The sequence below is a fragment of the Gobio gobio genome (genome assembly GCF_949357685.1).
Source record: "Gobio gobio genome assembly, chromosome: 9".
NCBI classification, from domain to species: domain Eukaryota; kingdom Metazoa; phylum Chordata; class Actinopteri; order Cypriniformes; family Gobionidae; genus Gobio; species Gobio gobio.
Window position 1 is genome coordinate 29,776,802 of NC_137115.1, and position 144,179 is coordinate 29,920,980.

General features: G+C 37.4%; 5 protein-coding genes across 8 annotated transcripts in view; 2 read left to right on the forward strand and 3 right to left on the reverse strand.

Moving 5' to 3' along the window:
* Positions 1-7,781: 7,781 nt before the first annotated feature.
* Positions 7,782-30,459, forward strand: capn5a (calpain 5a; the record flags this gene model as incomplete). Its single annotated transcript, XM_079826189.1, has 12 exons — positions 7,782-7,946; positions 12,385-12,516; positions 19,599-19,807; positions 19,997-20,189; positions 21,210-21,403; positions 22,859-22,936; positions 24,171-24,366; positions 24,469-24,591; positions 27,342-27,538; positions 27,620-27,741; positions 28,679-28,815; positions 30,277-30,459. 12 exons carry the CDS (start codon positions 7,782-7,784, stop codon positions 30,457-30,459), a joined length of 1,929 nt encoding a protein of 642 aa, XP_079682315.1.
* Positions 17,957-18,439, reverse strand: ompa (olfactory marker protein a; the record flags this gene model as incomplete). The annotated part of the gene is made up of 1 exon (XM_079825272.1): positions 17,957-18,439. One exon carries the CDS (start codon positions 18,437-18,439, stop codon positions 17,957-17,959), a length of 483 nt encoding a protein of 160 aa, XP_079681398.1.
* Positions 30,460-39,357: 8,898 nt separating the features above from the next.
* Positions 39,358-91,385, forward strand: myo7aa (myosin VIIAa; the record flags this gene model as incomplete). 2 transcript variants are annotated; one of them, XM_079824976.1, is made up of 47 exons in its annotated part: positions 39,358-39,375; positions 48,475-48,588; positions 48,779-48,931; positions 54,379-54,563; positions 55,224-55,345; positions 55,450-55,592; positions 57,109-57,222; positions 57,335-57,488; positions 57,589-57,665; positions 58,066-58,185; positions 58,263-58,405; positions 59,890-60,100; positions 60,183-60,318; positions 61,031-61,137; positions 62,534-62,671; positions 63,844-64,002; positions 64,439-64,531; positions 65,086-65,180; positions 66,248-66,332; positions 66,417-66,635; positions 66,723-67,040; positions 67,326-67,529; positions 69,256-69,432; positions 69,548-69,637; positions 70,301-70,428; positions 71,127-71,253; positions 72,128-72,247; positions 72,713-72,886; positions 73,733-73,960; positions 74,160-74,330; positions 76,279-76,396; positions 76,499-76,625; positions 76,702-76,871; positions 77,713-77,903; positions 78,044-78,168; positions 78,496-78,653; positions 80,056-80,209; positions 80,610-80,765; positions 84,477-84,582; positions 85,560-85,673; positions 85,835-85,922; positions 87,317-87,423; positions 87,529-87,714; positions 87,844-87,954; positions 88,118-88,201; positions 89,511-89,630; positions 89,774-91,385. In XM_079824976.1, 47 exons carry the CDS (start codon positions 39,358-39,360, stop codon positions 89,864-89,866), a joined length of 6,531 nt encoding a protein of 2,176 aa, XP_079681102.1. In that variant the 3' UTR covers positions 89,867-91,385. The 2 variants fall into 2 exon arrangements, with proteins under 2 accessions (XP_079681102.1, XP_079681101.1); XM_079824975.1 differs by lacking the exon at positions 39,358-39,375 and adding an exon at positions 47,745-47,849 and having other exon boundaries at positions 87,844-87,960.
* Positions 91,386-92,514: 1,129 nt separating this feature from the next.
* Positions 92,515-115,043, reverse strand: gdpd4a (glycerophosphodiester phosphodiesterase domain containing 4a; the record flags this gene model as incomplete). The annotated part of the gene is given in 17 exon segments (XM_079824977.1): positions 92,515-95,671; positions 97,116-97,195; positions 98,477-98,559; positions 98,640-98,787; positions 99,622-99,779; positions 99,984-100,208; positions 100,733-100,883; positions 104,151-104,233; positions 104,529-104,674; positions 107,895-107,988; positions 109,367-109,465; positions 110,043-110,072; positions 110,076-110,114; positions 110,194-110,287; positions 113,229-113,332; positions 114,857-115,015; positions 115,017-115,043. Coding segments are annotated over 17 exon segments (1,833 nt in total). The 3' UTR covers positions 92,515-95,558.
* A 24,769-nt stretch (positions 115,044-139,812) lies between these two features.
* The window catches only part of pak1 (p21 protein (Cdc42/Rac)-activated kinase 1), a 68,329-nt gene continuing 63,962 nt past the window's right edge, over positions 139,813-144,179 (reverse strand). For all 3 annotated transcript variants that reach the window (XM_079825367.1, XM_079825365.1, XM_079825366.1), the window contains one exon: positions 139,813-141,036. In XM_079825367.1, the coding sequence (XP_079681493.1) occupies positions 140,950-141,036 (87 nt within the window). In that variant the 3' untranslated portion in view covers positions 139,813-140,949. The remainder of the gene's footprint in view (positions 141,037-144,179) is intronic.

The following is a 144,179-nucleotide window of genomic DNA, read 5'->3' on the forward strand; positions in this document are numbered from 1 at the left end:
AGTTCTTAAATAAAACTGATCAACTGATTTCATACATCCATTAAAATTACTTGAGCAAAAATGAAGAAAAGCAAAGTTAACCATGTAAAGTCTGATATGAAATAATAGTTTTTTTTTGTTTTTTTTAAAGGAACAGTTATTGAAGCTTTAGTCAAAATATAAAAGAAAAAAAAAGTTTGCATAGGCCTATGTGTTTTATGTTTTATATTGTATTTGACACTTCAGGCTTTTATGGCTCATACAGTATGATATAGTAAGAATATGGAGGAAAGGCCCAGACTGAGCAAACATGTTTGGTGCAGTTGCGGATTTTTATATGGCCAAAAAGTAAGATGAAATTCTGATAATCTGTAATGTAAGTCAATGAGATCTTTATAACTATAGCAGACTTCTTACATAAAATGCACACCAGTTGTCAACTTCTCCCAATAATATGTCTTAGACTAAATGCTTAGTTTTATTATGAAAACTCTTTTTATTGTGAGGGCAAAACATATAATGCAATGCAATACAATGATGATTTAGAGATGGACAATTCATCAAAAGCCAATTTGATTTGAACATGATTTAACAGTTTATGTAGATATTGAAATATTAAGAGGAAAGATCCTGTAGCATTTGAGCACAGATGACATTGAATATGTTATGTTTTAATGCAATGACACTGACACATTTTTAAGTGTCCAGATGCTTTCTGAGACCAAATAAATGTCACCAGTAAATGACGCACCCTCTGTGAAAACACAATGCAATCGCTGACTCATTCTCATGATCCTGATAGTCGAGAATGAAGAGCCATGTGTTGTGAAAGGGATTTATATTGTATTTGTCTTCAGAAACCAGGATCATTTGTGCTGCCAATTGGATGGTGTGGTTCCGGTCTGGATGGCTGTATGGTGTCTTAAACAGATTCATTTGAGCTTCATATCGATCTTTCCTCTCTCACAGTTGTGTGTAATTCTTTTACGGCTGTGTGTTGATGTGAGTGTTTGTGAATCCTGCTGGACTACCCCTGGTGCTCCATCAAGAGTGATAAAAAGCAGAACTGTACAGTAAACTAAAGGAGGGGCCAATAGTATTTATGAGATGTTTGGAGACCAAATATTCCCCTTTTTGGCTGTTCTGGTTTGACAGAGTGATACTGATTCATGTTTCATGTGACTTTTAGATGTGTTCTGCATGAATGCCATGTCATTCCAAACCCATATTATTTTCTTGAGGCAAGAAACTACAGGCCAAACCCAGAGGACTGAGATTTGAGATTGTGGCCTATTTCGCTTCCATGACACGTCTTCTTTCAGAGTTCAGACTAGTGGAAATAAAACATCCAAAATACATATTTAATTGTTTTTTTTATTACACTTTATCTATTTGCATCTGTCGTATGCTCTCCTGCGCCGAGACAGAAATCTCCACTTCAGCAGCTTTATGTACACCAAACTTTACTCTTATATATATATTCTGAAGGGTTTTTTCATATATTATTCACCTAAGTATTTAACATTTATTCCTAAAAACATAATTTATGTGTCTTTTCTGACAGTATTTCTGATGTATAGAGTAAAAAAACCCTTTAAAGGGATAGTTTTAATTCTGATTTTTTTTTTAATTCTGTCATTTACTCACCCTCAAGTTGTTCCAAACCTGTATGAGTTTCTTTGTTCTGCTGAACACAAAAGAAGATATTTTGAAGAATGTTTGTAACCAAGCAGATAGAGCAACCAGTGACTACCATAGTATTTTTTCCCTACTATGGTTGTCAATGGTTGCTCTCTCTGCTTGGTTACAAACATTCTTCAAAATATCTTCTTTTGTGTTCAGCAGAACAAAGAAACTCATACAGGTTTGGAACAACTTGAGGGTGAGTAAATGACGACAGAATTTTCATTTTTGGGTGAACTATCCATTTAACTCTAATATGTTGTCAAAATTAAACAGGAATTTTGAACCTGGTTTTAGCCAGTGTTCAGATTTCTGTGCTGGACATTTATGCAAATGAGTTCATGTATAATTAGATAATGCCTCATTTGCATATTTACACATAACAAATCAGAAAACTTGTAATACACAACAACTGTCTTATACTGTTATTAATCAACTGGGGAAAGTATACACTCCACTATATTGCCAAAAGTATTGGGACACCCCTCCAAATCATGCAGGTGTTCCAATCACTTCCATGCCCACATGTGTATAAAATCAAGCACCTAGGCAATGGCATGCAGACGCTTCTACAAACATTTGTGAATGGGTCGCTCTCTGGAGCTCAGTGAATTGAAGTGTGGTACCGTGATAGGTTGCCACCTGTGCAATAAATCCATTCGTGAAATTTCCTCACTTCTAAATATTCCACAGTCAACTGTTAGTGGTAATATAACAAAGTCGAAGCAATTAGGAACAACAGCAACTCAGGCACGAAGTGATAGGCCACGTAAAATCACAGAGCGGGGTCAGCGCATGGTGAAGTGCACAGTGTGCAGAAGTCGCCAACTTTCTGCAGAGTCAATTGCTACAGAACTCCAAACTTCGTGTGGCCTTCAGATTAGCTCAAGAACAGTGCATAGAGAGCTTCATGGAGTGAGTTTCCATGGCCGAGCAGCTGCATCCAAGCCTTAATCCATCACCAAATGCAATGTGTCAGATGCAGTGGTGTAAAGCACGCCGCCACTGGACTCTAGAGCAGTGGAGACGCATTCTCTCGAGTGACGAATCACGTTTCTCTGTCTGGCAATCCGATGGATGACTCTGGGTTTTGCAGTTGCCAGGAGAACGGTACTTGCCTGACTGCATTGTGCCAATTGTAAAGTTTATTATGGTGTGGGGTTGTTTTTCAGGGGTTGGGCTTGGCCCCTTAGTTCCAGTGAAAGGAACTCTTAGGCCCAATCCCATTTCTACCCCTTAGCCCTTCTCTTTCCCCTACCCCTTCGTTTTGCGCGTTCACGTGAAGGGGTAGGGGTGTCTCAATTCTTTTTTGGCTGGAGTGGTAGGGGTAAGGGGGAGGGCCAGATAGCCCTTCAAACGAAGACTTTTCAGGACCACACTTCGAAAGAAGGGGTATGAGGAGTTTCCCTCCACCGACTACCGTACTGCATAGAATGTGTGTGTGTTGCCACTCGGGATCCATCACTTGCGTGTCGCCTGGCTGCCAGTTTCTCCGTAGCTTGCTAAACGCACTATTTGGGTGATTTGAACACATATTAATAATAGTTTAAAAATATATATCTGGTCATCCTTCATAACGCAGTTGATATTTACATCACATATCGTCTGTAAACTCTTGCGTTACCAAGGCAACGACTGACTTGACGTATAACGTATGAACATTATCGCAGCACCAAAGTAGAAAACGAAACCATATCCGTACCGGTCGGCTCGGATCAGCACGGAATGGAACGGATAATAAACAAAGAGAACAGTTTGGTCCAATGGAAAAGCGGCTTCACTAGTCTTGTATGTTCTGTATCATTCTGTATCATCTTAGGAAACTCTAGCTCATATGTATTTGAACTGAAAACGAGCGGCATTGTATTAAGTCCAAATACGGCGCAAAACTCTGTTTGTTTGTTAAACGTGCTCGCGCCTGATTTCTGTGAGATATAGCCTACGCACTTCATTGCTGTTCATACTGGTTAAATGTCACAGGACATTGTAATAAATTAAACGTGGTATGACGTGTAATGGTATAGTAGTGGTGTGGTGTCCCATTTCTTAGGGGAATATTTTCACCCTTACGCCTTGGCACTCTGTTTCAAGGGGCAAGGGGAACAGTTAGGTGTAGGGGTAGGGGAAGGCGAAGGGGTATAAAATAGAATTGGGATTGGGCCTTAATGCTTCAGCATACCAAGACATTTTTGACAATTTCATGCTCCCAACTTTGTGGGAACAGTTTGGGGATGGCCCTTTCCTGTTCCAACATGACTGCGCATCAGTGCACAAAGCAAGGTCCATAAAGACATGGATGAGTGCGTTTGGTGTGAAGGAACTTGACTGGCCTGCACAGAGTCCAGGGGCCTCATTTATAAAACTTTGCGTAGGATTTGCGTCAGAAGTGGCGTACGGATGAAACATAGGACGTGCGTACACACAGAAATATTTGGATTTATAAAACCGTGCGCACGCACATCCTACGCAGTTTTCCCTTAATAAATCACAATCAATTCTAAATGTAGCGCAGCTTTTGCGGCTTCATGTCACGCCCATAGTTGCCCATAAATAGTCCGTGAAACGCCCACAAGTTATTATTCATCGATTGCGAAATCATGGCAAACACAGAGAGGAATTAAAAAAAAACTTAACCACTCAATGTGAAGTAGAAGTTCTCGTTGGCAAGGTGGAAATGAGGAGAAAAATGTTGTTTTGGAGGGCACAGTGTGGGCATACTAATGCCAAAAGGCACTTGAGTGGCAAAAGGTTGCAGACGCCGTAAATGCTGTAGCCTCACAACCTCGGACCATGGCCGAAATAAAAAAGAAATGGTCGGACATCAAAGCCGAGGCAAAAAAGCGTCTAGCGCTCCATCGCCAGAGTGTGTCCTCGTTTGCCAGCAAGTCTTCTTGCTGTCTGAAGATGCGTTCACTACGAATCCTTCCATTTGCCACATCTTCTAAGAGCGCAAGATAAGCCATTGTGCGTCTTTACGCATTGTGATGGGGCATTTTATTTCCATCCATCTAATTGCATCTGACAAGCTACATGTCGGTTATAATCTACGTGGAAATGGGAAATAGTTCAGTGCAAATGTAATTCTTGCAGCTTTCTGAATGGTTGAGACATACGTCATACGTTATTTTTATCAAAAATAAAACAAACTAAAGGAATATGCATGAATACAATGATTTCGTAGCTGATGAATCAATTTTTACTATGAAAACAACTTTCCCCAGTGGACAATTAATACATCTATCTATCTATTTATCTATTTATCTATCTATATATCTCCCTAATTATCTATCTATCTGTCTATCTAATTGCATCTATATCTGCTCTGCCAGACGGACACATTGACGAGAATATCAGTTTTTTACATTATTTTGTTATGTTTACCATATTATTTATGAGGATGAATTGCATAAAATGCCAATATTATTGCAGAACATATTTCACAAATATGTGTCAATTTGCATTTCTGTTGTAATTTTCGTTTGATTTTGTTTGTTTTACACTGCAGATCGATCAAACGGGTGTTCGTGTAGGCTGTTAATTGTAAGACTTGCTTTGTGAAGTCTTCATGTTATTTATGAGAGGCAGTATTGCCATTTCTTTTACACAACCGTCTACAGTTTCACACACTTTCACGTGTTTCTTCCATCTGCCAATGGTGTCGCCATTTCTCATTTCACCCGTTTTTGTGCGTACGCCTGGGTCAGAGCTTGCGTGAAGGACCGGACATTTTCCCGTCAAGTTTGCTTTTTATAAATACCAATTATTGTGTAGAGAGCGGCAAACGCCTTCTTTTGTGCGTACGCAACGTTTATAAATGAGGCCCCTGGTCTCAACCCGATAGAACACCTTTGGTATGAATTAGAGGCCTTCTCGTCCAACATCAGTGCCTGACCTCACAAATGCGCTTCTAAAAGAATGGTCAAAAATTCCCATAAACGCACTCCTAAACCTTGTGGAAAGCCTTGCCAGAAGAGTTGAAGCTGTTATAGCTGCAAAGGGTGGCCCACGGATTAAGAATGGGATGTCATTAACCCTTTCATGCATGAATTATGGTAACCTCAGTCAGGAATTTTTTCCTATGTGTTTTTATTGCTCTTAGAGCATAATTTGAATTTTATGAGATTTTCAGATGTCCTCTAGAGTGGACCGCTTGCGTTTATGGTTTAAACTTAAGATATACTGTATTAAACATAATACAGTAATAACACGGCAATATTGTGTGTGTTTAACGAACCAATCAATAAAATTGTATAAAGTAATCTGAAAACTATAAAATATATACAAAAAATATAGATGTGAAATATTGCAAACGCAATTGAATTTCATATAAGTTGATCTTCACGTATCTTTGATATCAGAACATGAGGATGTGATTCCATCAAAGATCTCTACAACCTGTCAAGCTAAAACTGTGGAAAACCAACTCAGATGCTCCCTCCAGTGTACCAGAGTATGTCGATTTACCCTTATTAGCTGATACTTCTGATTAAATTCAAGATGGACACATTTCTCCCATAGCTCTCCTCTGAGAAAACCTTGCGATCAGGTGTTTTCAATCTCATTTGAAATGAGCAATGTTGGGGGTAACTCATTACAAGTAACATGCATAATGCAATCAGATTACATTTCGCTGTTACGAGTAAAGTAATGCATTATAAGTACCGTGCATTATGTAATCAGATTACTTTTTTGATGTTACAAGTAAAGTAATGCATTACGTAATCAGATTACTTTTTGAAAGCATTGGATGCAGTGGTGTAAAGCACGCCACCACTGGACTCTAGAGCAGTGGAGACGTGTTCTCTGGAGTGACCAATCACGCTTCTCCGCCTGGCAATCCAATGGATGACTCTGGGTTTGGTGGTTGCCAGGAGAACGGTACTTGCCTGACTGCATTGTGCCAAATGTAAAGTTTGGTGGAGGGTGGAATTATGGTGTGGGGTTGTTTTTCAGGGGTTGGGCTTGGCCCCTTAGTTCCAGTGAAAGGAACTCTTAATGCTGCAACTCTTAATAGTGCATTATGTAATCAATTACTTACTGATGTTACGAGTAAAGTAATGCAATAAAAGTACCTTGCATTATGTAATCAGATTACTTTTTGATCTAAACAAATAATGCATTACAAGTAACTTGCATTACATAATCAGATTTCTCTTTGATGTTACGAGTAAAGTAACACATTACAAGCAACATTCATTATGTAATAAGATTACTTTTTGATGTTAATGCAAATTACATTCTAATAACACAAATACATTTATTTATAGTCAAAAAAAGTTACTCCAGATGAAGTATTTTCAAAAACAATAGCCACAGTATTAGTATGAATTGTAGCTATTGATTCATGATGTCCACTGTAGTGGACAGATGATTAATCAGATTTTTTTCCCCAATCTAAAATCAATACTTGGAAAATTGAACTGTTCTCATTAGATATTGCTTGACGTTACAACATTTTTTTTACCTGCAAGAGTCTCCTAGGATAGAAGGGGAATGGATATGCAATGGCTTGCCACTTGGTGGCAATGTATAGGATGATGCACGAGGGTCCACTGTAGAGGTTGATGTGCAACTATGCCCTCAAAACCCATGCATATGCATAGAAAATGCTTTTTGAATAGCTCTCCACTGTACTGACCACTATGCATGAAAGGGTTAAAGTTCATGTGCACGTAAAGGCAGGAGTCCCAAAATTTTTGCAATATTAAATATTAGTTAAAATTCATATTCTTGCCATAAACCCCATATTATTGTCTTTTACACTAAATTGTATGATTGGTACAATGTCCAAGTTTCTGAGTTTTAATTTTTGTGTTCTCTTCCAGATATTTGCACCGTATACTTAGCGTCAAACTGTGTTGAATGTTATTCACGCCTAACACATCCAGAACGGTGTTTCTACATTAGCTTTTTTGCACTGTTTTATAAATGACACTCATAACTCAGTTCTTCTTCTGAATTACTACCGTATTTCCTCTGAAAACACAGACTTACACCGGAACAGATCACGTAAATGTAGACGATATTGCAGTAAAGCAATCCCAGTGCCCATGCAGGTCAATAACCCGCAGAGCGTTCCTGCATTATGATCTTGTGTTTGTGTCGTTCCAGACTGCAGGATGTTCTCGTCAGTGAAGCCGTTTGAAGGGCAGCAGTTTTCAGCCCTGAGGAAACAGTGCCAGCAGAGCAGGACTCTGTTTGAAGACCCAATCTTCCTCCCAGTGGACCAGTCACTCTTCTATCATGGAAACCGCATTGGAAAAGTCACCTGGAAGAGACCAAAGGTATAAAGAACAAATACTAGGCCTGTTTTAGATTCAAATTCTACTTTGATGCAAATAATGCGAGTCATTTTTTGCATAATGTGAATTTGTTGTTGAAAATAATTTTTATTCTAGCTTAATTTTGTCAGAAAATAATGGTATTTTCCCAATTTTATTATTAAAAAATCGAATTATTTTAGAAAAAATGGTATTCCTTAAATCTGAATAATCTATTTTCCCTATTTTATTATGAAAGAAATCTAAATATTTTGTAATCAGATATATTTAATAAATCTGAAATATTGATCTATTTTATTATTTATTTCATAAATCTGATCATTTGACACTTAAAGTCCAGTATTTGAACAAACGCCGTCGCCTTAGTATATCAATTAACAACACTAATTACGAAAGAATTAATCGAAAGACTTGATAATTGCTGCCCTTTAGTAACTATTAATACACTTGAATCAGTTGAAGGTGGATTTTATGGCTGCTTAGATTAAACCCATGACTTAAATAACCTGTTTGTTGTCATTAATCATATCTGAGCTCTGTGCTTATGGAAGGTGTGGCTCTTCTGGCCATAGTTCTTGTGTAACTGGACACCACGTGTAGCTTACACGTTTAAACTGATGCCAGATAAATGTGTTTGTAGTTAAAACAATAACCTCTTCATACAGTCCCCTGCTCGACTCGGTTGTGTATGCTTGACTATATTATATTTAGCCAAAGATTATAATAGCTATTGTTTAGAAATGTGCCTGAGGAAAGTTTTGTGTACAGGAATAATTTCCTGTAGGTGTCATAACTGGAGTTTTGGTGTGTGATAAATCAATCTGTTTTCTCAGCATATAAATAAATCTGTTTTCATATGCAATATTTAGTACGCTAGCATTCAAAAGTTTGGGGTGAGTAAGATTTTTGAAAGAAGTCTCTTCTGCTCACCAAGGCTGCATTTATTTGATCAAAACATTTCAGTAATATTGTGAAATAGTATTACAATTTAAAATAACTGCTTTGTATTTGAATAGATTTTAAAATGTATTTTATTCCTGTGATGCAAAGCTGAATTTTCAGCATCATTAATGTCTTCAGTGTCACATGATCCTTCAGAAATCATTCTAATATGCTGATTTGGTGCACAAGAAACATTTATTATTATTATTATTATTGCTGCTTCATATTTCTGCGGAAACTGCGAGACTTTGATGAATAGAACGTTAAAAAAATATATATTAAACTGACCAAAAGTGACAGTAAATACATGTATAATGTTAGAAAATATGACTATTTAATGCACCCTTGCTGCACCCATTTCTTTCAACAACAACAAAAAATCTTTCTCAATTTTTGAACAGTAGTGTATATTATCAATTCACAAATCTGAGCAGCTCTAACCAACTTGCTCAGAAATTCACAGATGAGCACAATTTTAGCAAAATTTGAAAGGGATAGTTCACCCTGAAATGAAAATAAAGCCATCTTTTACTCACCCTGCTGTTGTTCCAATGCCCTATGTCCTTCTATCTTTTTCAAACCTTAAAAGCAGAAATTTTAAAGAATAATCCTGCACACGCTCCTCCATATAATGGCAGTGAATAGGGACCAGGCTAAAACATTACAAAAATGATACAAAAGTATCACTGAATGATACAGTGAGATGCGTGCCATATATGGAAAGTGTTCAGGAGGCATACTATAAGGTTTTGCGAGAAAGAAACCGTATTATTCAGTCAAAATACTGAGCTTGGTCGTTACTCTGAGCGCGTTCCTGTGAGTGTGTCCGAGCCTTATGGTATTCCTCCTGAACATTTTCCATATATGGTGCGTGTCTCACTGTATCATTGCGTGAAACTTTTGTAATGTTTTAGCCTGGTCACTATCCACTGCCATTATATGGAGGAGCGCGTGCAAGACTATTTTTCAAATTTCTGCTTTTGAGGTCCGAAAAAGATAGAAGGGCATTGGAACAACACCTGGGTGAGTAAAAGATTGCTTTATTTTCATTTCAGGGTGAACTATCCTTTTAAATCAGAAGGTCTTTAAGATAATGAGATTTCTTGTACTATGAAATGTATTTTTTCTCTTCTTTCTTCCCCTCCCCACTGTTTTCAGTGTCTTTTCAGCAGCAATTAGCTAAAGCCCATCACGCAAACCCAAGCCTAAAAGATCTTTGTCGATTAAAACCCAGTCCATTAAAACGCTGTGGGAAAAGCCTTTTTGGCATTCCATTAAGTAGTTAAATATGCATGAGGTTTTAAGTAATCCGCTGAATGGATTGTCATTGTAAGACGAGCTTAAAGGTTATTTCAGCTAGTGAGTGGCTAATGTAACCATGTTTGCTCAGTGATTTTGATCTGTAGATTTGGCTTTTTTTCATATGTGATTTATTGTTTTTTTCTATCCGTTTTATCATCTGCCAAGTGAAAAAGGTGGATCTGATGACTTAGTAAAGTAACAGCGAATCTCCTCAGCAAACTGCATGATTTGAGGAATCATTCATGTCAGAAACGCAAACGTTACACCCCAAAGTTGAGCAAATACGGTCACCCAGAGCAGTGTGTTTGCATTTAGGGAGCATTGTTACATATATTCAGGAAACTCCCTTTTTCATCGTCCATCATGAGTTACGGTGTTCTGTTCAGGCATGTAAGTGCAATGCAGTTGAACAAGTGCAATACAATCATCCGCCCACTAACCTCCTGTGTCAGGAACTGCACCGTTTCTACTGTTTGTCGAAGCAAAGTATGTTTTGTTTACTCAGGCCGGTGGCGAAAACAGACCTTCACTCATGAATGTCACATGAAGCAGCTCTTCCTCACTGCAGCTGTTGTTTTTTTAAGCATCATTTAGCATCAAAACAAGAGTATTTATCTGAAATACTATCTTTGTACTATCGTTCAAAAGTTTTGGGTCAGTAAGAATTTATGATAATTTTTTTTTGGGGGAAAGAAATGAATACATTTAGAATCAGAATCAGAAAACGCTTTATTGCCAAGTGTGCTTGCACCCACAAGTGATTTTTCTTGGTACTGAAGCTTCAAGTGCACATATACAATACAAATACAACAAGAACATAGTAAAACAAATTCTAAGAATAAAAATATGAAAATATTAAGCAAGGTTGCTTTAAATTTATCAAAAGTGACAGTAAAGACATTTATAATGTTACAAAAGATTCTATTTAAAATAAATGCTGTTTTTTTATTTTTTTACTTTTTATTAATCAAGGAATAATTTTTTTTTTGACACAACTGTTTTCAATATTGATAATAATCATAAATGTTTCTTGAGCAGCAAATCAGCATATTAGAATGATTTCTGAAGGATCATGTGACACTGAAGACTGGGGTAGTGATGCTAAAAATTCTGCTTTGCTTCACAGGAATAAATTACATTTGAAAATATATTACAATAGAAAACAGTTATTTAACATTTCAATAATATTTCACAATATTTAGTTTTTGTTGTATTTTTAATCAAATAAATGCAGCCTTGGTGAGCATAAGAGACTTCTTCTAAAAACATAAAAAATCTTACCGATCAAAAACTTTTGAACTGCAATGTCTGCCTGTATGTATCTAATTATTTATTTTATGATAATTTTTATTAATGCAATTGGAGCATTTTTTAAAGCTTCAGGTTTGCTATGTTTATTGTTTATAGGGCTGCATAAAAGGGGCAACTTTTTATTACCATTGTTATAAACTAGTTTACTGTAACTTTTTTTTTTTTTTTTTTTTTTTTTTTTTATACAGAAATACAATACTAATATTATATCTTAAATTCTTCATCTTCAGAATCCATCAATCTTTTATTTTGGTGGAAAATTGTGGGGAACTCTTAAAGGGATAGTTCACCCAAAAATGAAAATTCTGTCATTTCTTTACCCTCAAGTTGTTACAAACCTATATGAATATTTAACAGTTGATGGACCCCATTGACTTTCATAGATTTTTTTCTTTCATAATATGGAAGTCAATGGGACCCATCAACTGTTCTTCAGTAGAAGAAAGAAATGAATACTGGTTTGGAACAACTTGAGGGTGAGGAAATGATGACTAATGTACAACATTTTAGATGAATACATTTTGGGGTGAACTGTCCCTAAAGTTTCTCCTCTGTTTGCAACAACACATTTTAGATAAAGGAGATAAAATCAGATAAAAGAAGCTTCCACTTGTTTTTTTTTTTTCATTTCAGGAAAAAAACTAACCCTTAAACTAATCTTATGAGTGGGTAGTTAGTTATCCTTAGGATGAATGGTATGCCATTTCAGTCAAGTCAAGGTTGTTGTGCCTCAATGACACACTAACAGGTCAACCAAGAACAGAAAAACATGACTGGTTTAATTACAGGTGATCTGTTTTCTAATTCACAAAAACACACTGCCCACATGCTTGCGTGTGAACATGGAGCACTGAAACATGGGAACCTCTTTGTCTCTCTATAACAGGAGCTCTGTGAAGACCCACACTTGTTTGTGAATGGAATTAGTGCCCATGACCTGCACCAGGGGCAGCTGGGAAACTGCTGGTTTGTGGCAGCATGTTCCAGTCTGGCCTCCAGAGAAGCTCTGTGGCAGAAGGTGAGTTCATTTCATTGTTCTTCCAAAACCGAAACCATGCCTAAATACCATCGTTACCAATCTTTGTATCTCATTTAACTTGACATGGTGTGTGTGGGATATTCAAAAAACGGTGGAAAAAATATTAGCACGGTGTCCGCAGCAATGCCAGGGTCACGGGTTCGATTTATAAAGAATGCATGAATTGATAATCTTGAAAACAATGCAAGTAGCTTTGGATAAAAAAGTCTGCTAAATGTGTCTAAATTCAAATTTAAATAAAATAAAATAATTAAACGGAAGTACATACAGAATGCAAGAACCTTTGCAGAATTTGTATTTATTTTAATTTCTTGTTTCGATGACAGTGGTTGCTAATACGAATTACCTATGTTTATTTGAACTAAAATAACTCTAGTAATTAAGGTAAGGTGAGGTACAGTATACTTTAATGTACCATAGAAAAATGTGTTGCATACATGACAGATGATATAAAATTGTTGTTATTTGGTAACCTCACTGTCCGTTTATTCGGATGGCCGTTTACACTTTGCTATTCTGAATGGTTGTACTAAAACTAAAGGTTCCAGAATGGGGCAGTTTGCAGCGACGCCATTGCAGAACCATTTTTAGTCCACAAAAATCCTTTCAGGGAACGGTTCTTAAAAGAAGCAAGTGTGAAGAACATTTTAATATAAAGAACCTCTTTCCACTATAAAGACCCTTTTGTGGGATGGTAAAGTTCCATAAATGTTAAAGGTTCTTCATGGAATCGTTTATGCAAATAAACAAATTTTTTTGAGTGTATGGTATTTTGTCTGGATCGATTCAGATGTTTCCATTCGATTTCGATTCGCATGCTCTCAATTCGATTCGATTTCGATTCTTGATTAAACTCAATGAATATAGATTTAATACAAATACTATATTTATATAAAAAACAGTGAACATAAGTTTACAAGTGGGTAATTAAGAAATTAAGAGCCACAAACCTGTATATTTTTATTTTAGGTACACTTGGGTATATTAAAACACAACACATCTCTATATTTCAAATGCATACAATTATGTTAAATACAGTACAATTTTGATGCAACTTTATTTAAAAAAAAAAAGTTTTATATCATTGTTTTTATGGATATTTTGATATATTTATTCTAAAACAAAAAGTATATTGGATGATTTTCAGCTATTTTCAGTACACAACAAGCTTTTCTTGCGATTTTGCCGCCCGTCATGTGTGCAGTTACTTTTCATACACGAGAAGCACGTTCAAGGACACAAGTAGTTGCCGCGGTAATGAACAACAATACCTTAACGTGCTGACTTAAGTGGACTAACTTTTATATGAGGAAATCTGTTTATAATATAAGCTATTAGGTTTGAATTATTGGTCCTGCGCTGTCTATTGACTCAGTTGATTTGATGTCTATTGTGGCCAACGTACATGCTTAAGTGAACACTCAGGTTAATACAATGATCATAATGCAAGGCAAGCATTTGCATGTATGTGATCTATTTTTAGCGGTTGTGTGCTCAGCTGTGGGGGTGTTGCAACGTCTGGGTGATGTCTCATCAAATTATTATTACAGCATTTCACCTCAGCATTACAAACGTCCACAACGCACCAGAAGCCGCCATTTAAGCACTGAATGAATGAATGAATGAATGAATGAATGACATTCGCTCCTTTGTAACATCGAGCAAGGTAAATAACAGGGTGACATCCACTGATCTATATAGAGAACAGTAGTAACATCTAGAGGAGAAGACTAATTAGATTTACGTTAATCTTATGCTCAATGTTTGCGGAAATAAACATGGAAAAAAATCGATTCGTGGCCTTTGAGAATCGATTTTGAAAAACCACATTTAAAAAAAATTATTAATCTGAAAAAAAAATTGCCCAGCCCTAATATTACTGTGGTACGTTTTTAAGGATTTGAACAACTGCTCTGTTGATATCAGCAGTCCACCTCAACACCCACCTCCTTATCATTAGTTTGGTTAATGAATAGGTTAAATGTCCATGAAAGTTAATATTCCCTCTAGTAAGAATGAGTACACCCATAATCAGGATATACTAGTCAGAAGATGTGTGAAATATGATATCACAAGTTGTATAGATTCTATGCTCGAAATGGGCCAGTACTCTGACAACCCACAACACCCAGCAACGCAATTTCAAACAACAGGGGGGTACCTCGGGAGTACCGCCACTTTTTTCCCCCCACTTCAAGCACTTGTCTATGCTGTGGGAAATCATTCTCGTTCAGTCTAGACTGGCACATTTACAACCTATTCCACTGCGTACTAGCTGATAGTGAAACTTCATCATTGCTCGACCCCTTAGGGTTAATTATCATTGCCTGGAAAATATTACATATTTCAAATTTGTTGAGTTGTATTTTATCTGGCCATGGTGTGTCGCCACCAATATTACTAATATACCAACCGGACCAATATTATGTATCCTAATGAGCTTAATAAGCAGTGTTTGTGTGTCATTTAAAGTCACACTTTCTGACTATCATAAGTGCATATATATATTTATATTTATTTGATAGTCAGACAGTGTGACTTTAAATGACACACAAACACTGCTTATTAAGCTCATTAGGATACATAATATTGGTCCGGTTGGTATATTAGTAATATTGGTGGCGACACACCATGGCCAGATAAAATACAACTCAACAAATTTGAAATATGTAATATTTTCCAGGCAATGATAATTAACCCTAAGGGGTCGAGCAATATATATATATATATATATATTATATATATAAAGGAATGTTTTATATTTGCTAGAAATATTTATATTTTTCATTAAATTGGTTTCATTAAATTTTTTTTTACAATTTGTTTCTTTTTTTATTTAAATATTTACAAAAATACAATAACTGCATAAATTCATAAACACAATTTTGTTAAAAAATGATGGCATATGATGGACAACCATCATGCCATCTAATGCACATTACTTTTGTTATTTTAGTATTTTTTGTATTCTATTATTCTATTTATTAATATTTTGATTATTATTAGCTTTTATTTTTTATTATTTATTTTTTTCAATTTAATTTCAATAATAGTTTAAGTTTTTGTTTAGTTTTTTTAATATTTATATTTAGCTTACTTTAAAAAAAAAATATTTAGTTCCAACTTATTTCAGTTAGTTGACAAGGTAACATTTTATTATTTATTTAAGCCTTTTTTCAATTACAAAAATTATTAGTTTTAGTTTTTAACAATAACAACAACTTTAACACATTTTTACTGATTCTTCCAAGAGTATCACAAGCCATTTTTGCAATATTAACAAAAAAATCAGACATGGCGTGAATGCAACATTAGATTGGCACGGTTTTATGAACGTTTGTCTGTTTAACAAATAATAAATATCATGTTAGTTTGGATTTTCGAAAACTTGTATATCTTGAAATAAACCTCAAACTCTGCTCAATGTTTTCTTGCTGCTGTTTTATTTACAGTGTTCCGTGGACTCGTTACACAATGCTTGCAGGTACACAATAGTCCTTACAAATTGAGCCATGGGATCTGCTTACTGAGCAAATGATGCGTTATTAGGACGAGTCTTGTTTAGATTCAATGAGGTTGCGTTGATGGCTTGTGACTAATTGGAGACTTGGGGTTATCCCTTTGCTCTATTTTCATTTGTGTCCACATACGATGCACAATCGTGGACAAACATCAGATCCCACGAGATGACTTGTTTGTTTCCATGTGTTGCAGTTTTCCACATCCAAATGCTTAGAAATGTTTTTTTAAAGCACTTCCATTTGCTCATTAGCTTACAGTTGTACGTCATTCGTCTCTGTTGCGCCATTAAAGAGCCTCGCGGGACGTCCTGCCTGTCGCTGTCACACTGCAGCGCATGCAGTAATGCACCTTACACGGCTACACACCGGCGCGCAGTACGCAGAGCGCTAGATCTCCCTACTTGTTGTGTGTTCTGTCTCTACTAGACATATTGTTCCCTCCTGAGGTCTAATTACTGTCCGCTAACTCTTACTGTGGTCCCCCTGAAGAGCCCCATCAGACACACACTCGTAGATCTCATCTGGCCACACACTCATACCTAGTGAGCTGCCTACCTAGGCAGTATTAAAGTTGCTAAAGTTAGGTATGCCGTGCCCTTATCGTGCTATTTAAGATCTCTTTTTGACCATATTCTAAGGCAGCATCACATCTGTGATTAATAGAGAAAACAATCGCAGAACCCATTGCTAATTTAAAAAAAAAACTTTAATTGTTGACTTCTAGTTTTTAGTTAACAAAAATAAACCTGTTTAGGACTGCATGAAATATCAATAAAACTGTTATTAAAATGGTTTGTCTTCGCTGTGTATTTTATTCTTAGAGTGTTGCATTGTTCTCGTAAAATGCTAACTTCACCCAAAAATGAAAATTCTGTCATTTACTCACCCTCAAGTTGTTCCAAACCTGTATGAATTTCTTTCTTCTGCTGAACACAAAAGAATATGGGTAAGCAAACAGTTGATGGTGCCCCATTGACTTCCATAGTATGGGAAGAAAAATACTATGGAAGTGAATGTTTGAAGTCAGTTTTCAAAGATTATATGAGAAATTAGCATTTACATATATTAACATCGTTTAAATGTGCCTGTCACATTTATTGACTGCTTAGTTGACTTGTTTCATAGCACACAGAGAACATTTTGATAGCTTTGTGTGAGAATCGTTCTTTTAACTTGATTCATAAATTGAACTGAACTAGTTATAAAAACAGCTCACTATATCCTTTCATTTATGTCACATAAAATGTCAACGGATCTGTAACGGAAACACTCGATGACGTAAAAGAAGAACTGGCTTGTTGAACCAGTTCATTGAAACATTCATGGAAATGAGTCAGACTTCCTAGAACTAATGTGTGGCATTTGCCTGAAGGCTGGGCACATTGTTCGATTGCCGAGATTGATCCAGTTGTGTGTGTGTGTGTGTGTGTGTGTGTGTGTGTGTGTGTGTGTGTGTGTGTGTGTGTGTGTGTGTGTGTGTGTGTGTGTGTGTGTGTGTGTGTGTGTGTGTGTGTGTGTGTGTGTGTGTGTGAGAGAGACGGACACTGGTCGAGTGTGTCTCAGTTGACCTTCCAGTCAGATGCCTTCACCATATCAACAAAACATTCACATACAGAAACCGAATGATTGACAACATTATTTATTTTACTGTAGATTCACTCTAGCATGGCATTGGATTACATGTGAACCAGACAAAATCATTCGGCAATATCTTTATGCATATGTTTAACAAACAATCGGCAGGTTAATAAAACCATCATGAAGTTTAGGAAACTACTGAGGACTGTTTTTATTATCACAAAGAACTTTGGTTGATTGGTGAAAGAAAGAGGTTTTGACTGACCATCACAGAGAGCGTCTAACCTGTCTGCGGTTATAGGATACGGTGATTTGATCTGTCACTTGTTTTTGTTGAAGGTCAAAGAGCAAGAGATTTGATCTTTCGTCGCTCCCTCCTTGTAGGCGAATAGGAAATACATCACTTTGCGCACCTTCGCCAGCTCGGCTATCCTCTCTCCGAACTCCTGGATGTCTGCCTCCAGGCATTTGATGGGCGAATCCTCAGGATCTCCGGCGTTCCTCCAGAACTGGCCGATGGGCTCCAGCAGCTGCCTGGTCATCAGGTTGGTCAGGTCGGGCGTCCAAAGCTGGCAGATGCCGGTGACGGTGAAACGGCCCGTTCCTTGCAGGTTCACGTTCCAGTGGGAGAAGGTCAGCTCCTGCTCGCTGAAGTCCAGACGGTAGACGGACTCGTGCGACAGGAGAAGCCTCTCGCCGTCCTGCCTCTTCTGGCCCCTCTGCTGCAGCGACTGCACCCTCAAACGCATCACCTCAGTCAGCTGCAGGTCCTCGGTGAAAGTCAGCTCCATTTCCGAACCCATGACCGGATCGTCTTCAAGTTGAGGGAGGATACGTCTGCTTATGGCTTGTGTCTGTATGAGACTGAATAAACTCTCTCCTCTTTCAACCTTCACTTTCCATCCCCACCCACCCGCCTCTGTGGCCCCATGGGCAAAAAGCCTCATTTAGTTGGGGACTTTATTGATTCTGCCTCACATGCTCTGAGCCTCTGGATGAGTTTTGGGAGCAGGAGGAGGCGCAAACCAACCGGAGACTCACTGTTAGAGTTTGACGTGTTCCAGCGCTAGGCAACAGCAGATGCTTGCTGCTGTTTAAAAACTTTGTTGTTGTTTTTTGGATTGTGTAAATATTCACGTTAACAACATGCATTTATTTATTTAAAACTAAGCCCACATTGTCATTAACATAATGCATTTGGACATTTAACTTTTTTGCCTGATTTTTTTTATTTTTTTTTATTTGATTGTCATACAGCAAAAATCCAAACATAGTTAAAAAAAAGTAATGTATTAAACTTTTTTTAAATCTGCACATGCAGTATAGCAAGTGCTATGATTTATAAATTCTTCACTTACTATATTGTATTATTATTTTTATTATTGTTGTTGTTATTATTGAATGAGATTAGAATTGTGGGGAAAAAACATGCCTAAAATGTACAAAAATACAAAAATTCTTGTCCTTAAAAAAGTGTCCTTAAAATCTATTATTGTTAACTAAAATTATTACATTTTGATTTGATTGAAATATTCTTATATTATCTTATTTCATTGATTGAAATAAGGCTAAAATAAAAGAAATATTAGATGAAAAACTTTTTTTTAATGAAAACACTAAAATGGAAATTTAATTCCTAATAAATATTTAAATATTAATAATTCAAATATAAATAAATACTTAAATAATACTAAAATAGCTATATTATAATAGTAAAATTCTTTAAAATAGGGTTAATTTTTGCAAAACAATTATTCAAGCAAAAACAAAATCTTATTTCTTTGATTTTGGAGTGAACTATGACCCGGGCATCTTCTTTTATTTGATTCACCCATACATAATTCCATGTATTTTAATGGTTTTTATTCACCATATTTTTCTGATCTACATCAGGTCTGGCAGTGTTAGGTTTAGTTGACTCCAGTTATATATTTAAAAAAAAAATTATTTTGCTGTTTGTAGGTTATTCCAGATTGGAAGGACCAGGAATGGGAAAAGGAGAAACCAGAGAGCTATGCTGGGATTTTTCACTTTCGGTTCTGGCGTTTTGGGGATTGGGTAGACGTTGTCATTGATGACCGACTGCCAACCGCAAACGGGCAGCTCATCTACTGCCACTCCAACGACAGTAATGAGTTCTGGAGTGCTCTGGTGGAGAAAGCCTATGCCAAGTAAGTACCAAGACCATTAACAGAAAGAAAAATGTCTGATTCAATGAAGCTAGCAGATACTTGGAGGGATATATATATATATATATATATTTTTTGATGATAATAACAATAAATGTTTCTTGAGCACCAAATCAGCATATTAGAATCCATCATTAAATTGGTTGATTTATCTGCTCCCTCATTTATCAGGTTATCTGGATGTTATGAGGCTTTGGATGGTGGCAACACAGGTGATGCTCTGGTGGATTTCACTGGCGGTGTATCTGAGCCCATGGATCTGCTGGAAGGGAAGTTTAACCAGGAGGAGGAGACCCGTCATCAGCTGTTTGAGCGGGTTCTGAAAGTCCACAACAGAGGAGGCCTGATCAGCTGCTCCATTAAAGTGAGTTGGATGTCAAGTAGTCTCGTGTAGCCAGACCTTCAGACTGACGGCAGAAGGTCTGGACTCTATCGCAGCTTTCATTGGTAAATGATCGCCCAAGAGGACGTTTGACTGACATGTAACGCAACCAATCACAGTTTGCTTTGTTCCGCGTCATGTTTAGGGCCTTGAAAATGTAAAGTCAATGTCCCTGCAATAACAGACTGGCATGCATCTATAAATTATTAATTCAAGAATGCTGTGTACTGCACAATGGAGCCGCAAACTTTACATACTTTTGAAAATCCAGCGTTTAGTTGATCCTGGTAAGCGCTCATAGTCACAGTTGTAAAAATGACAGCGTTCTTCTTCCACGAGGGAGTTTGTCGACACAACCATGCATAGACTGGAAAAAAATATGGACGTATTGTCCTTGACGTCACCCATAGGTTTCTGAAGAGCGTTTATGAATCCCAAAAGTGTGCGTAGCCGGCCGTCGCCATCTTGGCAGCACATCTCTAGCGGCCAGTCGAAGAATTGCAGTTTAAGTCACTTCCTTGTTAGCTTCGAGAGATAGAGTATGTGTCCGCTCGGTCACAGCATTTGTTTTTAGGCGGACCGTTAAAGAATGCAACACACTCGTCTCGTGGACATCCTGTAGAATTCAACCAATCAGATGATGACTTTGAAACTCCTGATGTGTTTCCATATAAGTGTTCCATATGCATCAGACGTTCAGCCAACAGTCTGTCTGAGGCTGAGATGTCAAGTCACATGCATTTGTGTTTCATGAAATAAGAAATGTGATGAACACAAGCATTAGCGTCTTTATTGCACTAGTCATATTGGAATATACGTAATTTTGTGACTATACTTTTCAAAACAATGTGAATTTTTATTGTTTATTGTGTTGTAATGTCCTGCCCGGTAGATCTCCGTTATATACGCAAATGCATTTGTGTGTCGTGCAATAAGAAATGTGATGAACTCAAGTTTCATGCCGTCCAGTCTCATGTTTTCATACCGTTCTCTTTTCCGTAGGCCACTACTCAGGCGGACATGGAAGCCCGTTTAGACTGCGGCCTGGTCAAAGGTCACGCATATGCTGTAACTGACGTGCGTAAGGTACGTCTGGGCACCGGCTTTCTGGCGTTCTTCAAATCAGAGAAGCTCTCCATGATCCGTATGAGGAACCCGTGGGGTCAGAGGGAGTGGAATGGAGCTTGGAGCGACAGGTTTGTGAACATCTGCAAGCTGTTAGTTTTGCTGTCGAGTGTGTGTGGTTTATCGTTAAAGCAGACGGTACACATTTAAACAATGTCTGCATAATGTTCTAGCATGAACTAGAGGAGACTAAATTCATGACAGTGTTTTCTGCATCAGCGTTGTTTGTGCAATAGGAAAGGGAACTTCGCATCACAGGAAAGAAGCACTTCAAATGATCATGTAAACAAATACCCCCTTTTGGTTGACAGCATTCACCTAAGACTAACATTTCCGGAACAATTAGGAAGAGAAATGATTTAGATCAAAACATGCTTCATAAATGAAAATCCAACCATGTAAAACAAGAAAAAAAGGATGCTATGAAAAACAGGAAATATGCTGACACAGAGACGCTTTGTTTGTTTGAGTGTTTTACATGCTCTGTGTATTTGTGTGATCATGCTGCCTCCTACTGGAGGACAAACTGAACATCAGGTGTCGTATTTCAGCATTGAAAAGGTGCACTAAATATGTTTTTGTTCATGCTAATACAGCAGTTGTCTTTGAGTTTATACTAACCATGGTTTTGGAGTGAAAACCAGATTTAAATGTGAGAGTGAATGGCCTAAATCAGGGGTCTTCAATCACTTTTTGGACAGAAAGAGTGCTGGGACCTAATAACATGCATTTAATGCCGTATTAATGTATTTGCATACTTTTTTTTTATCATGCTTACATTGCCAATCCATTAAATATAAGCATATTTTAATGTAGAACAGATTCATATTTTTTATTAAATTGTAAAATACATTTTCATGTGGGAGGGACAATCATACATTTTGATTACCTCTAGTTTTGGTTGAAGGGAACTTCATTTTTACATTTGTAATACAGCATTTTACGAAGCCCCGCACATGATATGCAGACAATATTGTAGCCTCGAGTTAAGAATTTGATCCCATGACTTATTAAATTGTGGCCACGTTGTACTAATTTGTTTCTCTGTTTTGATTGAACTAAAACAAGGGGACGAATTATTACAACCTGCCTACGATTTACTAAAACGAGGGAACAAATTAATAAAACAAGGGAATGAATTCCTAATTCGTGGCCACAATATATATTTTCCCCTGCATGTCATGTGCAGGGCTCTGTAGTATTTTTTTCAGTAAATTAATCTTGGGATTAAGCATGGTATTGGTGGTGGTTGAGGAGATTCCCCCCTTCTAGCGCTTTGAGTGCCTAGAAAAGCGCTATATCAATGCAACAAACGATTAAACAATAACTGGTGTCAAGATCAAAGTTTAAAAAATACAAAAGCAAACATTTTCAGTTACCTGAACCATTGGAGAAATTCTTTGTTAGCAGGCATATTTCTCAATTGGTTTATTATTATTTTTATTATATTATTTTTTACAGTGAAAATTTAATTTCACTGTTGTTGTTTTCTGAATCCATTTCTGTTTGTCTCTGTGTGTCTGCAGCTCAGAGGAGTGGAAGAGAGTCAGTAAGGGTGAGCGGGAGCGCTTGGGTGTGACCGTGGAGGATGATGGCGAGTTCTGGTGAGATTAATATCTTGACTGGTTTTGCTGTGTATTAGGACTTTGTGCATTAAAATTGTGAAGGACACTGTTGAACAAAGGAATATTCTGATCGAATACAACTTGAGCTCTATCTGTGACATGGTGTCGATTACCACAGGAAATCCTTTTGCATCGTTCAGCATTAAAAAAGGGTTTAAAAGCAGAAATGTGAAGCTTGTATTTTGTTAAAACGCTTATAATAACTATTCAGTGCAGAAATGTATGAGTAACACTTTACAATAAGGTTTGATTAGCTGACATTAGTTAACCACATTAGTTAACCTGAACTAATGAACTGCACTTCTTTCAACATTTACAAATACATTATTAAAATCAAAAGTTGTATTTGTTAACATTAGTTAATGCACTGTGAAGTTACATGAGCAAACAATAAATGGCTGTATTTTTATTAACTAATATTAACAAAAACAGTAACAAATGTATTGCTCATGGTTAGTTAATCTTCGTTCATACATTATCTAATGTTATAAAATGAAACCTTGCTCACACTTTAGATTAGAGTACAATTCTCACTATTAACTAACTATGAACTACGACTTTTGCCTCAATAAACTTCTAATTACTGCATATTATTAGTTAGCAAGATAGTTGTCAAGTTTGGCTATTGAGTAGGATTAGGGAATGTAGAATATGGTCATGCAGAATAAGGCATTAATGTGGGCTTTATAAGTACTATTAAACAGCCAATATCTAAAATATCTAACATGCATGCTAATAAGCATCTAGTTAACAGTGAGAATTGGACCTAAACTAAAGTGTTACCGAAACCTTATTGTAAAGTGTCACCATGTTATCTTCCTGTTTTGGCATCTTTGCACGTATCATATGACAGTTACTGGGTTAACCTGGTTTACATGATCATGACAGGAGCACTGAAAAATGTTAGTGAAATTGTTAGTAAATTTCACAAATAACTACAAAGAAATGGTAACCCATTGAATTAAATGTGAGATTTTGAAGTAGAAAGACTGAAATGGTATTTTCCTGTAAAATGTACTCAATTTACAACTTTGAAAAGGATTTTTTTATTACATATAATTTAGCTTTAAATGAAAGTTAAACTATGTATGTAAAGTGTGCAATCAAGCTTTTTACTTTAGAATGAACTCGTTAATTCTTCAGTATTGTCATTGTCTTGTTATTGATGATCTTTCTTTATCGTCCTGCTGTGTCCTAATCTTTCCTCTCTCAGGATGGATTTTGATGATTTCTGTAAGCATTTCACAGACCTGATTCTGTGCCGCTTGATTAATACGTCATACTTGAGCATCCACAAGACCTGGGAGGAGGAAGTGATGCGAGGCTCCTGGTGTCGCCACGATGACCCTTTAAGGAACCGATCTGGAGGCTGCATTAACCACAAAGCCACGTTCCTCCAGAACCCACAGGTGCGACACTCATTCATTAGTGTGTGTGTGTGTGTGTGTGTGTGTGTGTGTGTGTGTTGTGTAGACTTGTCGTGTACTGAAGAGCGTGTCACTGTTTTTCAGTACGTGTTTGACGTGACGAAGCCAGAGGATGAAGTTTTGATCTGCCTACAGCAGCAGGACAGGAGAGTTCGAACCACAGAAGGCAAAGGAGAAAACATTGCCATCGGCTTTGATATCCAAAAAGTATGTCAAATCAAGTCACCTTCATTTATATAGCACTTTTTACAACACGGATTGCTTCAAAGCAGCTTTACAGTGATAATAGGAAATTCATTTTGTTTTTGAAGAAAAGTTTTTGATTAATGTCTGTTGTAAAAACTGACTAGTTATTTAATTTTGGTGCCATTTAAACAACACCATCTTCAATTAAATCAGAAAACCCCCATTGCGTTCCGGACCCCATCCGCACGGCAACAGCTTCTGGTGGCCCGAGAATGCAAATCATGAAATAGGTTTGAAATAGTTTTGAACCTATACCATCATCATCCCCGCATAAACCCCTAAAAAGGCGAATCCGTGAAAACGGCGACGGCATGTACGCAAGCATTACGTATTTAGCCTAAAGGCAAGCGTGTTTGAATACGTATGTGTGCATATGTGTTTTTATCTGTAGGGAAGGAGGCCTTCACAGGGGAGAGTCTAGTTGACATGGTCTCTGCTTACACTTCAGGGCTGTGTTGTGGTCGTGTCTAGGCGCAGGTCCAGCATCTGATCTGGATCCGGCAGACTACAGTAAACCTCTGGATAAACAGAGAGACTAACATTAGCGTAGATGCCATTCTTTTTATGATTTAACAAGTGCATCAGACATTATGGCAAGTGTTCCTGGTTCCAGCAGACCTAGTTAATGCAGCCTAAAACGATCATTTAACTGATTTGAATAATAGAAATTGATAATGTTCTATGTGAATGCCATAGTAAAGAGATGTGTTTTTAGTCTAGGTTTAAACTGACAGAGTGTGTCTGCTTCCCGAACACTGCTAGGAAGACCGTTCCAAAATATAGGTGCTAAATTGGAAAAGGATATTCTAGTTATTATCAACTGCCCAGAATTTTGAGACCGCAGTAGACGTGATGTAGTATAATGCGTTAAGAGCTCAAGTACTGGGGAGCTAAGCCATTTAGTGCTTTGTAAGTAATAAGCAAGATTTTTTAATATATACGTTGTTTAATAGGGAGCCAGTGCAGTGTTGACAGAACCGGGCTAATATGGTCATACTTCTTGGTTCTAGTAAGAACTCGAGCTGCTGAGTTTTGGACCAGCTGCAGTTTATTTATTAAGCGAGCAGGGCAACAACCCAGTAGAGCATTACAATAATCTAGCCTTGAGGTCATGAACGCGTGAACTGTTCAGCATTTTGTATTGAAAGCATGTGCCAAAATTTAGATATATTTTTAAGATGGAAAAATGCAGTTTTACAGATGCTAGAAACGTGGCTTTCAAATGAAAGATTGGTATCAAAGAGCACACCCAGATTCCTAACTGACGAAGAGGGCTTGACAGAGCAGCCATCAAGTGTTAGAGAGTATTCTAGGTTACTACGTGCAGAGGAAGTTGTAGGAAATTACTAGTCATTAAATTTTATATATCAGATATGCATTCCGTCAATCTTGTGAATTGGTCAGTTTCATCAGGGCAAAGAAATATAGAGCTGAGTATCGTCAGCATAACAATGAAAACTCTTCATTTACTGCTACAAACTGATAGCGGTCAAATAAATATGATTTAAACCATGCCAATGCAATTCCATTAATGCCAACATAATTTTCGAGTCCATTCAGAAGAATGTTGTGGTCGATAGTATCGAATGCAGCACTAAGATTGAGTAACACTAATAGAGAGATACAACCACGGTCGGATGATAAGAGCAAATCAGTTGTAACTCTAATGAGAGCAGCTTCAGTACTATGATACGGTCTAAATCCTGACTGGAAATCCTCACAGATATAATTTCTTTCTAAAAAAGAAGCATAGCTGTATATAGTCACCTTAATCTGTATTGTATAAAGCGCAATACAAATAATTTCAAAGCAGCTTCATAACAGTCATAAACAAAAAAATAACAGAATCAATGACAAAATCTGCAACTCAACAATAGTGTCATTATTCAGGTTTAGTCAGTGCAATGTTGGCAAATTTTGGGAGATTACATAAAAAACACTGGATAGAAACGACAAGATACACATACATTTTTAAAAAGTGAATAAAAAATGTATGCGCTCAATTGAGGCAGATTTTTTTTTTTTTTTATCTAATAAGAATAAACTATGATGGAAACCAAAATGACTAAATCCTTTGATGCGCAACAAACTCACAGGATTTTGCCTCAACAGAGGATGTGATTGAATAGCTGGACTAATCAGTGGACCAATCACATCGCACCGCATCTCAAATGTTGGTTTGGTCATTCTGAAATGACCAAAGTCTGTCATCAAAATGATTTGGGATAAGGACTTCCCAGAACCGTTTCACATGATTGTTTTCCCAAACACCAGGCATTCGAGCGCGAGATAACTTGACAGTGTTTATTGCGTTTCGTCTGCGTGAAAACAAGAAACGGGTTCAAAGCAGTTACAGTAGTTTGTCTCAGTCTCAAGGTGCCTCAAGTCCCTATACCCCAGACTCTTATAACAAGCTCCGTTCTTCTGTTTCTTTGGATGGAAAAAGCTAATGTTGATTCATTTCCGTTCAATAACAGTGTTGATGTTGCAAAATTAGTGTCATTATTCAAATTCAGTCACCAATAGTGTTAGTGCAGTCAAATTGATAATTTTACTGAATTTGAAGTGTCTTTAACAACTTTAACTAAGCAAGCCGAAAGGTGACAGTGGGAAACTCCATCTGTGACAGATGGGGGGAAAAATGTTAGGAGTATGTACACACATACACAAATGAATATTGATTGATCGGTCACCTATTTGTTCTCTGATAGGTCGAGCTCAACCGGATTTACCGCATGCACACCGTTCAGAAAACGATGGGCAGCTCCGTCTACATTAACTCCCGCAGCGTCTTTCTGCGCAAGGAACTGAAGGAGGGCCGCTATGTCATCATTCCCACAACCTTTGACCTCGGCCTGCAGGGAGACTTCCTTTTGCGTATCTTCACGGATGTACCTTCCGCCTCCAAGTAATGCGTAATATATTAGACATTCTTTTCTATTTGCATTAGCGATAATGAATGTATCGATGAAGATTGTGTGGTTTTAAGGGAGCTGACAATAGACGAGCCTCCCCAGACGTGCTGGACAGGGTGTTGTGGGTATCCAAAGCTGGTCACACAGGTGCACGTCCACAGAGCAGATGGACTCAAGGCTCAGGACTCAGATGGATGTAAGTAATGTCATGTTCTCTCTGTTTTTGCACACAATGCCCCTTATAAAAATGCTCTCGATAACAGTATCTCCCAAATATCGTAAAGAGATCAAATATGATCGTTCTGATTAAATATAATAGTTCTGAACAAATTTCAGCCAAGTTTGATTGTCAAAGTTAATTAAAATTGCATATATAAAATGACATGTATTGTATATAAAATATATTATTCATTTTGATCATTAATTATTAACTATTAATAATAATATGCTGTTGTTGTTATTAGTAATATAACAACATAATATGCATTTAAGTTCAAAATGCATGTGCCAAGTTTTTAGGAGTGTAGTATTTTTTTTTTCAAATTATTATTATAATTCATATTTGTTATAGCACTTGACATTTTTACACATTAAATCAAATCTTGTGTTAATACTACCAAGTAAAATAATCAAATATTTTTCTGACAACTTAAATGCATGTCACTGTACACTAGCACTCAAATGCTCGGGTCTGTAATATGTTTTCATGTTTTTTAAAGAAGTGTCTTATTCTCAGCAAGTTGAATTGTGGTGGACATGCTTTAATCTATCAAATATATATTATAACAAATACTTTTGTTGTGCTTGTCTGAATTTGTCTGATTTTAATGGTATATATTTTAATTATACCATTTTAAAACTTGAACTAATCTTGAGATACCATAGAAGATCAAATGATCTGATATTTTAAGAAACTTTGACTCCTAGTCATAAGACACAACTGTGTTCTCTGTGATGTCATTTCCTCCTATTTCAGGATTTTCATGTCACATGACAACACAATGCCAAACTGCTTTTACTATATTTATTTGGACATTTTTTTGCTTTTTAATAAGACAGTTACCAGCATGTTTATAATTGAAGATAAGTGCATTCAGATCTTGTATTTTCTTGTATTTTTCCTGTTATTTCAGCGTCTGACCCGTACGTCATCATCAGCTGTGAGGGAGAGAAGGTTCGATCTCAGGTGCACAAAGACACACAGACCCCAGACTTTGACGTGAAAGCCGTTTTCTACAGGAAGAAGCCGAAAGAGCCGATCCGCATTCAGGTGACAGTATTTTAGGAATAATTTGTAGCAGTTACCATCCAAAGTTGCGAATTTAACTTAGAATTTAAATTAGAATTTTGCATAAAACATTTGCGAATAAAACACAGTTTCCATCCAATGTGTCCTAGAGACCAAAATCGTCACTACCTGGGAAATTGGCGCAAAATATCTAATAAAAATGCAAGTGAGGTCAATCAGGAAAGCCAAGCCACTGTGGCTCTTTTTTCCTGTGTCATGAATACGCAATAAATGTTGTTTTGTGTTCACATCCCTGGTGTTTGGGAACGCTAGTGTGAGACCGCTCTGGGAGGAAATTATACCAAATCATTTTGATGACAGACTTTCGCTCAAGCATTTCAGAACAACCAAGCCAGCATTTCAGAGGCTGTGTGATGCGATTGGTCTGCTGGTTAGTTCAGTTATCCATCACATCCTCTGTTGAGACAAAGTCGTGTGAGTTTTTTTTGTTGCGCATCAAGGGATTTATTTTTTGCACATTTTTTATCAGATAAAAAATTATCCTCCTCCTTTTTATGTGCATTTGGCATTTCTATCCAGTGTTTTTGATATCCCAAAATTCACGTAAAAATGGATGGATGGAAACATACACTATATTGCCAAAAGTTTTGGGACGCCTGCCTTTACATGCACATTAACTTTAATGACATCCCATTCTTAATCCATAGGGTTTCATATGGAGTTGGCCCACCCTCAGCTATAACAGCTTCAACTTTTCTGGGAAGGCTTTCCACAAGGTTTAGGAGTGTGTTTCTTGCGCATTTGTGAGGTCAGGCACTGATGTTGGACGGGAAGGCCTGGCTCGCAGTCTCCGCTCTAATTCATCCCAAAGGTGTTCTATCGGGTTGAGGTCAGGACTCTGTGCAGGCCAGTCAAGTTCCTCCACACCAAACTCGCTCATCCATGTCTTTATGGACCTTGCTTTGTGCACTGGTGCGCAGTCATGTTGGAACAGAAAGGGGCCATCCCCAAAATGTTCCCACAAAGTTGGTGTGCCGAAATGTCTTGGTGTGCTGAAGCATTAAGAGTTCCTTTCACTGGAACTAAGGGGCCAAGCCCTTCCCCTGAAAAACAACCCCATCCACCAAACTTGCCAAACGCTTGGCACAATGCAGTCAGGCAAGTACCGTTCTCCTGGCAACCGCCAAACCCAGACTCGTCCATCAGATTGCCAGACAGAGAAGCGTGATTCGTCACTCTGGAGAACGCGTCTCCACTGCTTTAGAGTCCGCTGGCGGCGTGCTTTACACCACTGCATCCAACGCTTTGCATTGCACTTGGTGATAATGGTTTAATGTTAATGGAAGTGATTGGAGCACCTGAATTCAATATTTTGGAGGGGTGTCCCGATATAGTGTAGCTAATATTGTCATGATGAATCGATTCCATCATATTCCCCACTGTAATCTGTCTGTTTGTTTACCTTTCTGTTGTGTCAATCAGATCTACAACAAGAACCTTCTGAAGGACTCATTCATGGGTCAGGTGACCTTGAGCGGTGACCTGTCTGACCTGCAGCAGCTTCACACCCTTCACCTCCGGGACAAAGGAAACCGGCAGAACACTGACCTCTCGGGTCTCGTCTCGGTGAGCCTCAGTACCAGCGATGTCCTTACCAACATCTGACGTCACTCACTTTCACGCTATTCCTGTGGTAAATCCTAGAGTACTTTATGTGATGTATTACACATATATTTACATGGCCTTTTTTTCTTTTGGGAATGTTTCTTGAAAGCAAAATGTACTTGTTTACAAGCACTTTTTACACCTTAAAGCTGTTCTTTCCTGGTATTATGTGCTTCCCATTGTGTTTGTCTTTGTGAAATCTCTATATATATATCCAGATATTATAGGAAATGCATCTCTATCCGTATATGAAATAGCATGCTGTATATGCATTTATCTAATACCACTCTTCACTATTCAGGTAAGGTAGTTCAGATATGTAGTAATGAATTTCAGTTTTATATTTGTATATTAACATAAGTTGGCCAAACAATTAGTAATGGAAGGTAAAGGACGACTTCTGTTTAATCTCTGTTTACACTAAATGTTTAAATATGGAGGGCATTCCTTTTTTGTATTTTTCTCCTTCAAATATTTGCCATTATCTTGAATTTGTGTTGATTTTTATAAACCTGTGCCAAGTTTGTCAAGCTTTTGTGAAAGGAAACATTTTTCCACTTTATATAGTGTTTTATCAGCTGTTTTCATGTGTTTACCAGAATCCAGGATTTGTTTATGTTGAACATGGTCTTCGAAGTAAAAGTATTAGACAGACATGTGAAAATGTCCCTGTTTAATGAACAACCAATGTATAATGCATATAAATAGAGCCATACAGCTGTTCCATATTATTTTAAACATTAAATATAAATATTGTTTACTATATGATATGTTATCCACCACTTGAGAGGTTATCTATACAGTGTAAAGACCAATTATAACCACCAGGTGTCAGTATGTCATCAGAAAGGGAGGAGCACATCACTCAGGTTGTGGGGTTTTGCCTTTTTTCTTGTTTTAATTAATCGTCTTTCAAATGGTATTTGCAAACATGCAAAACTAATGTACATGTTTTTTTTATATATATATATATATTTATTATACATTATATTAATATTCAGATTTGGTCATTTTCTACCTCTTCACACTAATAATAGTCATAAACAAAAAAAACATCATCATAAAGCCAAATTCAAAAATTATCCTCTGCTTTTTCCCCGTTTGATACAGAATGCCAAGACACTGTTTACAGCTGTGCCATTTTACAATCACTATGAATTATTTTCATTTGATGTCTTGCTTTAAATTTTACAATTTCTTTCCGTGCAGTGCCTGTTGTCTGTTGTTTACAGATTAATAGATGTGCCTTTTCAGAACGGGTGAAATAGCCAAAGAACTCTTGATCATATTCTGTGATGTATTTTTAATCTTATTTTTTTGTATATTTTGATTGTGTTTTTCTCACCATTTCACACAATGAAATAAAGTTTATGAATGCTCAGTTATTTGCCTATAGTTTTCTTTCCTGCACAAGTTTTGAATGGGGTGGGGTCCCCATGATCATGAATTGTCAAATCGATTAATCACGATTAATTGCATCTAACATGAAAAAAGTGTTTATATAATAAGCGTATTTGTGACCCTGGACCACAAAACCAGTCACCAGTTGTTGTTTTTTAGGGTTTTTTTTATAGATAAGTTTTACATTGATGTATGGTTTGTTAGGATAGGACAGTATTTGGCTGAAATACAACCATTTGAAAATTTGGAATCTGTGCAAAAAAATCGAAATATTGAGAAAATAACCTTTTAAAGTTGTCCAAACGAAGTCCTTAGCAAGTCATATTACTACTACTCATACATTTTTTATATATTTATGGTAGGAAATTTACAAAATATCTTCATGGAACATGATCTTTACTTAATATTCTAATGATTTTTTTTGGCATAAAAAAAAGGATATTTGACCCAAACAATGTATTGTTGGCTATTTCCACAAATATACCCGTGCGACTTATGACTGGTTTTGTCGTCCAGGGTCCCGTGTGTGTGTGTGTGTGTGTGTGTGTGTGTGTGTGTGTGTGTGTGTGTGTGTGTGTGTGTGTGTGTGTGTGTGTGTGTGTGTGTGTGTGTGTGTGTGTGTGTGTGTGTGTGTGTGTGTGTGTGTGTGTGTGTGTGTGTGTGTGTGTGTGCGCTGGTGCCAAGGTTCAGGCCAGCGGGAAGTGGAAGGCAGACTGCGTCAACAACACCATCGCCAACCTGAAGCACCAAGAGTTCGTTGGAAAAACCCAGCAGGGAAGAAAGGGTCTTGGCTGGGGTGAGCCACGCTAATTCTGGTCAAAAGCATCTATAAATGAGCGGGAAAAAGTTAGTGGTTACAGAAGTAAGGGGAAGAGGAAAGACTTCTTGTGAAATCTGTTGGCCAAGGTCAAAAGGCCAGTGGACAAAGTGGGCCGACATCCTGCCAAGGTCAGTCAGTTGGAGCGACCTTTAGAGAATTCCCCAAGACAGGTTAAGTTTCATTATTAGAGCCACTTACGACACACTTCCTAGCCCGGTTAACCTGGCACAGTGGTTTGGGGCTGAAGAAATCTGCAGCTTGTGCAAAGCAGCTCAGGGAACCCTCCATCACATTCTGTGTGGGTGCAAAACTGCTTTGGCAGCCATGACCAGGTGCTAAAGAAGTTGGCAGAATGCACAAAAAGAGCAAGGGCGGTGGCAAACAAGAAGCCCCAGAGCCTTAAGAGTTAGAGTTAGGCGACTGCAGTTCCTCACTTTTATCTCGCAAACCACATTTAGACCGGACCTTGTGTTGTGGTCCGAGACGAGCAAGCAGGTGGTGCTATCGGAACTGACAGTGCCCTGGGAGGAAGCAGTACAGGAGGCATACGGGCAGAAAAAGTCACGACCTGGTATTGGAATGCTATGTGACCAGCCGTTTCCGGAGGGACATTGGCTTCAGCTCTAGCTCTGGCGCGGTCAGGAAGGCCTTAAAAGATCTGGCTGAAGAGGCGGAGAAAGGAATCTTTTGGCTATATGGGATGCACTATGGGAAGAAGGCAAGCCGGTGGAGGCAGTGTGATGCTTTGGGCAATGTTCTGCTGGGAAACCTTGGCTCCTGCCATCCTTGTGGATGTTACTTTGACACGTACCACCTACCTAAGCATTGTTGCAGACCATGTACACCCTTTCATGGAAACGGTATTCCCTGGTGGCTGTGGCCTCTTTCAGCAGGATAATGCGCCCTGCCACAAAGCAAAAATAGTTCAGGAATGGTTTGAGGAGCACAATGAGTTTGAGGTGTTGACTTGGCCTCCAAATTCCCCAGATCTCAATCGCAACCTTGCAATTGACAGGACCTGCTAAAAACATCTTGGTGCCAGCATACCACAGCACACCTTCAGGGGTCTAATGGAGTCCATACCTCAGCGGGTCAGGGCTGTTTTGGCAGCAAAAGGGGGGCCAACACAATATTAATGGTCATAATGTTATGGCTGATCTGTGTATACTGTATAGACAGACAGATAGTTGGGAATAATTAAGATATTTTGAATGATTTTGAATGATTTCTGAAGGATCGTGTGACACTGAAGACTGGAGAAATTATGCTGAACAATGATCACAGGAATAAATTACAATTATTTGAAATTGTAATTACAGTATTTTTGACTACATAAATGTTGCGTTGGTGAACTTAAGATACTTTTTCTTTCAAAACATAAGTAAACATCAAAAATATTTACTTGTAACTCCTTGTTTAATATGGCAGACTTGCACAAAAATGGTTGCACATCTCTGGAAATGTACCACAATAGACGTCTGTTATCAGAGGCATTGTGGAGAATCAACTAGTCATCTCCGGGTTTCATTGCAGTAAATTCACATCTCAAATCAAATGGCCCGGAAAGCAGTGACCTTTTCATCATTAATGCAGTCACTTGTAAAATACTGAATGTTCATTTGCATCGAGAGTTTGATTGTGGGACGTGTTTTTATTTAGTGTATCTCTTGCATGTCTAGAGAATGTTTCCTATGTAAGATTGTGTGTCTCTCTGCTCCCTCCTGTCACTCATTACGTCGGTGTCTGTCCTGACTCCTCCCTCCCGTGAAGGATCAGTGACCGTGAATGAGAGGAGAGTGTGTCGCTAACCCCATAGTTCTTATACACAAGTAGAGGCAGGTGTTACACTCAGAAGGCGACACAGGCCTGTGCTCCTCATCCAGAGTCATTCTTCATCTGCATCTGACGCACCTGTGTGGATGTCTGGAAACCCACTGAAGAGAGTCTTTCCTGCGTTGTGGTGAGTGACCAGTGTTTGTCCTTCATGTAGGTTTTAATCTTACTACTGAAAAGCATTTTCTACCGTTTAATTTAACTTTGTTTGTTTATTCATTCATTAAATATATTCCCATGTCCATTGTAGGCTACTTTTTTGTTAGAGTTGCTATACCTGCTTATGGATGTATATCAGTAAATCTGTCAATAGCATGATGTAATTATGGAGTAATTAGATGTAATAATGTCCATCTTTTTTTTTTTTACTTTACAAAAAACTGCATTATTCACAAAGCATTCTGTAACTCACTATCACGGCCTTTACAAACAGTTTAATACCAGATGTGGGTCTTAGATTCATAGAGATGACTGTACGCAGTGAAACTGGAGAACTTTGTCTGATGTGCTAAATTAAAGTGTCTTCTCAAGGGCGAGACACAGATTTCATTGAGGTTTGCATGTTTTTCTTGCTTTTCAGCATTTTGTTTGTCCTCTGGCTTGTCAGAATTTGCTCTCCTGTTGAGTTTTTTTGCCAAAAAATAACAGCAACAACATCTAATTAATAATGCACTGATATTTGAAGCCAGCACAATATATAGAACCTATCATAAGAAATCCATTATTTGCAGTGTAAATACAGTGTATATGTTGATCTACCTGTTTGTGAAACTTCAAACTTGCTACATTAGCAGTAAAAGATAAATCTAAAGATCAGCTGTGAATTTAAAATAGTCCTTTATAGGTAGTTTGGGCATTAAGAATTTATTTGGCCGCTTTAATCTGTCCTGTCATGGGTCAGAACGGGAATCAGATTGGCACCCTGTGGATTTTGGACTAAGAAGTTCTTAATTTGGCCTGATCCAAATAATGTTTTAAACGTATCCTAATCTTGAAGCAAGAAGGCCTCCATCTCAATAGGGGGCATCATGAGTGAGTTTTAATGTTAATGACATTTTTTCAGGGAGTTTTTCACATGTTTGCTCTTTTAGCTTTTTATTTATATATTCATCAGCACTTAAATGCAGACAGGTTTTATGTCTGAAGGTCACAGTTTGAAATTATTAATTTATTATTAAATTGCATTTGTGTTGATAAATAGGTTTAGGCTGCATCATTGTAGTGGTTTTATTGGATGTACAACACAACGCTGATGTAATCAGAGAGTAACCTTTAAGGAAGTTCAGTCACCTAGAAAAGTAATAGACACCCCTGCATTTTTTTCTACTTCAAGTTTAAAATGATTTTATTTATAAAATTAAAGGCACAATATGTAAGATTTTTGGAGTAAAATATCCAAAACCACTAGAGCAATGTTATATATTTTGTTGACTTGTGCCCTCACATTATCCCAAATGTTTCCAGAGAAATAAGCAATTTTAACCAGGACACGGACCGTGTCCGTGTGTCGCCTATCAATGACATCATACCCGCGTTACCCATGATTTCCTCGAAACCATGGAAATACCAAATACATTTTAATATATTATGTGTTTTATTAGACAGGTGAGCAACTGTTTGGATACATTAATTGACAGAAAACTAATCATTGTCATATAGCTCAACACAGTTGACTTACTGTTTAAATCTCGTTTTCATGATTTACTGCAAGTACCATGTTTTACCATGCCTAATATCGATCTATCTTACTGCAGTGTGCAACAAGTGTCTCATACTAGCCGCCAAGAGAATGCACATAGTAGCATTATAACATTAAATGTAAAATTGTTTGTTTGTTTATTTATTATTTAATTTATTAGAATTTAAATGGTAATTGATAAATATGATCATCGTTCAGTTCTATGGTACATATCAAAGTAGCATGATATTTGATACCATGGTATCACCACAGTGCTTTTGTGAGGGAAATAAAAAGAAATGTGTGGTGGCTCTTCAACACACAGACCCTGTCCCGTATTTATTATTCTGTTTAACCCCTGTCTCGGCTCTTCCCCCTATCCCGTGCATCCAGAGTGTGCAGTCTTTATTCCCAGACGTCAGCTGGTTTAATTAGACTATAAAATATTTATGTCCATGTGGATGCTGCTCTATTCAGCACATTTATCCCAGTCGCCCTGCATGTCCGGCCCAGAATAACCAGTTAGACTTACAGGAACTACACCAGGGTCTGGACCAGGGTTAACTAAAACATTTTAGTTACTATAGATGGATGGATGGATGGATGGATGGATGGATGGATGGATGGATGGATGGATGGATGGATGGATGGATGGATGGATGAATGGATGTTTAGATAGATAGATAGATAGATAGATAGATAGATAGATAGATAGATAGATAGATAGATAGATAGATAGATAGATAGATAGATGGATAGATGGATAGATAGATAGATGGATGTTTAGATAGATAGATAGATAGATAGATAGATAGATAGATAGATAGATAGATAGATAGATGGATGGATGGATGGATGGATGGATGGATGGATGGATGGATGGATGGATGGATGGATGGATGGATGGATGGATGGATGGATGGATGGATAGATAGATAGATAGATAGATAGATAGATAGATAGATAGATAGATAGATAGATAGATAGATAGATAGATAGATAGATAGATAGATAGATAGATAGATAGATAGATAGATAGATAGATAGATAGATAGATGGATGTTTAGATAGATAGATAGATGGATGTTTAGATAGATAGATAGATGGATGTTTAGATAGATAGATAGATGGATGTTTAGATAGATAGATAGATAGATAGATAGATAGATAGATAGATAGATAGATAGATAGATAGATAGATAGATAGATAGATAGATAGATAGATAGATAGATAGATAGATAGATAGATAGATCTGTCTTCATAAAGATGGCTTAAAGAGATCATGTTTATATGAGGTCATAGGTCAGCTGTTGTCAAAGGGAAGTTAAATAGAGGAAATGTGAAGCAGGTCATCCACGGTTAAATAATTTAGCGTGAGAATGTTTACTGCTGCTATTGTTCTGTTTGTTTTCCTTTTTTTCCTTTTTGATGCACTTTAATTTACTGCTCTTGCTTTTGATATGGTTATTGTTTGTTTCTGTTCACCAGGTTCTTAAGAGCTCAATGTCAGCAGTGGCGTTGTGTGTTTGTGTGTATGCGTGTATGCTTGTATTTCAGTGTCGTGTGTCCCGTTGAATAACATCATTAAATCAGCATGACTGCTGTGCAGTAAATGACGAAACACAAACCAAGTACAGAGTGACTTTAAGTCTTTAAGTCCGTACACATCATTATTATTTTATTTTAATTAATGTGCCTCGTAATCTCGAAATCTCGAAATGGAACTTCCCCTCCCATCTCTTTTCTGATGGCGTGTTTACTGGCACGAGGGCGGGACAACCTGTCCCTCACATGAGATCCACCAATAGCAAATCACAACCATCCAATCAGTTCCCCACAAAATCAAGCCCCGCCTTTTTCTCATTCAAGAAACTGTTTCACTCCTATACTTATAGGGAAGAAGCAATGTCCATTTCATGCCGATTTTAATATATTTAACTGTGTATGTTTATCTGACTTTTCAATGCTTTAATTTAATACACTTTAAACTTTACAGTATATTAAATTTCAGTTGAATGTGCAAGACAAAATTATATGAGTAATTGCCATGTTGCACTCCATCTAACATTTTTTTTTTATTCTTATGAATAATATTCTATTATGTTTTATACATGCAGCTTATGACCTCATATTAAATGAAACACTATTTGCAATATTTGTATAATATTTTTTGTCATATTTGTATAGTAAAACAGCTAAAGATGATTAAAAATAGTGAGAAATGGAAAATAAATCATTGGTGGTTAGGGTTGAAAATATCGGTAACACTTTAGAATAATGGTCATTAGTTAACATTAGTTAATGTATTAACTAACATGAACTAAGCATGAGCAGTACATTTGTTGCTGTATTTGTTCATCTTTGTTAACGTTAGTTAATAAAAATACAGCTGTTCATGGTTTGTTCATGTTAGTTCACAGTTTATTAACTAACGTTAACAAGATTTTAATAAAGTATTAGTAAATGTTGAAATTTACATTAACAAAGATAAATAAATGCTTTATAAGTGCAGTTCATTATTAGTTCATGTTAACTAATGTAGTTAACTAATGAACCTTATTGTAAAGTGTTACCCGAATATCTATATTCTTTATTTCTTACTATCTTTCTTGTACAAATTGAGTAAACAAATAATATAGACAAATAAAATAAAGAAATAGTGTCAAATTAATTTTAACGATAGACAGACAGACAGACAGACAGACAGACAGACAGACAGACAGAAATGGATGGATGTTAAAAAACATAAAATAAAAGTCAAATAAAAAATTAGATAAAAAAAAGTCAAATAATTACTCTATTGAATGAACAAATAGTATAGACAAATAAAATAAAGCAATGGTGTAAAGTTAAATTGTAGAGTAAAATTTGAAATGAATCATCAAGTGCATAAGTTTCTCAGGTCAAGTGTCACACAGATCTGATTCGAATGCTCTGTGCTTTACTGTGTGTTTGTGTCGCCCAGAAGCATTTTGTTGGTATATGATACATGAGCGCCACGGCTATTTAAAAGAAAGTCTGCAGATTTAATGTTTTGATTGTTAACAGGGTATAATAAGCATAATGTATGAGTGTTTTGTGTAGCACTAATCTTCATGTGTGGCCCTTTTCAGGGTCTCGTGGGGCGACGTCTGATGTCCAGGAGGAAACACAGACACCACAGTCATGGTCATTCTACAGCAGGTACACAAATATTTAATGTCTTCATGAACACTGAATGTGTCATGATCCACACAGGGTCAAACTCTCTGGACCATGTGTCTATTTGGAATAATTTCTTTAATGTATGAGAAACTTTAGTGTTATATGAGTGAGTGTTATATGAGAAACAAGTGTTAGCTAGTGCCATGCTGGCTGTGAATGTGTTTTGTTCTTTGGTGCCTGTAGAGGTCAGTTGGGTACATCAGTGATTTGACATTGAGACACACATGTAAACACTCGGTCCAGGAATAAAGCTGCTTCAGTGGAGCGGAGATCCTAAATGCTGTTAACTAATTATCTCTAATCTGATCAGGGTCTCAGTACCACATACGCTACCTCTGCCCTCATTAATATGTCAATCTGCATTGTTCTGTCAGCGGGTTGTGAATTTAGCTTTCTGCTGTTTGTCCCGTTTACTTCTTTATTAGAGCTCCTCTGAGACTAACCTTAAAGGCCCCATGGCATGAAATTTTCATTTTATGAGGTATTTCAACATTAATTTGAGTTCCCCTAGCCTGAATATTGTCCCCAAGTGGATAGAAATGTTGATCGGTGTAAAACCGAGTTCTGGCTGTCTTTCTCTGCCTTTGAGAAAATGACAGGCCAGACGAGCCAATCCTGAAGTCTCCTGGTTTGACGTCAAAGCAGGAACGGTTTCCTCCCTTTCCTCCGCCCAGAGAATCTGGCACGCCCATGCAAACGCTCCAGAGATCATGGGTTGTGAACGAGTGAACGCTGGCAGTTTCTCAGTGTTTGGATGTACAAATGAAAACAGAAGTCTTTCTTCAGTTCCTTCTGATCTGTGATCAGTGATTTCTTATGTGTAGCTAATTATTTATTATTCGTGCACACGCTGCGGCTTCTCTCTCTCCCGACAGAAAGGTGTTTTCTATCTTGTGAGTCAGTGTTTTTGTACGTCCTCGTCGCGTCTATCTGTTCTTAAATGTGCATATAGTCTTTTCTGCTCAACACCAGCAGAGTCACGTCTTTAGAGATAAACCTCACACACGCCGAAGCTCGGCCTTCAACATCCCCGACCTAGCTAGCCAGCCTAGCCCCACAATAAACTGGATTACATTCGATTACTGCTGTTGTGTCTTTGTTTGCGCTGTGTAACGTTACTCAATGCGCGTCACTGACGCTAATCATATGATTGGAACATATCTAGAAATAATGCTATACTCAACACTTACTAACTCGTTCATCTCGCTGTAATGGTACATTGCTGTATATAATGATGAAGACGGACTCGGCGTAAATGGGACTCGTGTTTATTCAGAACTCTCAGATACAAACACAATAAACTCGCGCTGACAGACAGCGCTCTCATAACTCAGTAGTTACTATAAATAACTTTGTTAGCAATCGCTCCGTCTCCGTGATGTCCGGTTCGCGAACGAATCATTCTTTTGAATCGGTTCTTTTTAGTGAACCGAACCAGTTCACCAAATCGGACTGAATCGTTCTAAACGGATCGCGTCTCGAGTCAGCGCTGATCCATAATTTACTAAAGTTACTAACTTTCTGACATGAGTGACAGCCCCTCCGACTAGAAATAAACTAATAACCTGGAGTATATTCTAGTAACTACAACAGTTCACACTGAACTGAGACATGCTGAGAGAACTGATGAGAAGTGAACTCAGGTCCATCCGTCTCTCTGGCAGCAGCTTGTGCGTCGTAGACCTCGTTAAACCACGCCCCCTCCGCTCATTTAAAATGCAAAGATGTCAGCCAATCACAACAGTGGGCGTTTTTACTGAAGTCTCACAGCAGACACGCCTCTTGAAGCAGGGCATTCAGCCACAGGGCAAACAGCAGTATAGAAAAAATGCCTTTTATTTCTAAATTATGACATTTTATGATGTAAAAATCATACTAACAATATAAGTACACCTCAGGAAACATTATAAAATAATAGAAAAATGCCATGCCATGGGACCTTTAAAGGGTTAGTTCACCCAAAAAATTAAAATTCTGTCATTATTTACTCACCCTCATGTCGTTCCAAACCTGTAAGATTTTCGTTCATATTCGGAACACAAATGAAGATCTTTTTGATGAAATCTGAGAGATTTCTGTCCCACCGTTGACAGCTACGCAATTACCACTTTGATGCATCAAAAAGTTCATAAAACTAATCCATATGAAGTGAGTGGTTTAGTCCAAATTTTCTGAAGAGACTCGATCGCTTTATATGATGAACAGATTTAATTTAGGTTATTCACATATAAACGTTCATCAACTCGCACATCAGTTGTGGTGAATGGAAGGTTCATTCTCGTGTTGCGCAGCATGTTTGAGCTTCCTCAAGAGCCAATGAGGTTCATTCTCATGTTATTCAGCATCTTTGAGCGTCCTCAAGAGCCAATGAGGTTCATTCTTGCGTTACACAGAACGTTTGAGCTTCCACAAGAACCAATGAGGTTTATTCTTTCATTACACAGAATGTTTGAGCTTCCACAGGAACCAATGAGGTTCATTCTTGTGTTACGCAGCTCGTTTGAGCTTCCACAAGAACCAATAAGGTTTGTTTTTGTGTTACGCAGCAGGATTGAGCTTCTACAAGAACCAATGAGGTTCATTCTTGTGTTACGCAGCACGTTTGTGCTTCCACAAGAACCAATGAGGTTCATTCTTGTGTTACGCAGCTCGTTTGAGCTTCCACAAGAACCAATAAGGTTTGTTTTTGTGTTACGCAGCAGGATTGAGCTTCTACAAGAACCAATGAGGTTCATTCTTGTGTTACGCAGCACGTTTGTGCTTCCACAAGAACCAATGAGGTTCATTCTTGTGTTACGCAGCTCGTTTGAGCTTCCGCAAGAACCAATAAGGTTTGTTTTTGTGTTACGCAGCAGGATTGAGCTTCTACAAGAACCAATGAGGTTCATTCTTGTGTTACGCAGCTCGTTTGAGCTTCCACAAGAACCAATAAGGTTTGTTTTTGTGTTACGCAGCAGGATTGAGCTTCTACAAGAACCAATGAGGTTCATTCTTGTGTTACGCAGCACGTTTGTGCTTCCACAAGAACCAATGAGGTTCATTCTTGTGTTACGCAGCTCGTTTGAGCTTCCGCAAGAACCAATAAGGTTTGTTTTTGTGTTACGCAGCAGGATTGAGCTTCTACAAGAACCAATGAGGTTCATTCTTGTGTTACGCAGCATGTTTGAGCTTCCACAAGAGCCAATGAGGTTCGTTCTTGTGTTAAGCAGCACGTTTGAGCTTCCGCAAGAACCAATAAGGTTCGTTTTTTGTGTTACGCAGCAGGATTGAGCTTCTACAAGAACCGATGAGGTTCATTCTCGTGTTACGCAGCACGTTTGAGCTTTCGCAAGAACTAATGAGGTTCATTCTCGTGTGTTATGGAGCACGTTTGAGCTTTCGCAAGAACCAATGAGGTTTGTTCTGGTTGAGCTTCTGTTTATGTTCGCTGATCAATGTTTAAATGCGAATAAAAGCCTAAACTAAATATTTTCAGCATATAAAGCGATCAAGTCTCTTTTTGGGTGAACTATCCCATTTGGGTTTTTTTTTTAAATTGCTGGGTTAAAACAACCCAATCGATGGGTTAAAACAACCCAATTTCTGGGTTAGTCCATTTTCAACCCAACTTGGGTTATTTTTAACACAGCATTTTTTTAGAGTGTTTCTTCATTATACAGTGACTCTTCTCTTATTATGTTAGTATTGTTTTATTACAGCTTACAAAAATGTTGATGGATGTTTTTTTTCAAATTGAATATAAAATTGACTAATACAGTTTTTAAATATGTACATACAAAAGCACTGCTAAAACAAACATTTTCGTAACTGGAGTTTTTGACTGAAAAAGACGCTATATACAGTTACAGTACTTTGACATCTACAAATCTATGTCCAGCATAGGCAATGTACTTGCAAACACGACTGAAATAACAAGGGTTAATTTTACAGGGTTTTTGTTGGTTATTTTGTAAACTTGCTGGTCTATTGGCTCTACGTCTGTAGGATCTGTCAGTGCAGTGCAAACCTCATGAAGAACTCCTCTCATCTGCCTTTCTGTGTCACTAATCGCTGCTGACAGGACCTCATTTTTAGGACAAGGATGTGGTCATTCATGGGCTGATGAGGGTATATGAGGGAACCATCTCGCCTCTGACTGTCACAGTGGAACGAACTCTTGTGGTGATTTATGTAATTTGAAAGAACACTGAAACGAGAGGTTAGCGGTCAGCAGATGCCATAACAGGACAGTGTGTTTGGAATGGGTTTACAATGGAGATGAAGGGGGCCAAAGCACAGGGAAGGGATTTGCAAACACGCAGACTGAGCTACAAGTATCCTACATTAGTACAGGTAAGGCTGGGGATTAAAGGCATACATGGTTTAGTTGAAAATAGGACTTTTAATATGAGTAAACAAGAGATGCCACATATGTTTCATTTCATAATAGTGGGATTGCCTGTGAGTGAGAAATCATAAAAGGTGAATCTCATGAGAGCATTTCCAGAGGATATACCCCAAAATAAGAGGGAAATTATATTTTGCAGTATGAAAATGAAGACTTTTTGTATCATAATTTAAACTTTGTGAAAAATACATTTAAATGGAAAGTCCTTTATTCATCAGTAGTATTTAGTGTACTGCCATTATATTGTTTATTTAAATAAAATTATGGGTAACACTTTATTTTACAGTGTCCGTTACACATTTTACATGTAGTTACTATAGTAATAACAGTCAATTATGCATAGTTACATGCAACTAACCCTAAACCAAACCTTAACCCTAAACCTAATTATATATAAGTACATGTATAGTTACTATTACTTAGTACGTAATTGTATAACTACACAGTAACAAGAACACCTTAAAATAAAGTGTAAGCAAATCATGTAATTTAAACAGTGTAATGTAATGAGCATTACCATTGAAAGTAATGAGGGAAAAATGTTGGTGAAAAATGTGCGTATTCACCATTAAAATAATGTAAAAATGCACAAATATTCATGGTTAATTTATAGGCTTTACTTTTTATGCAAAATATAATTAATAATTTTTTGCTTATATTTTTCTTTTGATTTTGGGCTGAAATATGACCTTGGGTATGTTCTTGACAGTCTTTATTCACCCTACATTTCAAGGAGCAACTCCTTGTTTTTTTCCATACACTGTATTTTTATCTATATAGTATTATGGTATTTAATATTCTGAATATTTTTTTACAGCTTTTATTTTATATTTTAATTTACATTTAAATTTTTGTTTAATTTTGAGTAATTTTGTTATGTGCTTTTATCATGTTTATTAATATTTTTCTTTAGTTTAAAAAAATCTATCTATCTTTAATTTATTTTTATTTCAATTTTAGTAACTTTAGTACTTTAACCTATTTTATTTCATAAAATATATTAAATCTTTCTAAGTTTAAGTTTTTCATTTAATATTTATGTTTTATTTTATTTCTGCTTTATTTCAATTAATAAAAAACATTTTTAATACTTTTAGTTTTAGTTTCTGATTTTACCATCTTTTTGTATGGATCTTAATTAATTAGCATTGATTAATGAATGCATTTCAGTCTGATGTACATATTCCAGCCCATTAAGTGCCCAACCAATGACATCACTCAAAGAGAATTACAAGTGGGCGGGGCCAACATAACAGACACTCCCTCTGAGTGAGTGCAGTGCAGTCATGCATGCAGAGCCAAGAGACCAGCATGCACATATTTATGCTTTCTATAAATATTTGCTTGCTACATCTACACCGGTTTACAGGTGCAGCTTATGAGGAGAGTGTTTTATGGTTTAAGTAGGTTTGAATGCAAAATGGTTTAATTGCTTTGGCATGGCATATGAATTTTATGCTGCAATGTCACCGTTTGGCAATAACTGTGCACTGAGGTGGAAAATTTGGCAGCGTTTTAATGGTGGTTGCAGTGAAATACCAGCTGTCCTTTTGAACATAAATTATCTGTTTTGTTTGACCTTTTGCCTAATTTGTCATTTAAATGCTAATTAATACCAATCCAGACCAAGTTTTAAACTTCATGCCAAGACCAAGATGATTTACTGTCCTTGTGTGCCAAATGAAGCATCAGGATAAGGCTACTGCTCATATTCTGGGTCAGCGGGTTGAACAGTTCTTTGTTTTCTTTTCTTTTTCCTCAAAAGTTAACCAAACACTTAAAGTTTGGCATTGCCTGCATAGAAAATATGAAAATTTGACATTATAATGCTTGGGATATACTCAGCAAAATGTTTTGAACTCATCACAAGTTCAAAATACTTCCCTTTTTGCAAAGCATATGCATGCATGTAAAAATAGAACATATGACCAGTTGTTGCCAAGAGGGGGCGACCTTACGTGTATATGAGCTCACATAAACTCGGTGGTCAACATTATAGGTAGCCTAGCCACATTAAGAAACTGATGCGGCCAGGCTTCTTTTTTATTGTTTGTGCTGCCGCTCACTAATGTATTTCAGATTAGGTTGCAGAGTGTTTTATGATACACATCCATGAATTTTATCCTGTTTCATTACACCTATAGTAACTGTAGTACCGCAGTATTGTTTGTCGGGATAATGCATCTCTAACTAACACAAACGTCATTCGCCTTGTTACTGAACGTCGTGCTGATCGTTTGCACTTGCTGAATAATTTACCTGCGCTGCTATCTCATACACCTGTACCTGTACGGCTATAAATGTTCACCATTATCTGTTTTCATCTCGTTTGAACTGGATCACCCAATAGTTCTACAGAAGAAACACTCATATCTATAGCAGGGGTATTTATTTAGAGGTCCATTCTCTAAATATTCTTCCAATGATCTGAACTGAACTTTGTTTCAGGAGTTGATATGCTGTGTGCAGTTGGCGGGCTCAATACATAATGTCATAAACAATATTCTAGTCGAAATAGTCACCAAAACTTGCTTTTTATATTAGAGAGTTACAGCTGATTAAAAAAAGACCTTTTGAGTAAAAGTCTGAAAATGTCTTGTTGCATTTGAGCACTTGGTGGATTGGACAAACAGAAATCATTGAGCCGATTCATTATTTTCGGTGAGTGTCATTCATGTGTGAATATGTACACTATTGTTCAAAGTCTGTGGTCTGTTTTTGAACATAAAATGTTTTTTTAATGCTCACGTTTACTTCAACAAAAATACAGTAAGATTAATATCAAAGTTTAAAAATAACTTTCTATTTAATAAAATGTAATGTAATTTATCCATGTGATGTAAAGCTGAAGGTTCAGCATCATTACTCCAGTCTTCAGTGTCACATGATCTTTGAGAAATCATTCTAATGTGTTGATTTGCTGCTCAAGAAACATTTCTTATTATTATCAATGTTGAAAACAAAGGCGGTGCTGTGTAAATGAACAAAAAGCTCCTTTTTATCATTATATTATGACAATTTAATAGAAATTATTTGCAGTCAAGATAGTAACCCATGTTGGTATGGTGACATTTGATCTATAGTATTATATAGCATTTGCTATGTGGGCTGTATTGTTTGTATGTACACAATTAAATGTATTATTTTTTTTAGTTTCTGTTTCTGCACTCACACTTGTGAATACGCAATGAAAACTTGAGCTTGACACATTTCTTTCCCAGAGTGCTTTTGTTTTATCGGCTCTGATAGTCTGTTAGGAGGTTTGATAATGAAAGACAGAGAGGAGGAGTGAGCTAACAATGCAGTTGTTGTCTTGGCATGAATTATTCAGCCGTGTATCGTTGCTAGGATTGTATCAGCGATGCTTGCTGGCAATGCTGCCTTCTCAGACGTGACAGCTGCAGCCAAACGGTGTTGGGTTCTCCCTCTACCTGTATTGATTTGCCTTTGGGGATATTTAGTTAATTAAAAAGCTCCATATTAACAGGGTATCCACCTCCACACCTAATGCAATGACCAACCCTATCTCACAGGAAAGACGGGGACAGACACCATATACACAAACAAGAATAGAAACAGCAGACAAAAACTAACTTAAAGAACAAGAAAGTGAATGGAGCAATAAATACAGAGAGGAACGGTCCACACTAGCAGCTTTGGGCCTCAGATTTGGTTTCCTTTGTGCAAATGATGACGTAGAGGAGCCCGAGAAGTTTGTGTGTTTCAGGACGCAGTGCAGACAATTTGGACTCCTGTTTTTGTCCCTACAGTTATTTTTGTCCTGTTGTCGGACCAGAAGGAAACGTTTTTTTTTTTTGTGATATCCTGGGTCTCTGGGCGGCGAGTTTTAATGCTCATACACCTGCTGAGGAAGTGAGGGTGTGGATGTGTGTGCAGTATATCAGACGTTCTCGGTCTGGAGTCTTGCCATTTGCATGGATTAGAGTTTGATCTCGTGAGGATGTACAAGCGTCGGGATTACGTCGAACTCTACGAGCAGGATCAGGCAAAGTGGGCCTTATTACGAAATGTCAACACTGTGTTCAAACACAGCACTCTATTACCGGTATGTGTGGAGCGTTGCCGTGCAAATTCTTCCCATTCATATGATATTAATGACTTGTTTTATTTGGAGAAATGTCTTGTTGGAATTATATTTTGGTGCATTTACATTTGCATTAATTTTTATCTAACACTAAGTAGTAAAGTATTCGTCTTGTTTGAATTGCTTAATTTGCTTTGGATAAAAGCACCTGCTGAATGCATACATGTACATGTTGTTGAGGAGAGGTGTGCTGGTACTTTACTAAGTGATCAGACTTTTAGTTTGCAGCACTTTTTGAGTTACATCATGCGGTGATGATGTCACAGCATCTCAGTATTCGGTTTTTGAACAAAGTGATGTCTTCAGATTGTCATTTACAAATAATAAACTCTGTGATGCAGGGTTATTATTAGTTAGCTAAACCCATAAAATAAACTGAAATAAAAAATAATAAAAATTAATAAAAAGCTCTTTAAACATTAATAAAACCTACTAAAAATGATATAAACACAACAAAATTACTAAAACATTACCGAAAATGTAAATGAAAATTTAAATAAAAAATTATAATTAAAACTATAATAGGATGTCCGTCAGATCTAAAATAATACTGCTCTGATGCTTGATGGTCTGAAATGTGTTTCAGGGCGACTATGTCTGGCTGGACCTGAAGACAGGCCGGGAATTTGAGGTCCCGATCGGAGCCGTGGTGAAGCTCTGTGATTCTGGTCAGATCCAAGTCTTGGATGATGAAGGAAATGTAAGTTATTGATTATAGCAATCACTGCTGATCTGTTGGGCTGAAAAGCTGCTCTTCGTCTGGCTGATCTACCATGATTTGTTTAATTTCATATAAAGACTAGACATGTGACTTTGGAACTAATAATTCTTCTTAAGTTCTTTGGTGTGTTTTCTTTTGCATTGAATCTATGAATCTGCATTCTTTTCAGGAACACTGGATCTCTCCCCAAAATGCCACGAACATCAAGCCGATGCACCCCACCTCAATCCACGGGGTGGAGGACATGATTCGTCTGGGGGATCTGAATGAGGCGGGAATCCTCCGGAACCTTCTCATCCGCTACAGAGAGCATCTCATCTATGTAAGTCCTGCTGTCCATTCGTAGTATTGAAGGTCTATGTTTTGTTACATAAGCATACGATTAATGAAAACTCCAGATGTGAAGGTGGATAGTAATGGAATGGAATGGAAAGTATGTTTTGAGGTTTCTATTGACGGTCTTAGATTAGTTAATAAATGTATTAATGTAAATGACCTGAATAAAAGTATTATTTTATTAATTATTTCTTTAATAAAATAAAATAAATTAAATTAAAAAAAGAAATAATAATTTTATGCAGGTCTTCTAATTCAATATAAGACTAGTTCAAAGCAATATGTGTGTGTGTGTGTGTGTGTGTGTGTGTGTGTGTGTGTGTGTGTGTGTGTGTGTGTGTGTGTGTGTGTGTGTGTGTGTGTGTGTGTGTGTGTGTGTGTGTATATACAGTATATATTAGTTAGTTACTCAAAACGATTATATTTATTATCAGTTATTCAAAACGATTTACATATATACTGTATATATTTACACTCACCTAAAGGATTATTAGGAACACCTTTTCAATTTCTCATTAATGCAAATATCTAATCAACCAATCACATGGCAGTTGCTTCAATGCATTTAGGGGTGTGGTCCTGGTCAAGACAATCTCCTGAACTCCAACCTGAATGTCAGAATGGGAAAGAAAGCTGATTTAAGCAATTTTGAGCGTGGCATGGTTGTTGGTGCCAGACGGGCCGGTCTGAGAATTTCACAATCTGCTCAGTTATTGGGATTTTCACGCACAACCATTTTTAGGGTTTACAAAGAATGGTGTGAAAAGGGAAAAACATCCAGTATGCGGCAGTCCTGTGGGCGAAAATGCCTTGTTGATGCTAGAGGTCAGAGGAGAATGGGCTGACTGATTCAAGCAAATAGAAGAGCAACTTTGACTGAAATAACCACTCGTTACAACCGAGGTATGCAGCAAAGCATTTGAGAAGCCACAACACGCACAACCGTGTTGAGGCGGATGGGCTACAACAGCAGAAGACCCCACCGCGTACCACTCATCTCCACTACAAATAGGAAATAGAGGCTACAATTTGCACAAGCTCACCAAAATTGGACAGTTGAAGACTGGAAAAATGTTGCCTGGTCTGATGAGTCTCGATTTCTGTTGAGACATTCAGATAGTAGAGTCAGAATTTGGCGTAAACAGAATGAGAACATGGATCCATCATGTCTTGTTACCACTGTGCAGGCTGGTGGTGGTGGTGTAATGGTGTGGGGGATGTTTTCTTGGCACACTTTAGGCCCCTTAGTGCCAATTGGGCATCGTTTAAATTACAAGGCCTACCTGAGCATTGTTTCTGACCATGTCCATCCCTTTATGACCACCATGAACCCATCCTCTGATGGCTACTTCCAGCAGGATAATGCACCATGTCACAAAGCTCAAATAATTTCAAATTGGTTTCTTGAACATGACAATGAGTTCACTGTACTAAAATGGCCGCCACAGTCACCAGATCTCAACCCAATAGAGCATCTTTGGGATGTGGTGGAACGGGAGCTTCGTGCCCTGGATGTGCATCCCACAAATCTCCATCAACTGCAAGATGCTATCCTATCAAAATGGGCCAACATTTCTAAAGAATGCTTTCAGAACCTTGTTGAATCAATGCCACGTGGAATTAAGGCAGTTCTGAAGGCAAAAGGGGGTCAAACACAGTATTAGTATGGTGTTCCTAATAATCCTTTAGGTGAGTGTGTATATATATATATATATATATATATATATATATATATATACTGATGGAACTCCCATTCGGAACTGACTGACACAATGGGATCTCGCCTAATCACCTTTGAATGGTAACAAAAAAGTTTTGTGCCGAGGAACCGAGACGGGGTCCCAGCCGTTCAGCGGTGGCACAGGGGTTAGGGCGGCTGGACGTAACATCTCAGTTTCCTCTTATCAGTCAGTCAAGTTTGATGTTACATCAGAACTGACTGACGCAATTGGATCCCTATGGAAAGCACCACAACCGCTGCCCCTTCCCAACTCACCATGTTAGTCGCCTAGACTTCTGTGCCTTATGGGACGGAAGGACAGAACTTTTCAAGGCGGATGTCGATAGCTGCTGCTCCTTTCTTATACCCTTATACAGCCACAACTAGTTGGATAACACTGGGTTAAGCACGCCTATTCCAGATGGAAAGGGACGCTACGGAGACCACATCCTGTCTGCAGGGAGGTAACGTGGAGTTACACATATGGACTGACCCTTGGGGCAGTGCTACATATGGAAGATCTCTGCTGTATATCCTGCCTTAACTGGGATGGAATTAATACCTATACAGACATGGACAGAGTGGAATCTGCCTAGGGAAAGACACAGGTTTACCAACAGAAAAAGGATGCTAGAGGAACTCCATCCAGGGTTCGCCAAGCAGGGAACTCACCTGGAGAGCATAAGGTGCTCGTATCCCCCTATGAGAGGGGAATGGTGCTGCCACTGAAACTACGAGCCAGCCACATATTTCCTGTTTGTACCCAACACACAGGAAGAAACCGGCTCCACTTGGAGATTGTAGAGTCTCGCGAATGTGTTATGTGTCGCAGAGCCTGGAGCTCTACAGATGTCTACCAGAGAGCCGGGAGAATGCAACACTCAGAGTGGAATGAGCTCTCACCCCAAGGGGGCATGGCTCGCCTTGGGATTGGTACGCCAAGATGATGGCATCCACTATCCAGTGGGCTAACCTCTGTTTGGAGACAGCCTTTCCTTTCTGCTGGCCTCCTAAGCAAACAAAGAGCTGTTCTAAGCTTCTGAAGCTCTGCATTCGGTCCACGAAAACATCCAGGGCGAGAACAGACACAGTAACGCAAGGCCTGGGTCTGCCTCCTCCGGGGGCAGCACTTGCAAGTTCACCACTTGGTTCCTGAATGGAGTGGTGGGAACTTTGGGCACATATCCGGGCCAGGGTTTCGTGAGTCAGCCGGTCCGAATTCTAGGCACGTTTCACTGATTGAAATACCAGCAGGTCCCACACCCTCTTAATGGATGTGAGCACAGTCAGGAGTGCTGTCTTAAGAGACAGACCCTTAATCTCAACTGATTGCAATGACTCAAAGGGTGCTCTCTGTAGGGATGTTAAAAAAACAGAGAGGTCCCAAGAGAGGGTGAGGCAGGGTTGAGAAGGATTCAGTCTCCTCGTGCTCCTCAAGAACCTGGTGACCAGGTTGTGCTTTCCCATGGACTTACCATCTATTGCATCGTGATGTGCAGCAGTAGCGGCAACATGTACTTTCAGGGTGGAGGGAGACAGCCTTCGCTCCAACCCAAAAGCACAGCGTAAAATCTGTCATTTACGAGGGTCTTCCTGATGGGAAGAACACCATTCAACCGACTCTATTTCAATGCATAAGCGTGCCTAGTAGAAGGGGCTCTAGCTTGAGTGATAGTGCCGGTTGTAGACCACTTAAGTCCTCTGTGTCCCATCCAGAGACCACTTGTGGAGGTTCTAGAGGTCTGGCCACGGGTCCCTGAGAAAGCAGGTCCTTCCTCAGGGGAATCTGCCAGGGAGGGGCAGTCGTGAGGAGCATCAGGTCAGAGAACACGTCGGTTGCATGATTGACTCCAGAGGAAAAGATGGTGGGCAAGCTGCGACATGCGACGTGACCATCCTTCCAGACCAGTACGTGCATTTCCTGCAGCAATGGTCGAAACCGAGGCAGGGCCAACAATTTTGCTTGCAACTCGAGGCAATTGATATGCCACTGCAGTCGAGGTCCTGTGCAGGAGCCTGAGGCTGTGTGCCCATTGCATACAGCACCCCAGCCAATTCTGAAGGCATCTGTTGTGACAACTACATGCCTGAACTCTTGTTCTAGGGGCACGCCGGCTAATAGAAAGGCAAGGTCTGATCAGGGGCTGAAAGTACGGTGACATTTCAGCACCGACTGGGTGCGCTCGTTTGTGAGACCCGCTGTCATGTTGTCCGCGTTCAACTCCATACCGAGAAACGAGATACCCTGCACAGTGGAGAGCTAGCTCTTTTTCCAGTTAACCCGAAGCCCCAGATGACTGAGGTGCCTGAGTACCAGGTCCCTGTGTTCCCACAACTAATCAGAATGAGCCAGTCGTCGAGATAGTTGAGGATGTGAATGCCCACTTCCCTTAGCGGGGCAAGGGCAGCCTCCGTGACCTTCGTGAAGATGCGGGGCGACAGGGACTATACTGATATGCCTGCCCCTCGAATGCAAAGTGCAGTAACGTTCTATGTCGAGGTAGGATTGAGACATGGAAGTACGTGTCCCTCAAGTCAATCGCTGCAAACGAATCTTGGGTGCGAACGCACATGATGATGTGTTTCTGCGTTAGCATCTTGAACGGAAGCTTGTGAAGGGCCCGATTCAAGATACGCATATCCAAGATCGGCCGCAACCCACCGTCTTCTTGGGTAAGATTAAGTACGGGCTGTTAAACCCTGACCTCATCTCGGCTGGAGGGACCGGCTTTATTGCGTCCTTTGCTAACAGGAACAAACAAACAAACAAATAAATATTTATTGGAATTATAATGGGATATTTCAGTTAATCATTGTGAAAGATTTCCTGCCCTGTTCAATGAGTTAAATGAATAAAATAATTATTCAGGTCCACTAATTTGATCTGTTACTCAATACCAAATTAATAATTAAATTTCAAATAAATAAATATAATAACTATTATATTATCTATATTTATTTCGACACAACTATTGTGTCAAAATAAATACATTAATAAAAATATTATTAATTGGAATAAATAATATGGTATTTCTGTTTTATAATGGCCATCGCAAAGACAAAAGTGGTTTGTTGCCCTGTTCAATGAATTAAATAAATTAGAGCTTTATCTACCCTGTTTTTAATAACTCCCCTTTAATAACTCCCCTCAGTTATCTGCTCTGGTTATATTCTCTTCTCTTCTCTTTCTCTATATGAAGACTAACTGTGGCGGTCGGGTGAGTACGCAGACATCATTATCACACGCATGGCTGCTCGCTGTTCATTGCCTCACTCTTGAGTGAGTGTATTTTCATTACGATTCTCCATTTCAACATGGCTCTGAGGTCTGCAGTAACAGGACACTGATACATCCCACTGTAACAGCACCCTCCAAAAAGCAAGACGCCTGTGCACTCTCCTCTCATTGTCATATTCACTCGCTGTGCCTCTTAACCAATATGACTGTCTGTCTTGTGCCATAACATGACTGTTGATATCTGCATGTCCTCTACATGCTCTAAACTATTCATATTGTGTAAAAGTAAAGAAAAACAAGTGGTTTATTTTTGCCTTACATTATTCTGCAGTGTCGTAATGTCTTGATGACAAGAATTACGTTCCTAAGAAGATGTTTTATTCATTTTTACATCGTTTGGTCCATTCAAGAATAAAGAAACAAACATTTCGACTCAAGTCCCTCTGCTTCAACTCTATTTCTGTGTCCTTCATAGACTTATACCGGGTCCATCTTAGTGGCTGTAAACCCGTATCAGCTGTTGCCCATCTATACGGCAGACCAGATTCGCCTCTACACCAACAAGAAAATCGGAGAGATGCCTCCACACATCTTTGCCATCGCTGACAACTGTTACTTCAACATGCAACGCAACAACAAAGACCAGTGTTGTATAATAAGGTGTGAAAATCTGGAAGACTCTTTTAGCAACGTTTAGTGTGAGTACTTCCATTAAAGCTTGATGGGAAGACTTATGTCTGTCTATCTATTATTTAGGAACTGGATATCTAAAGGTTAACCTGAACCCTTTTCTTGAGCCTATCCCTAAGCCTTACTTTATCCCTGACCTGAAGGCCAATCCTGATCCCGACCTACACATTACCCTAGTTATTTTAAACCTAATGCCAACTTTGATCTCACTTCTACTAGTACAAAGTACAGGACAGTATTTTTGATGCTGTTGACAGTGCTACTCCACTCCCAAATCTCAAATACCTTGTTAGCAGCAAGTGCAAATCAGTTTCCTAGAACAAGGTTTTCCATCTAGACCCAACCTTAAGGGGAGTGTCCACCCAAAAATTAAAACAACTTGAGGGTTAGTAAGTGATGTACATCCACTGAATCTTTCCATTGCACAAAAGGTTCTTTATAGTGGGAAAAAGGGTTTTCAGATTTTGAAAATGTTCTTCACATACACACACATACAATTATTCTTTTATGAAACTGTTGCATGAAAAGTTATTTGTAGAACTAAAAATGTTTAATGGCATCGCTGCAAAAACCCAGTTTGGAACCTTTATTTTTAAGAGTGATGTTTATCTGTGTATATTTTCCCATCAGTGGTGAGTCTGGAGCAGGAAAAACAGAAAGTACCAAATTGATTCTACAGTTTTTGGCTGCTATCAGTGGGCAGCACTCCTGGATTGAGCAGCAGGTGCTGGAGGCGAATCCCATCTTAGAAGGTAAGAGAACTGGGACCATCTGGAGGGGTTTGAGCCAAGAAACCACAACTCTGTGAGAAACAAGAGGATTACATTCTGGTTAGTTTAATGATTTTACCCAACAGCCTTTGGGAATGCTAAAACCATCCGTAATGACAACTCCAGCCGCTTTGGGAAGTACATCGACATCCACTTTAACAAAAGAGGAGCCATAGAGGGAGCAAAGATTGAGCAGTACCTTCTGGAGAAATCCAGAGTGTGTCGACAGGTATGAACAAGTTTGAATCCGAATACTTTGGCTAATACATTTGCGTTCAAAAGTTTATTTTTATGTTTTTGAAAAAAGTTGTTTATGCTCATAAGGGGCCCTATCATACAACCGGTATGTTTTTTGCTAGTTTCAGCCCAACGCAGTTATCATTTTCACGTCCAGCACCACGTTGTTTAAATAACAAATGACTGCGGCATTGACAAATAAAAACCTGGTCTAAAGTCAATGGCACAATATTTTTTGTGTTATTTATAGGGCACGTTAGTAACATGCGCCTAGAGGCAGGTGCACAACACGCATACACTCTGCTTATTACACACACAGGGACGTGCAGCAGCACACAAACATGTTTAAATATTAAAAATAACAGTTTTCCTCTCTGGAGAAGCGTTCAGTCTTTCCTCTCGCAAATTCCACCATGTAAATAGTGAATCCGTTATGGTGCAAGCACAACTGCCTTTTAAAGGGAATGGGAGATGAGACTCTAATTGGTTTATTGCACGTTACGGCCAAAACTCACCCATGACTCATTAAGAGACTAGGTACAACCGTTTTGGACCATGTGCCTGGCGCGCAGACCGTTTTTTCCGACGTTAAACTAGCAAAAGTTGATTCGGACACGCACTAAGTGCACCTGTGCCATGCACTTCAGACCATGTGCTCTGATCGTTCAAATAGGGCCCTAAGACTATATTTATAAAAGTAATAGTAATATTACAGTAAATACAGTAATATTGTGAAATAATATTGCAAATTTTAAAGTTTTCCATTTGAATATATTTTAAAGTGTATTTTATTTTAAAGCTGAATTTTCAGCAGCAGAAATCATTCTAATATGCTGATTTGCTGCTCAAGAAACATTTCTTATGAAAACAGTTGCTTCATATTTTTGTGGAAACCATGATACATTTTTTCAGCATTCTCTGATGAATATAAAGTTCAAAAGAGCAGTGTTTATTAGAACAAAAATCTTGTGTAACATTATAAATGTCTCTTGATCAATAAACATGTCCTTGGTAAATAAAAAAAGTTAAGACTCAAAACTTTTGAACAGTAGTGTAGGTTTTTATGACATTTCAAAACATTGCATTCTGGTTTCAGTAAGGCTATGTTGGAGTACACATTTCTAGAGAAACACTGCAAAAAAATAGTCTGGTTTTCTGGTTTTAGAGGGGTTTTGGAACCTTGTCAGCTTGCCAACCAGGTAAACGAGCAGAACATTGCATTACCATTAATATATTAATCATTTCATTCAGTGATCCTTATACGACTTTCTAGGGTCATAGGGCTGGAATCTATCCCAGTTTCTAAATATATACAGTATACATCTATCTACATACACATACACACACACACACACACACACACCTGTGCCTGGTAGGTTTTCTCAAAATATCATTATATTGTATTTTTACCATTAAAATAAAAACCAACATTTGTGTCCAAACAACAACATTTGTGAAACTTATTTGTGAAAGTTCTTTAATTATCATCTTTTCTTCCACTATTTCAGGCCCGTGATGAGAGAAACTACCACGTTTTCTACTGTATGTTGAAGGGAATGACTCCAGACCAGAAGAAGAAACTAGGCTTGGGTAAAGCCACTGACTACACCTACCTTACTATTGTGAGTGATGATCTTCAATGTTCTTTAAGGCTTTAATATTGCTGTGTAGAATACAAGTTGACAATGTACTTCAGATATACAGATAATATAACCTTGACCTGTCTAAACTCAGGGAAACTGCACTGTTTGTGACGGTCGTGATGATCAGAAGGAATACTCAAACATCCGTTCGGCCATGAAGGTCCTCATGTTCACGGACAAGGAGAACTGGGAGATTTCCAAGCTGCTAGCCGCTATTCTGCACATGGGCAACCTGAGCTACGAGGGTGAGTTTGCTGGGACAAATTTTGGCCATTACTTTTTTAGTTCAAAATAGCCTGAAATTGTGTATTTAACAACTAATGGTGTTGTAAACTTACTTCCCAGCTCGCACGTATGATAATTTGGATGCCTGTGAGGTCGTGCGTTGCTCAAATCTCACCACTGCTGCCGTTTTATTAGAGGTATGACACTAAATCATGAAGTCATAAAGGAAATGTCTGATGTTATGGTGATGCATTTAAAATGGATCCATAAAATGGATGCTAAATAAATCTTTTAAATGAATGAATCTAGAATCTATTCTTTGAGGTATCTGACATTTAACTGTTCTTGTACAAGAATGTGCAAGATCAGTATGGTGTTTGTGCGCCCTCTGGTGACTAACATGGAACAAGTACTGTGATGCATTTAAGATTTCTACAGGGTCAAAAAAATACTTCCTAAAAATCTTCTCATGAATATAACTTTTTTCCACAAAAAATTGTATGCATAAGTTGATACATTTCTCAGTGATTTATAATAATATGCTGTATAAGGAAAATGACTTTGACAGCTGAAATGTCTGTATTATTGTTTTCATAGGTGGACTTGAAGGACCTGATGAATTGCTTGACCAGCCGAACCATAATAACCCGTGGAGAGACGGTGTCCACTCCTCTCAGTATTGAGCAGGCGCTGGATGTGCGAGATGCCTTTGTCAAGGTAAAACCATCTCACACTTTCATCTACACACTTAATCCGGTTTGGCAGCAGTATATAACTAGCTGTGTGTCTCTTAGGGTATATATGGACGTTTGTTTGTGTGGATTGTTGAGAAAATCAATGCAGCCATTTATAAGCCTCCATCCCTTGAGCTCAAAGTGGTGCGGAGATCCATCGGCCTGCTCGACATATTCGGCTTTGAGAACTTCACAGTTAACAGGTAGAAAATATCACTCTCACAATTATATACAGCAAAAATTCTGAAAACACTACATATAGTGCCCCTGTTACACATTAAAATAATGATTTGCAAATTGAGCACTTATTCTCATCATGCATATGATGGTTCATGACAGATTTTTAGTGAAATTGAAATCAAAATAAACCTTAATGCATTTTCCTGATCTAATTGTGTACAATTCATCAGTGCATATGATTTCAAACAGAAAAATAATTTCTCATAAATTCTCATAAAAATGTAAATACTTCTTAAGCTCTACCTCTAAGTTTCCTTTTCAGAGAATGTTGGCTTGACTTGACTTGTTGGCTTTGAAATTTATATATTAAATATTATTAAAAATAAGCCCAGGTTCTCAGACAGGGTTTAGATTAAGCCAGGATTAGGCCTTAGATCAATTAGGACATTTAAGTATTTTTTTTATAAACGTGCTTTTCCTGGTGTGCATCTTGAGACAAAAAAAAAAATGGCATTGACATATTTTAAGATTTGGCAGAGCAAGTTGCTTTCATTTAAAAGAGCTCAGACATGTATTTTAATCTGGGACTAGGTTTGAACCTGGTCTGTGAAACTGGGAGATATTGTTTTAATTAATTATTAAATGTTTGAATGATAAATTAGTGTTGATTTTAGTGTTGTTAAATGATTAATCACGATTAATTGCATCCAAAATAAAAGTTTGTGTTTACATAATTTATGTATGTGTACTGTGTAAAATTATTATGTATTATAAATACACACACAAGCATGTGTATATTTAAGAAACAATTGTTAGATTTATATATAAATATTAATATTTATATATAATATAAATATATATATACAGTATATACATGTAAATATTTCTTAAATATATACATGTATGTGTGTGTATTCACATTTACATAATAATTATACACAGTACACACACATATATTATGTAAACAAACTTTTATTTTTAATTTAATCGTTTTATTAATAGATTAATCGTTTGACAGCCCTAATTATTTTATATTTAATAATAAAATATATTTAAAATAAAATAATCAATGAATACATTTAATTGTAATTAACATATCAATCATTATTAAATATATTAAATGAATAATAATGATATGTAACAATTAATTATTAATGTATGTAATCATGTTTAATAAAATCACTTAATGGATTGATATATTTTATAATGATTGATATATTAATTAATATAAAAAAATAATTTGCTTTAATAATACTTTATATATTTAAAAAATAATACATTAATGAATGCATTTAATACAAATTAATATATTATTTAAAATTAAATATTTTAAATGAATAATCATTGTATTTAATAATTGATCAATTATATATTTAATACTGTTTAATAAATGTAATAATATCACACCCATCTGAAATGTTTAGGCATCTCCTGATATGTATCTTCATAATGTATGTATTTGAGTAGTGTGATTTGTGGCGCTCATGCAGCTGTATCTCTCCTCCAGCTTTGAGCAGTTGTGTATCAACTTTGCCAATGAAAACCTGCAGCAATTCTTCGTCCGTCATGTTTTCAAGCTGGAGCAGGAAGAATATAACCTTGAGAACATAAACTGGCAGCACATTGAGTTCACTGACAACCAGGACGCCTTGGACATGATCGCCATAAAGCCCATGAATATCATCTCTCTCATTGACGAGGAGAGCAAGTTTCCCAAGGTGAGAGAGATCGCTGATTTGTACTGTTCGTTCACACACTGTATCCTGTGCTCATGCTGAACGTTTCTTTGTCATGTCTCAGGGTACAGACACCACCATGCTGAACAAACTCAACTCTCAACACAAACTCAATACCAACTACATTCCACCTAAAAACACTTATGAAACACAGTTTGGCATCCAGCACTTTGCTGGTGTGGTCTACTATGAAACCAGAGGTAGGTATCCTTCATATAATACATGCTATTCAAATGCATTCAATCTACTCTCAAAAATCTAGGCCTAAATGTAAGATTTATGTATTGCATAATTGTATTTAAAAAATGTATTACACAGTTTTAACATAAATTAATAAACTAAATGTAATGCATATTTGTCAGTCATGCATAAATGAAACTGGTATTAAACAAATAAAATGTTCCTTATCGTACTAATAACATGAATGTGTTTTAAATATACCATAACCAGGTTTATATTTATCATCAATTAATTCACTGTTTCAGTCTCATACATTGTAACTAAATGAATATTGCTTGTTCCACAGCTAGTCATATTTCAACCCTGTTCGTACTATTTATCTGAATAAATGTAATAGTTTTGAATAAATGCATTTCGAAAATATGATTATTTAAAATCACTGCAAACTGCACTTTTTTTAATTGGAAGAAATCGTATATGTTTCCTACAAGTTTCATTTATGTATGACTTGCAAATATGCATCACATTTGAGTGTAAATTGCTTTTCTAAATGATTGGACTTAAACATGGAAAATATGAAAAACATTGCATTCTTCAGCACTGTATAGACTTAAGCCATTAAAAAAACTCCTAGCAACACCCTAGAAACCACCCAGAGCATCCGAGCACTGATGTACAGTAGTTAATAGTTACTGTATGTGCATGATAATAAATGTTTTTATGTGTCTGCAGGTTTTCTGGAGAAGAATCGAGACACCCTGCACGGTGACATCATTCAGCTTGTGCACTCCTCCAAAAACAAATTCATCAAGCAGATCTTTCAGGCGGACGTTGCTATGGTAACGTCTCCATCTCATTTTGGTCTTTACTATAGTCTTATAGTCTTTTCTATACTATAGTCTTTACTTGATTATTTCAACACTCCCTCACAAGTGATGATACCACGATACAGTGATGATATCAGATGGTAATGCTATAATTGTTACCACCTATGGTAGTTCGAAAATACAGAAATATTATCTTAAAAAACGCGCTATTACCATAGTATTTTTAAAAAAAAGTCAAATGTCTTTGAATATTACAAATCTATTTTAATATTACGGTTGGATGGATTAGTTCCCATACATGCTTCCCTCTTTCTTTCTGTGTTTGTGAAATGTGGTCCCAGTTTTTGTGTGGTTATGTGTATGGTGACAGTCTTGGCAAAGCAGTTTCACTCCATAAGGTAAAATCGTGGTAAAAGACTAGTAGTTTACTGTAACTAATACATAGTTCATGCTGCTAGCAGTAGATACACTGCACCTGCTTCTAGTGTTTTTGCTAATATGACATGAGGTGAATGAGAATTACTAGCGCTTGTCAGTAAATGAAGGTGAAAAAAAGACTAACGTCATATTAGTCTGCTATTTATTTGCTATTTTTGCCTATTAGATCCCTTCTACTCACCAAGGCTGCATTTATTTGATAAAAAATACAGTAAAACAGTAATGTTGTGAAATATTATTATGATTTAAAATAACTGTTTCTTCTATTGTAACACACGGGACATGGTGATGGAAACATATATTTCAATGCTTTTGCATTCCTTCACAAAACTTTTGTGTTCCCCTGAGAAACTTTGTGTTCAAACTTTGTGTCCGGATACTTTTCACCTACTTTTTTATGAATACTATGAATTCGGAAATACTACTTGGCTCACATATTGTTTTTCACCTACTATATAGTGTGGAAGTCAGTCTTTTCTTAACAACTGCATAGCAATCATCAGAACACTTTGATAACCGCATAGCAACTTCCTGGCAACCACCCACAACAACCTAGCATCATGGGAGCAGGTTGGCATTGACAAACACCACTAGAAGTGTCTAGCTTTTTATGAGCCCTAAATGTCATTCACTTTTTTTCTGGCACAACCCAGTTTGAGCTTTAACCCTTTCCACCTTTTTTGTTCTCCTAAGTAGACAGAAATAATATGACCAGCATCTGTCTAGAAAAAAAAATGTATATCTGTCCAGCACAGTTCCTGAGGTGAGACCGTTTCCCGTTTAAGGATGAAAGAACTCTGAACAGAGGGAACAAACAAAAGCAAATATTTCAAATCAAAATGAACCCAGTCGTCTCTTGACAGGTTCACCCTAAAAGTAGTCCTCCTGACCTCTGCTCACCACTCTTCCTGGCCTTCTTTTTAAAGTGCATCCCATGTTCTTCTGTGTGTGTGTGTTTCCTGATGCACAGGGGGCGGAGACCAGAAAACGTTCCCCGACACTGAGCAGTCAATTCAAGCGCTCTCTGGAGCTGTTGATGCGGACGTTGAGTGTGTGTCAGCCGTTCTTCGTGCGTTGCATCAAACCCAATGAGTACAAGAAACCCATGGTGAGTTAAACCAGCATTACTCTAGAGCTAGAATGGTAAACCATAACTAACACCTACAATAAGGTTTCATTTGTTACCATTAATTAATGCAATAGGTAACATTAACTAACTATGAGCAATATATTTTTACAGCATTTGCTAACGTTGGTTAATGTTAGTTAATAAAAAATACAATTGTTCATTGTTTGTTCATGTGAGTTCACAGTGCATTAACTAATGCTAACAGCTAAAACTTTTGATTTAAAAAAATTATTAGTAGAAATTAACATTAAGATGAATAAATGCTGTAGAAGTATTATACATTGTTCATGTTTCCTAATATAATATTATTAACAATGTTAACAAATTAAACCTTTCTGTAAAGTGTTAGCCTATAGCTTAACTGATGTTAATGGAGAATAAAAATACTGATGTCAACACTTAAAATTGTCAGTATAGAACATATATTGGAATGTTTTTCAACTTATAAAGGTAATCTTTTCTTGAATGTAATATCTTCTATGTGTTTATTTATGTATTGATATTGCTATTGCTCTTTCTGATTCTGATTCTGATTTGCTTTTGTCTTATTTTACACTGTTTAACTATATGGGAACATATTACAGTATATTCATTTTCTTCAGTAAGTTAAAAAATAGCAAAGTTTGTGTTAAATTAAGTGTCTTGTATTTTCAGCTTCAAGAATGTACATTTAATGACCTGTTTAGTGTTATAATGTTTGTTAATGTTATTAACCCCTAGGAGTCTGAGCTGTTTTGGGGCCCTTTAGAAGTTTTGACATGCTCTTACATTCGTGTTTTTTTCAGTTGCTTATAAACACATTAATGGCAAAAGTGTAATTACACTGTATTCATCATGTATGTACATGCTTGTATTTTTGAGAGAAAAATGTTTATGCATGGTTTTTGAGGGGGAAAAAAAGTGTTTTAAAAGGCCTCGAAACACACAATAGATATGTGTCCACAAGACGTTTGCCTAATGGGTGTATTTGCCTAGAGTCTTTGCTTTAAACTGATGTGAGAATCATTGAGCCTACTCATTCACATAAAACAATACACTGCGTTAAAATTTGTAAGACAGTTTTTCTTCGCAAATGATAGTTATTTTAAAGTTGCCACCAAATGTTGAATTTTAAGAGATTTTTATGTCATAATTTCTCCATCTTTCTCCAGCTCTTTGATCTTGAGCTGTGTGTGAGGCAGCTCCGGTATTCTGGAATGATGGAAACCATCCGGATTCGCCGGGCCGGATACCCCATCCGCTACACTTTCGTCGAGTTTGTGGACCGATATCGTGTTTTGATGCCTGGAGTGAAACCTGCTTACAAACAGGTGAGTTAATGAATTCACTGTTTCGAGAAATTCTCTTACTTGTACAAAGGAAATGCAGTGTCATTGCATGTCCTTAATATACTTTTTTTGTTATAATGAAGGCCTTGTGTTTGGTTAGTGGGAAGTGTGCATAACATTTTTTAATTTTACTGTTCTCAAACAAAAACGTCATACATTTTTTATCTTGTAAATATTAAAGTATTTTCAATAATACGGTGTGACTCCATATATATATATATAAATATATATATATATATATATATATATATATATATATATATATATATATATATATATATATATATATATCCACACACTACAGTGTCTATATACTATAATATATAATTTATCTTGGGGTTCACCACAGTTTGTCATCTACCCTCATATTATTATGCTTTCTTGACTATTTGTGGTCTTTTTTTTTTTTTCGTTTTAGGAGGACCTAAGAGGAACCTGTCAGCGTATCGCTGAAGCAGTATTGGGCCGTGATGATGATTGGCAAATGGGAAAAACAAAGATATTCCTGAAGGTACTTAAAGCAGAGCTCATATCTTCTTATAGAACTACCAACTACTTAAAACAATAGGAGACCATTTATGAAATGCTTTTCACAATCAACAACAGAAGGCAATATTTACATAATAAATTAAAATATGAAAAATATGGAAAAACAAGCTCATTGTTGTTGCTGTTAAAAACCACATCAGGGGGGTTTATGCAGTTGTGTTAAACTCAAACAATATTGACCTCAATATTCGGTGTGTTTTTCTGCTGCCGGAAACGCTGCCTTCAGCCAGAGGTCAAAGATCAGGAACTAGCTTGTCCATTACTAAACTGCCAGCACAAGTTTTCCAGGGATTAGGTTTTATCACACCTTCCAGTTCTCTTAAACAGGAAATCCCACTCAGCAGGAAGGAAGAGAGGGCAGTGTCAATACACGTTGACAGGAAGTAACGACACCAGACAGATACAGATCAATATGAGGCTTATTAAATGATCTAATGATCAATGGAACATCACAGGAGAATGTTTAAGTTTATAGTTAGTTATTGTGTCCTTTCAATACTTCTCTACCTTTGTCAGGACCACCATGACATGCTGCTGGAAATCGAGAGAGACAAGGCCATAACTGATAAGGTCATTCTCATTCAGAAAGTTGTCAGAGGATTCAAGGACAGGTACGAATGACTGCTGATGTTTAGTGTGTGTTGCAAGAACTCTGGGGGAATATGCTGCAAATGAATTACGCCCACTGTTTATTTGCATTTGTGCTCTGTGTTGTTTGATTGACTTATGCAAATCAGATAACGGCACAAACACACCACATAAACTTCATCTTATCATGATTTGATGAATTCCTGCTGCCTTGATTGCTATAAAATGTATATATGCCTTTATATAAAAATCATTGTCATACATTTCTGCACACTGGCTCAGCACTGGCCATCTAGCACAGTTTCATCATTGGTAGAATATACATTGATGTAAAATATTTAAATACTAGAATTATTTATGCAGAATGTTAAACCTTTAATCAACCCATCCGGCGCATGGTCCAAAAGGGTTGTACCTATCTCTTAATGAGTCATGGGTGTGTTTTGGGCATAGCGTGCAATAAACCAATCAGAGGATTCACTATTTACATGGCTGAATTTGAGAGGGGAAAGACTGAACGCTTCTCCAGAGAGGAATCTTTTATTTTTAATATTTAAAATTGTTTGTGTGCTGCTGCGCGTCCCTGTGTGTGCAATAAGCAGAGTGTACGTGCGTTGTGCTTCCGCATATAGGTGCATATTACTAACAAAAATACACAAACACAAAAAAATACTGCGCTATTGACTTTAGACCAGGTTTTTGTTCAGTTGCCTCAAACTTAACACACCTCATTTTCAGATCAGCACAGCCATGGGCAAATAGATGGGCATTTGCTATTTAAACAACGTGGCGTTAGACATGAAAATTATAACTGTGTCGGACTGAAACTAGTAAAAAAAAAACACCAGCATCACGCCGGGTGTATGATAGGGTCCTAAATGTAGCCAATTTTGACTTTGTATCAATGATTTGGACCCTCAAAAACAAAAAACAAAAATTCCGGACACATATTTTTGTTTGCTGAAATAATTTTTTTTTCGGCTGAAATTTCTAGTTTAAACTGTATTGCAGGTGGTTTGTGATTAAGACACGTTTTTGTGCTGAAATGTGCATCAAACAGAATAAAAAAACATTGTCATCTTTCCCACAGATCCAACTTCTTGAAGTTGAAGAAATCAGCCTTGATGATCCAGAAAACATGGAGAGGTTATAACTGCCGGAAGAACTACGGAGCGGTTGGTCTCAAACATTCTCATATACTGACAACTATGTGCAATTGCTGCCGTCCAGTATCTTAACACTCATTTCCCGTCTCGTAGATGCGCGGGGGTTTCTCACGTTTGCAGGCATTGTATCGATCTCGCAAACTCTACCAGACGTACCATGTTACACGGCAGAGAATCACCCTTTTCGAGGGCCGCTGCAGAGGATATCTGGTGCGGCGGGCATTTCGACACCGTCTTTGGGCCGTCATCACCATCCAGGCATATACGAGGGGAATGATCGCCCGCCGACTCTACAAAAGACTCAAAGGAGAGGTGAGTTTGACCGGATTTATTTGTAGATTACGATATACGATATTACGATATTGAAAACGCATCACTCTGTTTTTCCATCCATCTCAGTACCGGCGGCGTTTGGAAGCGGAGAAGATGCGCTTGGCTGAGGAGCAGAAGTTTAGGAACCAGATGAGTGCCAGGAAGGCCAAAGAAGAAGCCGAAAAGAAGCACCAGGAAAGATTGGCGCTGCTGGCACGAGAGGATGCCGAGCGCGAGAAGAAGGACCGAGAGGAGGCGCGGAGGAAAAAGGACATGTTGGACCAGATGGAGAAAGCACGACATGAGCCGGTCAACGATTCTGATATGGTGGACAAGATGTTTGGCTTTTTGGGAACCACAAACTCGTTCCCTGGTCAGGAGGGTCAAGCGCCTGCTGGGTTTGAGGTGAGGATGTGGATCTGTCGCTTTTACAATCTAAACTAGGTGTGTTCGGCTTCATGTGGCACTGCGCCGATAGATCTGCATCTAACTTGAAGCAGTGCATGCTGGCTAGTTATTTTGTTAGACTTGAGACGCCGCCATCAAAGTTGGTTAAATCCAGCTGCAGCCGAACACACCTTTAGTTTCCAGAGACACAAGCTGAACTAATTAACCAGCTGATTAACTGATCCCTCACCTCATTAATGAGTTGATTAACTAAGCTCCAGTGTGTAATTGTGTTTTCCTCAGGACCTGGAGCGAACACACAGGGAGCTTGAGGAGGAAGACCTGGATGAATCTCTCCCTCTCCCAGAGGATGATGTGGAGGACTTGTCGGAGTACAAATTTGCAAAATACTCCGCCACATATTTTCAGGGCACGACCACTCACACTTATGTGCGCCGCCCGCTCAAACAGCCATTACTGTTTCATGAAGATGAAGGAGATCAGCTGGTATGTGACCTTTGACTTATGACACTCAAACACAAACTATCTATCATCTATTCAATATTTATATAAATACTATATATTAAAAACATATATATATAGCTTTTTTTAAACAAATGTAAATGTATATTTTATATAAATATACATGTTTTAATAAAATGTATATAATTGTGAATGAATATATATTCAATATTTATCGTTATTGAAAAATATATATGAAAAGCTATTTATATACAGTGTTAATGAATATTTTCTAAATAAAATGTAAAAAGTGAAATACTAATATGTTAAATATATTTTAAATATATACATGTAGTATATATTAAAATATATACCAATTATATATACAGTATATATATATATATATATATATATTTTTTTAACAGATCAGGCATAACAATATGACCGGTGAAGTGAATAACACTGATTATCTCTTCTTTACGACACCTGTTAGTGGGTGGGATATATTAGGCAGCAAGTGAACATTTTTTCCTCAAAGTTGATGTGTTAGAAGCAGGAAAAATGGGTAAGCGTAAGGATTTGAGCAAGTTTGACAAGGGCCAAATTGTGATGGCTGGACAACTGGGTCAGAGCATCTCCAAAACTGGTCTTCTCCAAAACTTCCCAGTCTGCAGTGGTCAGTATCTATCAAAAGTGCTCCAAGGAAGGAACAGTGGTGAACCGGCAACAGGGTCATGGGCGGCCAAGGCTCATTGATGCACGTGGGGAGCGATAGAAAGGTGTCAGAATGTACAGTGCATCGCAGTTTGTTGCGTACGGGGCTGCATAGCCGCAGACCAGTCAGGGTGCCCATGCTGACCCCTGTCCATCGCCGGAAGCGCCAACAGTGGGCATGTGAGCATCAGAACTGGATCACAGAAAAATGGAAGAAGGTGGCCTGGTCTGATGAGTCACATTTTCTTTTACATCACGTGGATGTCCGGGTTCGTGTGCGTCGCTTACCTGGGGAACACATGGCACCAGGATGCACTATGGGAAGAAGGCAAGCCGGCAGAGGCAGTTTGATGCTTTGGCCAATGATTTTTCTGGGAAACCTTGGGTCCTGCCATCCATGTGGACGTTACTTTGACACTTACCACCTACCTAAGCATTGTTGTAGACCATGTACACCCTTTCATGGAAACGGTATTCCCTGGTGGCTGTGGCCTCTTTCAGCAGGATAATGCACCCTGCCACAAAGCAAAAATGGTTCTGGAATGGTTTGAGGAGCACAACAATGAGTTTGAGGTGCTGACTTAGCCTCCAAATTCCCCATATCTCAATCCAATCGAGCATCTGTGGGATGTGCTGAACAAATAAGTACGATCCATGGAGGCCCCACCCTGCAACTTACAGGACTGAAAGGATCTGCTGCTAACATCTTGGTGCCAGATACCACAGCACACCTTCAGGGGTCTAGTGGAGTCCATGGCTCGACGGGTCAGGGCTGTTTTGGCAGCAAAAGGGGGACCAACACAATATTAGGTCATAATGTTATGCCTGATCTGTGTATATAAATGTGATATACTATAGATATAGATAAATACAGTAGATACACAGTATAATAACTTATATACATTTAAATACATTTGATTAAATATTGTCTAATAAAAGGTAAATATTGAATCTTTTTAATGAAAATATGATGACTTGATATGATATGATATGGGATATGATATTAATGACATTTAATTGTTCATATATAAATGTTTGTCTACTTCTCGTCCTTCAGGCAGCTCTGGCCGTGTGGATCACGATTCTCCGGTTCATGGGTGACCTTCCAGAACCCAAATATCACACAGCCATCAGCGACGGCAGCGAGAAGATTCCTGTCATGACCAAGATCTACGAGACACTTGGCAAGAAAACCTACAAGAGAGAGCTGCAGGCTCTGCAGGGAGAAGGAGAGGTACTTTAGTCAAAGAACGAGTGAAGGAGAAGATTACTAATACACTGGGGCAAATGAGGCAACATTAATGCATGTTTTCATGATTTATAAGTCACTTCGCGTCCATCTCTCACAGAACACTCACATTGACAGTCACAAAAAGAGCAGTGTGCGTCACAAGCTGGTGTCGCTCACCCTGAAGAAGAAGTCGAAGATTACAGAGGAGGTGAGTGATGCGGTTACCATGGTGACTTTATCACGGTACACGTCCTTATTCCCTCTTTTCTACAAGCTCTCTTTTAGTTTTTGAACTCGGTGACCCATTTAAGACATTGATTGAGTCCCTGCTATGCAAATATTCATTCCACTGTCAGCAAAATAGGTTGTTAGGAGTCATAGACTCTCCTTCACAAAAACATAATTAACTGAATGAAACCACAGCCACCAAAAGTGAGTCACTGGATAAAATAACCATAGATCTTTATATAAAATGGACACATGGCATTTTATACAAAGGTAGACACCTGTTCTCGGTGCATTAAAAATGAAGTGATCAGTGTGGAACTTGGACCAAATATTTTGTTTAAGAAAAATAACCGGCCAGCTTGACTTCAAAGAAGACAAATTGTTTCATTAACTTTGGCCATTACTACAGCTATTAAACTTCAGACTTTATTTAAATGTTTATTTAAATGAGTGTACAGTTGTATCTAAAAGCAACCATATCATTCAAATGTCCATCTTTGGTGTGGCTATTTTGGTGGATTGTATTATTTTTAATTTTTTTTTAAACAAATCGCTTTTATATTTCCAGCTTTATCTGATGTATTTTGTTAATTTCAACCCTGATCCTGATTTTAAAGTATTTTCCTCTTTTTTTTCTCTCTAGGTGACCAAGCGTCTGAATGATGGTGAATATACAGTCCATGGAAACAGCATGCTGGAGGACCGACCCACATCCAATCTGGAGAAGCTACACTTTATCATCGGCAATGGCATCCTTCGCCCAGGCTTGAGGTCAGACAATGGATATGAGAAAACATAATGTATCACTCAAAAAAATTAAGAAATATATATGTGTACGTACATACACACACGCACACACACACACACACACACACACACACACACACACACACACACACACACACACACACACACACACACACACACACACACACACACACACACACACACACACACACACACACACACACACACACACACACACACACACACACACACACACACACACACACACACACATTGGTGTTTGTGTTTCAGGTATCCCCCAACCAGGTATTCTTCATTTTTAGTCCCCATGAGGAAAACAGCTTATAAATCATACACAATGATGTTTTTTGAAAATCTAAAAATGCAGAAAGTTTTCTGTGAGGTTTAGGGCCAGGGTTAGGGGATAGACAATACAGTTTGTACAGCATAAAAATCATAATGCCTACAGAAAGTCCCCATAAACCAAGTGTGTGTGTGTGTGTGTGTGTGTGTGTGTGTGTGTGTGTGTGTGTGTGTGTGTGTGTGTGTGTGTGTGTGTGTGTGTGTGTGTGTGTGTGTGTGTGTGTGTGTGTGTGTGTGTGTGTGTGTGTGTGTGTGTGTGTGTGTGTGTGTGTGTGTGTGTGTGTGTGTGTGTGTGTGTGTGTATTGATTCATCACTCCCAAACAACCTTAAACAATCCTCTTCCTGCTGTTTCTTACAGAGATGAGATCTACTGTCAGATCTGTAAGCAGCTGACCCAGAATCCCTCTAAAAGCAGTCACGCCCGCGGCTGGATCCTCATGTCTCTGTGTGTCGGCTGCTTCGCACCCTCTGAGAAGTTTGTGAAGGTGAGAAATTCTGGTAATTTTTAAACTCTTTTCTTTTGTCACTCTTCACATTATCTTCCCTTCGCGTTTCCTCTTTTAACATGTAGTTGTATCTGTGATCAGTCCATCTGTGATATTTCAACCACAGACAAATACTTTGATTATGTCTGGTAAATATTTAGGTACTTACTCAAATCTGTGCACATTTATTTGAAACTTGATATTGAATTTTTATTGAAGTTGTTAAATTTTTTTTATCACACTTTAGTTTAGGGTCCAATTCTCACTATTGTCTAACTATTACGTTTGCCTCAATAAACTCCTAATTACTGCTTATTAATAGTTAGTAAGGTTGTTGTTATGTTTAGGTATTGGGTGTTACCAAAAATTTCACTGCTGTTAAAATTAATTACAGAAGTACATGTGCTTTCACTTTATTGGGATCCTTGCTTATTATTAAGCATTATTATTATTATATTTTATACAATTTTATTATTTATTATTCTCAGGTTCTTAGGTAAAGTAAGTTGAGTCTGGCCTAAAAAGTGTTTTAAATTACTTACAATTTGGTCAGAAGACTTCTCTGTGGTACATTCTTGCTCAAAGCCTTACAACACTAAAAATCAAAGCCTCTGTAGGCAGTTTTTGTAATCAATTTACATTTCTTTTTATAATAAACAAAAATGTAAAGGCAAAAAAAAAAAACCGAAACGAGGGAACAAATTATTATATTCTGCGCACAATTTACTTAAAACGATGTAAACAATTAGTAAATCGCTCTAGTTTTGCTCCAGTGAGTTTACGGTGGTCAATTCTGATCCATTATGATTATGATTATGGTTATTGATTATGATTATTGAAAGTTCAGTATGTCTGTCTGTCTGTCTTCCTGTAGTACCTGAGGAACTTCATCAATGAGGGTCCTCCGGGTTATGCTCCCTATTGCGAGGAGAGACTGAGGAGAACGTTTGTGAACGGAACAAGAACACAACCACCATCTTGGCTAGAGCTTCAGGTATCAATAACCGATTTTACTGATGATATCTGCTCTATTAAAGGGATAGTTCACCCAAAAATGAAAGTTTACATGATTAAGTTTTAAATATGGATATTTTTCTTACACAAACGCATCGATTCGCTTCAGAAGGCCTTTATTATCACCCCGGAGCCGCGTGGAGCACGTTATTTGACGGACAGATGCACTTTTTATGGACTTCAAAAACAGAGCAACTATAAATCCAATTCTAATGCTTGGATTAGCCTGGACTTTTGTAATATGACTCCGATTTTATTCGTCTGAAAGAAGAATGTCATAAATTATGGGCTAATTTTCATTTTTGGGTGAACTATCCCTTTAATAACCAGTATAGTTCTGCTGCTCTTTTCCATGCAAAAAACACTGACAGTGACTCAAACTCCAGGACAAAAGACACAATAAAAGCAGTCCGTATGATATCTTCTTTTCACAATTTTATCCAAGGCAACAAAATCAAAGAAGCCAATAATGCTACCTGTGACGTTTATGGACGGAACCACAAAAACACTTTTGACGGACTCTGCGACCACAGCCATGGAGCTCTGCAACGCACTGTCCGACAAGATCAGCCTTCAGGATCGATTCGGCTTCTCCCTGTATATCGCTCTGTTTGATAAGGTACACACACTCACAGCCAAGATCGTTTTGGTTCAGTTATTGTGTTCTTCTGTTGTTCATTTAACCCTATGAAACCTACAGTATCATAATTGACACACACATTTCTAATGCTTCTAAATGATCAACATGACCAAAACTTGTGGAAAAACCTGCTGCATGCAATTTACTTCATGCTTTCCACTGTCTGATTGATAGTTTGTACATTTATTAGCAAGTAAAAGGCCTTTTAGTGTAATTCTAAAAACCTTAAGGTCCACGTGTCTTTACTGATTTTTATAAAGTAAACATAAGAATAACTTTTATATTGCTAGTAATATTTCAGGATGAAAACTTACTGGACGGAAGCAACTTTGTTTTACTTGATCATCCATACATCATTTTTTATAAAAATCATGTTAAAATTCGAGTATCAAATATAATCCATAAGGCTTTTGAGGAACCTTTATTTGTTCATCCCTATTTTACTAAGACATATTATTGGCAGATATAGAATGACAGCTGATATGTATATGCTTTTTATGTAAGTAGTGTGCTATACTGTTATAAAGATCTCACATTTTTATTACAAGCTATTAGAATCTTACTTTTTGGCTATCTAAATATCAGCATCTGCACTAAATTGCTTTTTTGTTGCTCAGTTTGGGCCTCTGAATAAAATTTAAGGTGTTTTTCTTTTCCATATTCTTACTATATCGTACTATATGAGCCATAAAAGCCCAATAAACTGTTCAATTAAAAAAAAAAAAATATATATATATATATATATATTTATATATATTCTGACTGTTATTTCATATGTAAGGCTTTACATTGTTAAGAAAGCTTTTTGGGCTCTATTTGTGGCAGGTTTCCTCTCTGGGCAGCGGTAATGATCACGTGATGGACGCAGTTTCTCAGTGTGAGCAGTATGCCAAAGAGCAGGGCGCTCAGGAGCGCAACGCCCCCTGGAGGCTGTTCTTTAGAAAGGAGATATTCACACCCTGGCACGACCCAGTGGAAGATGCCGTCGCTACAAACCTCATCTACCAGCAGATCGTGCGTGGCGTCAAGTTTGGCGAATACCGCTGTGATCGGGTATGAACCTCAGACACAGAAACAAGCCAATAAATTGAGTTTTCATTCACACTATGTTTCTAAGGAGGGAATATTCTCTTTCTCTGCATCTTTTTGTCTCTGTTTCTCTATGCTTCTGTTTATCCTTTTTTATTATTTTTATTTGTCTTCGCACATCTATTTTTCTTGCACTCTTTCTGTATCTTGCTTCTTCCGGGAGGAGGAGGATCTAGCGGAGCTGGCGTCGCAACAGTACTACGTGGACTACGGTTCTGAGATCCTTGTGGAACGCCTGTTAAGTCTTATTCCATCCTACATCCCGGACAGAGATATCAGCTCGGCCAAAACCGTGGAGAGATGGGCTCAGTTTATAATGGCTGCACACAAAAAGGTGGCAAAAGTTCATCTCAACAGTCACATGAATGGACTTAAAGGGATAGTTCGCCCAAAAATGAAAATTCTGTCATCGTTTACTCACCCTCAAGCTGTTCCAAACCTGTATGAGTTTCTTTCTTCTGCTGAACACAAAAGAAGATATTTTGAAGAATGTTGGTAACCAGACAGTTGATGGGGCCCCATTGACTTCTATAGTATTTTTTTTTTTCATACTATGGAAGTCAATAGGGTCCATCAAATATTTGGGTACCCATATTCTTCAAAATGTCTTCTTTTGTGTTCAGCAGAAGAAAGAATCTCATACATGTTTGGAACAACTTGAGGGTGAGTAAATTATGACAGAATTTTCTTTTTTGGGTGAACTGTCCCTTTAAGGCCCATTCACACCAAGAATGATTGCTATGACAATAACGATAAAGATATAGTTGTAAAAATCGTTCTGAATGTAAAAGAATATCAGATTCCACACCACAACTAGAACAATGATGGCACAGAAGAACAATATCGTTAGAATTACTGTCACGATTCTTTACAGCCGATGAATGATAAAACATTAACCAATGCGGCAGATGACATAACTGAGCATGCCCTTAGAATAAGCAGAACAATATTGTTTGTTGGTGTGAGCGCTAATGTAGTTATCGTTGTAGTTGTCATTTTTGGTGTGAACCGGCCTAAGAAGTGATATTTGGAATGTAAGACTAATCTACTGCATACTACGTAGTATATACAATACTGTATGATGCTTGCTTTTTTAAATAGCATGCAGTATGACATGATACATGTTTCAAAGAGTAATGTGTTTTATTTTATTATTACACTATATTGTGTCACATGATTTCACTAATTGCATTCAGCAAGTGGTGTCCAGTCGAGAAAATGCCCAAAACCTGTCAAGGTTTCTCCAGGTCATATTTCATCCCAAAATGTAAAGAAAATATAAATATTTTAAATGAAGAGAATTAAATTAGTTGTCATGAAAAGGCTTTAAAACAAAAATCCTCAAAAAGGCTTCAATGGACGAAAAAAAAAATTCATTAAGAAAATAAAGGCCCAGGACGTAGCCAAAATAAAAATATATTTTTTTTATAAAATTATATATTGCACTATTTTAGGATCATAAGGATTGTCTATATTCGTCTCAATATTTGTTAAGACAATTAAGTATATTTTAAATCTCATTCTCTGCACAAAATACAAAAAAAAAATGTAAATCTTACATTTCTTTAGTTTTAATTTTTGGGATAAAATGTGTCCTAGACATGTTTTTGTGAGACTAGCATTTTACATTAAAATTTATTTTGTAAAAATTCATAACTTTTGGCAGTTCAGACAAATAAAGAGTCAAGAAAATGATGAGTTATAAAACACTGCTTATATTACTGTCGGTTCATTCGTCACAATGGAAATGGAAAGTCAATTCAGCCCATTGCATTGTGGGATACAGTATCTCACAGTGTACTTTGGTTGAATTCTGCACATTTTTACAGATGTACTGTCGTATTTCATGCATATAAATAATAAACACCATGCACAGTGTAGACACTGCATGTTAATTTCCTTCAAAAGCAGTAGGTAGTATGCCATTCTGAACTCAATCATAGTGATATATTTTAATTATCACAATAAAATGAAAGACGTTATTACAATAACGTTATTACACTTTACAATAAGGTTAACTATATTAGTTAACAATAACTAACAATAAAAAATACATTTTAACATTTACTAATACATTATTCAAATCTAAATTTGTGTCTGTTAATATTATTTATGATCGTCAGCTAACATGAACTAACAATGAATGTTAACAAAGATGAATAAAAACTGAAAACTGTAACAAATGTATTGTGCATTGTTAGTTAATGCATTAACTTGTTAACTAATTGGACCCTATTGTAAAGTGTTACCATTGTTAGTAACACGTTGTGTTGTGTCTGTAGGGTATCTACACACAGAAGAGGGTGGACCCTCAGAAAGTGAAGGAGGAAGTCGTGGATTTTGCTCGTTATAAGTGGCCTTTGTTATTCTCAAGATTCTATGAGGCCTTTAAATTTTCAGGTAGTTCTTGCACAATTTATGTCGCATTAATATTGCACATTGTTCTTGTGCTGTATGTTTACAGATGACTTTTTAAGCTTGCTATTTTGTTTCTGTCTGAAGGTCCTAGCCTACCCAAGAATGACGTGATAGTGGCTGTAAACTGGACAGGCGTGTACTTTGTGGACGAGCAAGAGCAGGTTCTTCTGGAGCTTTCTTTCCCAGAGATCACCGCTGTGTCCAGCAGCAAGTACGGGTTTCAGAGAGACTTGTTTGGAGGTTTGAAATGATTGAGCTTTGAAGATAAAAGCCTCTGTGTTTTCCAGAGGGGGGAAGCTTCAGGCCCAGAGCTTCACGTTAGCCACCATCAAAGGGGACGAGTACACGTTCACCTCTAATAATGCTGAGGACATACGGGACCTTGTGGTAACCTTCCTAGAGGGTCTCAGGAAGAGATCCAAGTTTGTTGTGGCCTTACAAGACAACCCCAGTCCAGGTTAGAGAAGCACAAACACATCGTATCAATGGACTTTTACTCCTTTTCTTTCATTTAAATGATAGATACAAGTCCTGATTATAGTTCAGCACATAATCAAAGAAAAAAAATTAAGAAGTTTTGCATAAGAAAATAAAGCCTAATTTAAGGCATATATCATATTTCAACCCAAAATCTAAAGAAAAAAATATGAAATTATACTATGCAAAAGAACATAAAGCCTATTCTAAGGCCCATATCAGCCCAAAATCAAAGATAAATGTTAAATTATAATAAAGCCTATTTTAGGGCCCATGTCATATTTCAGTCCGACATCAAAAGAAAATGGTAACACTTTACAATAAGGTTTCATTTGTTAACATTAGTTAACTACATTAGTTAACATTAACTAACAATTAACAATACTTCTACTACATTTATTAATATGTCAATGTTCATTTCAAGATTTACTACTAAATTTTTTTCAAATAGAAAGTTGTATTTGTTAACATTAGTTAATTCACTGTGAACTCACATGAACAAATAATGGTCAACTGTATTATTAACTAACATGAACAAAAATGAATAAATGTTGTAAAAAATATGTTTATTTAATACATTGACTAATGCTGACAAATGACATGAGACCTTATACAATTATTATACAATAATATGAAATTAGTTATGCATAAAGAAAATAAATCCTATTTTAGGACCATTAAGGTTTGTTAATATTATTTTTGTAAAATAATAAATAAACCTATCTGGACACAATACTTTTATTTTTTTATTTATTTCTGACTGACATTTCTTTAGCATCACTTACAGCCGTTCTCTTCTGTAACTCATTTTCCCTGATCAGCTGGCGATGATTCAACGTTCCTGAGCTTCCTAAAAGGCGACCTCATTCTGCTGGACCAGGACACGGGCGAGCAGGTCATGACATCAGGCTGGGCCCACGGGATCAACGACAGAACCAAACAGAGAGGAGATTTCCCTGCCGACTGTGTTTATGTGCTGCCCACAGTCGTTAGACCTCCACCTGATATTGTGGTACTGATTTTTTTATATTATGTTCAGGGGTCGTTTCAGTCTTGTATGATTAATTTCTCTTCTTAAACCCACTCACATTCTCTGTTCCTGTGTTATGTTCCCTCTCTTCCTTGTGCCCTCTCTGTGACTGTACGGCTCAGGCTTTGGTTACCATGACACCAGACCAACGTCAGGAATCAATCCGGATTTCCCATGTCCCTATAATGGAGACGGAGGAGAGGATAAAGCCGTACACTCTGGAGGAATTCTCATATGACTACTTCAGGTGAACAGACACCACCTCTGTCCCTACTGTACATCGTCTCTATATACAATATAAAACATTATCTGTAATATTGGTCAAACAAGACTACAAGAATAGAGCTTTAATTTGTGCAGGTTATGCTGCAATCAGGAGTCTTTACTTTTTATTTCAATTTAAAAGCAATGCAAAATTGTCCCTATTTTCTTACTTAATACATGTTCCTGGTATTATTGTGCACTATTAATCATTGCAGGTCATTCTAAATGTTACAAGAAGTCACTTAATATACACAATTAACTCATACAAATGCATATCCATGACCCTTATTGACCCTCGCCACTCATCCAGGCCCCCTCCCAAACACACGCTCAGTAGAGTGATGATCACCAAGAACCGTGGGAAGGACAAACTGTGGACCTGCACTCGAGAACCCATCAAACAGGCCCTTCTGAAGAAGTGTGTGGGCCATGAGGAACTTTCCCAAGAGGCCTGTATGGCTTTCATTGATATCCTTTAGACCCGGGATGCATGAAAAATATGATTTCATATCTTTTTTTTCATGTTTTGGGCTAACCTGGGCCTTGAAATAGGCTTTTTTTTCTATATACCAACATTTTTTGGACCCACTTTATAGTAGGTGGCCTTAACTACTATGTACTACTAACATTTAATAATGCATAATATACAATGCACTTAATGTTTACATACATGTTTTTACATTGTACTTACATTTTTAAAATTAGCTGCATGTAATTACATCTGTAATTAATTTCTGTAGTTGCATTTCTAATTACACTGTTGACACTTCCCTTACACATAACCCTACCCTTAAACTTACCCATACCACCACACCTGTCCCTAACTTTACCCGTATCCCACCTCAATATCAGCAAAAGTGTTTTGCAATACAACATTAACACAATATTTACATTGTACTTATTTTTTGAGTTAAATAGAAAGTAGTTAAGGCCACCTAATATAAAGTGGGGCACAATTTTTTTTTGTCGGCAATATGACCTAGGCCATACAATAGGCTTTATTTTCTGAATGCAAAATATAATTTTCTTATGATTTTATGCTGAAATATGCCATTGACCCTAAATGTGGCTTTATTTTAAAGCTGCACTATGTAACTTTTCCGTCCGCTAGAGGTCGCCTATTCAAAACAATGGCGTAGTTTGACGGCAAGTTTGAGCGCAGAATCCTGGGACATGTGGTCTTCACCTTACAGCCGATGGAAAAGAATCGGGATAGGACTCGGGCAGAAATCGTGTTCATGTATGCAATTTTTAACGTTACTGTAGTATGAAGCAGAGCAGGACTGAGTGTTGTGGGAGCTGAGCAAGGCCGCTGGTAAATAAGATGAACTCAACACACGCCTCGCGAACAGCGGGACATTTATTATGTCACAGTCGCCGGCGCCATTTCCGCTTCTCCGGTCATGAGTAAGTTATGAGGTAATGCAGCTCTGTTTATCATGTTATGACGTTACTCTGTGCGTTCGCTCGGCGGCTGCTATGACACTTGTTCACACTGCAGTGAGAGTAAAGCGTTTCTGCAAAATAAAACCGGAAACCGAGTGGAACACAGATATGACGCAATTGACAGGCGACTCCCTCACACGTCCCGGTTCCTTGGTTAAAATAGAATTTTTCACACGATTTACAAATAGTTGACCACATTTGGGATATTGTATGTACTCAACTGAACAAAATATATAACACTGGCCTTGTGGTTTTTGGATATTTTACTGAAAAAAATGTTACATAGTGCACCTTTAAACATTAAATAGTTCTTTTGCTATAGAGTAATGTGATATCATTTGGTTTTATTCATTCTTAACACTAGAAGTTCATGTGTATTGTCTTCTTTCTGAATGTTAATCATCCTTGACCTGTTCTCCTGCACCTATAATGAAATATATGGGCGATTATCCATCCAAGCGGACACGTTCTGTGAACGAGCTCACGGATCAGATCTTCGAGGGCGCGCTGAAGGCGGAGCCTCTTAAAGACGAGATCTACTGTCAGATACTCAAACAAATGACTGACAACCATGTCAAGTATGTCCCTCCCTTACAAATATAGCCGGACACTGTGATTTCTTCCAATGAGCACTACCGTTTTGAAAGAAGTCCCTAATGCTCAATATTGTGAAATATTATTGCAATTTAAAATAACTGTTTTCTATTTGAATAAATATTCAAATGTAATTTATTATTGTGATGCAAAGCTGAATTTTCAGCATCATTACTCGAGTCTTCAGTGTCACATGATCCTTCAGAAATCATTCTAATGTGCTGATTTGCTGCTCAAGAAACATTTATTATTATCAATGTTGAAAAAAATGAAAGTTTAAATTTTTTAGTGACCCAAACTTTTGCACAGTATTGTATGTTCTGCTCACTGTCATTCATATCAGCTGTTGATTGTTTAAATGCAATGGTTTGTCTGTTTGTGTAGGTACAGTGAGGAGAAGGGCTGGGAGTTGCTTTGGCTGTGTGCCGGTCTCTTTCCTCCCAGTAACGTCCTCATACCACACGTCCAGAGGTTTCTACAGTCGAAGAAACATCATCCGTTGGCTACTGACTGCATGCAGAGACTGCAGAAAGCTTTACGGTGACAACACTCCCTCACCTCACATCCAATTGCATGTACTGTACATGCACAAACAGACATGCATACACCGATCAGACATAACATTATGACCACCTTCCTAATATTTTGTTGGTCCCCCTTTTACTGCCAAAACACCCGTCGAGGCATGGACTCCACTAGACCCCTGAAGGTGTGCTGTGGTATCTGTCACCAAGATGTTAGCAGTAGATCCTTTAAATCCTGTAAGTTGTGATTTGGGGCCTCCATGGATCAGACTTATTTGTTCAGCACATCCCACAGATGCTCGATTGGATTGACATCTGGGGAATTTGGAGACCAAGTCAACACCTCAAGCTCGTTGTTGTGCTCCTCAAACCATTCCTGAACCATTTTTGCTTTGTGGCAGGGCGCATTATCCTGCTGAAAGAGGCCACAGCCACCAGGGAATACAGTTTCCATGAAAGGGTGTACATGGTCTGCAACAATGCTTAGGTAGGTGGTACGTGTCAAAGCAACATGGATGGCAGGACCCAAGGTTTCCCAGCAGAACATTGCCCAAAGCATCAAACTGCCTCCGCCGGCTTGCCTTCTTCCCATAGTGCATACACATTATGTAAAAGAAAACGTTATTCATCAGACAAGGCCACCTTCTTCCATTGCTCTGTGGTCCAATTCTGATGCTCACGTGGCCACTGTTGGCGCTTCCGGCGGTGGACAGGGGTCAGCATGGGCACCCTGACTGGTCTGCGGCAATGCAGCACCATACGCATCAAACTCTGATGCACTGTGTATTCTGACACCTTTCTAACAGAACCAGCATTAACTTCTTGAGCAAATTAAGCTACAGAAGTCCGTCTGTTGGATCTGACCACACTGGCCAGCCTTCTCTCCCCACGCGCATCAATGAGCCTTGACCACGTCGCCGGTTCACCACTGTTCCTACCTTGGACCACTTTTGATAAATATTGACCACCGCAGACCGGGAACACCCCACAAGAACTGCAGTTTTGGAGATGCTCTCACCCAGTCATCTAGCCATCACAATTTGGCCCTTGTCAAACTCGCTCAAATCCTTACGCTTTCCCATTTTTCCTGTTTTGAACACATCAACTTAGAGGACAAAATGTTGGCCCTTGTCAAACTCGCTCAAATTCAAATTCGCTCAAGTTATTCACTTAACCGGTCATAATGTTATGCCTGATCTGTTTAAAAAAAACATATATATATATAAATATAATAGGTATATCATTTAATTTATACTACATGTACAGAATATATTTAAAATATATTTAATATATTTAGTATTTCGCTATTTACATATTATAATGCTATTCCTGATTTTTGTATAGTGTATCTATAGCCTATTTATATTGCAAAGACTGTCAAATCTGAATTAGCATATATACTACGAAAAATAGCCTTTGCAAATAGACTTCTTTAGTCCATGTCAGAAGCATTTTGTCTGACAGAGCGAACAGTAACTGTTGTGTGCTGGGTGTTTGTTGAACTGGATTAGAAGTGCACTTTACTTTTTTTGTATTTTATTTTTATTTCTTTATTTTAAATTCTTTGACAGTTTAGAATGGTTACAGCTGTTGTCTTCCTTCATAAAACTCATTTATCATGATCAACTAGTGATATTTTAATGCTTTTGGAGAGGCAAAGATAACATAAACTCTCAAACATATGGTGCATTCAATTAATGTCAGAAAGATCATATTCACTCCTTGAATGCACATAAACACCAAATTCGACAAAGTCATAATAATGTGTGGGGAGACTCTTTGAGCCCCAAAGTAAGATGTGTCAGTGAAAGAAACATGGCAGAAGCATTGGATGCAACGTCTGTGGTCGACTGTAAATTTGAGAAAATATATTAAATAGTTTTTTTGCCCATTTACAACTAAACTACCTTCACAAAACACAGTAGTATTGAACAATTAAAGGGTTAGTTCACCCAAAAATGAAAATTCTGTCATTAATTACTTATCCTCATGTCGTTCGACACCCGTAAGACCTCTGTTGATCTTCGGAACACAAATGAAGATATTTTAGTTGAAATCTGATGGCGAGAATAGTTTTTGTGTGCAAAAAAACCCTAAATAACGACTTATATAGTGATGACGATTTCAAAACACGGAATCATGAAGCTTCGAAGCGTTATGAATCAGTGAGTCGAATCATGATTCGGATCGCGTGTCAAACCGCCAAACTGCTGAAATTTGGCGATCCAAACTGCTGATTCGACTCACTGATTCATAACGCTTCAAAGCTTCATGAGGCAGTGTTTTGAAATCTTCATCACTATATAAGTCGTTATTTAGGGTTTTTTTGCGCACAAAAACTATTCTCGCCGATTCATAAAGTTATTTTAGAACCACTGTAGTGAGATGGACTTTGTAACGACGTCTTTAGTACCTTTTAAGGGTCTTGAGAGTGAACCGTGCATTGTGCCAATGGAGGCCTTTCAGAGCCATCAGATTTCAACTAAAATATCTTAATTTGTGTTCCGAAGATCAACGGAGGTCTTACGGGTGTCGAACGACATGAGGGTAAGTAATTAATGACAGAATTTTCATTTTTGGGTGAACTAACCCTTTAAGATAAAATGCATAACGGTTCAATTTGCAGTTGCTTCATAAAAAATTATAAAACATTGCATTAAAAATACATTTCTGTAGCTCATACAGTAGTGCAATGTCAGGGTCATGCGTTTGATTCAAAGGGAATCCATGAACTGATAAAATGTATACCTTGAATACAAAGTTGCTTTGGTTAAAAGTATTTGTAAAAAAAGCACACCAGGTGTTTTTTTGTTTGTAATTAAGATATTGTACACCAGTGTTGAGTGTAATGCATTACTAAGTAATTAATTACTGTCATTTCATTATTTTTACCTTGAAAATTTAGATATATATATTTTTTTTAATTCTGTAATTGAATTACAGTTACTTTTAATGTAAATGCATTAAATACTGTATAGACTGCATTGAAAAGATGGTAACCTAAAAATGATACATCTAAATTAACTGGTTTTATTTATTTTAGTCAAAAATATTATTTAATATTGTTGAATCCACCAGCCAAATTCCTTTTTATGAGTTAAATCAAGTTAAAAAAAAAAAAAGTAACAATTGCAGGTTATCAGTTTTTATAGGTATATAGGGCAATTCTATAATAAAGCAATAGTGGCTTTAACATAACATTTTACTGTCTAATGTTAAAATGTATGTGTTTCCTCCTTTAAATACTTTGGTCAGTTCAAGAATAATATATGCAATTTTATATAATTTATTTGAAAGAATTAAAAGAGTAGTTTCATGTCTATCCTTGTATTGTTCAACTGGTTGAGGTTGATATGGGATTTAGAAAGTAATTAGTAATAAGTAATGAAATACTTTGTAGAGAGAGTTATTAGTACAGTAATTATGACTTACCAACTTGAACGTGCCAATACTCCTAAAATGACTCTCTTCCCGAAGCAGAATTACTCTATCTGCAGTGTGCAATTAAGCAATTTTTTCTAGATGCCGTGCCCTTTTTATCTTTATTTCTATCTCACACTGTTTTTCTGTTTCTTTGTCTGTCGGCTCCTTTCTGAGCTCACAGTCAATGGGAGTCTTTCGTGTGTGTCGTGATGTTTTCTAGTTCTGATGAATATGAGACGTCTGCGTGAGGAGTTTTAAAGTGTGAATGATTCATCATGGACGCCATATGTTTGTTTGCGTGCAGGAATGGATCCCGAAAATATCCCCCTCACCTGGTTGAGGTGGAGGCTATTCAGCACAAGACCACACAGATCTTTCATAAAGTGTACTTCCCTGATGACACAGATGAGGTGAGATAGGCTTTCATATGCTTATGACTCATCAGACATATTGGGATCTTGCTGTTTTGGACAGTAATGTAATTCAGAGCTGTCCTTGATATACTGAGAATTATTTATAAATGTCATAAACGAAAGCTTCACATTTCCGCTTTTAACCCTGTAAAGCCTGACACGAAGTAATAGTCAGAAAAGTCTCAATTATTGAAAAGGAACAGGTTTGTTTTTTTTGTTGTTAACTCAGGGCCTGAGTTACACACTTTCAAAACTGAATTTATAACCCAAAAATCAAAAAGCGTCTCTTGTTATTACAGCTTAGACAACATATACTTACATATTTATTACCTTCAGCAGTGGTTTATGAAACTTCAAAGGGTTTCCTTTAAAATGACACCAAAATTGTGTATTTAGACTACTGTATGTGGGTATGGGAAGCTTTTCCATTTGGGTAGACCAAATCCAGGCGGAAATCCCAAAAATTTTCCCAGAGCTTAAGAGGTTAAAACGATGCAATGCAATACATTGATGATTGATGAAGGAAAAAATAACGTTTATCAAAAGCTTGATGGATCATATTTGATACTCGCATATTAACAAGCTTTTTCTGTGTATGGATAAGTTGCTTCAGTCCAGTAAGTGTTGATCTTGAAATATTACTAGCAAAATAAAAGTTATTCTTACATTTACTTAACAAAAATCAGTAAAGATTTGACAGCAAACAGACACATGGGCATTTTTAGAATTACACTAAAAGGCCTTTTACTTGCTAAAAAAAAGTGAACTATCAATTAAATGACAAAGGGCATTTAGTAGATTGTGTGCAACAGGCTTTACAGCTAAATTAATCATTTAGAAGCATTCGAATTTTGTGAATCAAATATCATACAGTAGGTTTTATAGGGTTAAACCCTCCCGCGTTCGATATGGTTTAGTGATGTTTTGGATGGGTAAAGACAGACTGTGAAGGTTCCCGATGTTTCTGTTTTCAGGCGTTTGAGGTGGAGTCCAGCACTAAGGCCAAAGACTTCTGCCTGAACATCTCCAGCAGACTGCTGCTCAAATCACCTGAAGGCTTTAGTATGTTTGTCAAGATCTCCGATAAGGTAAAAAATCATATTTTACCCTTAATCTTTTGTCCTTGAATGATCTTTCATGCCTAACCCAACTCTAACCGTTAACTTGGGTAGGTTCCGGGAATAGAATAGTATACAATTCCTATCAAGATATATATAATATTATTTGTATCTGGTTGTATGCTTTACAGGTGATAAGTGTACCTGAGGGTGATTTCTTCTTTGACTTTGTCCGCCATTTGACAGACTGGATCAAGAAAGCAAGACCCGCTAAAGATGGTATTCTACTGCAAAATTATGGTTTACTCTATTCATCTCTCATGTGCACATTTTTGGATGTTTTGGTGTCTGTGAGATTTTTGAAAGAGTGCTCATGCTAAGGCTGCGTTTATTTGATCAAAAATTTATTTTAATTTCAAATAACTGTTCTCTATTTAAAATGTATGTTTTAGCATTGCAAGTGTCTTTACTGGCACTTTAATTTAGTTTTATTTAAAACCCTTTCATGCATGCATTATGGAAAACATGATCTAGATTTTTTTTTAATTCTTTTTATTACTGTAATATGATGCTAAAATTGAAATCCATTAGAATTTTTACAAAATTCAGTTTTATTTAAAAATTATTTAACTGTCCACATATGTGGACACCATGCAACAAAGGCGTAAAATAGGACAAAAAGCCACAGATGACAATATGGAATATTGTGCTTTTATTATGTCATTTTATGCTATGCATAACAGCTCAGATATTTAAAACATTAATATTACAATATAACAACGATAAAACACAGAGTGTAGGAACTATAATGCTAGTTACATATATGTGAAAACCTAATAGCAATATGGGCTGGGCTTTGCTGGCACACACTCCTCATCAGTGCGGTCACTGTCACACACACTGTCCTCTGGGATATTCTCTGTTATTCTGAACTGAGTGCTTGACCTGTGCTGTCCCTGTTTGGTAGGCAAAATGCAAATTTGTCTCGGTATGTATGTGTAAAGTTGCCATTTAATGCCATAATATGTCACTTTTAATGGTTATTTATGTTGATATATTTGTTAAATGTCTGTTTTATTACAATATAAGACAATTCAAAACATATTTGCAAAAACAGAACACATATACTAGCAGGTTACAGAAATCAGACTTTATGCAATCTGACTCCACTGTTGCATGATGTCCACATACGTGGACAGTTAGTTTTTGGTGTATAAAAACGACATTTTACTCTAAATTTTAGTTTTTAAAATACTAACATATTCATCATACTTTACTGTACATACTAATATTTTTTTTTAGCTCAATTGACCTCCTTGTGTAAAAGTTTTTCACAGATATGCCTGGGGCATTTGGCACATGGCTATCGCTGTCAGCCATCTTGGATTAATGATGTCATCAAGCAATGAATATTTGGGTTACAAGACAGTAGCCATTGTTAAAATATTGCTGTCAATCTACTGACACTGCCCTCAAGTGGTTTGGAGAGAATTACCAAGATAAATGAACCCTAAATGGAGTTAAATTAACTGTCCCCAAATGTGGACACCATGCATGAAAGGGTTCATAAATAAATGTATAAAAAAAAGTTACTGACCCCAAATTAGAAGCAGAATGAAAATATGCTCAGTAAATAAATACTGTAATGTAGTGACTCTTCCTCTGATGTTCAGGTATAGTGCCTTCATTGACCTACCAGGTGTTCTTCATGAAGAAGCTGTGGACGACCACAGTTCCAGGCAAAGACTCCTTCGCAGACGCCATCTTCCATTATTATCAGGTGAGCTGGTTGTTAGGCCTCATAAACATCATTAAACCACACACACTTGGATAAAACCCTGAATTATATATATCAGCTTCTCTTTATAACACTTCCCATGTGAAGGAACTTCCTAAGTATCTCCGTGGATACCACAAATGCTCCAGAGAAGAGGTTTTCCAGCTCGGCGCTCTGATCTACCGGGTCAAATTTGAGGATGACAAATCCCACTTTCCCAGTATTCCCAAGATGCTGAAGGAGCTGATTCCTCAGGACCTGATTCGTCAGCTCTCGCCTGATGACTGGAAAAGGGTTTGTCTCGCACTTACAATGTTCTTAGCTGTCCTTCAAATACATTTTCTTTGTAGTTGTATTGACAAAATATACATGATTTGTATGATTCGACTGGCTCACCCTCATCGGTTCCTCCTCTCGTTGCAGTCGATTGTGGCGTACTTCAACAGACAAGCTGGGAAATCAAGGGAGGAAGCCAAGCTGATGTTTCTGAAGATCATTTTCAAATGGCCCACGTTTGGTTCAGCCTTTTTTGAAGTGAAGGTAACTGTGCTATATTCATTTGTGTTTTGGTAAGCTGGTATGTTCCTATATGCTATAAGCCTTTTTGAGCTCAGTGTTCAGTTTGTGCTCCAGATCTGTCTTCTTTTTTTCTTTGGATGGACCGATCAGTCTATTTTTATTTTTTCTCCTGTTACAGCAAACCACTGAGCCCCACTTCCCTGAGATCCTGTTGATAGCCATCAACAAATACGGAGTCAGCCTAATCGACCCTAAGAACAAGGTGTGTTATCTTTCATTTTTAGCTGTTTTGACTCACATAAGTCACATTTTTATCATCTGAAACGTGCTACGACTTGTATTCCAATGCAAATGATATAATGCAATTAACATCAAGCACACATTTGCATTGGGGCCGAATGAGAGAGGAAGCGAGTTCATAATTATTTCTATAGTGCATTTCCCAAATGCTGAGTTTCAGTTTTGCTTTAAATAAATTCACTCCGCTTGGCATTTATAAAAAATATTGTTTATAATGAATGGCACTATAATTTATGTTTTATACTTATATTTTTCATTCTTGTTCTGTTTTTAATATTGTTACATTTGAAGGATTTGTTGTTGAGCGAGGGAAACTAAAATACATGTTTATAATGTTTGTAAATCACATTATTTTAGTAAGATACTATTATATTTATATTTATATATATATATATATATATATATATATATATATACAGTGGCAAGAAAAAGTATGTGAACCACTTGCAGAAAATGTGAATAATTTTAACTAAATAAAAGAGATCATACAAAATGCATGTTATTTTTTATTTAGTACTGTCCTGAATAAGTAATAATATTTTAATAAATTGGTCTTATGGACTATATGTACACATTTTTTATGTAAAATATCTTATTCAGGACAACACTAAATAAAAAAAAACATGCATTTTGTATGATCTCTTTTATTTAGTTAAAATTATTCACATTTTCATAGATTCTGCAAGTGGTTTACATACTTTTTCTTGCCACTGTATATATATATATATATATTGAATTAACTTTTATAATTGTATTTTCTGTTAAAGTTTTAGTATTTGTTGAGTATTTTGTCATTTTTATTAGTTATAGTTTTTTTTATATGTGTATATAGTTTTAAAAACAATTTCTATTTCAGTTTTGGCTATTTTAGTACATCAAGTTAAACTAAATGAAAATGAGAATTGTTGGTTTGGCAACTAGCTGAAATAAATACAATTTTAGTAAAAGTTTAGGAACACATTTAGGATTTGATAAAATTTAGGAATAATAATGTTTAGGAATAACATTTTAGTTTTATTTTAGTATTATTTATATACTATTATCGTATTAATTATATACTGTTATTTATATTTAGTATTATATACATGCTATTATATGCTTTGTATTATATTTTCATTTTAGTTTTAATAATTGTATGTGCTTTTGTAAATAAGTTTGTTATATTTCAGGTAATGTTTATTTTTAATGGTGTGCTTCCAGTGTTTTTGCTCTCCATACTCTACATCCCAGTGTGCAGTGATGTTTGTGTTTCCTCTTTTCTTGATCCGCAGGATATTTTAACCACATATCCCTTCACAAAGATTTCCAACTGGAGCAGCGGGAACACGTACTTCCACATCACTATCGGCAACCTGGTTCAGGGCAGCAAACTTCTGTGTGAGACTTCACTGGTGAGAGAAACTGCTTACTGTACATGCAATGTAGTGGCAAATAGCAGAGCAGATGCATCATCCTTTTAAATGAGATTTATATAAATGATTTAATAAAGAAGATTTGATTTGTAAATGTTCTTCCCTTGTTTTCTTTATAACAGGGCTACAAAATGGATGACCTGTTGACATCCTACATTAGCCAGATGTTGACCACCATGAGCAAGCAGCGTAACTCACGCGGCCACAGCAAGTGAACGTTTGACTGGCGTGAGGCGGTGGAGCTGGTGCGTCTGCTGCGGCCTATTGGTCGGCCCTGTAGCTGGGGGCGGGCCTTCGCTTCCCAGCTGTGGCGAATGAGCCGCACCCCCTCTGCCAGCTCCCAGGGCTCAGTGTACCCCGATGAAGACTCTTCATCCGCCTCCAGTGAGGATGACTACCTCTGAGCAAAGCTGAAGGGACTTTGCCTCCTTGGAAATGGCGTGAAGAACATGATTTATGTGTATTTTGTTGGATGGTTTGCTCCAGAATATGTATTATATGACTTAATGCGCAATTTAGGTACCATTTACTAAGTTTTATGAAATTCAGCCGAGTCGAATATGAACTGGAATGGCTTAGCAACATGCATCTCCAAGCGTTCATCAACATTTTGCTGTATTCCTCACAATAACATACAGTATTTGGATTCTTTAGGTGGTAAACGCTGTAAATGCACTAAGAAATATACTTGCCTGAGTTTATGGGGGGTTTGACAGAATTTGAGAATTCTGTCATTTAAATTTGATTTGAAAATATTGTTAAACTGCATGCCTTACTACGTATTTTTTGGAAGATGGGTTACTGTTTTTCCAGGCTCGAAAAATTGTTACATGATCAACAACAGTCATGCTGCTATGAATTGTAGTGTACGTGAATTTTAGGATGGAAAAAGAGAATGGTAAAATACATGGCCTTATTTAAAAAGTGCATTTACATAAAGGTGGACCATAGAAACAAGTCAAGAACCATATCAGATCGTATTTCACCCAAAAGCAAACTATAGAAATTCTATTTTGCATAAAGGAAAATTTAATATTTTTTAGAAAGCTAGATGTAGAAGTCTATTTGTTATGATTTAAAAACATTAGAAAGTAATTTAAAAATGCATTATAGTGTTGAGGATTTAATGACAACCAACACCACCACCCCCACCAACAACAACAACAACAAAAGTCCAGAAGCACTGGGCTTAATTGAGATAAAAATGTTAGTAGGCAGTACATGGGGTATAGCTACTATAAAAAAAATCTTCATGGCGTTCCAACCCTACAAGACTTTCGTTCATCTTCGAAACTCTTTATGAAATCCAAGCGCTCCATAGACAGCTATTGAATTACCACTTTCAAGGCCCAGAAAGGTAGGAAAGACATTGTTAAAATAGTCCATGTGACTACAGTGGTTCAACCTTAATGTTATGAAGCGATATACAGCATACAGTATATCCAGTGCATATATATATGTATATATATACAGTGAATACAGTGCAACGCTTTCAAAACGGCTTACCATTGGCCAGCGCTGTTCACGAGAGCATGTGTGTGACGCAGGAGCAAGCCAATGGTGAGTCGCCGTTCTGCCGTAGATCTCGAAAGCTGCGCTGTTTACACTACATCAACTTAAGGGGTATTCCAGAAAGCAGGTTATGTGACATACCTGGGTATGTTTAAGAGTAAGTTAGCGGATAACCTCAACTTTTCCGGAGCAGGTTATGTTTCAGGGTTAGTTTGCTTAAGAGGTATTCAGATGTGTTTTATATAATTAATATAGTTATTAATATAACCAAATTTGTTTTAGTTATAGAATATACAATAGTATATATTAATTCTAAAGAATTAAAAATAAGTTTAAATGTTAATTCAATTAAAATGTATTATTTATTTTGTTCTGCATTCAATTAAATTGCATCAAACAAACAATATATATATATATATATATTTTAAGATTACTTATTAAACGAAAAGATGATTGCACAGCACAACCACCAAATAGGTAGGTTGTGCAAATCGCCATTAAGAAGAAGAGGAAGTAGAATGGCGCGCTTTTTCTTAGCATCTGTTTCCATGGTGAATAATTTATTCATTGCTCTGTTGAGAATGTCTTGTGTGTTCACGGTTAACATCATATATATGGTTAACATACTCTGAGTTGGCCGAACTTACCCCCGGACTCATTTTTGGAACCAGCATACCTTGAGTAAGCAAAGTTTGGGTTAATCAACCGTGAGTTCAAGGTATATGTGACGGTAAATTAACCTTGCTTTCTGGAATACCCCCCGGGTAGTAGGAGACTGGCACAAGTTATTGTTTTTGTATGTTTTTTTTCGCAAAAAAAGTATTCTTGTCGCTTCATAACATTAAAGGATTAGTTCACTTTTAAATAAACGTTTGCTGATAATTTACTCACCCCCATGTCATCCAAGAGGTCCATGTCTTTCTTTCTGCAGTCGAAAAGAAATTAAGGTTTTGGATGAAAACATTCCAGGGTTTTTCTCCATATAATGGACTTCAATGGGCTCCAAATGGTTCAAGGTCCAAATAACAGTTTCAGTGCAGCTTCAAAGGGCTTTAAACGATACCAAACGATGAATAAGGGTCTTATCTAGCGAAACGATCCATTTCTGCGAGAAACCAAGCAGTATTTATGCTATTATTTAACCTCTTATCAGAAGAATGTGATTATCTCTGAGCTCCGCCATAACTTCCGCTAAGTGAGGTCAAAATACGAGCGTGGTCATAGATATATTGATCGTAGATGCCTCATTCTATTCGATCGGTACAAGCGCTAATGAGGCATCTACATATACATCTATGACCACGCTCGTATTTTGACCTCACTTAGCGGATCTTCATTTGTGTTCCGAAGAGGAACGCAGGTCTTACAGGTTTGGAACGACATGAGCGTGAGTAATTAATGACAGATTTTTCTTGGGTAAACTAACCCTTAAATGTAAACGTATATTTTCTTTTAAATGATTTTGGGGTGAAATGTGACCTAGACATGTTTCCACGAGAGTCACCAGTAGCTAATTCGCTAGAACGACGCGGTAGTTTTCCATTTTTGAAACCTTTAATGCTTGTGTATATTGGAAGAGTAGGTTTGATCTGTCAGTCTTTTTATTCAATTAATTTATGGCCTTTATTTGCACCAACATGTCCTTCAGCACACTTATTTGACTGACTCAGTGTAACATCAGAAACTAACACATCTGTTTCTTTTGTGGGAATTAATTTATAAGCAGATAAAGTTCTGACTACCGTTATTTTGCCACTCAATCTTTTATGTAACGGCACCAGTTTAGAAATAGAATTTTATATTAAACATTCCTGTAAAAAAAATTGCAGCGTTTATAACATGAATTAAACATTGGTTCAAAAGTTTTGTGAAGTGATGACATTCTCACATATCAATCAAACCTTTTGTAAAGACGTTTATTGAGGCATATCTTGAGTCTGCTAAAAAATGTTTTATTTAGGCTATTAGTGCTGATGATAGAGTAACAAAAAGAGACAACAAAAAAATCTGATATCAGAATATCATTTAAAGTCAGTTTACAATCATATTTACAGTCTCAAGTTACATTAGATTAGGTAAATAGAAATCACGCTAGGCATTGCATTTTATACAGGCAGGAATGTTGCAGGCAGCATCCCATGAAGAGCACGTCTGGAGCAAGAAAACAACGGTTTTAACATGCAAACGGCTGTTAATGCTGCATGTCTGCGGGACGACGAGGAGCTCACGCATGTTCACTTCCAAATCAAGACATTTCTACGGTAATAAGTAACCTTACCAGAGGCTGATTAAATAAAGCACAATCAAGCAATTCCAGTGTCTAAAGATTACATTTCTAAACATTTAAAACTCAGATTGTCTGTTTGGCTTTTTATAGTCTTCCTGATTGTAAATGTTGGTCAAATTTAAAAATCACACCATGCAATGGATCTGGCATCTTAAATATTTCCAAAACGCTCTTAGCAATGTCTATTTTACCATGCGTCATTCTGCAGCAATCAGGCTTTGGGTCGAAAATAGACAAATTCTGTCTTTGATAAAAACGAACTTCACAGAAGCAAAAGAAGCTGGATGATCGATTCATCTTATGCCACCAATTCAAAAAATAATTGGTCAAATACATTTGATATTCTTAAGCAAAATATCACTAACATATGTTTTTTACGAATTACCTCCGAGTACCATGTAAACACTACATGCATTTCATGGTAATGCCAAAGAAAGAACCCATATATAATATATATATATATAATGTTTTGAAGCTGAGCACATTTTTCCACAAAATATTATTAAATGCTTTAAAAAAATATTACTTTTTTTCAAATTGAATTTTAAGTTCATTTCATTATTGATTTTGCAGTATTTTTATTTTCACAGAATAATGTGTAAGGTGGAAAATAATCAAAGATATTTGAAATGGAACAAAATCCTCTGCTTTGCTGTTAACTGCCATCGTCGTGATCAAGATATTGAAATTGACTCAACCCCTTCCCCCTTAACGCCATCAGAAGGGCCAGGTTGAGTTAGAAAGACAAAAGAATGATTGGCCGGCTGGCCAACAGGTTTTCGCACCTTTGATACAATGGGGGAAGTTTTGTCTGATTGGTTATTTTCAAATGTCTCACGGGTTGGTCTGATTGGTCAGTTTTACAAGAGTCAGATTTGAATTTGGTGACATCAGGGAAGAGGATAAAAGAAGATTTCATCTGTAGCTCGCGCTCTTTGGTTTCTCTGGCTTTCTCTGGAGAGAGCTATTCTTTAGCTCTCTCTCTCTCTCTCTCTCTCTCTCTCTCTTTCTCTCTTTCTATCTCTCTCTCTCACAGGTAACATTCTAGGCAGAGGCCTACAGAGCATAATTAAGGGTTTATGTTTTACATTTATTTGAAACGATTTTAAGTGTAACCATAACCAGAATTTGTGTTTCCTTTTAGAAGAGATTTATGTCTATGATGTAATTGACATTTTACATTTACTTGATTGTTAATAAATTGTTACATTTTGATCCTTTCTGAATTAATCTGTAATTATTAACTATCTCCAATGTGGAACGGTATAATTGTAACAAAGGGTTAAAACGGAACGATCAAATGTATGATTATAACTACCAAATATAGATGACCAAACAATCGGTTGGGATTCTCTTCTAAATGCGACAACTAAATGAAATGGAGTCAGATAAAGAATATTATAATCAAATCCATTCTTCCAGCTGAGACACTGAACGCGTAAGGCCTTCACCGCGGTTCGCTACCGATCATTGGAGCGAATTCATGCGGTCTTACAAATGGGAATGACAAAAAGTTAAATGTCTGGACAAATTACTATTTGGGGGAAAATGTGCTGAGCTGTCATGACAATGTCATTTTTAATAACTTGGTTTTAGGGTGAAATTAATTTTCATGAGAAACACGTTTTTCCTCAGATCCAAAATAGGTATTCATTTCTCAATTGTCTGTTTGGAAAATAATGGAGGTTAATTTAACAGTGTTCAAAATACATAAAGTCTTGTACACTTGACCCTAGTCAAAACTAGAATATGAAAACCATCTTTAAAACAAGAAATCTTTCCCAGTTGATTTGAAGCATGGAGCGCTTCACAGGCTCTGATTCATGTCTGCATCAGTTTGAAGCTCAAATGCAAATGGAGTGCGATGATGCCGCCGGCGCCAGAGCTCTAGGTGGTCTGCAGTCTTTATGCCTTCCACGGATCTCTTGCCCTTTTCAGATGGGCGGTTCCTCAGAAATGGTGGGTAGGTTCGGAACGGCCGGAGAGCTCTGAGCCTCTCCACGAACGCTTATGCTGGAGATGGACCAGACATCGCTCAGCTCTGCCATACGGAGCGTTAAGGAGAGGGAGAGATATGATAGCAGCTCAATAATTAGAGTGATGGAGGGTCAGATGGGTACGGGGAAGCCATGCACAGGGGGGACATGCACAGGGTCCAGGGAGAGTGACGGCCCGTCAAAGAACAGAGGGTTCCAGCGGATGCCTTGGACCTCAGACGGTTCTACAGCACAGAGAGTCACATTCAAACAGCGCCACAGGACACAAAACACAAGGGATTCTGGGACGGTTGCCGGATAATCGGAGATTTCTTGCACATTTTACTTTTTTTCTACTTCACCTTTGCTTTGAAATTGTTCACTATTTAAATCAGGGATTTCCAAATGTTTTTTGTCAGATGAACCACTTTGATCAGAAATATTTACATGAAGCCAGGGTTAACTAACGCTAATAAAAACAACTCTGTTAATTGAATTAAAGCCAAAATAAAATTAAATATAAATATTAGTTGAGAAACTAAATTAAATTAGAAATCTTGCCTTGGCAATAAACTGAATAAATAAAAACTATAACTAAAGCTAAACCTGAAATAAAAATTAATTAAAACAATAATACTAGTAATAATGAAATGACAAAAGCAAAAATGACACAAAAATTAACATTCAAGCGAATTCAAAATATTAATAATAAAACTATAAATCAAACCAAAATAAAATCTCAAGGGGGCTTCAAGCAGTGTTATTTTAATTAAGTATTTTATTTATTTCATGTTATATTTATTTTGAGTGTTTTCATTCAAACAATATTTAATTTTACATTCTAATGATTTAATAATTATTAGTATTTCCTCAAAAAATGAACCCCAATGAAATCCTGATTTTGATCATTTAGATTTTAATCTCACTTCAGACTTTGCAAATCTTTTTTATATATTTATTTAATATATCTAGTATATATAGCTATTCACATTATATATATATATATATATATATATATATATAGTATAATATATTATTATAAATATGTATACGCACTATACAAGCTATATATGTGCGGGTGTGTGTACATATTACGCAAAATATTTTATATGTAAAATGTATCAGGTACTATATACACAATACATGTGGCATATCAAACATATACACACACACACACAGTCTCATTTGCTGTGTCCAGAATGGAAAGTCTTATTACTTTGGAAAAAGAGTAGGGGTGTAACCCCAACATCCTAGCCAAATTTGCCCATTGGCCTCTGTCCATTATGGCCTCCTGATCATCCCCATATACCAATTGGCTATATCACTCTGTCTCCTCTCCACCTTTTTTTAAAGCAGCATGTAGCAAGTGTACAATATGCAACAATAAACATTTCACCCACTAATATGACCTTGTTATGTTGTACGGGTGATTCAACGAGTCGCGTCCAATTATCATCTCAGAAACAAATATGCTTATTTTGCATTCAAATTTTTGGTCATTAGATAAAATAATGAGGATTGAGGTTGACCAATAATACACAGTGTGGTCTGTTGTATATCGCAGATTTGGCAACAGTAGTATGATCGACTGCCATTCTGAAAACAGCCACCAATCTGGACAGCACATGCAGGACGACGTGCCAAAAACAGGACCAATGAGAGACTTCAAGACAAAAATGAACAACTTACCAGTCCTGAACTTGCTGTACGGTCCATTCTCATTAACCTGTCTACTACCAGACCAGAAAGGTAAACCTCGCTCACGCCACCTGGAGGAGGAAACATTACATGCTGAATTTGTCATATCACAACAAATATAATGTTGGCACGTTTCCTTTTTTAAGCCTTCAATTTGAATTTTGAGGAAGAACATTGGAGTATTTGTTGATATCACAAAAATTGAGCATGCTAAAGGCTTAAAGGGTTAGTTCACCCAAAAATGAAAATTCTGTCATTAATTACTCACCCTCATGTCGTTCGACACCCGTAAGACCTCCGTTCATCTTCGGAACACAAATGAAGATATTTTTGTTGAAAGTTGATGGCTGAGAAAGGCTTCAGATAGGCCTCCATTGGTATTCAGTACATTTACACTCCCAAGACCCATAAAATGCACTTAAAACGTCGTTACAAAGTCCATCTCACCACAGTGGCTCTACAATAATTTTACGATGCGACGACAATAGTTTTTGTGCGCAAAAAAAAATCTAAAAAACACCTTTATCCAACTTGTTCTTGTCTTCCGTGTGTGCCTCCACGACGCATGCGTGAGAATATGACGCAGATCCGGCGTTCGGACATATGACCCAGAAGCGATTTGTTTACAAGCAGAGGAAGACGCGCGTGTCTAAGCTGTTGGATTCTACATTGATCGTGCTTTAGGTCTCGGCATAGTTCTCAAAATGGGGTTAAAGTGTATATTTCATGGATTCCCGAACCCCGGCGCTACATCATATTCTCGCGCATGCGTCGTGGAGGCACACACGGAAGACAAGAAGAGGTTGAATAAAGTCGTTATTTGGATTTTTTTTTGCGCACAAAAACTATTGTCGTCGCATCGTAAAGTTATTGTAGAGTCACTGTGGTGAGATGGACTTTGTAACGACGTTTTAAGTGCCTTTTATGGGTCTTGGGAGTGTAAATGTACTGAATGCCAATGGAGGCCTGTCTGAAGCCTTTCTCAGCCATCAGCTTTCAACAAAAATATCTTCATTTGTGTTCCGAAGATGAACGGAGGTCTTACGGGTGTCGAACGACATGAGGGTGAGTAATTAATTACATCATTTTCATTTTTGGGTGAACTAACCCTTTAACAATGTAACAATGGATGGAGGAATTTAAGTGTTTAAATGCTTTCGAATGATACCCAATTTTAAATGATTACTAAAATACGTGATGGGAAAAGAGGCAATACAAAAGTGTGCCAGTTGTCCTAATACTGGGACATTGACAGTATAACCACAAATACTTAAACGTGTCATGCATGCATGTCTGATTAGGTTTGAAACTAAAAAGCATGTTAGTGGCTGGTTAGTTGAAGCAGAACTCACCAGTGGAATATGAAAATAGCTGCGATGAAGAAAGCAGAGACAATATCTGTCAGGATCCACATCAAACCGTATTCGTCTGGAGTCTGTGTGAGGAAAACGATCGTCATTGTCTTCTGAATCATAGAGTTTAATATGTGCGATCTCAATGCTAGGCTCGACTCACCATGAGGAACAGGGGGCGCTGCAGGTTCTTGAGGATGTGCAGGGCGTTCGTAGTGACCGAATGAACGCCGGCGCACCACGCCAGTGAATATAACCACGGCTGACTGATCACATACAGGTTAGTGCTGATGTTCACAGAGGCGTACTTTCTGAAAGTACGCAAAAAAGCTTAGAGAATCGACAATCATTGAGGATGCATTGTTTATATTTCAGAGGAAACATGTACATCTTTGTTTTCAGTAGAATTATTTATAATTACAATAATTTTTAACACTAAATATTATATACAGCACCAGTCAAAACTTTGGAAACATTACTATTTTCAATGTTTTTGAAAGAAGTATCTTTTGCTAAGCAAGCTTGCATTTATTTGATCAAAAATACAGAAAGAAACAATAATATTGTGAAATATTTTTACAACTAAAAAGAATGGTTTCCTATTTTAATATACTTTAATTATATAATATATTCCTGTGATGCAAAGCTGAATTTTTATCAGCCATTACTCCAGTCTTCAGTGTCACATGATCCTTCAGAAATCATTCTAATATGATGATTTATTATCAATGTTGGAAACCGCTGTGCTGCTTACTTTGATACTTTTTTCAGGATTCATTGATGAATAAAGTTAAAAGTTTCAAAAAAAAGAAAGAAAAAAAAATTACTGACCCCAAATTTTGAATGGTACTGTATATTGTTGCAAAATATTTCTTTTTTTAAATAAATACTGTCCTTTTTTATTACTTTTTATTCATCAAAGAATATTAAATATGAGAATATTAAAATAGGAAAAAAATGTAATCATATTTTTTCTGTATTTTTGATCAAATAAATGCAGATGTTCATAAGAGACTTCTTTCAAAAAGTCATTTTTCCAAACCTTTGACCTGTACAGTATATGATACAATACAACTGAAAACAAAATTATGTGACTGAAATCTGCCACATAAAAAATCACCTGCAATAAATCGCACCTGACATACCTGATCTGTTCCTGTGACATGTAGCTGTAATGGAGGTTGAGTCGGACTATATGTTCCTCCTGCAGCTCCTCTATAGACGCGTGATCTCCAGACGTCTGCTGGAGCTCTGGATCCAGCTCCTGTACCAGACTCCTCTGATCGGCCGGCAGCCACAGCACCTACCAGTAACACAGGCCATAAAAAAACCACACACACCATGAATACATCATTACATCACTGTTTCAGCTCCTTTTTTCTATTTTTCATAGAACAGTTTAATAATGGAAACACGAAATGCCACGAGGTTACATGACATGACATAATAATGCCATTGTTTAAGCTTAGAAGAAAAAGTCAGCATCCAACTAGGGTTTATGAACTACCTGGCTGGAGTTAATGAAGGACTCGTTGTGTATGACTTCCAGGGTGCGAGTGATCCACGCGTCCCTGTATGGGTGGCCTCGGGGCGGACGTCTGAGATCAAAGATCACCAGTTTCTCATGCTGAGCGGCCAGATTCAGGAACTCTTTCAGTGTTGGTACCGTCTGGTTCTGGACCTGAACCTTCTCATCTAGATCCAGAGAGGAGGCTGTGCCAAAAGGATCCCTCTGAGAGGAGACAGAGAGAGGGGAGAAGATTGGTTAACTTGAGTTTATCACATTACAGTCTTGCCAAATCAATAAGACTTGCAATCTAACAACAGTTTTATAGATCGATTATAAAATCCAACATATTGGGAGCACAAAGATGGTGCATTATACACCTCTAAACTACAACCCACAAACATTTTAGTTCATCAAAGCCATGAATAACTCCCTCTACTGAACTTTAAACTGGGTGAGGTTGAGCATCGGCAGTAGTCATATGTCTCTTAGTGTTTGAACAGTGACGCACGGCACCTCCTGGCAAAGCCTAATTCCAGCCAGAATCCTTTAATCCCAATTGATTCCACACAGGGATTTAAGAGGGATTCTGAGTTTAATGAAGGGGCCAAGAACCAAAGCATATATGGATTTGCACTGAATTATATTTTTTGCTGTAGTATGAAGCTAGTAAGCATTATGCACATAGCCATCAATATATTTATATGACACTGGGTCATGAGCAGGAACAGAAGATGCTGGATCATTACCCGAAGAAACCAGGATCCAGCACTGAGCATCTCCAGCTCTGCCCAGGTGAACATGGCCGCTGGGGCGTCCGTCCGGTTGGGAAACACTTCATGCACGTTGGTTGTCCTCTTCAGTGTGCTGTCATGCATAAGGAACGGGACGCCATCATAACTGCAGAGAGGAATATTCTATGAATTTTAGCTGGCTCAAATGGGAAGGCAGCCGTTTTTGCATTCTGTGAATTCCACTTCAGTTTGTTAAAACTAAATCAAACAAAGATAACGTGAAGTAATATTTAGCTTTTGTTCATGTTTTCTTGTCTTTTATTTTGAATGTCCCTTAGTCATGCGTTTCCCTTGCTCCTCATGTGATCATGTCACATGCTTCCCTTGCTTCATGTATTGTGTTTTCATTGGTTGTTTTAGTCATGTGGTTCTCTGTTCTGTTTTGACATTGGTTCATTGTTCAATGCTTCATTTCAGTGCCTTGTTAAGTCCTTAGTCTTTGTGTGTATACACTATATTGCCAAACGTTTTGGGACGCCTGCCTTTACATGCACGTGAACTTTAATTGCATCCCGTTCTTAATCCGTAGGGTTTAATATGGAGTTGGCCCACCCTTTGCAGCTATAACAGCTTCAACTCTTCTGGGAAAGCTTTCCACAAGGTTTAGGAGTGTGTTTATGGGAATTTTTGATCATTCTTCTAGAAGCGCATTTGTGAGGTCAGGCACTGATGTTTGGACGAGAAGGCCTGGCTCGCAGTCTCAGCTCTAATTCATCCCAAAGGTGTTCTATCGGGTTGGTCAGGACTCTGTGCAGGCCAGTCAAGTTCATCCACACCAAACTCGCTCATCCATGTCTTTATGGACCTTGCTTTGTGCACTGGTGCGCAGTCATGTTGGAACAGGACACCTTCAGGGGTCTAGTAGAGTCCATGCCTCGATGGGCCAGGGCTGTTTTAGCAGCAAAAGGGGGACCAACACAATATAGCCACACTCTATAGCCTTCGTGTTCTAGCTTTGTTTGTGTAACCGCTGTTGGTAAGTTTATTTCATGGTTCTAGTCAAGTCTTTGTTCAAGGCATCAAGTTGTGTTAAATAAATCTGCACGTGTTCAGTTCAACTCGTCTCCAGTGGATTCATAACAAATCTTTAAATTAGCTTTTATTTTTGCATGTACAGTTTTTATTTTCACGTTCATATCGCTTTATTAATTGTGTGATGTGCTTTTTATTATTTTGTTTAATGTTTATCTTTATTTTGGCAATTTTAGTAGTCAACATTTTTCATTTTCATTTAAGTTTTAAGTTTGTTTAAGTCATTCATCTCATTTTTATATTTTATTTTAGTTAACAATAACAACACTGATTTGTAAAATAATGAGAGTCTAATATGGGCCTGAAAAAATATAATTATTTGTATTTGTTCCATTATTAGGCTACTGTAGATAAAAAGGGTGTTTAAAATGTTGTGGAAGAAATTCACATTCACAAAAAAGATATGGATTTCATACCAGGTCCCCTCTAATGCTAAACCACCTTGCACTTATATAAGTCTGTATATATATTTTTCATGTTTTCATATATAGTATTTCATGTTGCATTTCAGGACAGCAGGAAACTTTTCACCTGTTTGAACTGGCATCCTAAATCTGTTACTTTCCGAATGATATGTTGGTCAAACACAAAGTGAGAGGTTTGCCAATTCTGTTAGCCAGATTAACCCAGTTTCAATCCATACCTGACACGCATCTATATTTGTGAATGGGGTCAGGGGTTATCACAAATAATCTAATGATAGAATCAGAGGGTCTTATTCATAAAATGCCACAAAAGAAATGTGTGAAACCCATTCTTAAATTAAATATTGCTTTTTTCTGCTTGTGCTCCACTGGGTTCTATCGAAATTTAATCGAAAATTGTTTTCATGTATTAAAATGGCCATTTTTCATCGTAATGCTAAAGTTGCTACTGAGCATGTGCGAGCCCCACATGTGTCAGATATGGCTGATATACACATATCCTAGGAAGCGTCCCGCAGCTCATGCAGTAAAGATGAGAGCGCTAACAGGATTAGTGTTCCGCTAATCACCTTAACCTGAGAGCAGTGACTCATCCAGGAGCGGTATGCATCAGATCTGTATTTATACTCCTCTTGGCTAGAGCAGACTTTTGTCCAGAGGAAGTGACCTTGTGAATGAACGGCCCATTGATGGTTTGTTGAGGTGTTTGAAGTGGTAGGTCACAGAAATATCAGACGCGGACTGATAGCAAAGAATGAATTTGAAAGGAAGTTGCTGGGCATTTAATGTACACATAGGCAGCACCATAACCTTGATGAAACCTCATAACTGACTGATCCGAAACACTTTTCATAGGCAGCAACAAGCAAATAATGCTGCTCACTTGAGGTGTACAAGAGACTTGACTTACAAAAGAATAGACTTTTAAGTTAGGTTTTGCTAAGATAACTACATTAATGCATTAACTAACAATGAGCAATATATTTGTTACATGATTATTGATTTAACAGAAATACAACTAATTTTTTTGCACGTTTATTTTAGAGCACTAAATACTATTAAAAGATGCAACTTTCACTATTAGTAAATGTTGAAAACATTTAACCAAGAATAATAAATACTTAAAAAGTATTTTTGGTTACACTTCATTTTAAGGTGTCCATGTTACAGGGTAATTATACAAATAAGTATGAGTAATATTAATTGACAACATGTACTAACTATATGATTAATATTAGGGTTAGGTTTAGGGTTAGTTGCTTATAATTATGCATAATTTACTGTTATTACTATAGGAAGTACATGTAAGATGTATAACAAGGACTAATGCCAACTAACTAACGCAGTTCACTAATGGTAACAAATAGAAGCTTATTGTACAGTGTTACCGATAACAATATGATACTCCAGTAAGCATAAAAATACATCGCACACACAAATATTGGACAACATAGCCAACTTTTATATTTAGTTTTTAACCTTTTTTTATTAATCGGCAGGATCAACTGATTGAAATGTACTACAAGTATATTTAGAATTGCCATTTGTAGAATTTGCCGAAGATTGTATTTTCAGTGAAAGCTGCCTTAGAAATAAATGAGGTTTCTTATAAAGCTGCATGACTTAGAGTAATAGATTAGTTTTAGATATCACAATCATGTCTTAACATTTTCTTGAATCTTTGCAGTGTACATCACAGAAGTGGGAAAAGCCTACTCAGCATATCGTTTTTATTTTTATGCATTTGGGTTTGGCAGATGCGTTTATCCAAAGCGACATGTATTGCATTCAAGATATACATTATATTAGATCATGCATTCCCTTGGAATCAGACCTAAGACCGTGGCATTGCAAGCGCCATGATCTATAACCACTTGAATGCCTAAGAATGCTTATATTGCTGATCAGATGCTCACCTGATTGTGACGTCCGTCTCCAGTCCCTCTCCTCCTGCTTCTACAGCCTTCTCAAAGGACATCTGGGTATTTTCTGGTGCAAGCTGTTTGAAAAAAATCAACAACGTCAAACTTTCGACAACCATTTTGAGTCTCAACCATTGTAATTGTATTTAAATGTTTATTATTTCCATTAAATGGTCAAACATAAGATGCAAAACAAATTTATTCAAGTTAGAATCAGAATTAAATTCTAAATCCAGTTTAGTTTTGAAAGTGAAGTCAAACAGACATTGATTTTAAATGGCATGCTGACTTAAACCCAGACAAAATCCACATGTGTTCTTTCAGGATTACACAACAGGGATCTTAAAATATTGGGAGGTAAAAATAACACACCATGGGTGCTCCTCTATGCCCGATGAGGGTGGGTGCTGGCCCCAGCGTGCCCTCCTCTTTGATGCAGGGGGAATACATGCCCAACGGCACCAGATACAGGGCGAAGAGAACTGCCAAATACAAGCTGAGGATAGCCACCTGCCTCACTGAAACACACACACACACACAAGATACCCCCCCTCAATGAATATATGCAAACACTTATAAGACAAATCCAACGGTTACAAAAACATATTACACACATTTAGATTTTACAATATATTATAAATTGAATTATAGTTATTAGGATCCTTATACTTCATCTTCAGGTGGGAGACTGTCAGCCTGTAGATCTGATTTGCACAGACGAGAATACTTTTGTGCACAAAACCCCCCAAAATAACAACTTTATTCAACAATCTCTTCTTGTCTGTGCCAGTCTCCTACACTGTTGACATTGTAAATACAGTGCAGCGCTTCTGAAGCGATACATCAGAATGCCGGCTTACCATTGGCTGGCGCTGTTCACGTGAGCACCACGACACATGCGCGTGATGCTGACGCAGGAGCTAGCCAATGGTGAACTGCCGTAGACTTAGGAAGCGCTGCACTGTATTTACTACGTCAACAGCATATGAGACTAGCACCGACGAGAAGAAATTGTTGGATAAAGTCGTTATGTTTGTTTGTTTTTTGTGCAAAAAAAGTATTCTCGCCACTTCATACAATTAAGGTTGAACCACTGTAATTAAATGTCTATGGAAGGGTCAGAGAGCTCTTGGATTTCATCAAAAATATCCTAATTTGTGTTCCAAAGACGAACGAAGGTCTTACGGGTTTGAAACGACATGAGGGTGAGTAAATTTTTGGGTGAACTAACCCTTTAACGCGGGTCATAGAGCTCTTGATCTTAACCCTTCTTTTTCCAGTGATGTTCCTCTGAGCTATTCTCTTTTGTAATGTCTCTCAGCCATCTCTCTTTCTACCGTCTGCTCAGTCGGATCCACTTTTAACAGCATTTCTCAGAAATCGCTTACTGCACCTTTAATTTTCTTGTGTACTACATACTTTTTCAAACTTGTTCTATAGCTTTCACCAAATCTTCTTCAAATTTGAGTTCATGTCACATGCTTTGATTTATTTGGTCAAAAAGTTATAAAATTACATACAATAGTACATTTAATCTAATAAATCTTTTTTTAAATAAATAAATAAAATATTTATTTGAAATAGGCACTGGGAATGAACATTGTACACATTGTATTCCCCCACACACACACACACAGAAGCTGAACTCATACAACCATCATTTACAAAAGGTTTCTGATCCAGCCAAAATTAGGTCAACATATTCCCCATCATAGCCAAATCCACGAAGCAACCCTCTTCATTGCCAATTAGATAGAAAAAAACATTATCCCTGCCAATACCACTATAATCATTTAGCAGCCTGAATAAACTTCGGAATTCAGAAAGATAAAAGTGGCAGGGTCCAATTAGTTACTGCAGCAACGGCTGGGTCGCCTGTAATGAGAGTTTGTGTCACCTCTACACTGGCACAGCTCATCTCAAGAAGAGAGAGATGATGTCTTTGTGAAAGAGGGATGTTGGGACAAAGGGAAGGTCTCTGGGTGGACGTGAGCGTCACGCAGCTGGTGTGAGTTTAGCCTCTGTCCTGCATTTGTCTTTCTGCCTCGTTCGTCATGCATTCAGTAAAGCAGTGAGAGAGCCGCAGACATGACTCAGCTGAACATCAGCAAGATGCAGAGAGGGAGGAGAGACCAGGAGAAAAAGACAAAGGGAAAGAAGAGAAGGACGACAGGGACGAGCAATGCTTTTCGAGGACAAACTCTTGGTTTTTATGAGTCTAACAGGGACAGATGCAACAGCTGTGTTAACAACAGATATTGAATGGCATTGGGTCACTGACACCAACAATTATGGCATTTCCATTGAGCAGGAATGATGATGTAACTGACCGTGTATAACCTGCCAATTACCTACACGGACATCATGGTTTTTGTTTACAAATTATTTATTCATTATTATATATTATTACTTATTATATATCATGGATAAAATGTCCCTTCTACCAGTGTTATCTAAATTATACTAAAACTATTAAAATATCGTTAATAGAAATAAAGCAGAAATGAAATGAAACTGAAATGTTAGATTTAAAAAAAACTGAAATTTAAAACAAACACTATAAATGTTGCCTTGGTAACTAACTGAAATAAATAAGTTGAATTGAAATTACTACTCTCTAAAGTCTGCAAAAATAGGGCCCAATGTACTGTTAATATCAATGAATTTTCCAAAATAATTTTAGGTCTTATACCTGTATTTTGAATTACATATTGCAGTGTGTTTTATGGTTAAAGGAAATGTCCGTAAACTTGACAGATAAAGTCCTTTTACCAGTACATTTTCTGTATGTATGTATGTATGTATGTATGTATGTATGTATGTATGTATGTATGTATGTATGTATGTATGTATGTATGTATGTATGTATGTATGTATGTATGTATGTATGTATGTATGTATGTATGTATGTATGTATGTATGTATGTATGTATGTATGTATGTATGTATGTATGTATATATATATATATACACATACATACATACACATACACATATACATATATATAAAAGAATTCATTCTCTCATTTTATTAAATCACGGCCAATATTTACTAATTCATTCCTGTGTTTTAAGTAAAATGTACGCATGATATAATGATTTGTTCCTTCGATTTAGTAAATCGTGGCCACGTTCTACTAATTTATTTCCTCATTTTGATTCTACTCAAAAAAGGGAACAGATTATTATATTGTATGGTGAATTAGTAAAACAAGGGAACAAATTCTTATACTGTGCACACAATTTACTTAAAACAAGGTAAATAATTCGTAAAAACATGCTGGCATATTAGCAAGTCGTGGGAACGATTCGTTAATTTCTTTCTAAAATTTCTAATATTTTTTCTGCATGTCATGTGAGGGGCTCCGTACTTTAAAGAGAGCAAAATGTCTGAAATCACTTGCAGCACCTTTACATGGATGGGGAAATTAAAGTGGCTTGAGTTGATGTGCAGCACAACAAAAAATAGGAATGGGGTGGTCTGTCAAATAAATGCTTGTGCACACTGCGTCATGCCGTTCAACACTATTATTATGATATTATGATGTTTATCTATTATTACTTATTATGGGAGCAATCTAGTTTTGTTGCATCAATTTAGCTATCAATTCTTTTAACTATATTGTGATGACAATCACACCTACTATCAAAAACAACTAGATGTGTTGGTTGAAATAAGCAATGACCAGAATCACAATGCCTTTTCATTTGTTGCCAGCACCAAACCGGATCACGTACCTCTCTTGTTCATGCGAAAGAAGTGTAAGGCTACTGGCCAGGACAGAAGTGTCATTAGTGAAACTCCGCCTAGGTGAAGAAAGGGTGCTGTGACCTGGACAACAAAAATGGAAATGCATAAATACACACTGCATGAAATGCACTTGATTCTTCCATCTTAAAAATATATCTAAATTATGGCACATGCTTTCAAAACAAAATGCTGAACAGTTAGTTCACACGTTCATGACCTCAAGGCTAGATTATTGCAATGCTCTACTGGGTGGTTGCCCTGCTCGCTTAATAAATAAACTGCAGCCAGTCGAGTTCTTACAAGAACCAGGAAGTATGACCATATTAGCCCGGTTCTGTCAACACTGCACTGGCTCCCTATTAAACATTGTTAGTAATAAGCAAGATTTTAAAATGTATACAAAAGCACTAAATGGCTTAGTTCCCCAGTACTTGAACAAGCTCTTAACACATTATACTCCATCACGTCTATTGCAGTCTTAAAATTCTGGACAGTTGATAATAACTAGAATATCAAAATCAACTGCTGTCGGTCGATCCTTTTCATATTTAGCACCTATACTTTGGAACAGTCTTCCTAGCATTGTTTGGGAAGAAGACACACTCAGTCAGTTTAAATCTAGCCTAAAAACACATCTCTTTTCTATGGCATTCACATAGAACATTATCAATTTCTATTATTCAAATCAGTTAAATGATTGTTATGCTGCATTAACTAGGTCTGCTGGAACCGGGAACACTTCCCATAACACCTTATGTACTCGTTACATCATAAAATTAATGGCCTCTATGCTAATGTTAGTCTCTCTGTTTATCCTGAGGTTTACTACAGTCTGGCGGATCCAGATCAGAAGGTGGACCTGCTCCTAGACACGACCACAACACAGCGTGTCAACTAGATTCTCCCCTGTGAAGGCCTCCTTCCCTTCGCCTCCCCTCTGTACAGATAAAAACACGTGCACACATACGTATTCCAACACGCTTAGGCTAAACACGTAATGTTTGCGTACATGCCGTCGCCGCTTTCACAGATTCCTTTTTTGTGGTTTGCGCGGGGATGGTGGTGGTAGAGTTTCAAAACTATATCAAAACGTATTCCTATTTTTTCCTGTTTGTGTTCTCCGGCCACCAGATGCTGTTGCCGTGCGAATGGGAATACATTGGGGGTTTTCTGGTTTAGCTGAGGATGGTGTTGTTTAAGTAGCACAAAATTAAATAACTAATCAATTTTTACAACAGAAATTAATCACTCAAAAACTAACTTAGCTTTTTCTAAAGCAAAATGGTGGACAACGCTGGTGGACAACGCTGGACTTATCACTGTAAAGCCACTTTGAAGCAATCTGTGTTGTAAAGCACGCTATATAAATTAAGGTGACTTGACCTGACTTGACTTAATGTAAATTGGAAAGGTGATCAGATTGTCACAATGACTTGCTGTGTTGGGTGAAGAGACCCACCTGAAAAGAAAGGAGCAGCGTTGTCCATTCTTTGCTCCATAAGTCAGAGAGCACAGCTGTGGCACTGATAGAGAAACCGAGAGTCACCAGGATACCAATCTGTGTAAAGTAAAAAAATATAAAACATTATACATACATACATACACACACACACACACACACACACACACACACACACACACACACACACACACACACACACACACACACACACACACACACACACACACACACACACACACACACACACACACACACACACACACACACACACACACACACACACACACACACACACACACACACACACACACACACACACACACACACACACACACACACACACACACACACACACACACACACACACACACACACACACACACACACACACACACACACACACACACACACACACACACACACACACACACACACACACACACACACACACACACACACACACACACACACAGTTGGTAGAGAGAGAGAGCAGTTTGTATTGTTAACTACAATTAATAATACTAAAATATTACAAAATGTTTGTGTTAACTGAAAGCTGAAATATAAATATTAGATTAAGCTTAAATTAAAATGAGAAATGTTGCCACCAAAATTACACATAAAAATGGCATGTTTAAAAACTTGTCAAATTATTTAATTGTAGGTTGAACACAATCTGAATCATAAGAAGCCGTTTCTCTGGTTAAAGCCTCTGTCCTTCAGAGAGAAGGCACACCGCTAGGACCTGCAAACATCAAGACCACAACATTAATTATGAGGACAAGAGGAGACGGAAACGCTTTGTTGTTGTTCAGTGTTCTCACCAGCAGGAGGGCGATGTAGGTGAAGAGGGCGGCAGCGACCACCAACAACACCACTGACCACGGGAACCAGAATCCCATGTTCCCAAAGTTAAACCTGCAGAAATACACAACAGATTTTTAGAAATAACAGATTTTAAGCGTTTTTGTTTGAGAATATCAAATTAAATCATTCAATCAATGTCATTCTCACGGATTGTCCCAATTGTATATCCTGAATATGTATAATTATAATGGAATAATAAAGAAATGTTACCAATAAGCCGAACGCTTCATTGCATTTATATAAGATTTATTGCATTTGCTTGTCAGAGAAATAGTTAACAGTGGTATGAATTGACGGCGATATCTATGGACTTTTAAGGTGATCCGCTAACCTAGCAAGTTATTTTTATCATGGCCATTTTATTTAAGAAAAATAAAACCTTTTAGTTTGTTTCCCAGTGAATGCATGAACTGACTAAATGTCTTGAATGCATTGTATGTCCCTTTAGATGAAAAAAATATTTTTATATAAAATTAGTGCTGTCAATGTTAACGCATGCGATACATTTTTTCCAGTTTAACGCATTAAAAATATTTAAAGCAGCATCCAATATATGATCATGCTATTATTCATACAAATGCTTTTAAACCATTCATGCGCGACAAGACAAAAGTGAACGCAATCTCTGTAAATGTTCTGTCACACACACACAACGCAAGACGAGCGCCAGTATCATGAGCACAGACAGCGCTCCAAAATCAAGTTCTCTTTCACGCTTGAACAAACAATCAGAGATGTATAGTAACGAAGTAAAACTACTTCACTACTGTACTTAAGTACTAAAAGGCAGTATCTGTACTTTACTAGAGTATTATTTTTTTCTCCTACTTCCACTTTTACTTCAGTACATATTTTCGATGAGTTTAATACTTTTACTCCGATATTTTTTTATGTGCTGCATCGTTACTCGTTACAATTATAAAAATGTTACGAATCATTCCATTCCAAACCCACATTACCGCGCATGAGAGAGAGAGAGCGCGCGCGAGAGTGCAAGAGAGCGCGCGAGAGAGAGAGCGCGCGAGAGAGCCCCGCGAACGCGCATTCACTGTCTTTAAAACAACACGAGCGTCTTGCGCTCAAATTGCTCTCTATTTGTTTACATAGTTAATGTGCACTGTGAAGTAACATATACAAACAATGAACAGCTGTATTTTTATTAACTAAGATTAACAAAGATTAATAAATACATTAGCAAATGTATTGATCATGGTTAGTTCATGTTAGTTATTAGTCTAATACATTAACTAATGTAATGTTAACAAATCAAACCATATTGTAAAGTGTTACAAACAAATCATTTACTCAGAACACCTCTTGAAATGAGAATATAAGTGTGCTTACCCCATTTTTTTTTTTAGTAAGAGTGGTTATAGTAAGATTTAATGTTAATGAACTACAGTATTTTCAGGTTATTTATATGACAATATGTAGAAAAATTACCTACCAACATTGTGATTGTCCTTTAGCTTAATCATTTGAAATAATAAAAACAATATGATGTTCAAACTTTTGACTACTTTCTTTAATAACTACATACCACAATACTTGTACTTTTACTTTCAGTACTTGAGTAGTACATTTTAAAATAAACTACTTGCAATACTTAAGTACAAAAAATGTTGAATACTTTAGTACTTCTACTTAAGTGTGGTGCTTAAAGAGCACTTCAACTTCTACTCAAGTCACTTTTTTGATAAGGAACTTGTACTTTTACTCAAGTATGTGTCTCTAGTACTTTATACATCTCTGCAAACAATACCACATACAATTATGCCAAAATGTCCGTTTTGTCGAGTATCCTCATTAGAGCAGTCTTACATTAGTTAAATTACGTCTTAAATGGACTAAAATAGTTGTGAGAGTGTGACATCGTGTCAGATCCTCATCATGTTCGGCAGCGGCAGGTCTTAAAGTGACAAGCAGCCACTTATGCTGTCTGTCATTAATGTTAATCAAAGAAGGTAACAGAAAATTACTCACTGCTCTTGACTAAAGAATTTTTGTAGCTTTAATAAGGATTCATCTATATTTAATTCAAATTTTGATAACTTTATTCAATTTCCGTATCCTATATTTCCCACCTGTTAGGACAGGCAGAGGTAAATATGACATTTATTATGGGTTTATGTGAGAATTGTTTAAAGTTCACTTAAATTAAAAGCGGTTATATTTTTTTGAAGCCTAATAAATGTTAAAAAGCTTTCAGTGTATAATGTAATGTTGAATGGCTATAATTCATGCTTAAAATTGGCTTCAGTAGCTGTATTAGTATCAGTGATACTGGCCTTCATTCATAAAAAGATGCCATTAAACAAATATTTAAAATATCCTGTCTTTATGTTTTTTTCTACATTCATCTGGAGATTAACTGTGAAATTATTACATTATAAAATATATTAAAAACTTAAGTGTGTTATTAATTGTGATTAAATCACAGAAAAAATGTGTGATTAATCTAGTAAATTTTATTAATCGATTGACACCACTATATAAAAGTCTTTTAAAACAATTACTGCATAGTTCAATCACTCCCTTAAATATGATGTCAGAAAAACCTAACTAGTATTTTTTAAGATCAGATATTGATTGATTGATTGACTGATTGACTGATTGACTGATTGACTGATTGATTGATTGATTGATTGATTGATTGATTGATTGATTGATTGATTGATTGATTGATTGATTGATTGATTGATTGATTGATTGATTGATTGGGATAGGGACAAGCAAATCCCTAATATTTTAATGAAAAATTATTTATTAAAAAAAAAAGTTACAGTATGTTTCTTTTAAGAAGAGTTTCTATGCCTTCTAATAAATCAAATCAATCAAGAAATATTATGATGTAATTAATAAATGCAAGAAATAATATGATGTATTATTTCATTAGTAAGCCATAGTAACACAGAAAAGGCATGGTTTTCTTTGAATGGCCCATCAGTCTAATTGTGTCAATCCATCTGTCTGTCCATCCAGAGGCACTCACCAATCAAAGTCATTGTAGTCATTCTGCGCCTCACTCCAGAAGTACAGGAATATCAGGGTCAGGAAAAACGTTACGATGAGGAGAGCGAAACTACCACACTCCAACTGCAAAACAGAGCCATCATGAGCCATGATAACACCCACACCGCACCGCAGTTGCTCAACAGTGTGAAAATTCAAGAGGAGGATCAAATAGAAGCACCGCATGAGGCTAACACAAACTTTGCAATTCAAGTAGTTGCTTTCGAGCTGTACAGGACGGCCCGGCTCTGCATGCAGCAATAATGCAATGAGTCATTCGGCTGGTCTTAAATGACTCGGTGAATGATGCTTTCTGAGTCATACTGCAAATTCTGAAAAAGGGGAGCTTGTTTATCGGCACTGAAAACAGCTTGATTTAGAAAACAGCCCATCAGGCTATTAAGAGCTGCACTCGCGGTGTTCAAGAAAACTAATCAGCACATACAGGAAAAATGCACTGATAAGTGCTTTCTATAGCGCAGCATTGAGTGGCTTCAGCAGATATTCTGGTTAAGGGGAAAATATTCATAGATCTTCTCGAAACAAGCCCTTTAGAGAGAACAGTATGCTAGCTAGAGAATGGAAATACTTAATATATGTGGTGTACTCAATACCAGCATGCACTGGGTTTATTCATTTTGACGTCTATGCACATAACGGTAATATCAACATCAAATGAACAATACATTTGCATTTACTGAAGAATGTTTTGGTGCTTTTAAGGTAGCACGGGAATAGGGAGCCAGGGTCATGGGTTTGATTCCCAGGGAATGCTTGAACCGATTAAATGTATGCTTAGAATACGATGTATTTAGATAAAATACATATTGAGATGAAAGCATCAGCCAAAATTCATAAATGTAAAACGTAAATGTATTTGGACTAAATTTTAGTGATTTTGGACACATGAATACATGAAACAGGGGTTAAAAGTGAGTTCTGGGATAAATTGAAAAAATATTTTATTTTTAAGAACTACAGTGAATGCATGACATTTTACTTTCAATAAAAGGAAATTCTTGTTTTAATATAAATAATCCATTCAAATGTAATGAAGATGAAAATCAATTCTTGTTACCGCTGCGGAATTAAACAGTTTGAAAAATAATTGCGACTTTTTATTCCACAATTCTGACTTTATAACATGCAATTCAATTTATCACACATTTCTTACTTCATAACAACTCACAATCGAGTTAATATCACACAATTATGAGTTTATACTTCACATTCACGTTTATATTACGCAATTCTGAGAAAAAAAACTTGCAATTGCGAGAAAAAAATCTGAATTGTAAGATATTGTGCGGCCTCTGTCCGCATTTTACTAAACTCACTGCAATACATACTGAGATTGCTAGAATTATAATTTTATAAACTGATTCTGACCAAAATAATAAAACTTATAAAAGCTGAATTTATTTATATTATGTTGTTGTTCATCATCTTTGAGCAACCCCAAACCAGAAGCATGCCATGCTGTGATGCCTTATCATGCTGTCTAGGTAGGCAGCACACTATGTTTTGGAACAGAACCTGCATGTAAACCACTGCAGCATAAGAAGGAGTATAGAAGCACTATGAGGGATTTCAAGCATCTTTTCTCACCCGACTACAGCAGCATTCCCCCGGCTGGGCTTTGGCACGCTGGTAGCGTCTCCACTGGCAGCCATACAGGCCGGCCAGACAGGAGACAAACGGCTGGTGCTCATAGCGCTGCAGCAGCTGCCGCCGCACCACCTTTAGCTTCCCCAGCTTCAGTCTGGATGGACAGGCTCACCGGAGAGCGGCCCATAGATCAGCCGCTCCCCTGCATGGAGCAGCCTGGAGCAGACGGATGGACAGGAACCAGAAGAGGTGGATCAGGATCAGAGGGATCTGCAAGAGACACAGAGAGAGTTTGTGAAGATTTGTGTCACTGTTCTCCAATTACATTGAATTCTATAGAGAGACATATCCAGCTACAGCGGTAGAAGAGCGATCTTAATAATTACTTTGAGAATTCCTCCAGTCACAGGTCACCTCTACCGTGTTTTCTTGACAGAATGAGGACTGTTTACAAAAGGACCCTTCAAAAATCTTTAACAAACAGCACTCGTGAGTCGTGACACAAATAAACTACAATATCTAGGGGCCTCCAGCACACTTAAACACACATATCCTCTCTTGCATACGACTGCCTCTGGAGTAGATGGAGTTACAATAAGATTGCGATAAGATTTCAAGGTCCCACTTTATATTAGGTGTCCTTAACTACTATGTACTTAACTCAAAAAATAAGTGCAATGTACTTATTGTGTTCATATTGTATTGCAAGACACTTTTGCTGATATTGAGGTGGGATACGGGTAAAGTTAGGGACAGGTGTGGTGGTATGGGTAAGTTTAAGGGTAGGGTTAGGTGTAAGGGAAGTGTCAACAGTGTAATTATAAATGTAACTACAGAAATTAATTACAGATATAATTACATGGAGGTCATTTTTAAAATGTAAGTACACTGTAAAAACATGTATATACACATTAATTGCATTGTATCAAGTTTTAAATTTAAATGTTAGTACAGCTAAAGGGGTACTTCACTGCTGGAAAGATGAATGTTTATTTAAATTGGGTCATTTTTGAAGTAGAAATGTGAAATTATTTCAGAAGTTGGTGCCTTCTCGACTGAGAAAAGCCAGGAAATGTATTTTTGGCTCATGTGGATGAAAGACAATAACTCCCAGAATGCACTTGCTTCGCTGCCCTACGAGGCCACTCCCAAACCACGCCTACCGGTTACATCTCTTGCCCACCGCGGCTCCACCTCACCGTCATTTTGATTTTTATAGTAATAAAATAATTTAGTTCAGTTAGAGAACAGACACTGCAATTAAAAACTGAACGTGTCAGCTCAATACAGCACAAGCCGAACGAGTGTCGCAGCACAAACGCAGCAGGAGTCAGATTTCATTCATCAGAGAATGAGGAGCTGACAGACCAGATGATCGCAGAAGATTGGTTTCAAAGCGAAATGCGCCTATTTAAGTGAGTTTGTCATTGTACTGTTTTGTTGTTGTGTTTTCATAAACCCACAATTCAAGCAACCCGCCTCCGAATTGGCGCTAATTTTAAACTGAAACTAAAATGAGCATGGACGACCGGTATTCATTCACGGCCTCACAGTCATTCACGGTGCGTGTCCAGTCTGGCGCGTTTTCAGTTCATGCCTATGGAAGCTTAACTTTCATAGGAATTCATTGAGAACACACGCTTTGCTCTGCACTGCTCCGTAATGAATGTCCGTGCGGCTGTCTGTGTCTTATATTCTGTGAGTGAGATCCCACCCCTATGGGCAGGTTGAAAACATGCGGAACTAGCTCCTTCTACTGGTTGTAGTCTCTAGCCTCAGGCCAAAAAGCCTCCAATGGCGCAAAAAGACCATATTTGCATCATCGGAGGCATTTTTCCAGACTAAAAATACATAAATCACTAGGGGTGGGGGAAAATTTCGATTCTTAGATGCATCGCGATGCGGACGTGGACGATTCTGAATCGATTCACAAATTTTAAAAAATTGATTTTCTAAATGTTGATAGCGTAATGTTGACGGAACGCAAAAGACGCAACTCTGAAGCGCGCGCCCGCCCGGACCGCCTGTGGCGTCAGCGTGCACATAACAGAGACGCATGATAACTGAGCGACATCAGACCGGCACCCTCTGCATTAAAAGCTAGCGTATATATATATGGAAGTAGGGCTGTAACGATTTGACCAAAAATAAAAACCTCGATTAATTGAACATCTGACCTCGATTACGATTAATGAACGATTATTTTGCTCTTTTTTTTTTTTGCCCTCATAAGGTTTTTGAGTAAGTTCCTGATAAGGTTTGTACTGTAAATATTTTCTACTATTAAAAGGTGGATTTTTTTTTCCTAATGAAAAAGTGCATTTCTTTGTGATTTTAAAATACTTGAAGGAAACGGTTCACTTTCAGCAGTTATTGTCTATAGGGCAGATTTCTGTTTGTTGTACATCAGATACAGATAAACTAAACAGGCCTTCATTACATTTATCTGAATGCATTAATGAGAGAGTGATTGTGTGTGTGAATTACTCATACCGTCTCTATTCATTATTAAGCTGTGGTGTGTACTTACTGCAAAGGTATTAAAATGTATGCCTATAACGGTTGAGTTTCTAAGCTACTTTAGTGACTTTACTTTAGTCACAGGACTGCGTTTACACTGCGTTTCTGCTGCTCCTCTGCGCGCGATCTTCACGTGACGCAGGTGAAAGGTCTGCCTTCAGGGCGCGCGCGCGTGTTGTCAGAGACACGGCTCGGCTCTCTGTGTCACAGAAAGAAGCTGAGCACTGAACGGATACGTATTGTTGTTTTTGAATAGTGCACAATCGCTTTAAATGTTGAAACTGGCAAACCTAAAACGCATACTTGACAAACTTTATGAGCACGAAAGTGAAAGCGGCTTCGGGGCTTGCGCGCGCCGTGTGTGTGTGTGTGTGTGTCGGTGGCAGCGCGTATAGGCTATAAGAACAGCAATTAACTGACCTGTAGTATAAACTGTGTAAAACATGCAGGTACTATAGTGATTCTGGGCATCTATAAACACAGATAACTGCACCTGCATCTCTGTGTGCCTGACGGGGCGGAGTCACGTGAAAACCGAAATAACCGACATGGGAAAAATATGTCGGTTAGAGGTTCTGAATGTCGGTTTCGGTTATTTTTCGATTAATCGTACAGCCCTATATGGAAGCACATTGGCTTCTATAAGTCGAAGGGGGAAATAACCTGGACAAGAGCCACACTATATGCAAGTTGTGTCAAACTAAACTAAAATATTTTCGAAACACGCAAAACAGAGCAAAAAATTGTCTGTGCTAGACTTTTTTTGTGTATAAGAGCAGCTGTGTGTTACTAGTTATTCAGAATATGCTGAAGTCCACAAGCATTACTTTTGTATGAGAGCTGCTGGTACAGAATTCTATATTTTTTTTGTATAAAAAATGTGATTTTGGTACAGCAACATTTTTATTTTATTTTTATGTCTGTAGGATTATATTATTCATTGCACACAACAGGAGGGTATTGCTCATTACTTTATGTTAGTGATTTAGAATATGCTGAAGTCAGTATTAATTTACAAGTATGCTGCTACACGTTTCCTGTTGGTTCTTCAAATGTTGGGACATAATCTGGCAAATGTAACCTTTCTGTAACACTTCTATTTGTTTTATTAATACAAAATATTGGAAGTAAATTCATTATGGGTCATTACAAATACTTTGCTTTAAAATTACCAATAGAGAAAAAAGAAAATCTGTATAGAGAAAAAGATGCATCGATAATCGTTTTATAATCGCATTGCAGCCCTCTGAATCGTAATCGAATCGAATCGAGAGGTGGCTAGAGATTCCCACCCCGATAAATCACAAGGGGATATGAGGGGGGGGGGGGGGGAGCATGATCATTAATTAAAATTTCTTACCAACCCCAAACTTTTAAATTGTAGAATACATAGTGAAATCTTGAACACAGAATTAACTATTTCAAGTAAGAAAAGCATTGCAAAGTTTACTTCAAATTAAAAACAAAGTTATTCATCCAATTTTCTTGTTTAGATACTGCACGACAGCTCGACTCAGAGATGTGGACTGGATTGTTTATCATCTTTGTCTCGGACTGGGCGGTCTGAAAGAGGATCTGTAAGCAGAATTCAGTGGGGAATAATGTCTGACCCGTCTCTGATCTCCAGACAGACACATCAGGAGAAGAGCAGCTTCCCCTTACAAAGCAGCTAAACCGGTTAGCAGATATTAAGGAGGCGGATTATAGTAAAAACAGAAGAGATGTGACCCAGAACCCTCACCGCTCAGGTTCAATCATGATAAGACAGACACTGATAAACTCTAGCAAAAAACGGCAAAAGCAAAGACATTTTTAAGGGAGGCTATATTACTAAATCCGTTTTATTTCTTGAGTCTTGAGTATTTTCATTTAACACTCCTCATCGTACATTTAAGCACACAGTAAAGCTGTCCTTTGTTCACAGGAGAGACAAATCAATAACGAGATCACAGAACCGTGTGCTTCATTCTGCTGGGAAGTCATAGTGGTCAGTGAACAACATGTCTGTGGCATTCAAGGTTTAACGATCAAGGAAGCGAGAGACATCCTTGAGGTCTTCGGCTCGTGTGGTATTAGTTTGATGCTGAGGTCGGCTCTAATGAGAATACCTGCGCTTAAGCCCCGCCCTGACTGGCTGTTGTCATGGTGATGACTGTCCTTGAGTGAAAGGGTCCCATCAGGATGTGTAGCCGAGGAGGGCAGCGTTACATTAGCTTCTTTATTGCTTCACTTAACATCCTTAATGCAACTATGAATCTTTTACCTGTCCGAAACCTGGCAGCTCTGATCTATCAAACTAAAAACAGACATTTATTAGCAGTTGTGCAGCCAAAAAAAGACATTTGTCTTGCTTTGCGGTAAATATACATCCATAAAACATGGCAATATTGCATGAGATCTTACAACTTATTTTAACTGAACATTTCTGTTGTGATGCTTAAGCAAAAAACTAAAATAAATAATAAAATAAATATATATACACTTATATTGCCAAAAGTATTAGGACACCACTCCAAATCATTGAATTCAGGTGTTCCAGTCACTTCCATGGCCACAGGTGTATAAAATCATAGGCATGCAGACACTTCTACAAACATTTGTGAAAGAATAGGTCGCTCTCAGGAGCTCAGTGAATTCAAGCATGGTACCGTGATAGGTTGCTACCTGTGCAATAAGTCCATTCGTGAAATTTCCTAACTACTAAATATACATAGCATACCAAGACATTTTGGACAATTTCATGCTCCCAACTTTGTGGGAACAGTTTGGGGATGGCCCCTTCCTGTTCCAACATGACTGACCTCACAAATGCGCTTCTAGAAGAGAGGTAAAAAATTCCCATAAACACACTCCTAAACCTTGTGGAAAGCTTTCCCAGAAGAGTTGAATCTGTTATAGCTGCAAATGGTGGGCCAACTCCATATTAAACCCTACGGGTTAATAATGGAATGTCATTAAAGTTCATGTGCATGTAAAGGCAGCTGTCCCAAAACGTTTGGCAATATAGTTTACATTAGGGCTGCTCGATTATGGAAAAAATCATAATCACGATTATTTTGGTCAATATTGAAATCACGATTATGTAACACGATTATTTCACATGACTTTGGGAATGTGTTGTATTTATTAAAAATACACCTTTCAACAATTCAATTGAAATTGTAACATTTGTTGTACTTTTTGAACTATTAAAATAAATAATATAACATATATTCAAATCAAAGTATAAAAGTATTCACGTAAAAATGATAATCACAAATAAATAAGATCAACAATATGGTTCGGCTAGATATGCTTTTCAGGTACGTCTAACATTAGTTTTCAGGTACAGAAATGTCTCAAATGTAAAATAACATTGCATATTTGAGTGCATAAATTAAAGATGAATCCTATTAAACTTACAAAAGTTATTCAATCCGGATCGGATATGCGTCGTCTTTATCGACTGTATAAAGTTCACTTAAGGCATATACAGACTATGTCTGCTAGGATACTCATCAAGATGGACATGTTGACATACGTTTTGTGTGAGTTTGTCCGTTCAAGAGCAAGACTTGAAAGAGAACTCAATATTTGCGCGCTGTGAGACGTGTGCGCGCTCTCGGATGAGCGCACAGAGATACATTTTCTCACAGCGCGCGCGGCTTCTCATTCGCGTCTTCTGGCACTAAACACGGGTGACGACGGTGAAAACGACTGGTCATATTCAAACATACGGCAGCACTCGCATGCATTGAACAAAGTTTACAAAGAGAGAATTATTTGAAAAATATGAGGGGAAAAAAGGACGTTTACACGGCACCCCTGCTCTCGTCAGTTTTTGTTTCTTTATTAGATTGTCATAGGTCACTCTGTTTAATTTTCAAGTGGTTAAACAAATTCGTGATGTTCCCTTGCGTTGCAGCCACTACCATGTAGCAAATCTTGCACGTAACATGTTTCTGCTCGTCATCTGATTCCTCGAAGCCAAACTGTTCCCAGACAACGGAGTTGGTTTTGCCTTTTTTGCTCACCAAACGCTGCTGTAACTGCCCTCCTTCTGCCATCTTTACTCGCGCCGAGTTTTTAAATTCCAGCGGATGATATGCACACGAGATTCCCGAACTGAGAGGCTGTTTCCGAAATCGCCCCCTATACCCTCATTCACTATTCCCTACATTAGTCCACTGATATAGTCCACTTCGAAAACGAGTGAGTGATTTCGGACACTAAGTGCGCCGGAAAGGCTGCCGTTTTTGCAGTTTGTGCTTGCTGTTTGGCAGCTCCAGTAATAATGAAAAGATTTATCCTGAACTCTGCTACGGAAACTAGCATGTAACCTTAATCAAACAATATAATAATCATCTTAAAAAGGATCATTTATACCTGTATGCATGATATTGGGCTGGACCAGTGCAGTTCGGAAGATGGATGGATGATTGATTCAGCTGTGGGCACTATTTGAGGGAACAGCCATTTAGTGGTGTCCGAAACCATAGTGGACGTTATTAAGTGCACTCATACAATCCCACAATGCACCACAATAACGAGTTTGCAACCGATGTATGCTCGACGGCTAGAGAATACCCATAATGCACTGCGAGAGTCGCGCCGTGCATTGAATGAATTCCCGCGTTTCGCCAGGAGATGGCATCGACTCACACACTTTTTAAGACCAATGATATTGGACCCACTCACTTGTATCGTCTCTAATTGAGCACGTCTGCTTACATACCCTGATAAACACTGATTAAACGCGTTAGTAGCTTTATTTTCACTTTTCTAATATTTTCTTCATATTCATAGAAAATAAATTCCTTTCCGATCTGATATATGATGGAAAAAAGGATCAGTGCGAGTTTGGTAAAAGGCGGAGTCGAACCTCTGATCGATTTGCGTCAAATCTTAATGCCATGCGTCTTACCCCTACGCTATTGCTGCTGATGAAGATTGTGTATTCCGTAGGTGTGTCTTCGTCAACCAGACGTTTAAACAAGCCGATATATTTAAGTATATTTTTTGTAAATTGCATCTACTCCAGTAAAATGTTTCTGTTAAAGGACCCACCGACATTTTTTTTTGCTTCTGACGCCCATAATATAAATAGTAGCCTACTATAAAGTATGAAATATATAGGCCTACTACGGTATATACAAATATTATTGTTATTTTTTTAATTAAATGCTTATTAGTTACTTTATTATTCCCCTTTCCAAGTAAGTTCAGTGCCACACAAGTAAAGAGTTATAGGGTTAACTTTAAGCTTGTTGGCTGGTTTTTGGAGTAGTGGAGTAATGGAGAATGAGGGTACATAGGGCGAATCGGACAGCGGTAAGTTCATTCATTCAGGGCGCGACTCTCAGTGCGTTGAGAGTACACTGTCTGGTTGAGTGAGAGAACGTTTCAAAAGCATAAGGAGTTGTTTCTCGTTTGCTCTCGAAATGCTCTCGCGGGACTTTGCTGTCATACGCCGATCGGGCATCGAACAAGCATATTCTCCAGCGCGTACATCTAATGTACACTCGTTATTGCGGTGCATGGTGGGATTGAATGAGTGCACTCAAAAACGTCCACTATTGTTTCGGACACCCCTAAAAATGGATATTCACTCAAATAGTGCCCTATTTAAGGGTATAGGGGGCGATTTCGAACACAGCCAGAGAGATTTGTGGCTTCGGGAGGGGCGGATGAGCGCATGCGCGTTTCATTCAGAACGCAAGGCAAAATAATCGTTTTTTCTCGATTGTACTATTTTGGTGATCGTTGGGAGGCAAAATCGAAATCGAAATCGAAATTCGATTAATTGCACAGCCCTAGTTTACATAGCTATAGCTTCTCAAATAAAAACAAATTTGTAAAGACTTTTTGCAGTACATCTTATTAGGATACAATTTCAGTGATAAAGTAATTTCACTTACAGTACACAAGGCATAATTTCCTGAATGGTAAAATATGTTGTTGTAAGATATCCACAATATAGATGAGATGACAAGACGAAATTAAGTTTTGCATGTTGGGTCACAAAATCATAAACACAGAAAACACTTAATAAATGCCAAAGATGTCACACACTGACTAAAATCAAATCTATTCTCAGCCAACAGAATACAAAACAACATTATTATTTGAATATTTTATATACTTTTTCAGTTTTATTCTATTTTCTAATTTTGTTTAACATTTTATATAACAATTAATTAAGAAAAAAGTATTAACTACAATATTAAGTCATTGAAATATTATCACAATTAATTACCGTTTGTCTTTATATTTTTGTGGAAACTAACAGCAAAGAAAAAATTCTGGATTATTTTATGAATAGCATTTATTTGTGAAACAGCATTTATTTAGAACAGAAAACATTTGTCACTTTTTTACCAATTGAATGCATCCTTGCTAAATAACAAAATAAATAGAAATCATTCCGGAAATATATATATTTTTAAAGATATGAATATGTGTGTATATATATAGTATAACATAAAATAACTAAATAAATTGTATATATATTTTTATATAATTTTTATGTAATATGCTTTATGCATTATAAACTAAAACCCTCGACACAGAGGAGACACTGATAACTGATAAGTTTATCTAAACGTATTAATGGGCGCAGCCTTATTGCGATCTAGACTTGAACATAAAGACTTATAAATTGTCATGAGGTTAAACAGTGTTTAGATCAGCAGATCCTGTCTTCTCATTAGCTAATGGAAGATCATGCCATCTTAACTGCGACCCAGAATACACAGCGCTACGGTGCTCATTTCTGAATGTCAGTCCCGCATAAAGCCCATTTCCTCATTACAGTGAGATTTAGATGCTACAAAAAAATCTGAAAATATAAACAGCTCCCTGACCCCGATACATAAAAAAATCATTTTGAAAGTGTTAATTTGACAAACGGAATGTAAAGTAAATATTACAACATCTTTGCCATGCCCTTTGACCGAGAAAAACACAATTATGGTGCAGTAAAACACTTTCCTCACCTATCTAGCATGCAAAGTAACTTTAGCTGAAATGACAAATGCAATAAAAAAGTACTGCTGACGTCATAACTTTAAACAGTCCTCCGGCCAACAGTCAAATAACAGAAACAGATCTCAGTGCCATATCCACCAGTGAATACATACATTTACAAGAATCTGAAGGCAAATGGATTGTAATAGAAATGGAACTGGTTTTCTGTGAGGCCACATGTCTTTAATATCTAATGACTGAAGGAGATTGAGTTATGGCGTCTAATTAATCAGAGTAAAAGCATTCTCACACGCCGTCTCAACAGGGTGTAAAACACAACGCAGCAGAGAGAGGCTGTGCTTCATGCTCGCCGAGGCACAACGCTTTGTTTAGACATAAATAAACAATGCACACAAATAATGAGCGCCGTTAGTGGCAGCAGGACTATTGTTCATTCTTGCCCTGAATCACTCCATCCACTGTGTCTCTCCCTCCAAAATCAATTCAATAAAACGCTTTATTGGCAAGACTACTAGTTAAAAGCATTGCCAAATTGTAGTTTTCTAATATTACTGTATGATTTATGTTATGCAGTTTTGTTTATTTCATCCAAAGCAATCCACATTACATTCAAGGTATACATTTTATCAGCTCATGCATTTCTTGGGAATCGAACCCATGGTTCAGGTGTTGCAAGTGCTATGCTGGGGTTTTAGGTGGTGAACTTGCCAGGGTGTCTTTTTAAGTACCTTGCTGTTCTAGATGATTCTATGGCATTGCTAGTTAGTTGCTAGGGTATTTTGAGTTGTTGCTAGGTGGTTACTTACTGGCCCAGCAAGTTGCAAGATATCATTGATACGGATTCAGTTACATGACACTGAGGGTTAGAGGTGTATATAAATCACTAACCTTCAATATGAGCAATAGTTATAGTCATGCTTGAAAAAAAGAAAGAAAGAAAAATAAATAATTTTAACACTTTATCCTGGTCTCTCTCACACACCAGCACTTAACTATATCAGTATAAAGAAGGAAATGACCTGTTTGGCCAGAAACAGGCAATCCTCTTACCACCATACGTCAAACCTCTTGCTCCGAACCACTCCACATTAAAACAACACAAACATGGATTGTTTTATTCCATTCTGGCTGCTCAGACAGTAAAGTGTTATATTCTTATAAAATACATAAACTAGAATTGGGGTGGTATCAAACAGTAAAACTGTGGTATTTTGACACTGATACTAAATAATTATATTCACACAGAGAGAAAGGGTGTCAAAATTGTACCTTTAGGGGTACAACAACAGCTTGTCACTGGGGCAGTACCATTAAAAAGGACATCGTTGTACCTTTTTTATTCCTAAAAAGAGCATATTAATACCTTAGAGTACAAATACGTACCTTAAGGTGCTACTATAACATTTTTGTAATAAAAAAACGGTACAGAGATCTCCTTTTAAGGGTATTGTCCCAGTGACAAGCTGTACCCCTAAATATACAATTTTGACACCCTTTTTCTGTGTTCATATACCATAGTAGTGCAGGGTCTTTGAAAAGCCACAGAACTACTAACGTTATCATAATAGGCCTATATAGCAAAACGTGGTCGGCTATATAACGCTATAACAAAACTTAACACAGACATATACTTTTGTTTTCATTGCACTTCCAGAAGCTTCTGAACACTGTTCTGCTCTATTCAGTGACACCGTTATTCATTTTCTTTGACAATAAGACACCTGACGATGACTGACACACAACACCGTGAGTTCAAACAGTTAAGTTACAGGTTCATCGATGACGCCGCGTTGCCAAAGTATGAACTGATCATTGTATATTACTGAAAGACACGTAGTTTCACTCACCGATCTTTCAGTGGTTATTCCGGTTATTAGTGATCATCGGCCGTAGTATCGAAATATGATAGCAGCTCCGAATCCTAGACGACTGTTGCAGCGTCTCTGTGTTTGTGAACAGCAGCTGCTGAACACCTGTTACTCACAACACACTCACTATAAACTCCGCCCACAGCGCTCTCTCTCTCTCTCTCTCTCTCTCTCTCTCTCTCTCTCTCTCTCTCTCTCTCTCTCTCTCTCTCTCTCTCTCTCTCTCTCTCTCTCTCTCTCTCTCTCTCTCTCTCTCTCTCTCTCTACTTTGCATGCTTTCTATTTAGCAAGAGGGTTTATATTTCACATTTATATTTAGGATTCATATTTATTGCAATATATCCTTTGGAATATTAACATTTGGTAACACTTAGGTCCAGTTCTCACTATTAGCCTAACTAGTTGCTTATTAGCATGCATATATTACTAGGATGTTGGCTGTTTATACTTATAAAGCACACATTAATGCGTATATTCAACATGACCATATTATACATCCCTTAATCCTACCCAATACCTAACTTACTTAACAGCTATTAATAAGAAGTAATTAGGAGTTTATTGAGGCAAATTAATAGTGTGAATTGGACCCTAATCTAAAGTGTGACCGTTTGTAATCTAACGTGTTTAAATGTATGGTTAAATTAAATGTTTGGATTTACGTAATAGTTAGATTTTAATTTAATATTTAGGCCTACATTAGCAGGGCCGGCCCGTGGCATAGGCGGAATAGGCAAATGCTAGGGGCGCCACTCATCCATAGGGGCGCCAAAATGTATTACCGATGCTATTTTATTAATATTAATTTGAAATATTACCAAATAAAGCGCAAAAAAACGTAACTAAGTCCCCGCATCTTTCCGGTCCGCCTCATCAATCTCCCCCCGCCGATCTACTTGAAGTGCGTCAGAAATACAACGCGCGATCAGTTTATCGTTAGGGGAATTTGTTGTGTCGCGTCGCCTCTCGCAGCATCCAACGCAGACAAGGTTGCTTTCATTTTTTAGGGTGCTTGGCCGTTCGCGCCAGGTGTTGACACGGTGTAAGTTGCCTGATTATTTATGACGGACGGTCTAAAAAAAAGACAGAAGCCCTCTGATGCAGGGAAGATAAGGGATACACTGCTCTTCTTACGTAGTATTTGTGTCTTGTTTATAGTCTAAATATCTAAAATTCCTAAATCAAGGTTGAAGGTGCATTTACTAGATAAGTTAAATGACAGAAGACAGTTTTCTTGTTTTCTTGAAAATAAAATCAAAATGAAGTGAGTTTTTGCTTAAAATAAGCAAAATTATCTGCCAATGGAGTGGAAAAATAATCTTATTTCTGATTTAAATCTTTTTTCTGTCCCAAACAGAAATAAGATTATTTTTCTCACCCCATTGGCAGATAATTTTGCTTGTTTTAAGCAAAAACTCAAGACATTTTTCTTGTTTACTTGAAAATCAAATCAAAATGAAGTATGTCATTTTACTCATCTAGTAAATGCACCTTGATTTAAGAATTATTAGATATTTGGACTGGAAACAAGAAAAAGATTCTAAATAAGAAGAGCATTTTTTGCTGTGTAAAGACAGAAGTAAAGGGATGTAGGCAAATTAGTTGAACAGTTAATGAACAGTTTATTTAATTGCATAGTAGTAAAATACTAATGTTTGCTAATTAATTCCAGTTATTTTTACCTTAAACTTTATGCAAGCAGCTGTTCTGGGTTCTCCAGAGGTCACAGCCAGTGTGATTTTGTAAAAAATAAATAATATAAAAATATTAAACGCATGTAATATCACTTTTTTAATAGCCTAATGTTTTTACTCTGCAGTTGTGCAGTTTTAAGGGGGTGTATAGCAATTTTAAAATGTATTTGCCTAAATTAGTAATGATATTTATATACAGGTTTATTTAAAATGGCAACATTTTATGTAAAATTCACATTAAATATCAAAATTTCTCAGTTGAATTCCTGGTGAAAGCATGAATGCTCATAGTTTAGTGGAAGATTGCTGCCATCTACTGGAAAACAAACACTTTTGCTAGTTCTCAATTAATAGTTTGTGCATGAATGTTAGATGCAATTGCTCTTGCTATTTGTGTTTAGGCTGTAATGTGGCATAGGTGTAATATTTGTACAGTTTTACTATCATCAGCCTTTAACAAATAAAAAACAATAATAATATCATGAACATAATGATGGGGTAGAATGGACTGGACATCATATAAAACAACAATAAAAATAAAACATCAATGCATTACAAAAATAAAACAGTACGAGTGTTTCCACAACTTAGAATGATAACGTGTAGTGCTAAACCTTGATACAAGGGGCACCAAGTAAAATCTTGCCTAGGGCAGCAAATTGGTCAGGGCCGGCCCTGTACATTAGACATAGGTTTTGCCCCATTTGCATTGTAAATAAGACACTATCGGATCAGAACTGAACTGAGCTGGATGTTGACACCACTGCTTTGTATCTGAACTAAACTCCATAATTGAGGGACTTTACACAGTCCTTCAACCAAACTGAATCAACACTGAGCAGACTTCAGCGCTATATAAATAAGGGTGACTTGACTGCAGTAAAAACTATATTGTTTTTATCATTAAATCGGTTAAAATTGTGGCTGTGTTTTTCTCTGAAGTTTTATAGAGGCTAGTTGTCAATTTTTTTTTACTCCAGGAACCAGGAAATATTTCTGAGTAGGTTCATTTTTATCGTCACAATGGAGTCAAATTACAAATGACAACTTTGACATTGACATTTATGAAAAATATAGAACACAGTTCAACATTATAGTTAAAACACACCTTCCTTAGTGACACTTGTCTTACAGTATGCAATGATATGATGACATTGTAATTTTAGTTTGGAGCACAGAATTTGCTAAAAATAACCCTACTTTACCTAAACATTTGAAATCAACAAACAAAACCACAGCTATAGAGAAACCAAGCATGTAATTGGACTTTTGACTTAAAATCTTAGAATTACTGATGACCTTATGCCAGCTCCCCTGTACTAACTAGCCCAGTCTGCCCTATTAAATATAAATAAACATATATTCAGCACCCCATTCACAAGGTCATACTGTATCAGAGTAATGTATTGTGCAGAATGACTGAAGTGTTTCAGTGGCGATCAGAGCAACAGATGGTGACTGTGTAATTCACATCAGTAAGATGCTCACGATACTGATCATACGCCTCTAAACTGCTGCTCTCACTTAAATATTTCATTACACAGTCAAGATTACAGTCATTGCAGCTTTTAGTTTAGCTGTGTGCGTGCATGTGCGCGTGTGTGCGTGTGCGTCTTTGTGGTAGTCTGATCTCTCTGAAACAGCAGGTCAATCTATGACAATTCAATTGACTTCAATCTTCAATCTGCAGGTCAATCTATGACACTTTTAGGGAATAAAATCCAATAGTATTCTATCTAGACTGCTTGTAAACTTGTACACTGCAGCCACTGAGTAACATTCTGGCTCAGTTGTATATGGGTCATGTTTTTAAGCAGGAAATTAGCATTCCATTTTCCAGTGGGTCAATTCTGAAGAAAGCTGATCTTATTTTCAGGAAAAACAAGGCTCAGTAATGAGAGGATGAATAATTATTGTTCCAGTTAGTCTGTATTTGTTCCAGTTAGTTTTCTGTAAACCCTGTGTGAACCTTTGGTTCCGAAAAACTCCTCAGCTCCACTTCTGTCTCAGATCCAGTGGCTTGACTTTGTAACGTGTTTATGATGAAGCTCAGCTGTGACGCAGAAAATTTCATTTCTTTCATATTTGCTCTCCAATCTTCATGTAAGACTGCACTGCGCCTACCGGGAGGTTCCTCATCTGCCTGTTCCCATCATTTGTTATGACATATCTCACTGATGTACCTCTGAGGATCTCAGTGGCTTTGAATACAGACTTGAATTTCCGTTTAATTCGTAGTACTTTATGGCCAAAATCTGTGATGTATTGGGGAGATGATGGGAAATAAATTGTGAAATATAGCTCTATTCATGCAATGGGATAATACAGTATGATATAAGTCAGGCAATAATACACGTTAACTTTATGCTATAATTCAGATTTCAGAATAAAACGACAATGACTATACATCATTTTTTCACTGAAACTGCTTGTTATGTCACCATAAATGCTCAGCTCAATGTGTACGGCAGCATACAGTAGTTCACATATGACAGCTACAGTGATGGCAGATCACAGAAATGGATCTAGATTGTAGGGTGTGAGCTCACTTAATTGCCCGGTAACATAGTGGCGAAGGCATCAAGCTAGAAAAGCTCTGCAGTCCCACATAGTGCTGCCTGGAAACCGGAGAGTTGCATAGATCACAGTCCTGCCGTATCACTACTGTGCCCTTGAGCGGACCACTTAACCCTGTGTGGCTCCGCTGGGACTGCCCCTGCAATTTATGCAGTACAAGCTGCTCGTGATAGAGACCATCTGTGAAATGACAAGTAACTGCACACATTACATCATTCAGGTGTTCCCCTGCAGGCCAATGTATGGACTGACAAGAGGGAAAACACCTCACTGCAGCCAAATGAATCAGAGACACACGTGAAGTTGTGTGTGTCTTCTGACCTCTGTATCCATGATTTAAAACAAATTATTTATAAAGAGCCGTATGAAAAGAGGCGCATTAAATGATAACTGCTTATGCATTACAATGGTTTTTATATATAAAGTGGAGAGAAGGAGAGAGAGAGAGAGAGAGAGAGAGAGAGAGAGAGAGAGAGAGAGAGAGAGAGAGAGAGAGACTGTTCAATTAAACAGACAGAAAGATTAAGATAGATGGATGGATGGATGTTTAGACAGACAGATAGATGAATAGATGGATAGTCGGATGGATGGATGGATGGATGGATGGATGGATGGATGGATGGATAAAAGGATGGATGGATGGATGCATGGATGATAGAGAGGATAGACAGATAGACGAATAGATGTATGGATGAATGGGTGGATGGATGATGGATAAAAGGATGAATGGATGCATGGATGGATAGAAAGCAGACAGATAGACGAATAGATGGATGGATAAAAGGATGAATGGATGCATGGATAGATAAAAGGATGGATTGATGGATGGATGGATGCATGATGGACGGACGGATGTTTAGACAGACAAATAGACGAATAGATGAAAAGACGGATGGATGGATGGATGGATAGATGGATGGATGGATGGATGGATGGATGCATGGATGGATGATGGATAAAAGGATGAATGGATGCATGGATGGATAAAAGGATGGATGCATGTTTAGACAGATAGACGAATAGATGGATAGACGGATGGATGGATAGAAGAAAGGATGGATGGAGGCATGGATGGATGATGGATAAAAGGATGAATGGATGCATGGATGGATAAAAGGATGGATGCATGTTTAGACAGATAGACGAATAGATGGATAGACGGATGGATGGATGGAAAAAAGGATGGATGGAGGCATGGATGGATAGAAAGGATAGACAGATAGACGAATAGATGGATAGACGGATGGATGGATGGAAAAAAGGATGGATGGAGGCATGGATGGATAGAAAGGATAGACAGATAGACGAATAGATGGATAGACGGATGGATGGATGGAAAAAAGGATGGATGGAGGCATGGATGGATAGAAAGGATAGACAGATAGACGAATAGATGGATGGATGGATGGGTGCATGCATGGATTGATGGATAAAAGGATGAATGGATGCATGGATGGATAAAAGGATGGATGCATGATGGACGGACAGATGTTTAGACAGACAGACAAATAGACGAATAGATGGATAGACGATGGATGGATGCATGGATGCATGGATGGATTGATAAAAGGATGAATGGATGCATGGATGGATAGAAAGGATAGACAGATAGACAAATAGATGGATAGACGATGGATGGATGGATGGATGGATGCATGGATGGATGATGGATAAAAGGATGAATGGATGGATAAAAGGATGGATGAATGCATGATGGATGGATGCATGGATGGATGATGGATAAAAGGATGAATGGATGCATGGATGGATAAAAGGATGGATGAATGCATGATGGATGGATGCATGCATGGATGATGGATAAAAGGATGAATGGATGCATGGATGGATAAATGGATGGATGGATGATGGATGGATGGATGTTTAGACAGACAGACAGACAGACAGATAGATGAATAGATGGATAGACGGATGCATGGATGGATAAAAGGATGAATAATGCATGGATGGATAAAAGGATGGATCGATGGATGGATAGATAAAAGGAAGGATGGAGGCATGGAAGGATAGAAAGGATAGACAGATAGATGAATAGATGGATGGATGGATGGATGGATAAAAGAATGAATGGATGCATTGATGGATAAAAGGATGGATGGATGGATGGATGGATGGATGATGGATGGACGGATGTTTAGACAAACAGACAGATAGGCGGATAGACAGACAGATGAATAGATAGAAAGGATGTTTTGACAGACAGACAAACAGACAGATAGGCGGATAGATGAATAGATGGATGGATAGAAAGGATGTTTAGACAGACAGACAGACCGACAGACAGACAAACAGACAGATAGGCGGATAGACAGATAGACAGATAGACAAATAGATGGATAGACGGATGTGACAGACAGTTAGATGTGACACTTCATGTGAGTGTGTGGGATGAGAGATGAATAGCTGCACACGTCACTGTGAGCTCAAAGGCTTAATAGTTTCTCCCTTAAGAATGAAGAAACCTTGAGAAGTAATAAGCGACGTGAACAGGCACTGCACTGGCATATTCCTCCTACGCTCCTCAGCTGCTGACATGACGGATGGAGTTCAACAGACAGAATAAAAGTTGGATGAAAGAAAGATGCCCTTAACCTGACTCATACTGTACCCTCATGACACTCTGAGATTGGATGCATGAGAAACGGAAATGCATTAAATATTAAATCATTCATCTCATATTCATCAATGATAAACTACAAATTCAAAACCTATAATCGTTGCTCAATTCATGTAAACAATGTGTTCATGTTATACAGGATGCTATTATTAATTACAATGGCAATAACAATACCTCTACATAAACACATGACATAAACAGTAACACTGTAACCATCACTGTAACAACAATCGGATAAACAATCCTAAATGACTGCTGACTAATAAACACCTATAATTAAATTGCAACATTTTGTGGAGCTACATGGTAACTGTATGTAATTTAAAGCACTAGCAAACACTGCATATGCGACACACACGTTTATCCAGCAGTTTTAAAGTAAAATCACATGGAAGGCTCACCTGTGTGTAGTCTGATGTTGCAGTGTGTCTCTGCTGCAGTGAGCGCATCTGTGCATGTGCTCAGCATCAGCACCACAACACGCTGCTCCTGAAGAGTGAAGACACACGCAGCAGCGTTACTGACGTGTGGAGCTGTGAGCCCATGCTGAAGGGTTCACATTACCGCAGTGTCGCGACTGCCTGACTGCAGTGCTGCTGATGCAGGGACTCAACTGAGCTCAAGGGTATCGATCTCTGTTATGTAATTCAGCTCTCATAGTGAAGAATGCCCCTCTGGCAAGGGGGGAAAAAAAGATGTGGGGTTGTAATTACCTCCGCATTCTGACTGGCAGGTACCTATGCACTACGTATACATATTTATTATAACACATATTGCAATACAAAACCCCATTCTAATGTCAGTTACAATGCATATAATTGTTTCATCCTGTTCACACGAATCCATTTGTAACTTGAGCTTCTCTGTGTTAACCATCGGCCATAAATGGGAAGTCTGGAAGCTTTTTATTGATTGTTAAAAACAACTGATTATGTTCTCATAAACAGAGCTACTGTACGCTCAGCTCCCCAAATCCCAGATGTTTCATGTTTTGAAAGGCTTCTTAGATGCTCTAGTTGGTTAATGCAGAAAGCAATGAATTACCATTAGTTAATTATTAATTATGCATTTATAAGATTGTATACAGTAGATGCAGTATATTTCCATCCAGTAAAAGCTTACACAACCTAAATGTTCACCTCTGCACTGGAAACTGTGTGGGTTTATGAGAAGTTATGCGTTATGTAAATAAACACATCATCCCGTCATCCCAAAAACATAGTTTATCCCAAAACATTTGAGTTTAAAAAGGCTCAATTCATGGTGCCATTTCAGTTTTTCAAATATGAACAAGAAAATAGCTGGCAAACTACTTGCATATTAAACACCACTCACATTTTTTTAGGGCCCGAGTGTGAGGACCCTAGTGGAATTCTTCTTCTTCTCTAGCCTGGATGCCAGCCGAACTTAGCCCCGCCCACAACATTTGAGCTCAGGTAGTTCTGTCTGGACTTGATCCGTAGAGGAGTAATTATGCCCAAACAGAAACTGTTCGGACCAATCAAATTGTCAGGGCAGGCTTTAGACGATGATGGACAGATGATAAACAGTAACGTAATCACCCACGTCATCAAAGGCGCTTGGGTAGAATTTGTTATAATCCTAAACAGAGAACTTGTTCGTATATGCATTCACCATTACTATTTCTCTCAGAAATGATGATCGTGTTGGTAGGTACTCTGTGTATCCTTAAATTCTTTTTTTACAACACCAGCAAAGATCGTTTACAGTCATCTTTTTCTTCTAACGTTTTCTTCTGAATGTCAGAATGGGAAAGAAAGGTGATTTAAGCAATTTTGAGCATGGCATGGTTGTTGGTGCCAGACGGGCCAGTCTGAGTATTTGACAATCTGCTCAGTTACTGGGATTTTCACCCACAACCATTTCTAGAGTTTACAAAGAATGGTGTGAAAAGGGAAAAACATCCAGTATGCGGCAGTCCTGTGGGTGAAAATGCCTTGTTGATGCTAGAGGTCAGAGGAGAATGGGCCGACTGATTCAAGCTGATAGAAGATCAACTTTGACTGAAATAACCACTCGTTACAACCGATGTATGCAGCAAAGCATTTGTGAAGCCACAACACGCACAACCTTGAGACGGATGGGCTACAACAGCAGAAGACCCCACCGGGTACCACTCATCTCCACTACAAATAGGAAAAATAGGCTAGAATTTGCCAGAGCTCACCAAAATTGGACAGTTGAAGATTGGAAAAATGTTGCTTGGTCTGATGAGACTCGATTTCTGTTGAGACATTCAGATGGTAGAGTCAGAATTTGGCGTAAACAGAATGAGAACATGGATCCATCATGCCTTGTTACCACTGTGCAGGCTGGAGGTGGTGGTGTAATGGTGTGGGGGATGTTTTCTTGGCACACTTTAGGCCCATTAGTGCCAATTGGGCATCGTTTAAATGCCACGGCCTACCTGAGCATTGTTTCTGACCATGTCCATCCCTTTATGACCACCATGAACCCATCCTCTGATGGTTACTTCCAGTAGGATAATGCACCATGTCACAAAGCTCGAATCATTTCAAATTGGTTTCTTGAACATGACAATGAGTTCAACACACAAGCACACACAATAATATTATTGTATTGTCTTAGCGTCTTAGCATCAGAATCATAATAAAAAACATTACACACAAACAGAAGTCAGGGCATTTCCTCACACCGTCCCTGTGTCCTATGTAATTCACTGGAATCCTTTGTTTTTGTGTGTGGCACTGGCAGATTTCCAACCCATTAAATGCCACCTCAGCAGTACCTCAGAAATTATTGCACCAAGAGGAAGGAGAGAGAATCGACAAAGGGGTGTTACAGTCATTCCTTTACATAAACGCACGTGAGGAGGGGCACTGCTGTGCTTCTACTTGACAGATGATAAAAAACCTTGCAGAGCCTCATTCCCTCTAGACGATCCGCAGTGCTGCAGAGGAACGCAATTACACCTATTTCACACTGGACACACAAGCTGAGCAGAAGCAACACAGACAAACAGCCTACTATAGGCCAATATACATATAAAATGCTGGGCACTTTATTAGGTACACTTTGCTTATACTGGGACCCCCTTTTGCCTTAATTCTTCATGGCATAGATTCAACAAGGTGTTGGAAATTCCTCAGAGATTTTGGTCCATATTGACATGATAGCATTACACAGTTACTGCAGATTTGTCGGCTGCACATCCATGATGCGAGTCATCCGTTCCGCCACATCCCTATGGTGATCTATTGGATTGAGATCTGAAGGCCATTTGGGTACAGTGAACTCATTGTCATGTTCCAGAAACCAGTTTGAGATGATTTGAGCTTTGTGACATGGTGCGTTATCCTGCTGGAAGTAGCCATCAGAAGATGAGTACACTGTTGTCATAAAGGAATGGACATGGACAGCAACAATACTCAGGTATAGGCTGTGGTGTTTAAATGATGCATTTATAGAACTGGTTTATAGAACTAGTTTTAATCATTTAAACAAGCTTTTGAGGTTTAGGCAAAAAACTCATGGCAATAATGTGTAAACAACCCTAAATCCCACACTGCACTGAAAAAATTGCTGTAGCATATTTAAAGTTATACATACATTTTTGTTTGTGTGTGTGTGTGTGTGTGTGTGTGTACAATTTTCACTCAGAAATTGCTAGTAAATTTAACAAATCATAACAAAGAGACAGCCAGTGACTTGTATTAAACGTGACATTTTAAAGTAGAAAGTATTTTCTTGTAAAACGCACTCCAATAATCTTTATATTCAAAATCTCCTGCGTTGCGTAACCAAGAATTAGCCATTGAGTTTGGTCCAGTCCACATCCCAAAATCCATTACACAGACCCAAGAAAGCAGCTTATGCGTCAAAGAACATTTAATAATCAGATTGTTTTTAAAAATAGACAAGTGTTCTCATTGATTGTTGAGGGGAGGTCAGAGATTAGCGTGTGGCCTGTTTTGTGTCTTGTAATGTTTGTTTTTCAGATCAGGATTATTGAATGCCATTTCATTGCAACAATTCACAAAAACTCCCTCTCAGAGAGGCTATAAAAAGAGAATTACCCTATTAAGGGCTTTCCTCTGGTGATCATGCTTCAAAGGTGTAATTCTATGAAAGCCTCAATGCCTTAAATACAACCAAAATGCATTGAAGGGATTGCTCAGGAAAAAAAGCTCTGTCATCTTTTTCTCATCTTTATGTTGTTCCAAACTTCCAACCATGCTGGCAGGCTTTAAATAAGAAGTTCAGGTTGCTCATGTCGTGTCTTTTTGGAGTTTCACAGTGTAAATCACCCTTTTTGCATAGAAAAATGCAGCTCAGACTTTAACATCTCTTTTTGTGTTTGACAGAATAAAATATGAATTTGGAACAACATGAGAGTGAGGAAATGACAATTTTTGGATGAATGATTCCTTTTCACAGTCCAGCTATTCTCACAAATAGCCAATACTGGAAAGAACATTTTGCTCAAACACTATAAACATTTCACAATGGTTGTTTTGCAGTGTTTTATAACAGTGAGTGGTCTCTGGTGTTCTTTTGAGCGAATAATCTCAGAAGTGCGTAGCAGAAGTACAGTAATCCTGAAAGTGCACTGAAATGAAAATATGAATTTAAACCAATTTATTTGACCTTATGTCTTATAGGTTAAACACATAGTACAGAAACATACTCAAAGCCATTCAGTTTCAAGTAAATGGTGACTGTGTTCAGAGTGGAAAACTAGTGCATTGCTTACTTTGCAGAACTGTATACTACATATAATAAACAGGTTATTATGTCCAGAGTACAGACCGATTATAATCTCTGAAAATTAATTTGTGAACATGTACAAATGTTTTAACTTTTACCTATCATTTTGTATTTTAAAGAAAATTCTCATTATGTTCAGACTAAGATCCAAATATAGCTGCAAGCAGCAATTATCACGACAAGTCATGACTGCATGGCTGGGAGCATCAGACCAACTGCAACAATGAGAAATTAAAAGCATATTAAGATGATTTTAGGCAAAATGCCTGAAAAATCAAAAACAATCACTAGTAATGTGATTTAATGGATTATCACTTTTGACCAATAGGTGGCGCTAAGCAAATTGATGTGGTGTAGTCAGAGTGAGGTGACAATGACACATGCAAAGTTTGGTGTCAATGTGCCAAAGCGTTGCAGAGATACAGCCTCAAGAGTCATTTTGGCACCATGCCTCAACTTTATTGCGGAGCTAAACAAAAATGGTTTTGTGTATCGACACGAAATTAGTTTTAATTTGGAGTCTCTAACTCAATTGCTCTAGTGCCACCAACTCTCCAAAGTTGCACTCATGTTTATGCTAATAACTTTTGAACAACACAGAAAAAAAAACCTTTTTTCCTCTCATTTCTTGGCTCAAGACGATTCTATTGCACCCTTTGACGTCATTTTCAGTCATGAAAATGTTTCCGCCATTTTGAATTTTCTGGAAGAAAAACCTCCTTCTAGGCCGTTACTCATATTTTCACAAAAATTGGACCAGATCATCTTCAGACCATGCCTACAAAAAGTTATGGAATTCAAGTTGATTCGTAAAAAACGTTCTCGAATAACATGTGAACGAATTCGACAAAGTGCCCGCCAAAAGGAACGCTATCTTCGCACTGCTTTAGCGTATTCTGACCAAACTTGGTGTGAGTTATGCCAACCATGACCTGAGGCTACCTGCAGCGTTTCGGCACAGTGCCACCTAATGGTCCGGAGATAAGAAAAATTTAAATGTTTGCTTATAACTTCTGAACGCTTTGGCCAAAAATCACAAAACTGGTCCCGTTAGATTCAAGGTGGCATGCAATGATACCCAGTTTTCCCATATCAGCTATTTTGGGCATCAGCCATTTTTAATTTTGCTGTAAAATGCTATATTTTACGAACGAATTGGCGTATTGTTATGAAACTCTGTATGTGTCTTCGACACTATGCCCTGACAGTACTCAAAAAGTTTCAGGCAGTGCCACTTTGTTGTCAAAAGTTTGATAACTTTTGATTAAATTATCCTATTGAAATGAAACTGGTCTTAATAGATTCCTTGGGTCATGCCGACAACATAGATACATAAATAATTTTGCCATAGTCAGCCAAACTTCCCGTCCACCATTTTGATTTTCTTTAACAACCTACTTTTTCGAACTCCTCATAGACTGTTTGCCCGATTTTAACCAAATTCGAATCAGATCATCTTCAGACTGTGCCGAAAATAAGTGATAGATTTTGTGTCGATAGACGAAACCGTTTTTGTATACTGCAGCAACAAATTTGAGGAATGATGCCAAAAAAACTCTTGAGGCTGTATCTCTGCAATGCTTTGGCATAATGACACCAAACTGTGCATGTGTCATTGTCACCTCACTCTAACCACACCACATACATTTGCTCACAGCGCCACCCATTGGTCAAAAGGAATAAACTGATTTTACCAGTGACTATTATGATTTTTCATCCATTTTGTCTAAAATCATCTTAAAAGGTAATTTATTGCTCGTTGTTGCACTTGGTCTGATGCCAGCTATGTTGGCATGACTTGTCTTGGCCCCAGTCATTGCTGCTTGCAGCTATAATTATTTTATTTATTATTTTAAAGAGTTATGTATTTATTTACATTTTAATCAAATTTTGTGTAAACCTTATACCTATAATATAAAAAAAATCCTCAATATGTTCAGATATCTTAGCAATTAATTTTTAATAAAAGTTATTAAACATATGATTTACGGTCAAGACCAGTGCATTATGGGTTACAGCACATGCAGTGTGCCATTCTGAACACAGACAGCAACACAACAGTTTCATAAAAAATCACCTGGACACTGGATAATTCTGAAGTTTATTCGTCCCGTTTCATTAAGAATTTCGATTCATCAAAAGGCCTTATAAACAGTTTATGGCTCGCAGAGACACTGATTGCTTACAGGAAAGATTCTTCAAAACAAATCCCATCAGTCCACTGAAATGGCAACAGATTGCATCTTCGTGTGTAGTGCCATCTTTGTGACGTCGTACTATTCGTTTAAGGCCAAAGGGTACATTAACGCAACATCAGAACATTTCAATTTCATTAATGTTTGTGGTAACACAAACCATCTTGATGCACAGAATTCAGTGAGGTTTTGTTTAATTGTGGAGGGTTTATGGGACAGAACGGACCTCAGGTGGTCGTTTCAAAACTGCATCTGAAATGCAGTCTCTTCATGCACAGGCATCCTTCATAGTACCTTAATCAATAGTCTGTTACAGATCATCAAGTTTCAATATCAAAAACGTGTATCAGACAAGATCTTTCTGTCGATGAGATCGCAGTACAAACGTGCCACACATCATGTCGCGATCTCAGCTAATCTAGGAGCCGACAAACGCACATACGCACTCTCTCGCACATACACAAACACTTTAAAAAACATTGTAAAATGAACAAACAAATAACGTACATGAAAACATGAATCACATTTCCATGATCTGACAGGCATTAAACACAAAATCAAACAACAACAAAAAAAGCTACAGAAAAACTGACAGCGAGACCCAGAGAAAGTCAGCCGGTGAAAAACGGGAGCAAATCCCCCATAATGCTTTGGGCCTGACGCACTGTGACCCTTTATTTTCAGTGATGTCACCATTCAGAGCCTTTTTGGTGACCACAGCAGTGACCGCAGACACCCCTCGGACCCTATAACAGCAGCACTAGAGGACGAGGGACGGATGAACCCTCGGCATGAGAGCTCCTGACCAGGGCGAGAGAGAGAGAGGGCTGACGGGGCGTTCTGGGGGTCGGGGCGGAGGACAGGTGGGGCCGGGGGTCGTCCCGGGGGGCTAGCGGTTGTTCTTGGCTGCCTCCTTAGCCGCTATGATCAGTGGTGTGAGGCTGGACAAAGGCTTGGCCACTTTCAGGAACTGGTGCTGCAGGGAGAAGACAGAGACGTCTCTTATTATGCTTATCAAGTCTACATTTATTTGATCAAAAATGCTGTAATATTGTGAAATATTATAACTGTTTTCCATTTGAACACATTTTAAAATATAATTTATTCCAGTGATGCAAAGCTGCATTTTTATCATTACTCCAGTCTTCAGTGTCACATGATCCTTCAGAAATCATTCTAATATGCTGATTTGCTGCCCAAGAAACATTTCTAATTATTATCAATGTATTATGTCAATATTTTTACCGACACCGTGATGCATTTTTATTTCATGAATGGAATTCTTTGATGAATAGAAAGTTCAAATGAACAGCATTTATTTGAAATAGAAATATGTAGCATTATAAATGTCTTTACTGTCACTTTTGATCAATTTAATGCATCCTTACTGAACTAAAGTATAATTTCTTTTCTTTAAAACAAAAATCTTAATGCATAATAACAGTAATGCATATTGACAAGCATTTTAAGGGTTTCGAACCTGTTTCAGTATTTATTTATTGTATTTAGTGTAATTAATGAAAAAATTTTACCAATAATGTGATCATAAACTTTCATTTACTGTCCTTCATACAGCACATCTGTTTCAAAAACTGTTTAAACTTTTTAAACCTAGTCAGCTAGAGAGTGAACTGTGGACTTCAGTTCTTATTGTTAAATCCTTCCCATTTTCTGCTCCCACTCGCTCTGATGACTGAGATTTCCAGCAGCTTTTCACATTATTTACACAAGTTTCTCCATCTGCCTTATTTAATGCACAATCGAGTCATATAATGCGTTACACAACCTCACTCCTGATGCTCTCATACTTAGCTCAGCTTCTGGGGCTTCTCTAAAAAAGTTCTGGCATCACTTTTATTCCAACCGACAGACGTGAGTTTTCTAAATCAGATGTGAGTGTGGGAGTGACATAAGAGCAGGAGGGAGAGATGCTTTTATGGAGCCGGCACTGAATGATATTATCGAAATGAAATTACTAGAAAATCTAAGATAATATACACACACTACATAACAAAAGCAGCTATTTAATTCTTTAAAATGTTATAGAGGTTATTGCTACACATTAAATGGGTCAAAAATGCGGCTCACTAGGTTTTGAAACACACGTGTAATGTATGAAGGACGATAAATGAAACTTGAAAACATTTAAATAAAACGATCAATTAAATGTTTTATCAGTTAATCAGTAACTAAATACAGTTAATAATTAATAAAATAAATAATACCTTAACAAATAAACATTCTAAATTAACGAATATAATTATATTAATAATTTATAATAAATAATCATATAAAATGCACCTTTAAACCTTTAAAAAAAAAAAGTGCATTATTTACAGTTTATTTTTATTCGCTTTGCTACTATTTTCACAAGCAAGGTGTACATTTTCAAAACTCAGTACTAATATCACAACAGATCATCAACATTTCAACATTTTCAATTGTGTAAGTACAATACACAAAACCGCAAAGTACCCTTTTCACTACACAAAATAACTATTTCATCTTTATAAATGTTTCATTCACAGTAACTGCCTTTCATAAAGCTCTTACTATCAAACGTTTGATTTGAATCTCTTCTCGTTCAGTTTAATACATTTGCATTTTTATTTAATCCAACTGATCTTAATGGTTAATCAATGAATCAATTGGTAAACCAATAGATTTCTATAGATATTGATTATATAGACATTGTTTGCAATTTCCGATATGAATAACCATATGAAATTAATAATTTTTACATTATAAGCGATGTATCTTAGTTTATAAGGTGTGGGTGAGATTAAAAGTGTGTGTGGCCTGGTAAACTCTACATTATGGGAACAAAATGTCCCCATAAAGATGGCAATATCCTAAATCCTTGTCCTTGCGGGGACATTTTTTGGTCAAGCTTATAAATTATACAGAATGAGTTTTTTTGAAAATGCTGAATTTTTTCTGTGATGGGTAGGTTTAGTGTAAGGGGAAAGAATATAGAGATTGTACAGTATACAAATCCTAAAGTCTATGGAGTGTGTGTGTGTGTGTGTGTGTGTGTGTGTGTGTGTGTGTGTGTGTGTGTGTGTGTGTGTGTGTGTGTGTGTGTGTGTGTGTGTGTGTGTGTGTGTGTGTGTGTGTGTGTGCGTGTGTGCATGTTTTCGTGAAATATCAGGACACAAATGTGTATAATGACATGGGTATGACATAGGTATTACAAAAAGAGGGTGAAATATGAGGACGTTCCCCATGTCCTCACTTTTCAAAATGCTTATAAATCACACAGAACAAGTTTTTTTTCACAGAAACTGAACTGCACAGTCTCCTGTGAGGGCTAGGTTTAGGGGCAGGGGCAGTGTAAGGGGATAGAAAATACGGTTTGTACAGTATAAAAACCATTACGCCTATGGAATGTCCTCACATTTCACAAAAACAAACATGTGTGTGTGTGTGTGTGTGTAGGTGGGACAGAAATATTTGCAATTTGTAAATAGAGCAGAATAGAGTATAAGGGAGTGGAAATAGTCAATGATGGTGTAACATCAGACTGATCAGAAATCAGAAGAAGGGAGACAGATGGCATGAAATATAGCATTTTACATTACAGTATGTACATGCCATGTGATACTGTAAACAGATTACCATGGTAGAGACTGCCACATTACTGTAACTCACCCTAATAAAGCTCAACTACAGTAGATTCAGTCATATGGCACAGTGAGAACATTTATTGGATTATTATTATAGCACAAAACCTCATGGCTGTGTCATAACTTTATCACACCTTTTGATAACACACTGAATACTATTACAAATACTATGGATTCAATTGCATAAGTTAGGTAACATATGTGTATTTTCTAATGAGGCATATGTAGCCTGTGTTACTGTAGATAATTCAGCCTCGAGGGAGATTTGAAACATGTATCTTGCATCGTTTGCTGTTGGATGAACTGATTGTTAAAAGTACTAAACTGAAAGAAGATCACACTGTTGTGTTTCAGTGAGTAAACCAAATGTTCTCATTACATATTATAATAATCTTGTGTTTGAAACAATGATTATGTGGACTGAAAATATGTGCAACTGAATGAAAGCAGAAGATCAGGATTTGAAAGAATGACTAGCTGTGTTACAAGTGTG